Source organism: Gorilla gorilla, chromosome 1 (genome assembly GCF_029281585.2).
Source record: "Gorilla gorilla gorilla isolate KB3781 chromosome 1, NHGRI_mGorGor1-v2.1_pri, whole genome shotgun sequence".
Lineage (NCBI taxonomy): Eukaryota > Metazoa > Chordata > Mammalia > Primates > Hominidae > Gorilla > Gorilla gorilla.
In genome coordinates this window covers 143,105,181-143,249,359 of record NC_073224.2, presented here as the reverse complement: position 1 = coordinate 143,249,359, position 144,179 = coordinate 143,105,181, and the positions used below count along the sequence as shown (strand labels likewise).

The 144,179-nt window shown below is 36.2% G+C and overlaps 1 protein-coding gene across 6 annotated transcripts; it reads left to right on the top strand.

Annotated features, from left to right (window-relative positions):
- The first annotated feature begins 54,093 nt into the window (after positions 1-54,093).
- Positions 54,094-143,493, top strand: PTBP2 (polypyrimidine tract binding protein 2). 6 transcript variants are annotated; one of them, XM_019034018.4, is made up of 14 exons: positions 54,094-54,620; positions 56,311-56,341; positions 84,258-84,333; positions 100,673-100,845; positions 101,679-101,822; positions 108,566-108,730; positions 108,817-108,927; positions 116,050-116,245; positions 133,484-133,638; positions 135,119-135,152; positions 135,566-135,658; positions 141,415-141,631; positions 141,732-141,809; positions 141,980-143,493. In XM_019034018.4, the coding sequence occupies exons 1-14, from the start codon at positions 54,613-54,615 to the stop codon at positions 142,110-142,112; spliced, it is 1,614 nt and encodes a 537-aa protein (XP_018889563.2). In that variant the 5' UTR covers positions 54,094-54,612; the 3' UTR covers positions 142,113-143,493. The 6 variants fall into 6 exon arrangements, with proteins under 6 accessions (XP_018889563.2, XP_018889679.2, XP_004026226.2 ...); XM_019034134.4 differs by having other exon boundaries at positions 54,207-54,620; positions 133,499-133,638; XM_004026177.5 differs by having other exon boundaries at positions 54,222-54,620; positions 133,499-133,638; positions 141,983-143,493.
- Positions 143,494-144,179: the final 686 nt, after the last annotated feature.

The window sequence follows — 144,179 nt, the reverse complement described above, 5'->3', positions numbered from 1 at the left end:
ATCTCTTTTATTTATTTATTTTTATTTTTTATTTTTGTGTGTACATAGTAGATGTATATGATTATGGGGTATATGGGATATTTTGATACAGGCATACAATGTGTAATAATCACATCAGGATAAGTGGGGTATCCATCACCTCAAGCTTTTATCCTTTGTGTTTCATATAATCCATTTATGCTATTTTAGTATAAACAATCCAATTATCAACAATTTATAAACAATCTAATTATATTATGTGATTTTTAAAATGTACAATTAAATTATTATTGACCATACTAGATCTTATTCATTCTTTCTATTTTCTGGTAAGCATTAATTATCCCCACTTCTCCCTAACCCATTACCATTCACAGCCTCTGCTAACCATTCTTCTACTCTCTATCTCCATGAATTCAATTGTTTTAATTTTTAGCTCCCACAAATAAGTGAGAACATGTAAAATTTATCTGTCTGTGCTTGGCTTATTTCACTAAATAAAGGGACCTCCAGCTCCATCCATATTGTGCAAATGAGAGTTCTCATTATTTTTTATGGCAGAACAGTACTCCATTGTGTATATGTACCATGTTTTCTTTATATATTAGTCTGTTGATGGACACTTTGGTTGCTTCCAAATCATGGCTATTGTGAATAGTACTGCAATATACATGAGAATTCAGGTATTGCTTTCATATACTGATGTCCTTTCTTTGGGGTATATGCCTAGCAGTAAAATTGCTGTATCATATGATAGCTCTATTTTTAGTTTATTGAGGAACCTCCAAACTGTTCTCCACAGTGAGTGTACTAATTTACATTCCTATCAACGGTGTACAAGTGTTCTCTTTTCTCCACATCATCATCAGTGTTTGTTACTACCTGTCTTTTGAATAAAAGCCATTTTAATTCAGGTGAGATGATATTTCACTGTAGTTTTGACTTCCATTTCTCTAATAACCAATGATGTTGAGCACCTTTTCATGTACCTGTTTGACATTTATATGTCTTCTTTTGAGAAATGTCTGTTCTAACTTTTTGCCCATTTTTAATTGAATTATTAGATTTTTTTCCAATAAGAGTTGTTTGAGCTCCTTATATATTTCTGGTTATTAATCTCTTGCCAGATGGGTAATTTTCAAAAGTTTTCTCCTATTCTGTGGGTTGTCTCTTCACTTTGTTGATTGTTTTCTTTGCTGTGCAGAAACTTTTTAGCTTGATACAATCTTTGTCCATTTTGCTTTGATTGCCTGTGCTTGTGGGGTATTACTCAAGAAATCCTTGCCCAGTCCAGTGTTCTGGAGAGTTTCCCCAATGTTTTATTTTAGTAATTTCATAGTTTAATATTTTAGATTTAAACCTTTAATCCATTTTGATTTGAATTTTGTATTTGGTGAGAGATAGGGGTCTACTTTTATTCTTCTGCATATGGTCATTCAATTTTCCCAGCACTATTTATTGAAGAGACTGTCCTTTCCCCAATGTATGTTCTTGAAACCTTTGTCAAAGTGAGTTTATTGTAGATGTATGGATCTGTTTTTAGATTCTGTATTGGTCTGTGTGTTGGTCTGTTCCCTTGGTCCATGTGTCTGTTTTTACAGCAGTACCACACTGTTTTAGTTACTACACCTCTGTAGTATAATTTGAAGTCAGTAATACAATTGTTTTAGTTTTGTTCTATTTGTTCAATGCAGCTTGGCTATTTTGAGCCTTCTGTTGCTCCATCGAATTTTAGGATCTTTTTTTCTATTTATGTGAAGAATATCATGGTATTTTGATAGGGATTACTTTGAATCTGTAGACTGCTTTGGGTGGTACAGACAGTTTAACAATATTGATTTTTTCAATCCATGAACATGAAATATTTTTCCATTTTTTGTGTCCTTTCTATCTCTTTCATCAATGTTTTATAGTTTTCATTGTAGAGATCTTTCACTTTGTGGTGGTTAATACTGAGTGTCAACTTGATTGGATTGAAGAATGCAAAGTATTGCTCCTGGGTGTGTCTGTGAAAGTGTTACCAAAGGAGATTAACATTTGAGTCAGTGGACTGGGAAAGACGGACTGGGAAAGGCAGACCCATGCTCAATCTGGGTGGGCACAATCTAATCAGCTGCCAGCATGGCCAGAATAAAAACAGGCAGAAGAACATGGAGAGATTAGACTGGCCTAGCCTCCCAGCCTGCATCTTTCTCCTGTGCTGGATGCTTCCTGCCCTCGAACATCGAACTCCAAGTTCTTCAGCTTTGGGACTCAGACTGGCTTCCTCACTCTTCAGCTTGCAGATGGCCTATTGTGGGACCTTGTGATTGTGTAAGTTAGTACTCCGTAATAAACTCCCCTTTATATATACATCTATCCTATTAGTTCTGTCCCTCTAGAGAACCTTGACTAATACACACTTCTTTGGTTAAATTAATTTCTAGGTATTAATTTTAGTGGCTATTGTAAATGGGATTGCTTTTTTATTTCTTTTTCACATTGCTCACACTGTTGGCATATAGAAATGCTACTAATTTTTGCATGTTGATTTTGTATCCTGCAACTTTACTGAATTTGTTTACCAGTTCTAATAGTTTTCTGGTGCAGTTTTAGATTTTTCCAAAATAGGTTCCTATCATCTGTAAACAAGGGTAATTTGACTTCTTCCTTTCCAATTTGGATGCCAGTTTACTTCTTTATCTTGTATAATTGCTTTAGCTAGTGTTTCCAGTACTATGCTGAATAACAGTGGTGAACTTTTTCAGTACCAATTGAAATGACCATGTAGTTTTTATTCTTTATTCTGTTGATATGATGTATCACATTGATTGATTTGCATATGTTGAACCATCCTTACATCCCTGGGATAAATCCCACTTGGTCATGATGACTGATCTTTCTAATGTGTTGTTGAATTTCATTTGCTAGTATTTTGTTGAAGATTTTTGCATCAATATTCATCAGGGATATTGGCCTGTGGTTTTCTTTCTTTTTTTTTTTAATGTGTCTTTTTCTGGTTTTGGTATCAGGGTAATACTGACCTTGTAGCATGAATTTGGCAGTATTCTCTCCTCCTCTATTTTTCAGAATAATTTAAGTAGGATTGGTGTTAGTTCTTCTTTAAATGTTTGGTAAAATTCAGCAGTGAAGCCATTAAGTCCCAGGATTTCCTTTGCTAGGAGACTTTTTATTACAGCTTCAATCTTGGTACCAGTTTTTGGTCTGTTCAGATTTTAGTTTTCTTCATGGTTCAATCTTGGTAGGTTGAATATGCCTAAGAATTTATCCATTTCTTCTAGGTTTTCCAATTTATTGGCATATAATTGTTCATAGTAGCCTCTAACAAGCCTTTGAATTTCAGTTGTAATGTCCCCTTTTCTATCTCTAATTTTATTTATTTGGGTCTTCCCTCTTTTTCTTCTTAGTCTGACTAAAGTTTTGTCAATTTTGTTTACCTTTTAAGGAAACAAATTTTTTGTTTTGTTGATCTTTTGTATTGTTTGCTTCATTTCAATTTCATTTATCTCTGGTCTGATGTTTATTACTTCTACAAATTTTGTGTTTGGTTTGTTCTTTCTTTTCTAGTTATTTAAGATGTCTCATTAGGTTGTTTACTTGAAGTTTTTCTTCTTTTGATGTAAGCTTTTATAGCTATAAACTTCCTGCTTAGTACTGATTTTGCTGTATCTTATGGGCTTTGGTATGTTGTGTGCCCATTATCACTTGTTTGAAGAAAATTTTAAATTTCCCTCTTAATCTTTGTTGACCCACTGGTCATTCAGAAGCATACTGTTTAATTTCCAGGTGTTTGTATTGTTTTCAAAATTGCTCTTGTTATTGATTTCTAGTTTTATTCTATTGTGCTCAGAGAAGACAGTTGATATTACTTTAATTTTCTAAAATGTTTTAAGGCTTGTTTTGTGACCTAATATATGGTGTATCCTTGAGAATGATCCATGTGATGAGAAGAAGAAGGTGTACTCTGCAGCCATTAAATGAAATGTTCTCTAAACATCTATTAGGTCCGTTTGGTCCATAGTGCAGATTACATCCGATGTTTCTTTGTTGATTTTCTGTCTTGACAATCTATCCAATGCTGAAAGTGGGGTGTTGAAATCTCCAGCTATTATTGTATTGGAGTTTATCTCTCTCTTTAGCACTAATAATTTTTGCTTTATATATCTAGCTGCTCAGTTGTTGAGTGCAATTATACACACACACACACACACACACACACAATTGTTATATCCTCTTGCTGAATTGACTCCTTTATCATTATATGGTGACCTTCCTTGTCTCTTTTTATAGTTTTGTCTTGAACTCTATTTTGCCTGATATAAGTAGAATTACTCCTGCCATTTTTTGGTTTCCATTGGCATGGAATATCTTTTTTTGTCCCCTTATTTTTAGTCTATATGTGTCTTTATACGTACAGTGTGTTTCTTGTAGGCAACTGACCATTGGATCTTATTTATCCATTCAGCCACTCTGTCTTTTGATTAGATATTTTAGTCCATTTACATTTAGTGTTGTTGATAAGTAAGAGCTAAACCTTGCCATATTCTTATTAGTTTCGTTTCTTTTGTGGTCTTCTCTTCCTTCTTCTACATTCATCCATTTTCACATAGCTATAAAGAAATGCTTCAGACTGAGGCATTTATAAAGGAAAGAGGTTTAATTGACTTGTAGTTCTGCATGGCTGGGGAGGCCCCAGGAAACTTACAATCATGGCAGAAGGCAAAGGGGAAGCAAGGCACATCTTACATGGTGGCCAGAGAAAGAGAGCATGCAGGGGAAACTGCCACTTTTAGAATATCACATCTTTTGAGAACTTCCTCACTGTCATGAGAACAGCATGGAGAAAACTGTCCCCATTATCTAATTACCTCCCACTAGGTCCCTCCCTTGACACATGGGGATTACTTTTAGTGAAGGTGATTTTTCTCTGGTGGTATGTTTTAATTTATTGCTTTTAATTTTTTGTGTATCTGTTGTATGTTTAGATTTGAGGTTACCATGAAGCTTGCATAAATAATGGGTTATAAGATATTATAACCCATTATTTAAACTGATGACAACTTAACAGGCATTACATAAACAAACAAGCAAAAAGAAAACTAGTAAAAACTCTACTCTTTAAAGTTTAGCTCCTTGCCTTTTAACATTTTGTCATTTCTATTGATATCTTACTGTACTGTCTATGAGTTGAAAATTTGTTGTAATTATTATTTTGGTTGGTTCACTTTTTCATCTTTCTATTTAAGGTGTCAGTAGTTTACACACCACAATTATGGAGTTACAATAGTCATAGTTCTCCATGTACTTACTATTATCAATAAGTTTTGTACCTCCAGATGATTTCTTATTGTTCACTGTGATGGTTAATACTGAGTGTCAACTTGTTTGGATTGAGGGATACAAAGTATTAATCTTGAGTGTGTCTGTGTGGGTGTTGCCAAAAGAGATTAACATTTGAGTCAGTGGGCTGGGGAAGGCAGATCTACCCTTAATCTGGTAGGCATAATTCAATTAGCTTCCAGTGAATATGAAGCAGGCAGAAAAACGTGAAAATGAGAGATGGGCCTATCCTCTCAGTCTACATTTTTGTCCAGTGCTGGTTACTTCCTGCCCTTGAACATCAGACTCCAAGGTCTTCAGTTTTGGGACTCAGACTGGCTCTGCTTTCTTCTCAGCTTGCAGGCAGCCTATTGTGGGACCTTGTGATCATGTAAGTTAATACTTAATAAACTCCTTTTTATGTATATCCTATTAGTTCTGTCCCTCTAAGAGAACCTTGACTAATACATTTGCTAACATTTGTTTTTTTCAGATGGAAGAACTCCCTTTAGTATTTCTTGTAGGACAGGTCTGGCGTTGATGAAAACCCTCAGCTTTTGTTTCTCTTGAAAAGTCTTTATTTCTCCTTCATGTTTGAAGGATATTTTCACTGAATATATTATTCTAGGGTAAGTTTTTTCTTTCAGCCCTTTAAATGTGTCACACCAATCTTTCCTGGTCTGTAAGGTTTCCACTGAGAAGTCTACTGCCAGATTTACTGAAGCTTCATTGTATCTTATTTCTTTTTTTTCTCTTACTGCTTTTAGGATCCTTTCATGATCCTTGACCTTTGGCAGTTTAATTATTAAATGCCTTGAGGTAGTCTTCTTTGGGTTAAATCAGCTTGATGTTCCATAACATTCTCGTACTTGAATGCTCATAACTTTCTCTAGGCTTGGGAAGTTCTCTGTTATTATCCCTTTGAGTAAACTTTCTACTCTGCCTCCTCTTTAAGGTCAATAACTCTTAAATTTGCCTTTCTGAGGCTATTTTCTAGATCTTGTAGGCATGCTTCCTTCCTTCTTATATTTTTTCTTTTGTCTCCTCTGATTATGTATTTTAATAGCCTGCCTTCAAGCTTACCAATTCTTGCTTCTGCCTGCTCAGTGCTGCTATTAAGAGACTCTGATACATTCTTCAGTGTGTCTATTGAATTGTTCAACTCCCAAATTTCTGTTTGGTTCTTTTTAATTATTTCAGTGTCTTTGTTACATTTATCTAATAATATTCTAAATTCCTTCTCTGTGTTATCTTGAATTTCGTTTTTTTTTGAGATGGAATTTTGTTCTTGTTGCCCAGGCTGGAGTGCAATGGTGTGATCTCAGCTCACAGCAACCTCTGCCTCCCGGGTTCAAGACATTCTCCTGCCTCAATGTCCCGAGTAGCTGGGATTATAGGCATGCAGCACCACGCCCGGCTAATTTTGTATTTTTAGTAGAGACAGGGTTTCTCTATGTTGGTCAGGCTGGTCTCAAACTCCTGACCTCAGGTGATCCACCCACCTCAGCCTACCAAAGTGCTGGGATTACAGGCATGAGCCACCATGCCTGGCTTGAATTTCTTTAAGTTTTCTCAAAATAGCTATTTTGAATTCTCTGTCTGAAAGGTCAAATATCTCTGTCTCTCTGGGACTGGTCTTTCATGACTCAGAGACTTTATTTAGTTTGTTTGGAAAGGTCATGTTTTACTGGATCGTCTTTATGCTTGGGGATGTTTTTTGGTGTCTGGCTATTGAAGAGTTAGGTATGTACTGTAAGTTCACAGTCTGGGCTTGCTTGTACCCATTCTTCTTGGGATTGCTTTCCAGATATTCAGAGGGACTTGAGCGTTGTGATGTAAGTTTTTGGTCACTGCAGCCATATCTGCATTAAGGGGTATGCCAAGCACAGTAATGCTGTGGTTCTTACAGACTCATAGAGGTACCACTTTGGTGGTCTTGGATAAGATCTGGAAGAATTCTTTGGATTACCAGGCAGACTCTTGTTCCCTTCCCTTACTTTTCGCCAAACAAATGGAGTCTCTCTGTGCTCAGCTGCCTAGAGCAGGGGGAGGAGTGGCATAAGCATCTCTGGCCACTACCACTGGGACTGCACTAGGTCAGACCTGAAGCCAGCAAAGCACTGGGTCCTGCCCAAGGCCCAATGTAATCACTACCTAATCACTACATCGCTACTGCCTATATTCACTCAAGGCCCTAGGGTTCTATAATTAGCAGGTGGTGAAGCCACCCAGTCTTGCGTTTTTCCCTTCAGGGTGATGAGTTCCCCCAGGCCCCAGGCAGGTCCAGAGATTCTGTCCAGTAGCCAGGGCCTGGAGTTGGAAACCTTAGCAATCTATCTGGTGTTCTAGTCTACTGTGACTGAGCTGGCACCCAAACCACAAGACAAAGTCTTTTCCATTATTTTCTTCCCTTTCCCCAGGCAGAGAAGTCTTCTCCACATCCATGATCACCACAGGCCCATGGGGAGTACTGCCAGGATACTGCTGATGTTTACTTAACCCAAGGGCTCCTCAGCTTGTGGTGAATGCTGCCAGGCCTGGGACTCACCCTTCAGGGCAGTGAGCTCCCCTCTGGCACAGGGTAGGTCCAGAAATGCCTTCTAAGAGTCAAGTCCTGGAATCAGGGACCCCAAAAGCCTGCTTATTGCTCTTTCCCTTTGAGGCTGAGCTGGTACCTAAGCTACAAGACAAAGTCCCCTTTACTCTTCCCTCTGCTTTTTTCAAGCAGAAGGCATCCCTCCTGATAGCTACCACAGCTTTGAATGTGCTGGGTCACACCTGAAGCAAGCGTGTCTCAGAGTCTCACCCAAGGTCCATGATGTGTACTACCTCATCACCACTGCTGATTATTCATGGCCCAGGGGCTCTTTAGTCAGAAGGTGATGAGTCCTGCCAGGACTGGGTCCTTCCCTTCAAGGCCGTGAGTTCCCTTCTGGCCCAGGGTGTGTATAGAAGTTGTCATCTGGGAGCTAGCGCCTGGAATGGAGGCCTCACTACTCTGTCTTGTGCCCTAGCCTACTGTGGCTGATCTGGTATCCAAGTAGTAAGACACAGTCCTCTATACTCTTCCCTCTCCTCTCCTCAAGCAGAATGAAGGAGTCTATTTTGGAGCTGTGAGTTGCATTGCCCAGGACTGAGGGAGTGGTGATGCAAACACTCTCTTAGCCGCCTCAGCTGATATCTCTCTAGGTTGCATGTCCCCCAAGTCCACTAGCTCCAAGCCCAGCACAGCACTAGAACTTGCAGTCTTTGTGGTCTAGATTGCCTTATAAGTTTATTTAGGACCCCACAGCACTCCAGCCCATAGTGGCAAGGCTTGTTAAAACTCAAATTCTGACCACTGGGATGGATGAATCTCCTCTTGCTAGGAATCACCTAAATGCTCCTTCCATGAGCATCGTCTGAGTTCTGCCTGGTGTTGGCAGCACTGAGTTCCATTGCAAATTTCCACAATCACTGTGCTCTCCCTCCCCAAGTGCGCTCATTCTGTCTCCACACCACCTGGTCACTGCAGGGTGAGTGGGAGAGTGGTGGCATCAGCAATTCAAGGCTATCTTTTCTACCCTCTTCAGTGCCTCTTTCAGCAATATGAAATTAAATCCAGATACTGTAATTGGTCACCTGATTTTTGGTTCTGATTAATTCTCTCCTGTGTGTAGATAGTTGCTAAATTTGGTGTTCCTGTGGTGGGGACAATCAGTGGAGGTTTCTATTTGGCCATTTTCCTCTGCCTCCAATCTAATTGGTGCCTTTAGACTAGTAGTATTCAAAGGGATTATTGATATAGTTAGAATAATATCTACCACATTTATTTCTATTTTCTATTTTTTGCCCTTGCTCTTTGTTTCTATTTTGTCTCCTACTCTTTTTCTGCTTTATGTAGTGTTGAGTATCTTACGTTATTCCATTTTCTCTTCTTTCTTAGCATAACAGTTACTTTTCTCTTTTTACTTTTTAGTAGTTGCCCTAGAATTTGCAATATGCATTTACAATTAATCCAAGTCCACTCTCAAATAACATTATACCGTTATAACTTTATCAATAGTGTGAGTGCCTTATAATAACAAAATAAACCTAATTGTTCCCTTCCATCACTTGTATCATTATTGTTGTTCATTTCGCTCATATATAAGCATATGTAAGCATATATGTATACATAAGCAAACATAAATACCTTATTGCTATTATTGTTTTGAACAAACTATTAACTGTTATATCAATTAAGAATTTGTTTAGAGTTTTGATTTTACCTTCACATATCCCTTCATTGATGCTCTTTCTTTCTTTATGTAGATCTGAGTTTCTGACATATTATTTTCTTTCTCTCTAAAAAATGTATTTTAACATTTTTTGCAAGGCAAGCCCACTGGCAACAAATTTCCTCAATTTTAGTTTGGGAAAGTCTTTATTTCTCCTTCACTTTTAGGAATAATTTTGCAGTTTACAGAATTCTAAGTTGGTGGTATTTTCTCCCAAAACTTTAAACGTTTCAATCCACCCTCTTCTTGCTTGCATAGTTTCTGAGAAGGCTGATGTAGTTCTTATCTTTGTTCCTCTGTAGGTAAAGTGTTTCCCCCTCTGGCTTCTTTCAGAATTTGTTCTTTCTTTTTGATTTTCTGTAGTTTGAAAATGATATGCCTAGGTATACTTTTTTGGGCATTCATTATACATGGTGTTCTCTGAACTTCCCGGGACTGTGGTCTGTCATCTGACATTATTTAGTGAACTTCTCAGCCATTATTTTTTCAAGTATTTTTTGTTGTTGTTCATTTCTCTCTTTCTTCTCTTTCTGGCAGTCCCACTGCACATATATTACACCTTTTGTAGTTCTACCACAGTTCTTGGATATGCTGTTCTGTTTTTTTCAGTCTTTGTTCTCTTTGCTTTTCAGTTTGGGAAGTTTCTATTGATATTCCCTTAAGCTCAGAGATTCTTTCCTCAGCTGTGTCCAGTCTAGTAATAAGACCATTGTTCTTTATTTCTTTTACAGTAGTTTTTATGTCTAGCATTTCTTTTTGATTCTTTCTTAGGATTTCTATGTCTCTGCTTACATTGCCCATCTCTTCTTACATGCTGTCTGCTTTATCCATTAGAGCCCTTAGCATAGTAATAATAGCTGTTTTCAATCCCCAGTCTGCTAATTCCAACATCCTTGCCATGTCTCACTCTGATGTGTGCTCTATCTCTTCAAAGTGTGTTTCCTGCTTCTTCGTATGCCTTGTAATTTTTTACTGATAGCTGGGCATGGTGTACCAGGTAAAAGGAACTGCTGGAAATAGGTCTCTAGTAATGTGGTGCTAAGATATGGGGAGAGGAGAAGTGTTCTATAGTCCTATGAGCAAGTCTCAGTCTTTTTGTGAACTTATGCGTCTAGACTGTGAACTTCACAAGTGTTTCTCAGTTCTTTCCTGTCTCCTTCAGTGGGAGAGGATGGCTAGAGCTGTGTGGAGCTGAGTATTTCCCTTCCTTGGGTCAATTAGGCTCTGATAATACCTTAGCAGGTTAAGCTCTGGTTAACTAGTTTCTCCCGAGGGCAAGCTTTCTTAAGAACAAAGTGTTCTAGCACATTTAAAAATGTTTTTGTTTTCCCTCCTGCTATATACATGAGTGAATTTTTCTCCAATATTTACTCTGTTAAACTGGTTGAATCCCTGGAGGTAAATATCACAAAAGTGTTGAGCACCCTCCATGACTGGGTCGCTCTGGAGTTTTTAACTCTAAGACTTGTCCACACTGAGCCTCCAGCAATATGTTTATAGTTTACAGTTCTGGTTTGCCTACTCAGGCTCTTGTTCTTGCAGCATTTCCGCTCATGAGTGTCTACTCTCGTAGACATGACTCCTTGTATTGGCTTATCTGTCTCTCCAATCTTGAGGGAAGCAGTTTGCCTTTTTTCCTCACCTATCTTATGGATCCTAGAAGAGTTGACTATTTTTCAGTCTGCTCAGCTTTTTACTTGATGTTAGGATGAAGTGACAGCTTCTAAGCTCCTTACATGTGAAACCAGAAACTGAAATTCTTCATCATGTTATAGTTCTTTAAGATAAACCTTGATTTGAATCCCATAAATTAAATGTGGCTAACCATTAAGATTTTTTTACATTATTTAGGCATTGTTAAAAAGAACATCGATTTTGAGGCTCAGATACATTATGGCACTACCTTCTGATTTGGTTGATTGGCAACATATTCTACAACCTAAATTCACTTTGGAAGGATTCCAAGTTAATTATCAACTAAAACTCCATGCAGAGACCACAAAGGGCAAAATGAGAATCAGGCCATTTTTCACTTGATGTTTCTGTTTCTTGTTGTCATCTCCTTTCTTCATTTCCAATGCAGGAAATAGCACACTAATGCAAACCCAGTTGAATAGTTAATGTGAGCTTACCCTAGCTTCCTGGCTGTTCCAGCCGTAACAAAATTTCCAAACTGGTAAGTTGAAACCTATACATACTTTAAGGATTAACACTAATATGCATACCTGTACTGCATAGATTAAGAGTCCTACAAAGGCTTGCATGATCCTCTAAGGTCAAAGATGAGGGAATATACTAAAGAAAAAATTAATAAAATTTCAACTGAATTAAATAATTTAGCAAAGCCCTTTTTCCATAAATTTATGCAATACACATTTTTATGATATTTCAGGCATATAAACATCTCATTAAACCTACCTTAAATATATTCCTGACTTGTACTTTAATGACAAATTAATAACTTAGAGCAGTAGAGTCAGTGGGGAAAAAAATTGTCCAAGAAATATATCCAAGTGTGATTCACTTTCTAAATTTGTATTTGAAATTTTTTTTTTTTTTTTTTTTTTTTTTTTTTGAGACGGATTCTCGCTGTCTCCCAGGTTGGAGTGCAGTGGTGTGATCTCGGCTCACTGCAAGCTCCGCCCCCCTGATTCGCGCCATTCTCCTGCCTCAGCCTTCTGAGTAGCTGGGACTACAGGCACCCGCCACCACGCCCGGCTAATTTTTTTTTTGTATTTTTAGTAGAGATGGGGTAAATTTGTATATGAATTTTTAAAAGAAGGAATTAAATGCAGATATCTGTGATCTCTTTCACTAAATGATCTTTCAAGTGTTTTTTGAGTTAAACTTTTGTCTTTAATGGTCTTTCTACTAGTCAAATCTCTCATTCCTATAATGGCAATATTTAAATATTTAATTTAAAATAAGTACATAATTTGAATGCCACTAATTCAGGTTAGTCCATATCTTCCAAAACCAGGCCAAATTGGTGATATTTCCTGGTACAAATATAGGGAAAGTGAAATGCTTAACAAACTATGACTAGCACACAGTAGATACTCAATAAATCTTTGTTGAATTATTCAATGAATGAATTCTATAAAACCAGGAACTGAAAAACCAATGTGGATCTTTTTCTTTTCACAAAACGTCAACTCAAAAACATAGGAAAGGTCTCCTAGGGAAAGAGAAAGTGCGTTTAATTCCTTCTACATGAATATCCAAAAAATTTTAAAATAAATTTATGAAATGAATTTGTCCTGGATGTATTTCTTGAACCATTTTTTTAAAAGATGGTTCACTATCCAGGCAACCTACAGAATGGGAGAAAATTTTTGCAATCTACCCATCTGACAAAGGGCTAATACCCAGAATCTACAAAGAACTTAAACAAATTTACAAGAAAAAAACAAACGACCCCATCAAAAAGTAGGCAAAAGATATGAACAAACACTTTTCAAAAGAAGACATTTATGCAGCCAACAGACACATGAAAAAATGCTCCTCATCACTGGTCATCAGAGAAATGCAAATCAAAACCACAATGAGATAACATCTCACACCAGTTAGAATGGCGATCATTGAAAAGTCAGGAAACAACAGATGCTGGAGAGGATGTGGAGAGACAGGAACACTTTTACACTGTTGGTTGGACTATAAACTAGCTCAACCGTTGTGGAAGACAGTGCGGCGATTCATCAAGGATCTAGAACTAGAAATACCATTTGACCCAGCAATCCCATTACTGGGTATATACCCGAAGGATTATAAATCATGCTACTATAAAGACATATGCACACGTATGTTTATTGCGACACTATTCACAATAGCAAAGACTTGGAACCAACCCAAATGTCCATCAGTGATAGACTGGATTAAGAAAACGTGGCACATATACACCATGGAATACTATGTAGCCATAAAAAATGATGAGTTCATGTCCTTTGCAGGGACATGGATGAAGCTGGAAACCATCATTCCTAGCAAACAATCACAAGGACAGAAAACCAAACACCACCTGTTCTCACTCATAGGTGTGAATTGAACAATGAGAACATTTGGACACAGGAAGGGGAACATCACACACCAGGGCCTGTCATGGTATGGGGGGCTGGGGGAGGGATAGCATTAGGAGAAATACCTAATGTAAATGACAAGTTAATGGGTGCAGCACACCAACATGGCACATGTATACATATGTAACAAACCTGCATGTTGTGTACATGTACCCTAGAACTTAAAGTATAATAAAAAATAAATTAATGAATAAAAAAGATGATTCACTATCACTACTGTTTTAAATTATTAATTTGCCATTGAAGTATAATTCATGAAAACATTTAAAGTAGGTTTTGTGAGAGGTATTTATGCAGGCACACCATGAAATAGCATTTTCTATAACTTTTTGAGTATGTAAATAAATACAATTATTTTTGAAATATTCAATGAAAGAGTTTTGCTGATATGATTATACAAATGTGCTTCTCAGATCTCCTGCAGTGGAGAGCAAAATTCACCAAACCCTCCGCTGCTCATGCCCTTCAAGATCTACCCCAACCCCAGCCTGATCATGGCAAGACCACGTTCCCAGAAAATGGATATGGTGGGGGACAAGCTTAGTCCTGCAAGGCATGGCATTCCTTAAATGAGTTGCTTTGGCTCAAGAACTCTTTATTGGCCTGACCAAAACTCTTAAGTATGGCTTTAGTTTGCAACTTCTACTACTGACTCCTTCCTTACTCCTCTTCCTCACAGAGAGCCAATCTACATTGCACACCATCTGAATGTTCTTTCCACTTTCTCTGGCTCCTTCCCCTTTATATTTCACAGATATTTCACCCAATAAATCTCCTGCACTCCTAACCCCACCTTTGTATCTGTTTCTCAAGCCAATCTAAAGAACAAAGCTGAATAATTCAGTTTAGTAGAAAGTTTATTGATTGTTTTCTCTTTAAAATCTTCTCTGGGATTTGAGGATCATGCAGGCTTTTTATAGAACTCTTATCCTATCCAGTATAGATGTACATACTAATATTAACCATTAATATATGTATAGAATTCGACTTAACAGTATGGAGCTTTTATTGAGACTGGGAAGGACAGCAGGACAAGGCAAGCCCCAAATAGCTGTTCAATTAGGTTTGCCTGAGATGCTAGGCCCCTGGACTCGAACTGGAGAAAGGTGTTGAAAATCAGAAAGAGAGAAACATGGCCTCCTTCTCATTTAGCCCATTGTTGACCCTGCTTCTGAAATGTTTCTAAAGTAAACTCAGGTTGTTGAACATGAAAGCCAGTCAACCAAATCCAGGAGATATTGCCATTATGTCTTGGAACTCAAGAATTATTATAACATTTCTTTAGGATCGAATTGTGGTTAAAAAAATGAGTCTTAGTGGTGAGTCATGCCTTGATTTGTGAAATTAAAGTGAAGTTTAGCTTTGAAGATCTTATAAAACTTCCCTATTTTAGTAGAGGACAAAAAATGTTAAGATATGACTTTTTGGGGGCTGGGTGCAGTGACTCAGGCCTGTAATCCCAGCACTTTGGGAGGCCAAGGCGGGTGGATCATTTGAGGTCAGGAGTTCAAGACCAGCCTGGCCAACATGGTGAAACCCGTTCTCTACTACAAATACAAAACTTAGCCAGGCTGAAGTGGCACATGCCTGTAACCCCAGCTACTTGAGAGGCTGAGGCAGGAGAAAGGAGAATCATTTGAGCCTGGGAGGGTGAGGTTGCGCTGAGCTGAGATCTCGCCACTGCACTCAAGCCTGGGTAACAGAGTGAGACCCTGTTTCAAAAAAAAAAAAAAGATGTGATTTTTTTTTGGTCAAAAAAGTATTCTTATATTTAAAGAGCTCTCAAACATATGCTTGCATGTTAGTTAATTTTAAACACCGCAGTTTACTCCAATTTAACCTTCACCACCAGGCTGACAACTCTCTAGATGTGTCCTTGTTTATCCAATGTAATGATTCTTTTTCTACATGTATAATTTCATATCAAGCATGTTTCGTTGTTTTAATGTTGTTTTCTTATTACAAACAGGAAAATATTTGTGAAAGAATGTCTGGAAGAGAAGAGTAATAAGTTGTATGACCTGTAAAAACATTAAAATGTAACATAAAAACTACAGTAAATAACTACCATGAATTGGTTGACAAAACAGAGAAAACATTATTTGCAGGGATTATAATTGCGTACCTTTACACAAGCAAGGTTTTAGTATTAACTATCAAGGGACACAATTGAGGCATCTGTAAGACATATGAGAAAAGAGTAGAATGTTGTAGAATTTTGAAAGATGTGAATAAATGAAAAGGCCACCTAGTCTTGCTGAGGGTATACATGGTGTTTGGTAGCCTGTGAAGGGAGCCACCACAAAGACCCCCTCCAAAGTAACAGATTCCCAGGTTCCAGCCACATCGCGTGTTTCCTTCGCAAGTACAAGGCTGAATTCCCTTGTCCCAACAGGAGTGTCCTTTGAAAGAAATGTAATCACAAGTACATCACATTGTGCCTACATATTTCAATGCCTTTGCTTGGCCATAAAAAAGTAGGGGGTGCGGGGCATAGTGGAACTATAGCATGTGAAGGGGAGTTATAGCATAGACCAGCCACACTCCCTTCCAAAGACTACTGCCAGAGATAAACTCTGGGTTTAAATAAGACGATCCATAATTTACTAATATGTTTTCCTAATTGTAAATCAAGTATCTCCCCCCAAAGCCAGTTCTATTAGAATATGAACTCAGGAGCAGACATCTTTGCAGGTTTTGCTCACTGTTTTATCCCAAGCACCAAGTATAGTTCTTGGCACAGAGTAAACACTCAAAGAACTAACTGTGTATTGAATAAAAGATCATCCTTCTTCAGGAAATAGTGAGATCCTTGGGAGCAAGATCTGTGTTTAGTTGGTGTTTGTAAATCCAGCATCCAGCTTACTGAGACCTCCTTGGCATCAGTGAAGGCTTGTTGCATTAATAAACTGACTATTTAGAAATAGAACTAATAGAGAAAACAATTTCCTTCCAATCCAGAGATAGTACATGGGAAGCTATCTTTGGGTCACATGTATGTGGCTTTTGTTTAGCAGGTGTCCTGCAAACTCTTCTAGCCAGCTATGAGGTTCAAGGATAAGAATGAGAATGTAATTCACTTTTTTATGAAATCCACACAGAAGCTGATGCAATGCTTAGGAAACACATTACAGTGCCATTTCCTAGACCTCAAGCATTCAAATATCACTTTTAGCGTTGCTGCTTGCCCTGTGCCTTGCTGTACTGCTATGCAATATGATTTTCAACTATTATGAAATAATTTTAGACTTACAAAGAGATAGTACATGTGCAGATAGTACAGAAAGTTCCCATATGCTCTTTACCCAGTTTCCCCTAATGTTGACATCTTGCATAATCGTGGTACATTTGTCAAAAGTTATGAAATTAACATTAGTAAAACACTATTGACTAAGCTACACTGTATTTGTATTTAGCCAGTTTTTCCACAAATATCCTTTTTCTGTTCCAGGATCTAATTCAGGATACCATGATACCAGTTTAATTACAAAGACTCCCTAGTCTGCACTAACCTGTGAGAGTTTGTCATTCTTTCCTTGTTTTTTATGATCTTGACTGATTAACAGTTTTGAAAATTCTTGGTCAGGTATTTCACAAAGTGTTCCTCAATTTGGGTATGTCTATTATGTCATCATTAGACTAAAGTTATAGATTTTTGGGGAACAATGTCCCAGGGGAAAAGTGCACTTGTCCATTAATTTCTAATGTTCCAAATTATAATGTTATTTTACAAAGCAGTGTGAGCATTTCAAATCACATACAACACATATCAAAACTTAAGCCAGTTTTTGGTTGTGCAAAATCTAGAAATATTGGTAAATAGTTCTTTTGTTTGCCAGAACAATTTAATACATATTCTAGATATACAAAGGTAGGCTGGGAGTCTAATCTGGGGGTGGGAGGGTAAAGACCTAAATTAGATGGTTGAGTAAAAACATCTACTCCTGTTTTGCCCCTTTCATTACTGACCCCAGCAGCCACTAGAGAACAGGAAAAGAAAAATAGACTGGTGGGCATACACCCAAGTTTTTTTTATATTGATGTCATGGGGGATGATACACTGCACAGTACTTGGCACATACTAATTGTAATAAATATTTGTTAGATGAATAAATAAATGACTGAATGGCCAGTCCCCAAGGCACATCTACTGGTACCAATGACAGAATATTGGGCTCTGCGGACAATGGATTTGACCCAGTATGTCTGGCAATTTTTCTCTTTAGATGTCACAATAACCTGCCAAGATTAGCTTTATAGTAGATAGTTGAAGAGAAACTGCCAGTAGGATCACATCAGAGGCTATGATAAGTATAAAAGCTAGAAATTAAGTTGAACCACACAAAATAAGTTCATTTTTGCTTTCTTTTTTGAACCAAAAAGAAGATCCTAGAAAAAATTATTATTTCCATTATTTTAATTGGATATATGTATGTAGCAACCTTAAGTCATTACATTTTTTATAACATTAAAATGAAGTGTATCGTGGGCAAAGATGACAAGAATTTTCTTCCTGTTGCCGAACTTAAGTGTAGTATATATTATTGGCAGTATTTCATTTTCATTATTCTCAAGGGGTTTACTTGGCTAAATTCAAAAATGCACATATTACTGAGAAGGCAGTTTTCTATTTCTGAAATAATTCCCCCTTAAATAATGTTCCTGGCTTAAAGAAAATTTGGAAAAGGTTTTCTCTTTGAAAAAAAAAAAAAACTCAGATGATTGAAGAGATTTCACCTTCAAAGAGTTTTACTCCAGAGGGAGCCCCTTTTGAGAATTTTAAGCATTGCATGGGAAATGTATTCTTTGAAGATTTTCATGTTAAAAAACAGTTGCATGACTTGGGTATCCTCTTTGAAGTTTTTTTAAAAACAATATTTAAAGGATTTCCCCCTTCAAATACTTTCATGTTCCTGAGTTCTGTTTTTCTGCAAAATATGACTCTCTACTCGGGTGGTTTGCTTTTCTTTTCATTTCCCCTCATTATTATTATAGCTTTCACTATTTTGTTCTATTAAGAGAGACTGAAGACGCTACTATGCTAGGGCTCCTCGTATGTACTGTAAAACTAAGATTGGCTTTCCCACCTTCTCCCTGCATCAGATCAGACTCAACAGCACTGTAAAATTACTACCTCCTATAAGTAACCAATGTAGAGATGTGACCTAACATAGGAGATTTTCTAAGAGTTGTTGGTATTAGGTGAATTACTCAAGAGCATCATAACTTGATTGTAGGTAACAGAGAATACCTCAATGAGTAATTTAATTATCATATTCCTAAATCAAATCCAGCTAAAGAAGAGAGAAAGAAATATTTTAGGGTAGATTGGGAGAGGCATAACTTGACTAACAGCAGGTTTCTTTCATCTGCCTAACTTCTAGTGAGACTCTGTTTTATTTCCGAGGTGCCAAAGAAGACACAGCACAAATAAAATACCACACTTACTTTCAAATAGTTTAGGGGTTTACTTGGATAGTCTAACAAGGAGTAAGTGTATAGTCTTACAAGGAGTCTAAAATGCATACAGATATCTATAACAATGTCTTGTGTTAATAGGTGCTTCAGTAGAAAAAAATCTCTTAGAGCTTAGAGAAAGGAAAGGCTATTTCTGATTAGGGGCGTAAAAGTCTTTGTAAAGGAAGGGATATTTTATTAGGTTGGTGCAAAACTAATTGCATTTTTTGCCATCAATAGATAAGCATTAAAGCAATGCTTCCATTTGGAGCATAGTAATCCATAATTGGGTCAAGAAAACAATTTGATGGGATGAGACTAGCATTTTCTTTTAATAAAATAGAATGGTAGAGAATAGAATGCAATATAGTTTAAAAAAAAGAATGTTCATCACAGAAAGTGGGAAAATGTGCTTTAATGAAAATTGTGTTTTATTTTTTAATTTCTGTGTATGTGTATGCATGTTTGGTTACAATGTAATATATTTCTTACAATAAGTCTCAGTAAAACCACTATGTTAAAAGATGGAAAAAAGAGTCCAAGGAGAAAAATGAGCCAGGAAAATGAATGCATATTTTGTAAAGGCCTCTGCCTTTGGAAAGATGGAAACATGTTGAAGGACAAACTAGCTCACTAACTAGAAGAGTGTTCACGAGAGGAGTGAGATAAGGCTGAAAAAGTAAGATGAGGTGAGAAAAGTGGTGAAGTACAGAGGACTTGAAATCCAAGCCGAAGATTTCAGGTTTTGTTCTCATGTAGAGGAGAGCCATTGAAGATTTTTGGACAGGGGAGTAACAGTGTCAGAGTTACGTACTAGGAAGATTAATCCATCAGTGATAGATTGCAGGAAGTAGGAATTAGACCTGGGCAAGAGACTAGTGGTGTATTATAATACTGACTGAACAAGAGTGATGTTTGTTATTTCAAAAATAGAACATAACTATATGAAAAATACTTTATACATTTGTAAACACTAACATAGGATAAAGCATCATTGCTATTATCCCAAATAGAGATTTGTTTTCTTATAAAGAAATTAAAGTTTAAAAAACCTTCCCCTGTAATTGTGTTCTTTCAACTAAAAAGAACAAAAATTACATGATAGTGACACTATTGCAACACCACATACAAACAGTATAAAAATTGGGAATTAATTTGTAGGCCTTTTTCTGTTTTCTTAATATTAGCATTAGGCTTTCTTTTTCCTAGGCATGCAAAAATTATAACTCAGAGATTTCCTTTGAAGTTATAGCACTCTCATGTTTAGTAAATTACCAATATAGGTAGAATTTGTATTACTGATACGTCTGAGAATTACCATAACTCAAGAAAACCCTTCAAAAGGCCAGATTATGTCTATGCCTCATTGTATTTCAGGCCCTAGCCTAGTGCCTGATGCATAATATGTAAGGTAGCCATCTTTGACAAATAAAACTGCAGTATTCCTAGTAAAATTTGAATGTCAGACAAAAAATGCATTTTTTTGGTGCAAATATGTTTTATTTCAGATAAACAACAAATAATTTCTTAGTATGCATATGCCCCAAATATTGCATGGGACCTATTTACCCTAAAAAATTATTTATTATTTTTCTGAAATTCAGGTTTCACTGTGTCATATGTTTTATCTGACTACTCTAATACTAGGTGTCCAGTAATGTTAAATGAATGAGTGAATGCTTATATGTGTATGTGTTTTATTGTGAACAAATATATATAATATAAAATTTACCACTTTAGGCCAGGCGCAGTGGCTCATATCTGTAATCCCAGCACTTTGGGAGGCTGAGGCAGGCAGATCACTTGAGGCCAGGAGTTCGAGACCAGCCTGGCCAACATGGCAAAACCCTGTGTCTCTTAAAAATACAAAAATTAGCCGGGTGTGGCGGTGTGTGCCTATAATTCCACCTACTTGGGAGGCTGAGGCAGGAGAATCGCTTGAACCCTGGAGGCAGAGGTTGCAGTGAGCCAAGATCTCACCACTGCACTCCAGCCTGGCTGACAGAGGGAAACTCTGTCTCAAATAAAAAAAAAAAAAAGAAAGAAAAAAACCACTTTATTCACTTTCAAGTGTACAATTCAATGGCATTTAGTACATTCACACTGTTGTGCAACCATTAGTGTGATCCCTCTCTGGACTTTTTCACCATCCCAAACTGAAACTCTGTACCCATTAAAAAACAGCTCCCCATTCCCTTTGGTCACCACTGTTCTACTTTGATAACCACTATTCTACTTTCTGTCTGTATGACTTTGCCTATTCTAAGTACCTCATATAAGTAGAATCATAGAATGTTTGTCCTTTTATGTCTGAATTATTTCATTTGGCACAATGTTTTACCATTCATCCGTGTTTTATCATGTATCTGAATTTTACTCCTTTTTAAGGCTGAATATATGTGTTTTTGTTACAGCATCTTAGTAGAATGTGAGTATAAAGACGCCTCATAATCCTCACATAGTCTTTCAAGCTTTACCCCAATTCCAGCCCTTTGGGGGTCGGAGTTTTGATCCTTATTATTGCCCATTTACAGTCCAACAGCTTTCCACCCTCCTGTAAGGAGTATATAGGGGTCAGAGGGCAGCACTACCTGCAACAGAATCATTGAACAAACACATCCTCTTGTTCTGTCCCTGTGTGATGCTGCCTCCAGCTGTCACAGCTTCCTCATTTCCTAAACACAGGAGCTTATCAGCCCAGTCCTTGCAGAGCCAGCCACCGGAGTCCTCTGGCTTTGCCAAATTTCCTGAACTTCTAACACATTGTCTCAACATAGATCCTTCCAAAGCTTTCTTTGGAACTGCTGCCATGTACAGGGGTGATAGTCCGTTACAACATATCCAGTAAACAATTGCAGTAAATATATGCTAAGATGAATTGAATTCTTTTGTATTATTTTGAAAAATGTATAGTCATTGACACATCACTGGCCATTTTGAAATCATGTTGGGTAACTCTACATTTAATTCCATGATAAGACTTTTAAAAATCTTTTGAAATATGCTTATATAATAATATTTTTATATAGCTGAGATTTGTTTGATTTTCAGCTCTTAAAGCAATTTTATGCCATTCTCCATATATATGAGACAGTTGCTAGGGAACTATTCAAGGTAAATATCAAGTAATTTGAGTTTGGGCTTCAAAGGGCAAAGATCTAAATTTGAGAGATCAGAGAAAGATAATAGCAGTTTGTTTCTTTTTTTTTTTTCTTTTTCTTCCCCACTTGAAAATCCAGAGACACATACTAACGTCTCCTTTGTTCCTGTGCAAAATAAGTCAATTATGGCACCCTGTACCTTGCCTGTGATGACACTCGTCACATCTTATGGCGCTTGTTTAACAGTTTACTCCTCTGTGCTATGCTACATACAACATGAGAATTGTTTTATGTTCCCTCTTGTTCCTTCCTCAATTCCATGTTACAAATCCAGGCCCATAGTAGGCTCTCAATAAATATTTGCTGTTTAAGTGAATAAACTGGCTAGACGAAAGTAATAGTTTATTTGATTTTTCCCAATTTTGCCTCTATTTCTCTTTCTTCTAGAAGTGACAGCTAGGTGTGCAGGTGATCTAATAATGGTGGCCATTTTGTGTAATTCATCCTGACCTCACCCCAGCAATGATTAGTACAAGAGTGAAAATATGATACAAACTTGGGAAAATCAAAAGGAATTTTAGATTTTTTGCTTGTAGAAAAGGGGAAACTTTCTTTGTCTGGGGTTGCTAAACTAAGGAATTATAAACCCAGAGCTTAGAGCGGCCACTCTGTGAATAAGGCCAACAGAAGAGAACAGAACTGACAGACTGAGGCCTCCTGACAAATTCTGAATTTCTGAATCCAACTCTGCCTGACCTTTTCTATCTTTGCGCATTTCAGTTTCATGAGTTATTGTATTCCCTCTCACTGTTTAAAAGAGTCTGAGTTTTCTGTTACTTGCAAATAAGAGTCTTGCCTGAAGTAGCAAGTTTTAAAGTAGATGGCTGATATGAAAAACCCTAGTAATTATGAGCAAAATTTCTCATTTTCAAAGTAATTTTAACTAACCCTCAAATTTTCCTCTGTGTGTGTGTGTGTGTGTGTTAACTGTATAGCAAACATTGTTGGTCTTCTCTCCAGAAAATGTTGTATGGCTTTACACTGTGAATTAGCCATGCATTTTTAGTAGGAGTAACCTTTTCATCTATTTCTGTTCAGGTAAGCACATGGAATCCTTTGGCTACAGTGATTACTTTGAGGATAGGCACATGACCTTAGTTGGTCCAATCAGAGCAAAAATCAGCATTTTATTTTAATGATTGTGGGAAGAAAAACTCTCTCCTGAATGATGTGGTGTGCAGATATATGGCCTGGAATTGCTGCAGCCATTTTGCTACTGACAGGTGAAGCCAGCTGGACTTCCTGGGTCGAGTGGGGACTTGGAGAATTTTTCTGTCTAGCTAGAGGATTATAAATGCACCAATCAGCCCTCTGTGTCTAGGTAAAGGATTGTAAATACACCAATCAGCACTCTGTAAAAACACACCAATCAGCGCTCTGTGTCTAGCTAAAGGATTGTAAACGCATCAATCAGCACTCTGTAAAAATGCACCAATCAGCACTCTGTGTCTAGCTAAAGGATTGTAAATGCACCAGTCACTACTCTGTAAAAACGGACCAATCAGCGTTCTGTAAAATGGACCAATCAGCAGGATGTGGGCAGAGACAAATAAGGGAATAAAAGCTGGCCACCAGAGCCAGCAGCAGCCACGAGCTCAGGTCCCCTTCCATGCTGTGGAAGCTTTGTTCTTTCGCTCTTCACAGTAAATCTTGCTGCTGCTCACTCTTTGGGTCCGCACTACCTTTATGAGCTGTAATACTCACTGTGAAGGTGTGCAGCTTCACTCCTGAAGTCTGGGAGACCACAAACCCACTGCAAGGAAGAAACTCAAGACACACCTGAACATCTGAAGGAACAAACTCCAGACACACTATTTTTTTTTTTTTTTTTTTGAGACAGAGTCTGGCTCTGTCACCCATGCTGGGGTGCAGTGGTGCAATCTCCGCTCACTGCAAGCTCCGCCTCCCGGGTTCACGCCATTCTCCTGCCTCAGCCTCCTGAGTAGCTGGAGCTACAGGCGCCTGCCACCACGCCCAGCTAATTTCTTTTTTTTTTTTTTTTTTTGTATTTTTAGTAGAGACGGGGTTTCACTGTGTTAGCCAGGATGGTCTCGATCTCCTGACCTTGTGATCCACCCGCCTCAGCCTCCCAAAGTGCTGGGATTACAGGCGTGATGGACACACCATCTTTAAGAGCTGTATCACTCATCACAAAGGTCCGCAGCTTCATTCTTGAAGTCAGCGAGACCAAGAACCCACCAGAAGGAACCAATTCCGGACACACTACCAGGAGGAAAATCAGTCTGAGGACCGTCAACACACACAGAAAGATGATGCTTTGAAGCTCAGAGACAAGCAGAGTTTAATTCCTAATCAATTCTACTCTACTTTCATGCACCGGTATGTTGTTCTCTTTATTGTTGAAGCCAATTGAATTTAGTTTTCTGCTACTTGGGTTTGAAAGTGTTCTATTACAATGTCTTAATTAAATCTCCAGTCAACTAATAAGACAAGATAAATTCACTGCAAAATGCCTTATTTTGCTAAAATATCTCTTTTTCAAAACCAAAGAGGCTAGCACAAGGTATGGCACATAGTAGGAGTCCAGTAAATGTTGACTGAATTGGAACTAAATGTTTTAAATAATAGCTATTATTTTAACAAGCTATGCCAGGCTATGCTAAGGACATATACTTTCCTCATTAAATCTTCAAAGTTGTAGTTTATTATTAATCTTCATTTTATAGAGGAGAAGACTAAGGATTCAATAAATAATTAGTCAAAGGTTCTGATTTAAGAGCACTTACATTTAATTTTTAAACTATTACATGCCATTTATAAAAGGGTTTTATGTTCTGAAGCTTGGCTAAGTAATAACTAACTCACATTTGAACTATGAGAGCTTCGAAGGCCAAAAAGGGCAAATAAATTGACCAAGATTATGCATCATGTTTGACAAAGGGTCCAGATAATTTTACCAAGTAGGAGCTACTTTCATTTTCCCAAAGTCTTGAGATCACTGAGGAGAAGGAAGTAAAGGGAAAGAATTTACTGTCAAGGAAGTCCCTTAATAAGGTGGTTGGGAAATTTTACTAATTAAGTCCCTGTTGCTTTATTCTTGCTCCTCCCCACTGAAGATCCTGGAAAATCATAGAGAAGTAGTTGTGGGGTGATTAGGTGAAAGGAAAAGAGAGCTGGAACGGAAAATGGAATGGGAGGTGTATGAGCCAGTGTTAATAAAACAATAAATAATTAAGAAGACTTGATCTAACATGCAAGTGGAGAACCCTTTCAGGAGGCTCTTGCGATTATGGTGTGTTTTCTGCCAACTTGAATATGATGGATATAGGTTTTGGCTTTTATTCTAATTATATCTAACATTAGTTACTGACTTTCTTTTATGGTTTTACCCACTCTCCTGACACTCATCCCATTGGTTAGGAAAGTAATAGTCAAAGTGCTAAACATCACTAGAGTATAGAAATAAATGTACTAACTGTGGTAGACAGAACAACAATACCCCCTGCCTGTCCAAAGATGTCCCTGTCCTAATCTCCAGAAATTGTGAATATGTTACCTTACATAGCAAAAGGGACTTTGCACATTTTATTATGTTGAGAATCTTGAGATGAGAAGATTATCCTGGATTATGAAGATGAGCTTAATGCAATCACAAGAGTCTGTATAAGAGGAAGGCAGGGGTGTCAGCGAGATAAAGCAGGTGTGAAAGAAAGCAGAACTCGGAGTGAGGTGCTTTAAAGACGTTGGAAGGAGCCACAAGCCAAAGAATGCAAGTAGAAATGCATTTCTAGCCTTTAGTAGCTAGAAGAAGTAAGGAAATGGATTCTATGAAGGCTGCAGAGGAAACACAGCCCTTCCAACAGCTTGATTTTAGCCCTTCAAGACTAATTTCGGCCTTCTGACTTCCAGAACTATAAGATAATAAATTTAGGTTGTTTTTAAGCTACTAAATTTGTAATAAGCCCTTCAGTTTGTGGTAATTTGTTACAGTAGCAAGAGAAAACTAATACGCCAACTAATTTTAATGGATGCTGATCATAAACACTGGCACAGCAGTAATCGTATATACTGGCTGAATAAAGTACTGTCTGCAGGAAAACCAGTACCTATTCCAGGGATGTGATTCAAGCCTGAGCCAATGAATATAACAAATTCCAATAGCTACAATGATTAGTTCAAGGATGGTTACATGATCCAAGCCATGCAATCAGAGTAAATCTCAAAACTTTTATAGAAGCTACTGAAAAAGAGACTACTTTTTGCCATTGGATGTGAAGTTGGAAGAATATAGGCCAGAATAATCTTCACACACTTAATGAAGGTCCTGTCTCAGAATAAGATTAACACAGAAGAATCAGAACTAAGAGTTAAAGAAGGAAAAGCAGATTTTTTTTTTTTTTTTTTTTTGAGATGGAGTCACCCAGGCTGGAGTGCAGTGGCATGATCTCAGCTCACTGCATGCTCCGCCTCTCCTGGGTTCCAGTAATTCTCCTGCCTCAGCCTCCCGAGTAGCTGGGACTACAGGCGCCTGCCACCATGCCCGGCTAATTTTTTGTATTTTTAGTAGAGATGGGGTTTCACCGTATTAGCCAGGATGGTCTTGATCTCCTGACCTCGTGATCCGCCCTATCTCGGCCTCCCAAAGTGCTGGGATTACAGGCATGAGCCACTGCGCCCGGTCGGAAAAGCAGATCTTAATGTAACTGTTTAAAGTTGCTTTGCTCAAATTTTTCAATTGTGTTATATCAGTTATCTGTTGCTGTGTAAAAATAACATCAAAACTCGGTGGCTTAATTAGCATTTATTATTGCTCTTGAGTCTATGGGTCTGGGTGGTTCTGCTGATCTGGTCAGGCTGACTCCTTTCGATTAGGCTTGTATGTGGTCACCTGGGGACTGACTAGTGTAGAATGGCTTCATTTACATACCTGGTGGTTAGTTGCCTGTAGGGTGGAGCAAAGACAACTGGTCTTTTGTCATCTAGCAGACCAATGTATGTTTATTCACATGACAATTACAGTATGTATTGGATAGCAGAAATGTACAAGGACTCTTTACTCTTGTACAATGACAATTACTTCTGCCAAATTCTATTGGTCAAAGTAGTCACAAGGAAAACCCAGATTCAAATGCTACTGAAATAGACTGTCTTGATGGAAGGAGCTGCTAAGTCACCTTGGAAAGCATGTGAATACAGAGAGGGATGAAGAATTGGGGATAGTTTTAAAATCAATCTATCACATGGGCCTAAAGTGAGTTCTACTCTTAGATGTCTCAATTATAAGAACCAATAAAGTCACTTTTTTATTGAGCTTAGTTTCTTATCTCTCATATCTACCAGAATTCTAACTAATGCAATGATTGACCTATGCAGCCAGATTTAGGGCTACTAAAGGATGAGTTTCATATGCACATATATGCCCCTCAAAGTTACTCTTGGTTGGTGCTTGGAAATTTTACTATTTTAAACTACCGTAGTTGAGAAAATATCATATCAGGACTGCCCAATAGTAGCAACTAGCCACATGTGACTATTGAATACTGAAATGTGGCTAATTTGTACAACAAATTGACTGGTAATAGTATTTAATTTTTATTAATTCAAATGTAAATAGTCACATGTAGTATGTGAGCATGCTATAGGTTGAATATTTGTGTCCCCCACAAAATTCACATGTTAAATGCTAACTCCCAACGTGATAGTATTTGGAGGTCAGGCCTTTGGAAGGTAATAGGGTTATGAGCTCCTTCACCTCTTCTGAAACATAAGGACACAATGAGAAGACAGCCATCTATGAATCAGCAAAAAGGTCCTCCAGACACCAAATCTTTTGGCACCTTGATCTTGAATTTCTCAGCCTCCAGAACTGTGAGAAATACATTTCTTTTATTTATAAGCCACCCAGTCTGCAGTATTTTGTTATAGAGCTCAAACAGACTAAGACAGAGCACTAGAGAAAACTGACAATATTGGAAAGTAGAAAATAAAACTCACCTATAACTAGGATAACTATATTACTTATTGTCCAAACTGATATACTTTTAAGAGTGAAAAGGGCACATTACTTTCAAGAGCGAAAAGGGCACTAATGACAATTACAATGGGACAATAGGTGGAAACAACTGATCCAAACAAATCAGGGTATATGGTCACTGTATAATCCACAATGTGGCTTAATGTAAGCTAAGAGCATAAAATGAGACCAACATCATGTGGTCTGGGGACATATGCTCTCTGATGTCTGTCATACTATAGGGATAGATTTTGTAGTATGTAAAGAAGCAGATGGATGGTGTTGCTTTCAGTCAATTCTTCAAAAATAACTTTTCTCTGGCCAGAGCTTTGAAAGTCGTTGAATAACAAATTGAAGATTGGCACATCAGGATGTATCTCTATTGAATATTGCAGATTAAAAACAGGCCCATGTGTTTTAACAGTCAGTCAAAGAGACGGTTGAATTTGCATCTTTGGAAGCTTACTTGGAAAGTCTAGCAGGGGAACGCAGCTGCTGGTATACCCTTGACCAAAGAATGGTCCTCCCTCTATGAGGGAGGTCATCCTCTTTGACTGAGCACAGGAAAGATGCACATGAAGGGGATACCCGCCTAGCCAGCCAGATCAGCCCAACCAACCCAGATAATCAATGGGGTAACAGATGTCACAGCCAGAGTGCCATCACATCCTGCATCTTTTATTAATAGAATTAGCAATGTCTTGCGAAAATATTTACTATCACTTTAATTCTAGGAAAACAGGAAAAAGTAATCTCTCATTTATGTGAATGATAATTTGCTTACAAAATGAGAAGGTAGTTTAACTGTGACTTAATAATAACAGTGTTTTATTTGTTTCATTACAACATTATAAAAACAATTTTATTTGGAAAATAAAATAGATTTTAAAAGATTAAATGTAATCACTTTAATGTAACCTTTCAACCAATATTAACTACTTCCTTTTCTTTCCCTTCTGAACCTGGGTCTTTATATTTAAATAAATATATTTATATTTAAAGTTAAATATAAACTATTTATATACTGCTGGACATTATATAGTTGATTCCACTTTTTATCCAAACTGATAATATCTGCCTTTCATTTGGACTGTTCACACTATTTATATATAATGTAAGTATTGCTACAATTGCATTTAAATCCCTCACCTGGCCGGGTGCAGTGGCTCAAGCCTGTAATCCAAGCACTTTGGGAGGCCGAGGCCGGCGGGTCAGGAGGTCAGGAGATCAAGACCATCCTGGCTAACACCGTGAAACCCCGTCTCCACTAAAAATAGAAACAAATTATCTGGGCGTGGTGGCGGATGCCTGTAGTCCCAGCTACTTGGGAGGCTGAGGCAGGAGAATGGCGTGAACCTGGGAGGCGGAACTTGCAGTGAGCCAAGCTCGCACCACTGCACTCCAGCCTGGGCGACAGAGCGAGATTCTGTCTGAAATAAAAAAATAAATAAATAAATAAATAAATAAATCCCTCACCTTAGTTTTTTTTTTTTTTTTTCCTATTTATCTTATCTGCTTCTTCACCTTTTTTTTCCCTAAATTTTCTTGCCTTCTGTTGGATTGAGTATTTTTCTGAGAATATTGTAACTTATTCTTTGGCTTTTGGCTATAATTCTTTATAGGTTTTTTTAATATGCACCTTTGACTGATCATAATCTCACTGTAAATAATATTGCATCTCTTCATATATAATTTAAGAACCTTAGGCTGGGGGCAGTGGCTCATTCCTGTAATCCCAGCACTTTGAGAGGCCGAGGTGGGCAGATCACCTGAGGTCAGGAGTTCAAAACCAGCCTGGCCAGTAAGGTGAAACCTCCATCTCTACTAAAAATACAAAAATTAGCCAGGTGTGGTGGTGTGTGCCTGTAATCCCTGCTACTTGGGGGGCTAAGACAGGAGAATCCCTTGAACCTGGGAGGCGGAGATTGTGCCACTGCACTCCAGCCTGGGTGACACAGAAAGACTCCATCTCAAAAAAAAAAAGGAACCTTACAACATTATCTTTTCATGGTCCCCTTCCACTCCATGTGTTGCTGTCATACATTTACTTTTAACATTGACTAAATTTTTTCACTACAACATTTTAAAAAAAATTTTACTTGGAAAATAAAAGAGATGAAAATATTATATATCATTTATATGTAGTATTTTAACCAATACTAGCTACTTTCTTCTGTTTCAACTCATAATAAATAGTTGTTTATTTTTGCTTTAAACAATCAATTATCTTTTGAAGAAATTTAAAAGTGAAAAAGATGTTTTTAAATATACCTTTAGGGCCAGGTGTAGTGGCTCACACCTGTAATCTCAGCACGTTGGGAGGACAAGTTGGGAGGACAAGGTGGGAGAATTGCTTGATGCCAGGAATTCAAGACCAGCCTGGGCAACAAAGCAAGACCCCATCTCTCCAAAAAAAGAAAGAAAGAAAAAATGAAAATCAAAAAGTTAGCTGAATACAGTGGCACATGCCTGTAGTCCTAGCTACTCAATGGGCTGAGACGGAAGTTATTCCTTGAACCCAAGAACTTGAGGCTGCAGTGAGAGATGGCTGCATCACTGCACTCCAGCCTGGGTGACAGAACAAGACCCAGTCTCTAAATGATAAAAATGAAAGTGAAAAAAATACATATATACCTGTGTATTTACTTGTTCCAGCGATCTTCATTCCTTTAAGAAGATTCAGTTTCTCATCTAGTATAATTTTTCTTTTACCTGAAGAGCATTTTTATTACAGTGCATATCTGCTGATAAATTTTTCCAGCTTGTATCTGGAAAAAAATACTTTTTTTTCTTCATTTTGGAGATATTTTCTCTGAATATAGAATTCTCATTTGACAGAATTTTATTTTATTTTACTGATTTTTTTGGAGACAAGGTGTCTTTCTTGGTCACTCAGGCTGGAGTACAGGGGCACAATCTCGCTCACCGCAACCTCTGCTTCCCTGGCTCAAGTGATCCTCCCACTTTTTTAAGAGGTGGGATTTGGCCGTGTTGCTGAGGCTGGTCTGGAACACCTGGGCTCAAGTGATTCACCCACCTCAGCCTCCCAAAGTGCTGGGTTTACAGAAGTGAGCCATACCCCCTGGCCCGACAGAATTTTTTTTCAGCATTTTAAAGATGTCATTGCATGTCTTCTGGATTATTTTTTTTTTTTTCTCCTGGTGAGAAGCCTGCGATCATTCTTATCTTTATTTCCTTTGGCTGCTTTTAAGATTTTCTCTTTATCACTGGTTTTCAACAATTTGATTATAATGTGGCTTCATGTGGTTTTCTTTGTGTTTATCAGGCTTAATGTTATTTGAGTTCTGGGATCTGGGTGTACTGTTTTCATCAAATTTGGAAAACTTATAGTCATTATTTTTTAAAATATGATTAGCCCTTTCTTCCAACTCCAGGATTTTAATTATACTGTTTAGACTGTTTAATATTATCCCATGGGTCATTGAGGCTCTATTCATTATTTTCAATTTCTTTTCTCATGTCAGTTTGCATAGTTTTACTGATTGCTCTCTCTAAGTTCATCGATCTTTACTTTTGCAGTTTCTAAACTCCACTAGGCTCATCCCAGCAAAATTTTCATATCAGATATTATCTTTCTCAGCTCTAGAAGTTTCATGTTATTTATTTTAATATCTTAGTCATATATATTATGTAATAATGTTATATACAGTAATCTTTTATATCTTTTATGTCTGTCCTCCTTATGTTTATATTTTTGTTTAAAGCTTTGAGCATATTTATTATTTATTTATTTATTTATTTTATTTATTTTTGAGATGGAGTCTCGCTCTGTTGCCTAGGCTGAAGTGCAGTGGCACAATCTCAGTTCACTACAAGCTCCGTCTCCCAGGTTCATGCCATTCTCCTGCCTCAGCCTCCCGAGTAGCTGGGACTACAGATGCACACTACCAAGTCTGGCTAATTTTTGTTGTATTTTTTAGTAGAGACAGGATTTTGCCATGTTAGCTAGGATGGTCTCGATCTCCTGACCTTGTGATCCACCCACCTCAGCCTCCCAAAGTGCTGGGATTACAGGTGTGAGCCACCGCACCCAGCCTATAATATCTATTTTATTTATTTTTATTTTTATTTTTGAGAGAGTCTTGCTTTGTTGTCCAGGCTGGAGTGCAGTGTCGTGATCTTTACTCACTGCAACCTCTACCTCCTGGGTTCAAGAGATTCTCCTGCCTCAGACTCCTAAGTAGTTGGACTACAGGTGTGCACCACCACTTCCAGCTAATTTTTGTATTTTTAGTGGAGACAGGGTTTCACCATGTTGGCCAGTCTGGTCTTGAACTCCTGACCTCAAGTGATCCACCCACCTTGGCCTCACAAAGTGCTGGGATTACAGGTGTTAGCCACCATGCTTGGCCTTATAATATCTGTTTTGAAGTATCTGCTAAAACCCATCATCTGTATAATTTCTGGACATATTCCTACTGATTGATATATCTCTTGCACATGAGTCTCATTTTCTGCTTATTTGCATGTCTTGTAATTTTGGGTTAAGTTCTGGACATTGCAAATGTTGTATGTATGCATGTTTTTGTTTTTTAGAGTATTGAATTTTGTTTTGTAGACATCTAAGTTACTTTTGGATCAGTTTGATTCTTTCAAGATCTGTTTTGTAGCCCGGTCAGGATGGTAAGATTAGTCCTACCATGAAGCTATGACCTTTCTGGGGTCCCTGCTGAATTTCTAGGGAGTTCAACAAGGACTTTCTACTATGGCTTGCTGGAATTCAAATACCTCCCAACCCTGTGCGAGCAGTGGGATTTTCTCAGTTTACAGTTCCTCAATCATTCTTTATCAGCCTTATGGAGTTTCACCCTATGCATATGCAGCTCATTATTCACCATCAGACTTAAAGGTAACCCTTTTAGCAGATTTCTGGAGCTCTTTCTGTGCTCTCTTTTCCTTTTAATTTTCAGTACTTCAAATTTCAGGTGACTTAGCCTCGCCTAAATTTGATATTTGATATCAAGTCTGCTCTTCTTAACTGTCTCCTCACCTCACCAGAAAATGCCTTCAACACACAAAGCTAGAGAGAACATAGAGCTCATCTCATTTTTTTCCCTTCTCTTAGCCCTGCACTGCTTGTTGCCCAATGTATGAAAACAGTTTGATATGGTTTGGCTCTGTGTCTTCACCCAAATCTCATCTTGAATTGTAATCCCCATAATCCCCACATGTCAAGGGAGGGACATGGTGGGAGGTGACTGAATCATGGGGGTGGTTTCCCCCATGATGTTCTCGTGGTAGGGAGTGAGTTCTAATGAGATCTGATGGTTTTATAAAGGGTTCTTCCCCTTTCACTCTCTCGTCTCTCTCCTGCCACCATGTGAAGAATGTCCTTGCTTCCCCTTTGCCTTCCACCATGATTGTAAGTTTCCTGAGGCCTCCCCAGCCATGTGGAACTGTAATCCAATTAAACCTCTTTCCTTTATAAATTACCCAGTCTCAGGTATTTCTTTATAGCAGGGTGAAAACAGAATAATACACAATTTTTTTTTATATTTTCTCAAGTTTTCTGGGTTTTTTATTATGTTAACGTTTAGAGGAGGATCCAATCCCAGCTACTTTCTAATGACTAAGGACAGATTAATTGCACATTAGAGCAACAACGTTGTTCATTAGAGTGTGTTCTAGATTCTTGTCTGGGGTCAACTTGTCTTGACTATTTACTGGTAAAGTTTCTGTTTCTCCCTGCATGCAGTGCAGCTGTGTTAGCTAGGAACCCAGATTCTACCACATGGAAGTGGGTTCAGTTTGATCTACTCCTGAGAGTTGGAGATAGAGCATAGTGATTTTTGAAGACAGCAGACTACTCCCTGTGCCCATTATGTTTTCTGTAGCTAAAGGGCCTTGTCCCCAGATGCCTAGACTGTGGTGAACCTTATACTACTAGAGACTCACTCAGGATTTTGGTCATTATTTCTTAACCCAGGTGGTATCAGTTTAATATTCTTTAAAGTATTTGTGAACATTTATGTATGGTATGCTTGAAATATTTCACAATAAAAATTAAGAGTTTTGCTTACAGTAAAGTTGAAACTTTAGAATTATGAAGTTCACATTTTGTGTTTTAGCATTTGTGAGGTGAACATTTTCCTGTGGACATATTGTGATCAGAAAACAGCAAGCAACCAAGCAAACAAACCAAGAAATAAAAACCTACTTGGCAATGTTCTATCAATCCTAAAAACAATATGTCTGAGGAAAATTATTAATTGTTATGGGGAACCTGATTAACTATATTTCAGTATTGTAGTACTATTAAAAAGTTGGTCAATCCAGGTGAATAAAATGTAGTTTTTACCCTCAAGGACCTACAAGGTGTATATGGTAGTAGAGTCAGGGGAATGGGGACAGATCATAGGCTTAAGGAGATAATTAAGAAATAACAAATAAGAATGGGTGATGGAGAGTCACAGGATATTATTAGACCACAAAGGGAAAGATTTTTAGGTAGAAATGGCTCATTAACTGACTCTAATAAAGTAAACAAATTATTTAGGCAAAGGGCATGGGTGATGTGATGTGATGTAATGCAGTGTGGGAAAGTTGGGAAGGTCATAAACAGACATAAACAAGGGCGGTAAGACAAGAAATGGCATGGTGGGTGCAGAAACTATTGATGTTCTGTTTGTCTGGGGCATAAAGTAAGAGACTGGGATTGCCTGGAAATGAGGCTCAACACTATAAGTAGTTTTCATATCATGTTAACAAGCTTGAACTTTACCTACCTTGAAGGGGAATCATTAAAGGACTTTAAGAAAATTGTACTCATAAACACATCCGTGTTTCACATACGGTGGAGTGTGGAGTTAATATGGACAAGAAGAGAGGTTAGAAGAGTCAAAAGATTATTATAGTAATTGAGTTCAGAGATGATGCCTGCCTCTAAACAAAGGTTAACGATAGAAGAGAGGGAGTAATTGACGAATCAATGACACAGATGATATACCATCAAGGAACTAGAAGAGGTAGCCAGACTAGAGGAAAGGGGTTTGAATGGTTTATGTATATTATTTCATAGGAAAAGGTCTGCAAGTTAAGAGAGATTATACTTTATGGCTCTGGTTTTCTCAATGAAAGTCTGAAAGTAAGTGGAGTATTTCATAAGATGTGTGCAGATTTAGAGTACTAGTTGAGGGAGAGGAGGCTAAGTACAAATCAAAGAATTGATGGGCGCTGAGGATCCAGCTGAGGTTGGAAAATATGACTTTATTGTGGCAGCATCTAAAAGACTAGGAGATTTCTCACTAGCAGCACTCAACTGTTAGGGTGTAGGGAAGAGGAGATTAAAGCCCTGATTGGGGGTTTTGTTGGACTAAGTTGAGAGGATAAAGTTTCAGAGTTTCTCTGAGTAGTAGTCAAAAGCTTTCTTTAGGTGAGCAAAACCTACTTTTTAAAATGTCTGTCCAGCACTCCTATGACAAGGAGGAAAATTGCATTTATCGGAGTTTCTCTTGGGAAGAACGATGTACACTATTATTTGAAAGAACTATTTCTAGAATAGTTCCCCAAAGGTATGTTGAAGCAATAAATAATATGAAATGATATGCATAGAGGGGGGATTTTGTTTTGATCAACAGAGAGAGGACGCAGTACAAAAACAAGAAAAATGGAAGAAAGAGAAGAAGATTGCAGAAGTCTGACTCCTGTACAATATAACTCCTCATCACCACCCCTAAGTATTTGGGCACATACTCATAAATACCTAATAGAAACTAATTTATCATGTAAACTAGACAAGAAACTAATGCAATGGATATTTCATTGCAAGGGATACAGTTGCAAAATACAGATACAGGAACTGGAGGCACAGTGGATCATGAGAATTTAACCTCTCAGGGGTGAACATTGATGATTCACATTGTTTACCTTCATTGGCAGGAAGGCCCGCACTACAGTATCTCAAGAACAAGATTCAAACTCTTCTCTCCATGTCCTCTGACTGCCTATATGCCTTATACATAGGAAGTCTTCAATAGATAAACTCTATTCTGAGGCATCCCCTCAAGGATGTATAAGAGGAAATGAAGAAAAAAGTGACTGGATTTCTGACCTTTCACTGCCTCTGAATAAACAACTCAAAGCACAGCTCAGTACTGTCATTTTCATATAACAAGGGCATGATGTTTTCAAACATCAAAGAACTATGATAGCACATGAAAATTTTCTGAGCAAGACTGGGTAACCAAAAACATATGTGCATTCAGGACTTATTGTACCTTCCTGTGGCTGGGCTAAAAAGTAAAACCACTCTAAAAGCAACCATGTACCAAAAGCCATAGGTATCTGTTCCTAAAGGTAAATGCTGGCTCCCAGGTCTCTTCTGGCTGATCCAAAAAAGACATTGTCTGGAAACAGCTTGTCAGATTGGTCACTATAATGGCTAATGCTGGATTAATCAATAATCAGGTTAAATTTGTGCTTAGTATGTCAGCAAAGCAGGGCTGCCACATTTTTTCCCCCAATGAAATGCTTCCAAGTAATCACTATAGGAAAACGTATTGGGCAAGGTTTGGAATTCTTTTGATTTGGGATTATATTGGGAGCTGGAGAGATAGAAACCATACTTTTATCAGTAATTATATCTTCAAAAATTACTCTGTGACTTCTGAAGATGGGTATTATTGGCAGACATATTGGTGTTGGTTCTTAAACAAAGAGATACCAAATAAATTGAGACAGTCACTGAAGGGGAAAAAGGAAAATGTCTAAGTTCATTTGATGAAGATGCAGGACAGAAAATATTTTACAATATTGTCTTACACATTCAGCTATCAAGTCTTAAATAACTCAAACTCTTTAAGCTAACAATATGTTGACTAATAGAAGTCCTTAGGGAACTGATTTAATGAATAGATAATAATTATTCATAAAATAATCATAATTAGCATATCAATTGTATGTAAATCTACTACTTCTGAAGTATTATACTTGAAGGTGTTGAAGGTGCTTAGAAACACTTTATAGTCTACATTATTTTAAACCTTCTGCTTATAATTAAATTGTACTGCCTGTAAGCAAAGAATTATTTTTGGCAAAGAAAATTTTATTTAAGTCCAGTTCAACCTCAGATATCCTAAACAATCATGAAATCTGAATACTGCAGTTTTAAAAAAGATTTTATTGTAGCTTTTATATTTTCCTCCTCCTCTTCCTCCTTTTCCTCCTCTTCCTCCTTTTCCTCCTCTTCCTTCTTCCTTTAGTAATATAGGGAAGGAAATCCAGAAGATGTGCCTATATTTGACACGAGTAAAAAAGAGTCCAAAGATAATTTATAAAATTATAAATTATTAACAGTTTATCTTAAAATATACCATAATTGCTCATTTTGCATTCCAAAGCACATGTAACATCAGAGTGGTCAGGCTGGTATCTTCTATTTAGCTATAGCCATGTAACCAATGGGATAGTGTGTTGCTTACTACTGCCAAAACCCAACAAAACTTTTCTATTTTTATGGAAGATATGAGAAAAGGATAGCTTTTGATGAGATGTAAATAAGCTGTGTCTCTGGTTACTATCAAAATGTATTAATCCATTATATTAACCAAGGTAAAGTTATTATAATATTTTTAACATTAATATCAGTGGGAAAATATCCTATTGGCCTACTATTCAAGCTTTGAATCAAAGATAGTTTCCAGGCCATACTAAGCATCCTTAAAAAGTAACTAACAGATATCTTGGAACTTAAATATCCTCTATCCTGTCAATATTAAAGAGAAACCCTAAAACATTATACTGGTTTTTCCCTCCTCTTCTGAGATATCAAGAACCTCAAGTGGCCAATTGTTTTATGAAATAATCCTATAACTTAAAAAAAGTTAAGATCTCATGTGCCTATTTTGAATCTCTACCTAAATATCTCATATACTGATGTATGTATACGTGATTGTCCTTCTGCTGCTTAAAATCTTCCAGCACCTACCTATTGCATTGCCTTTAGGATGCAATTTACATTTATTAGCATGGCATATACAGACATTTGAGGGACAGATTTCCTATTCATTGTCCAGTCCTTGCCAAAATTCTTAATGCCGTTATTATCTATCTATAGGCTCCAAGTGTTGCATCCTCTCTCATGACTCCGTGTCTTTGCACACGCTGCTTTCTCTATTGGTAATGCCCTTCCCTGCTGTACCTACTGGCAACCTGACACGTGAATCCACAATCACTGATAAAAGCTGATCACGTGTTCCCAACATTTTTCCAACTCACATTCTGAAAAAATTGCGCAGGGATTCTCTCCTTTGTGCTTCTCTTGGTTATACTGGTGCTATGCTGAATTATAATCATTGATTTTATTTTCTGTTTGCCAGAAGTTGCTTTACTTCAGGTTGAGGACTGTTGTTATTGTTTCATCTCTATGACTGTAGGATATCACACAGGGATTGAGACACGGTGGATATTTATTTATTTATTTATTTTGAGACGGAGTTTCGCTCTTGTTGCCCAGGCGGGAGTGTCGGCTCACGGCAACCTCTGCCTCCCAGGTTCAAGCAATTCTCCTGCCTCAGGCTTCTGAGTAGCTGGGATTACAGGCATGCTCCACCACACCCTGCTAATTTTGTATTTTTAGTAGAGACGTGGTTTCTCCTTATTCGTCAGGATGGTCTCAAACTCCTGACCTCAGGTGATCCACCCGCCTCGGCCTCCCAAAGTGCTGGGATTACAGGAGTGAGCCACTGTGACTGGCCCAGACATGGTAGATTTTTAATAAGTATATGTTAAATAACTTAATTTTTAAAAATTTTGAAGAACCACAGTTAATATATTTCCATATCTTTACCAGCCTGGATTATTATACCTGTAATCTCATACTGGCTTTGTTTTTTTTTTAATCTTCCTTAAGTCTCTGCTTAAATGCCACCTTATCAGAATGGCCTTCTCTAAACTCCCCATTAAAAAAAAAAAATCACTTGATCCTCACTCTATTACCATCTTTCTAGCCAGCCTTGCTATCTTTCTTTATAACAGTTATCATATCCTGATATATATATATATATATTTTTTTTCTCCTTGTTTTTTTCTCTGGAAGTAAGTTCCTTCAGAGCAGTCAGAGTATTTGGTTTCTTATCTGCTGTATCCCTAGTTCTTAAAATAGTGTTTGAAACATAGAAAGTATAAAATTAATTCATTTAACAAATATTTATCGAGAGTCCAGTATTGTTCTAAGTGCTTCTGATACATTGGTGAACAAAGCACTTTGCCTATGTAGTTTACATTGAGTTGCTGGAGTGGAGGAGTGAGGAGGGCAAAAGAAAGATAATAAAAAATAAATATAATAAACAAGGTAATCATGTACTATATTGGAAGACATATGGAAAAAATAAAGTGCAATGAAGAGGATCAGGTGTACTAAGGAGTCAGATTACACTGTTAAATAGGGTGGTCAAATAAATATTTAGGAATAAATAATATTTATTGAATAAATAAGTGTGTATTATATGAATGAATAAATATTTGTTTAATGAATGAATATGTCTCCTATTTGGTCAGCTATTTCATATATATATATATATTCCCTTATCTAGAACAATGCCTGGCACAAAATAAATAACCAATAAATAATTATGGAATGAATGAATTAATACACTTCGTTAAATTTTCAGTAGTAATCATCTCTGTATCCTCAGTGCAGCGGTTGAAATAAGTAATTAGATATTACAATAAGTAATTAGACATACAACAACTATATGTATGTAAAATAGCTGACCAAACAGAATATATACTCATACATACATACATAAACTTGAATTAGTTAAATAACTTTGGCTCACTAACAACAACAACATGAATGAAAATTTCGTGAATAGAAACTTACTTTTGTTTGAACTAGATATTTCAGCTAATGTAAAAATAATTTGGAAATCTATATTCTTAAATAAGGTAACCTGATCATAGGACATCTGTGTTGGAAATAAATTTGTACAATTCCTAGTGATGTCATTCCTTTCACTGAAAAAAAGCTGTGCTGTTTCACTCAGATAGGGCTTTAGAGGAAGAGCCAAATCTCCTAAACTACCAATCTAGTGTTCTTTCCATTGTATCAGAGCAATTCAAATCCAAATTTTCATTTCTGAGTTGACCTACTAGCCTTGTATAAATTCAACATATGTTATGTCTCTAGGTAAAGTCAATTTGTTTTCTGTATTTCAGTCTCCTAAGCTATAAAAAAGGATAAGGAAGAAAAAATTTGCCATCTGCTTTGTGAGCATATCGCTAGAAATAATAATGTTGCTATGTGAACTTCTAACTCCCAACTTTAGCTCATTTATCTTGAATATCTAATTACTTGTTTCATATATTCAAAGATTTTTATTGGGCTGGTTCAGGCACTGTGCTAAGCACTGAGAGTACAGAGATGATTACCACTGGATAATTTTTTTTTTTTTTTTCTGGAGACGGAGTCTTGCTCTGTCACCCAGTCTGGAGTGCAGTGGCGCGATCTTGGCTCACTGTAAAACTCTGCCTCCCAGATTCAAGCAATTCTCCTGCCTCAGCATCCTGAATAGCTGGGATTACAGGCGCATGCCACCATGCCCAGCTAATTTTTGTATTTTTAGTAGAGACAGGGTTTCACCATGTTGATCAGGCTGGTCTTGAACTCCTGACCTCGTGATCCACCCACCTTGGCCTCCCAAAGTGCTGGGATTACAGGCATGAGCCACCGTACCTGGCCACCACTGGATAATTTAACAAAGCCCACGTATTAATTCATTCCATAATTATTTATTGGCTATTTACTTTGTGCCAGAAATTGTTCTAGATATGGGAAGAGCAGCAAAAAACAGAATATGCAGTCACTGCTCTTACGTAGTATGCGTTTTAAGAGATGGGAGGTGAGACAAATAATAATCAACTAAACATAGATAGACAATGTAATGTTAGGCTGATTATCCCTAAGAAGAAAACTAAAATACAGAAGGGGATAGAGAGTGATGGGATAGTTATGATTTTAAATATAACCATCAGGAAAGGCCTCTCTGAGGGGGTCACTTCTGAGCAATACTTAAATGAAATAAGAGAGAAAACTGCAAAGATGTGGGAGATGGGCATTCAAGGCAAAAAGTAGAGCCGGAGGCTGATCTGCTTGACAGCATGTTCTAGATATAACAAGGTGGCCTGTATGAGCAGTGTGCTGGAGCCAGCTAGCACTGGCCCGTGAGGACTAATTATGTGCATCTCTTCCCAACTCTGTGTTTATCATATTTGTAGCTTGAAATTGGCCATAGTGGGAGTACTTACATTAAGCAAATCAGCAGACACAACCAAGCAGTGCTTCTCTGCCAAAGAGCCGTTTCTTAAACTTTTGCCGGCACACCAGTGTTTTTGTTCCAGTGCACTGAAGAAGGGGAAATTAGTAAAGGCAAAATCATCTCGTTAGGATTTAGATCTGACTTCTATGAGCCCAATTCACGTGGTGGAGTCCTGGTCAAATGATTGTGCTTGTTTCCTTATAAATCCTTATAAACTCCCATACCCCAAAACTTGAAGTAAACTTGATAGTTACTGCTTTTCTTATTTGCAAACAATGTCAAAGAAAAAAGCCTTTCTTCCCTATCCTTGAACTTATGTGCCATTTCTACTTTTCAAAAATGTTTAGCCTCCTCCTTTGATCTGTAACTTTGGTTTTATCGTGTTCACAATACCACCATCTAAACCTGAAAGAACATAAAACAGCCTAGAGAAAGGCTAGGAATCAAAAATACTAATACCTCTCAAAGTGAGTAGGACATAATAATGATTTCATAATACCCAAATAGAAAGATATAGTACTTTCGTGCAGCCCTAAAATACTCAGCGTCGTAGAACTGCTATCGTAATTTTTTTAGAACTTCTTGTCAGCTATGAGTGTGATGGTAGTGATGGTAAAGCAAGTAATGCATTGCAAAAAATGTCATATGACATTGTTTTCTTTTTTTTTTTTTGAGATGGAGTTTCGCTCTTGTTGCCCACGCTGGAGTGCAATGGTGCCATCTCAGCTCACCGCAACCTCCGCCCCGCCCCAGGTTCAAGCAATTCTCCTGCCTCAGCCTCCCAAGCAGCTGGGACTCACAGGTACACACCACCACGCCTGGCTAATTTTGTATTTTTAGTAGAGACGGGGTTTCTCCATGTTGGTCAGTCTGGTCTCAAACTCCCGACCTCAGGTGATCTGCCCACCTTGGCCTCCCAAAGTGCTAGGATTACAGGTGTGAGCCACTGCACCTGGCTTCATTGTTTTCAATTAATTCACAGTGTATGCAATTACAATTAATGTGTAGAGAGAATCTTATTTTTACTTTTTTATATAAGTGATAGATTTCATTGATTAACTCAGATACTTAAATACAGATAAAAAGAGGTTAAAAGCAAAATAAAAGTTTTATTGGTTATGAATCTTGTTGCAAGTCATAGAAATAACTTGACTGGCTTAAAGAAAAGAGAGAGACACACACAGACAGAGACAGAGACAGAGAGAGAGAGACTCAAGGGAAAGATTAGCTTTGGATCTTAGGAAATACTGGAACTAGGAACTGGAAAGCCATTGTAGATATAGTCTCTGTCACTTAGTTTTGTTCTCTCTACATCAGCTTCATTCTTTTATCCCTTCTTTAGATCAGTTATCTCTCCTCTTAGCCCACATTGTAGAAACTGGCTATCCACTATTTCTGAGTTGACATGTTACCTTTCTAATCACAAAAGAGGGCCAATGGAGCCTTTTCTCTTATTTCTTAACTTCCGTGTGGAAGAATCTGACTGGCACACTTTGATAAGCGGCCCATTCCTGATCTAATCAGCTATGGCCTAAAAGACTGGGCTCACACAGAACAAATATGGCTGCTGAAAGCCCATCTGTTTGAAGAGGGTCAAGGAATTAGGAAAGAGATTCATACAGAAAAAGGATTTTTTTATGGGCTAAGCCGATACCTTGTAAGTGGCCACATCAAAATCTTTTTTTTTTTTTTTTGAGATGGATTCTCACTCCTCTGTCACCCAGGCTGGAGTGCAGTGGCACTATCTTGGCTCACTGCAACCTCTGCCTCCCGGGTTCAAGTGATTCTCCTGCCTCAGCCTCCCGAGTAGCTGGGACTACAGGCGCCCGCCACCAGGCCCGGCTAATTTTTGTATCTTTAGTAGAGACGGGATTTTGCCATGTTGGCCAGGCTGGTCTCTAACTCGTGAGCTTATGATCCGCCCGCCTCGGCCTCCCAAAGTGCTGGGATTACAGGTGTGAGCCACCGCACCCAGCCCAAAATCTTTCACAGTAAATTCTAGAGTAGAAACAGACTTAAAAAAATCACCAAATCCAATCCACTGCCCAGTACAGTGATCTCTCCTGCCATCTCTCTAACAGATGCATTCAGCCTCTGCTTAAACACACATAATAGTAGAGAGCTGACTAAAGCATGAGGCAGCTCATTCCAGTATGAAGCAGTTTTATTGTTAGAAGGTTCATTCTTAAGCTGAGCTGAAATTTGCCTCTCTATAACTTTAATCCATTCTGCTTTGTAGAACAATAAAAACATGCCTAGTTCCTCTTTTTTGTATGTCAGCCCTTTATTTATTACAAGATAACATGTTCTTCACTAGTCTTCCCCATGGTAAGCATCTCCAACTCCTTCAAACATTCTTTCTTGGACATGGATCCCCTATCCTTCACTATTTTAGCAGTAGTTGGCTTTCATTTGTCTAAAAAAAAAATTTGTTCTCTAAATGTATAAAGCAGTAAAGGAATACCTTGGCTCATATCAGAGTCAGTCTTCAGAAAGTGGATGATTCAGCAGCTCAGTTACTCATTCATCCTTCAACAAATGTTTAGAGAGTGTCTACTATGTGCCAGGCATTTGTACTAGGCACTTGAGAGACATCAAGGACAAAACAAACTGTCGTTCTAGAACTTGTATTCCAGAGGAGGGAGACAGATAGTAAACAATAAATGTAAAACTAAATAAATTATATAGCATATTACCATATAATATATGCTTTGAAAAAAGAATAGAGCAAGAAAAGGAGGTTTAAGATTGTCAGGGAGGAATAGCAAGTGGCTGTATTAAATAGTGTGACCAGGATATTTCTCATTGAGAAGGGAAGACTTGAATAAAGACCTATAAATGTGGGAGTTGTCTAGGCGAATAGGGAAGCAGGGCAGTTTGAGGGAAGAGCAGAGAAAGAGCTTAAACAAAGGCTCTAAGGTAAGACAGTGTCAGGCATGCTTTAGGAATAGCAAAATAGGCCAGTGTATTGGTGAGCAATGAGTGAAGAGATGTTAGAGATGAGGTCATAGAGATGATGGGGCTTATAAGCCTTTGTAAGGACCTTGGCTTTTGCTTAGAATGCAAGCAGGTTCCATATCTAGATTCTGAGCAGAGCAGTAACAGGATTTTATAATTTTAAATGAATCTCCCTGGTTTTCTCCTATTAAGAATAGATTGTTGGGGCTGGGCGTGGTGGCTCACACCTGTAATCCCAGCACTTTGGGAGGTCGAGGCGGGCAGATTACCTGAGGTCAGGAGTTCGAGACCAGCCTGACCAGTATGGTGAAATCCTGTCTCTACTAAAAATACAAAAATTAGCCAGGTGTGGTTGTGTGTGCCTGTAGTCCCAGCTACTCGGGAGGCTGAGACAGGAGAATTGCTTGAACCCGGGTGGCAGAGGTTGCAGTGAGCTGAGATGGAGCCATTGTACTCCAGCCTGGGTGACAGAGTGAGACTCCATCTCAGGAAAAAAAAAAAAAAAAGAATAGATTGTTGGGACACAAGAGTTTCTTTCCTCTTTCTGTAGGCTTTATGTTTAGGTAAGCACCTTTTGCGTTTTAGTGTGGCTGCCAACATTGATCAGAGCTATATGCTTCCATTGGATACATTTGTGTTATCATCACACATACATTTCATGCTTGTTGACTCACCTTTGAACCAACTCCTGGATTCAAGGAAATGCTATGCTTTGATTGGTTTTAGGTCTGAATTACCTGAAACTATCACCACGAAAGGAGAATGATTACTTTGATTGGTTTACCTCTGGAGCTGGGAAAGAGGGTCAAACCTACCCAACTTGCATGGCTACTCCACAACAAGAGCACAGAATGAACACTAAGCTACCGATCAGAATGCCCTCCCTAATCATCCTAGTATAAGGAGAATTGTTTTCTTCATATTTATTCTTACTCAACATAATTTGTGGGCAAAATTGAGTAGAACACGATGAGACTATGACAACCTTAACTGAATGCTTACTTCATTAACAAAACCTAAGATTGTAATTGCTTTGGGTCAATGCCTCATGATTTCTTTACAGGGACTGTTATCAAGCCACACATCTCCTTATATGGAAAGTATTTATGCAGCTTGCTTTTTTTTTTTAATACTGTAAATACGTACAATTTTTATTTGTCAATTAGAAATAAAAACAAAAGACGAAAGCAATAGGGCCACTGTGTACGTCAATGGACTTTCTAGTTGGCAAGTTCCCATTTAAGTTACGTGAACAGGAGAATTTCTAGAAACCAGAATTAGGAATGGGTGTATAAATCCACAGTAGTATACCGTCTCTCTCTATAAGTTCATTCGATTTTTTAAAGAAAAATTAATCCTTTTTGTTGTTCAGAGCTGTAACATCCTTCTCTAACCACCTTTATAAAACAGTACCCTCACCCAGCGACTAAATTTTTAACCTGTTATATTTCCTTCAAAACTCTTACCATCCTCAAAACCATTTAATTTGTCTACTTGCTCATAGTTTATCTCTTCCACTACAATGTAAGGTTCGTGAGAGAAGGGCTTTTTTACCTCTGGTTTACTGTTGTATCCTTAGTGCCTGGAACAGTATCTGACGTACAGTAAGTGCTCAGTAAGTACTGACTGAATTAATGAATTAATTATATAATGGATAAATGAATAGAAAGGCTATGGCTAGACCACTACAATCTCAAGAAATAATTCATATACATTATAAAAATGGGAAATAACAAAAGTTGTTTGATGTTATAGAAAATTGAGCATACTTACTAATTTGCAATTTTTTGTGTGTGTTGTTTTTGTTTTTAACTTTTAAGTTCAGGGGTACAAGTGCAGATTTGTTACATAGGTAAACTTGTATCATGGGGGTTTGTTGTATAGATTATGTCATTACCCAGGTATTAAGCTTGGTACCCATTAGTTATTTTTCCTGACCCTCTCCCTCCTCCCACCCTCCACTCTCCTAAAGGCCCTAGTGTGTGTTGTTCCTCTCTATGTGTTCATATTTTCATTATTTAGCTCCCACTTATAAGTGAGAACATGCAGTATTTGGTTTTCTGTTCCTATGTTAGTTTGCTAAGGATAATTTCCTCCCCCTGCAAAGGATGTGATCTCATTCTTTTTAATGGCTGCATAGTGTTCTACAGTATATATGTACCACATTGTCTTTATCCAGTCTATAGTTGATGGGCATTTAGGTTGACTCTATGTCTTTGCTTTTATGAAGAGAGTAGCTCGATTTTTTAACCTATGAGAGACTTTCCATTTATATTCATTTTATATTCCTTTCAATATCGTTTGGAATGCTGATTCTATCTTCCCAATATAAGTTATTTGTCATTTGCAAATTTGGTAAACATACATCACTGTAAATATTAAATAAGAACAAAATCATATTCCCTTCCCCTTCCTTAAAATGATACTTTATTTCTATAATTGAAAATGGGTATGGGGGTGAGGGGATCATAGTCTGAAGTGACAATCCTTCAACAGAGACATCTGTTACAAAACAATTAAGAGACAACCAAATTGGAACTATTTTCAGCTTCATTTCTTAGTTCTTCATTGCTACTGTAAAGAATTAAAACTACTTTGAAAACTTTAGAAATATTAAAAGATTTTGAAAAGGCTGATGGCTTTCATTTGTTGTAGTTCCTTTCTTTGTGACATTTTCAAAGAATTTAGTTTTGAAGTGTTATTCATTCCGGGTATGAGCTTAAAACATGTATGTTGACTTAAACTACAGTTTTTTGTTTGTTTGTTTGTTTGTTTGTTTTTTCAGTCTTGTTGCCCGGGCAGCTGGAGTGCAATGGCACAATCTTGGTTCACTGCAACCTTCACCTCCTGGGTTCAAGTGATTCTCCTGCCTCAGCCTCCCTAGTAGCTGGGATTACAGGTGCCCACCACCACACCCAGCTAATTTTTTGTATTTTTAGTAGAGACAGGGTTTCACTATGTTGGTCAGGCTGGTCTAGAACTCCTGACCTCAAGTGATCCACCTGCCTCAGCCATCCAAAGTGCTGGGATTACAGGCGTGAGCCACCGTGCCTGGCTCAACTACAGTATTTTTATTTGCAAATCACTTTCTTTGTTTTCATCTATGTGGCTGTTTGCATAAGGCCACATACGTTATGATGTGGATTGTATAAGATTTTTGTATTTCATAGTTGATAATATTACAAAGCAAAATGATGTTGTTTCCTGGGTATTTAGCATTTTTTCCCATCTTTTACTTTTCTGTGTATTTTTCTTTACTTTTCTCATTTTCTCCCCTAGTTTAGGTCTTTATGTATGATCATTCTAAAAACTGCTGATCCACTCAAACTATTGTGTTCTCTTCCAAGAATAATCTTTATTATGTGCGCAATATAGGAAGGACAGCCAGCTATGCTGAGCTTTTTTCAGTAAACATGGAGATAAGCAGTCACTATTGCTGAATACAAAAGAGGAAATGTTTGTGCTAAAACGGTCCTTTGCTCACTGCCATCTAATTCCTTCTCTTTTTTAATGTAAAATTTATTTTTATCAAAGTAACACATGCCCATAGCTTAAAAAGTAAATAGTTTTGGAAGATTTACATGACATTTTTAAACCAAAAGTATCTGAGACAGGTTTCAATCAATTTAGAAGTTTATTTTGCCAAGGATAAGGACATGTCTATGACAGCCTCAGGAGGTTCTGAGAACATGTGCCCAATGTGGTCAGGCTACAGCTTGGTTTCATATGTTTTAGGCAGACATAAGATATCAATTAATACATGTTCTATCTGAAAAGGCAGGATAATTCAAAGCAGGGGCTTCCAGGTCATAGGTGGATTCAAAGATTTGGTGATTGGCAATTAGTTGAAAGAGTTTATCTAAAGACCTGGAATCAATAGAAGGGAGGGTCTGGTTTAAGATAAGGGCTTGTGGAAACCAAAGTTTTTATTATGCAGATGAAGCTTCCAGGTAGCAGGTTTCAGAGAGAATAGATTGTGTTAAGATCTCTGTTTTAATGTTAATGCTGGTCAGCTCCTCGATTCTGAAGACAGGAAGGTATAGTGAGGCCACCCATTCCCATCAGGGCCTGAACACGTGTTTTGGGTTAACTTTGGAATGCCATTGGCCAAGAGGAGGAGTCCATTCAGTTGGAGGGGAGGGGCTTCAAATTTTATTTTTGGCTTACAACAAAAACAAAATTCAAAAGTATACTCTTCTTTTTATTTCTCATCCTGTGGTGCGATGCCCCAGAAGCATAAGAGATAGAAGAGTATACTTTTCAATTCTCCCTAATCATCCTGATATTTACCTCCATACTTCTGAAAAATATGTTCGTGTGCCATTTTCTCACCTATTAATTCTAGACATATTCTGCTGACTTCCTACTTTTGAAGATGAGAGTTTATAACCCTACCACATACACATATGTGCACATCCGTATTTCTCTTCCTTCTCTGACAAAATTGTTTCACAATCTTAATTTTATTAGTATTCAGTGCTTATATTATTATGAAGATGTAATTACTTTTACAAACCAAGCCACAGAGTGTGCTATAATTATATTTCTTTACAACTTTTTCCTTATCCTGTAGTTAATTTAAAACATATTTCATGTGTTTTTGATTAATGCTTTCCCTAAGCTTACCAATAGCACCACAAACCTGTACTAAACATATACAGACATATTATATTTTATCTATAAAAGTTCCATATTTTTCTCAGATACGTCTTTCCTTGAGCCTTCTGGTCTCATATCCCATTGTAACCATAGGACTGCTGCATAGCTATTGAAGCTTCTTTCACCAACATACAATTTTCTTCTCTTCTATAGTGGATCTCTGGTTTCCTGGGTTCAACATCTTCTTTCCTGGTGTATTAGACTCATTGGGAAATACATCTTCCAGAAAATTCCAAATAAAAAAAAATCCATAGAAAACAAATTTTTGACATTTGGTGTATCTAGATTTATGTTTATTCCATTTTCATATGTTACTGATAGTTTGGAAAGGAATACTTTTTCTCAGTACTGCACTCAGAAGCTTTGTGCTAGTCTGCCTACAAGGGGTGTTGACAAGTGAAAAAAGTATCTTAGTACAGCTTCACCTTGAATTGCTTTAAAATGAGGCTGAGAATATTTGTTTTTACTTTCCTGTAATATGTCAAAATCTATTCATATGCTTTACCAATTTTTCTGTTTGATTGTTGGCTTTTGATTTTGTATTTGTAGGAACTCCTTATGTATTAAAGAAATCAGTATGCTTCCCTTTTTAAATGGTAGGAATTGCTAATATTTTACACCAAGACTCATGCTCATGTAGGCAACTTGACAGCCTCTTTTAAAATAAAAAATATACTGTATCTAGTAATTTTTATTTATAGTATTTATCCGGAAGACGTATTCACACTTGCAGGGAACATCTCAGAAACAAGGATATTCATTGCAGAATTGTGTGTAAATAGCAAGAATGGAGGCAATCTAAATGTTCCTCAATATGATCTAGATAAATAAATCATGATTTACTTATTCAGTGGAATATTATGCAGGTGTATATAAAGAATGAGGCAGCTCTAAACATACTGATAAGGAAAGATCTCTAAGATGTAAATTTTTAAAGTTGAAAAAATGTTACAGAATAGTGTGCATAATAGTTACCACTTTTGAATCAAAAGAAAAACTATATATATATATAATCAATATATGTCTTTGAACATCTCTGAAAAAATATGTAATTAACTGGTAAGATGGTTTGCCTCTGGAACATGGAACTCAGTAGCTGGAGAGCAGGAGTAAAATGTATATGCTTTTTATCTTTATGACACCCCCTCCAAGTAGACATAGTATAAAGTTTACAAGTACAGTACTGAGAAAAAGCATTCCTTTCCAAACTATCAATAACATGTGAAAATAGAATAAACATATCTCTGAATACACAATATATTAAAAAAATGTGTTTCCTATGGATTTTTTTCTCTGGAACCTTCTGGAAGGTGTATTTCCCAATGAGGGAATATATCAGGAAAAAAGATATGGGATCTAGGAAACCAGAGATCCAATATAGGAGAGAATTACATATTGGTGAAAGAAGCCCCAAGCCAATAGCTATACAGCAGCTTTATTGATATATAATTTACATCCTCTGAAATTTATCAGTATTAAGTGTTTAATTCAATGAATTTTAATATATTTACAGAGTTGTACCATCATCACCACAATCTAGTTTTAAAACATTTCCATCATCCTGAAGCGAAATTTGTGCCCATTTACAGTTATTCCCCATTCCCACTCCCAGCTCTAGGTGACCACTTCACTTTCTATCTCTACATATTCGTTTTTTCTGGAAATGTTGTATGTGATTTCATGTCTTTTGAATTTGTTCTCCTCTATTTTGTGTTTTGATCACTTATTCAAAAGTAAAATACTATCTAATTGATCTTATTATGATTCCTTCTTCTCAAATGAAGAAACTACAGGCTGAAAAATGTAAATGATGTCTTTGGTAGTATAAGCAGTCAAGAGGTGGGGCTAAGAATAAAATCAGAACATTATGAACCAAATCCTACTTCCTATTTTTATTGCATAAATATTAGGCCTAATTTTGGCTTAGCATACACTGAAATTTAATCATTGTTCACATAAGTGTAAATCTCTGTAAAAGGTCAAAACATTTACCATTCAGATGGGAAAGAACAAATCATTATACTGCAAAAAGATATGGGTATGAAAATAATACTGTACAGGCACTTCACTTTTTATTGCCTTATTTTGTTAGGAATCCATAAACACTAACAGAATCTTGTCATATATTACAAAGGTTGGCCATCTGCTAATGTTGAGATTAATAGTCTATCCCATGGTTAACTCATAAAATCATACAAATTTAGATTTGGATAGAGGTTTAGAAATTTATCTACGACATTTTCCCAGATTTATTCCTGTAGATACCAGCCAATCTAATTACTTTAGTGACACGTTTAACCTTTGTGAAAAATCTCTATATAGATTTATTTTTATGAATATTGTTGGCTGTTAAAATCTAAGCTACAAATTTGCGGCCTGTTCCTTCTCAAACGAATAATAGTAATAACAAAAATAATAAGCATGATGATAACACTCTGTGCTAAGTATTTACTGTAAGTAAGTAGTTACTGAGCTAGGGAGGTGCCTTAGATACGTTAAGGTATTTAATTCACAGTCATCTAGGATGAAGGCCCTATTTTTTTCTTTTTTTCTTTTTCTTTTGAGATGGAGCCTCTCTCTGTCGCCAGGCTGGAGTGCAGTGGCGCGATCTTGGCTAACTGCAACCTCCGACTCCCTGGTTCAAGCGATTCTCCTGCCTCAGCCTCCTGAGTAGCTGGGACTACAGGCACGTTTCACCACGCCCGGCTAATTTTTGTATATTCAGTAGAGGTGGGGTTTCAACATGTTGGCCAGGATGGTCTCAATCTCCTGACCTCGTGATCTGCCCGCCTCGGTCTCCCAAAGTGCTGGGATTACAGACCTAAATCACCGTGCCAGGTCCAAAGGCCCTATTTTTAATCCATATTCAGCAAAGGAAAGTTTCCTGGAGAGGTTAATGAACATGCCTAATGTCACACAGGTATTAAACGAAAGAGCTCAAATCTGAATCCAGGCTTTAATCAATATGCTTTTGTGTACACTGTTGCATTAGCCTCATTCCTGACTCATGCTATGCTTTGTCCTCTTGTTTTATTCTCATTTCACTTCATGTCTTAATCTAGTACTTTATGTGCCTTGACTTGTAAATTACCTTGCATTTTTCCAAGAAACTGTTAGCTTAAATAAGCAAGCAGATTAACTATTGTATGTTTGTGGTCTTGTACGGTATTAGGAAAAAAAAATAAAGAAAAATGTGTTTTTGTGAACACTAATTTCTTCTGCTGCCTAAGGACAAGCTTCCCTCCTCATAGAATGGTTTGTCTTTGCCAAGATAAAGTGAGAACCAATCAATCAATATCGATCGAGCGAATGTGGGGAATACCGAGAATTAATACCATAGTTCCGGCCCTTTGGTAGCTTGCACATTTAATTGTTGAGTGAAAACACATGTATGAAACCACAAATATGTGAAAAGTGATCATTAGTGGCACTAATAACAGATCCTTTATTTTAAGGTTTAAGGTGAAGGGGTTATTGTAGGAAATTTGATATGTGGTTTTTTTTTTGTTTTTTTTTTTTTTTGAGGCAGAGTTTCGCTCTTGTTGCCCAGGCTGGAGTGCAATGGCGTGATCTTGGCTCACCGCAACCTCGGCCTCCCAGGTTCAAGCGATTCTCCTGCCTCAGCCTCCCGAGTAGCTGGGATTACAGACATGCACCACCATCCCGGCTAATTTTGTATTTTTAGTAGAGACGGGGTTTCTCCATGTTTGGTCAGGCTGGTCTCGAACTCCCGAGCTCAGGTGATCTGCTTGCCTCGGCCTCCCAAAATGCTGGGATTACAGGCGGGAGCCACCGTGCCCGGCCTTTTTTTTTTTTTTTTTAAGGATTGACAATCCCATAGGCAAATCAAGAATTTGTAAAAATTTGGGTGGTTTGAAGAGTTCTGTAGCAAAGTGTTTGGACAAGATGCTCTTTAAGGGTCTATCCAATTTAAAAGTAATATTATTTATGGCCGGGCACGGTGGCTTACGCCTGTAATCCCAGCACTTTGGGAGGCCGAGGAGGGCGGATCACCTGAGGTCAGGAGTTCGAGACCAACCTGACCAACATGGAGAAACCCTGTCTCTACTAAAAATACAAAGTTAGCTGGGCGTGGTGTCACGTGCCTGTAATCCCAGCTACTCGGGAGGCTGAGGCAGGAGAATCGCTTGAACCAGGGAGGCCGAGGTTGCAGTGAGCCGAGATTGCGCCATTGCACTTCAGCCCGGGCAACAAGAGCGAGACTCGGTCTCAAAAAAAAAAATATTCTAAAAATTATACACAATATCATTTAGTATATGAAATTCCAATTAGCAAAGGATAAGAGCTCTGCCTGAAGGAGATACGGAAAAACCCAGAGTGAGTATTGAGAGTAACTGGAGGGACACAGGGAGTATTTGTCATTTTTCAGAATTAGAAGTGCATTTGTGCTTGTGTGCGTTGGGGGTGGAGGTGAAGGGTGCAGGAGAAGGATGGGTACTGGCAAAGTCGCTACTCACTGAGCAAATTTTCAAGCGGGTGCCTTTCCCAATTTTGTTGAGCCTCTGATAAAAACACGTTGAAGTAAAATATCCACTATAGTGTCAAGTAAAAATTGAGACCGTAAGATATAGCAAAGGGAGTCAATTTGCATAGCCCATTTTAATGCTTCTACTTTCTCTAACCAATCTGAAGACTTAGTTGTTCCCACTCCCATCTCCACTTTCCCTTTCATGCCTCCAAATGTTAAACTCCAACTATTGTAGCATTTTAACACATGGCTCCATTTGTGTCTATTTCCACCTAGCGTATTGTGAATATTTTCTACAGGCGCACACTAATCACCAACTGAAGTGAGAATCACATTTTCCTCCACTTGGCTTGGTACTACAGGTCTTGAAGCAAAAGCCTATATTTCAGTCTGAGGAGTTCTACTTGCTTGAGAAAGTACTGTTGTTACCAAGTGGTCTCGTTCAGTGGGGTAAAGATTTTTGTTTTAGAGGCTGGAGCCGGTCTGCAAATAAAAGATGGCTTAGGAGAAAAGCTATCCAGTGTTTTTTCCTTGGCCCGCATAGGTTGACGGTAGCCAAGCTGGTACTTGGCTTGGAGTGAAAAGTGGAGGCTGCCTGGGGGCGTCCTGCAGTCAGGGCAGAGAGAGTGTGGAGAGCTGTTGGGAGGTGTCCCACCCACGCCCCCCCCAAGGAGGGGAAACCAGGACGCCGCGGTCTGCAGCAGAAGGCCAGGTTCCAGAGGACGGCAGGCGGAGGGCGGAGGGAGAAAGGCGCGCGGAAGCGCGGAGGAGGCGTCGGCTGCGGCGCCCACTCCCCCTAGTCCCAGCGCCCCGCCGCTCGCCTCCCGCTGCCGGGCGCCGGCGCGCTCGGCTCTTTCCGCCGCCGCTGCTGCCGCGCGGTGGCCCGTGCGCCTCGGCACCTTCGGCAATTTCCGTTGGGCCCCAGCCGCCATTTTCTCGCCGCTTGTGTGGCTCGCTGGCTGCGTGGCTCGGTTCTTGTGAGCGAAGCTTTGTCCGGTTCGGCAATGGACGGGTATGTAATCGGGCCGGCGAGAAGGTGTGTGTGAGAGAGGAGTTGGACCGTCCTTCGGCCCGGTCCCGGGCCGGGGAGAAACCCTCCCGCGGCCCCTCCCAGGGCTGGGCTGCCGTTACCCAACCCCCGCCCCATCGCACACACCCCTCCCTTTGCTTCCCCCGGCGGGCTTTGGTCGAGAAAATGAGAAGAAAGCGGGCTTGGAGGCTGGGGAGGCATTGGGGCGATGGCGGGGGTGAGGATCCCGGAGTGGGAGCGGGTACCGGCTTGCCGGCGGGGGATGGGGTGGGAACCCCATAACGTCTCGCCGGTCTGTCCCTGCCCCCTCTAGGAGCCATTTCGATCCGTACCCTGGGACCCGACCCTTGGGTTAGCGGTGCCTGTGAGAGCGAGTGGGATGGGCAGAGACAGGCCTTTGGAGTGGGGGAGCCTCTAGGGGAAGAGGAGAGAGGCACCCCTTGTGGACCCCAGCCATGAGCAACCTCTCCGGCCTCGCCCGGCCCGCCGTGGTCGGGAGAGATGCCGGTGGCGGGAGCTCCGGGGAAAGCCTAGTGGGAGCCGCTGGGGAAGGGGGGAGGGCGTGCGGCGGCGGGAGGAAGGGGGAGGGCAGATGTCATACTCCTTTGTTTTCATTTGAGTCTGGTAGTGGGGGCGGGAGGGAGGAAAAAATGCCTTTTTGTGGGGACTGAAAACATTCAAGGCTTGGCAAAAGGGCCCAGAAATTAAATCATCTAAAAAACGAAGTGTTTGAAGCCGACATCAGTCACATGGGCAAAGGCCAACAGCAATGGCAGAAACAAGAGCAGATAGTCAACAAAGGGCTATGTCTTTAGCTACTTTGGTCAGTTTCTGGAAAAACGACTATAAAAACCCAGAACCATGCTGCATCTTTGCGAACCTGAGTGAAGACGGAATGCTGAGTGAGGTGAGAGGCAAGACTGTGAAATGGTAGGGACCGATGTCTCTCTCATACGCTTCACACCTGAAAAGACTCAGTAATTTAACTCATTGTTAGAAAGGGGGCACGCTTAAGGTCAAAAATACAGCAGTATGCAGCTCTTTTGGGAGTGTAAACAGTATCATTTAACAAGTACATTTATTAAAATCAGTGAGTATTTGAAGAATCAAAAATTTGGTTAAGCGCCTAGAGTTTGGTGTGTTTTAAAAGGTACTAAAAACAAGATTTTATAAAAGTTAACACAGTCTTACAGAATTCAAATCATCCTAGATGTTACCTAAAGATTATTTTCCAGGTGAAACAGATCCAGAGAAGTTCAGTATTCCCCCCAGGTCAACACGGAAATTGATGTCAAAACTTGCACTAGAATTCATGTTTCCTGATTCCTGGTTCCTGTGGAGACTACTAAAGAGTTTAAGCGTTAAATTATTAATCTCAGTATACTGGCATTGTAGAAATGGCATAGTGTTTTGGGTTTTGTTCTTTTTGGCTATTGAATGTGTTGTTAAAAAATACCACAAGTTGTCTCACATTTGAAAGTTACTTTTAGAAAACCAGGTTGGTAACAGTACAGGCAAGTCACTGATCATCTGTGGTATTTTTTTTTCCCCATCTGTGTGTGAGTGGCTGGAAGATTTATGAATGGTGGACTATCCTAAAAAGTTTTAGAGCCAAAGAGTGAGTGATTAGAAGAATAACAGGAAGTTGAAACTACTTGTTTTTTCTTTGCAGAATCGTCACTGAGGTTGCAGTTGGCGTGAAGGTAGGAAAATACTATGTTTGAAACTGGGATTGTTGGATCTATTATCATAATTACTGGAAAATTTTAGCTTTTGCTTTTGAAAACTATAACGTAGCTAACAAAACCCAAGTGTAAAATGTTTCCTTTCATTTGTGAAGTTGGACCATATAAACAGTTTGTAATCACCATAAGTTTTTCTAGAACTGGCAGTCTGTAAGAATAACCTTTTAAAGTAAGTATGAATGATCAAGAAATTGAAAATGCTTTTACACATGGCTTCTTGTAATATAAAACGATACCCCAGTTTTCTGAGGGGAAATAATGATTTTAAATGGATGGTAAGTGGTTTGACCTATATCTTATAATTTGTTAATCTAAGTTTTTTGTTTTTTGTTTTTTTTTACTTTTTGTCATGAAAATGAATATATTTTGGTTAATAATAAAGCACATTAGAAATGAATTATACTGAGCCTTAAAAGGAAGTTGTTGAGGCAGTTAGCTTCAAATTTGAATTAGAAGTTAAGAGCTGGTTTGTCAATTAAAGAAAGTCTTTATGGTAGAGATCCTTTGGAATCCTTTTTGGCTAAGAAAACTACTCATCGTTTAAACTTTAGTTCTAATGCTTAACATTTTCTCGAGTACTTGCAACTTTTAATGTCATGATGTATTGTAATTTTTTTTTTTTTTTTTTTGAGATGGAGCCTCACTGTGTTGCCCAGGCTGGATGCAGTGGCACGATCTTGGCCCACTGCAACCTCTGCCTCCTGGGTTCAAGCAGTTCTCCTGCCTCAGCCTCCTGAGTAGCTGGGATTACAGGTGCGCACCACCACGCCCAGCTAATTTGTATTTTTAGTAGAAATGGCATTTCACCCTGTTGGTCAGGCTGGTCTCAAACTCCTGACCTCATGATCTGCCTGCCTCTTATGATCTGCCTGCCTTGACTTCCCAAAGTGCTGGGATTACAAGTGTGAGCCACCGTGCCCGGCCTGTATTGTCATTTTTCATTTGCAAGTCTCTCTGTCCTCAGAGGCTATCTGCTTAGTCCAGTGATGCTGACTGTTCAAACATTTTTTTGAATTCTTAAAATTGTATCCATAATGGGGGGGAGGGGGAAGGGATAGCATTGGGAGATATAGGGGGGAGGGGGGAGGGATAGCTTTAGGAGATATACCTAATGCTAAATGACAAGTTAATGGATGCAGCACACCAACATGGCACATGTATACATATGTAACAAACCTGCACGTTGTACACATGTACCCTAAAACTTAAAGTATAATAATAATAATAATAATAATAATTGTATCCATAATGATGTGATGTTCTTTCGAATACTTTTGGGGATGGTACTGTGTTTTCTTGCTTATTTTCTGGCCTCTTACCTATAGTGAAATAGATATTTGCCCATTCTTTAGGCTTGTTTCTTGAGTTCATTTTGTACAGACTAAAGGAGGAATAATACGCTCTTTTTGGTGATAGTATTTTCCAAGTTGAGTTAGTCATGGGATTTAAAATCAGGAATAGCTAAAGAGTGCAAAATGGTAGATGTTGTAGGTTCCATCCAAACAGATTTCTGTAAATTTTGTAAAAGAATAAATGATACAAGTGTGAGTTGTCGACTGTTAGTGGAAAAGGAGAGGAGTTTGTAGACAAGGCTCAGAATGAGTAGACAGGAAAAAACTGAGGAGACTTGGAATAGGATGTCCAGGTGTAATGTATTGGTTACACCAGTTTTTTTTTTTTTTTTTTTTGAGACGGAGTCTCACTCTGTCGCCCAGGTGGAGTGCAGTGGCACAATCCCGGCTCACTACAAGCTCCGCCTTCCGGGTTCACTCCATTCTTCTGCCTCAGCCTCCCGAGTAGCTGGGACTACAGGTGCCCACCACCACGCCCGGCTAATTTTTTGTATTTTTAGTAGAGACCGGGTTTCACCGTGTTAGCCAGGATGGTCTTGATCTCCTGACCTTGTGGTTACACCAGTTTTCTGTTAGTTGTTTGAGGAGAACACTTTAGAAGATAATAAAAAAAAATTGCAAACCATTTTTAAAAATCCATTGTTTAATATAAAAGTCTGAATAATTAAAGTTAATTTAATTTTCTGGAATAATGGTTAAGAATTTTTGCTTTGGTGTCAGGCCTGTGTACAAGTAATTAAGTGTTCTTTAAAACTTAAAACATTTGTGAATTTGCTTTAAAGTCACTGATGCACGTGCATATTTAAAAAAATTCAGGCCGGGCCCAGTGGGTCACGCCTGTAATCCCAGCACTTTGGGAGGCCGAGGCGGGCGGATCACGAGTTCAGGAGACTGAGACCATCCTGGCTAACACGGTGAAACGCTGTCTGTACTAAAAATACAAAAAATTAGCCGGGTGTGGTGATGGGCGCCTGTAGTCCCAGCTACTTGGGAGGCTGAGGCAGGAGAATGGCATGAACCTGCGAGGCAGAGGTTGCAGTAAGCGGAGATTGCGCCACTGCACTCCAGCCTGGGCGACAGAGACAGACTCTATCTCAAAAAAAAAAAAAAAAAAATTCAAACTGCTTCACAGCTTTTTTTTGCTATTTCTTAGGTGTAGGTAATTGTGTTAAAATTTTGTGCCTTTTTTCTTGAAATTATTAATTTATATATTAGCACATATATAAACATCTTTATTTACGTGATCGAATTCAAACTATTGTTTTGGCCCACATCTTGCCTTTTTTTTTTTTTTTGAGTCGGAGTCTCCTGTCATCAGGCTGGAGTGCAGTGGCACGATCTCGGCTTACTGCAACCTCTGCTTCCTGGGTTCAGGCAATTCTCCTGCCTCAGCCTCCCTAGTAGCTGGGACTACAGGCGCACGCCGCCATGCCAGACTAATTTTTTTTTTTTTTTTTTTTGAGACGGAGTCTCGCCCGGTCTCCCAGGCTGGAGTGCAGTGGCGCGATCTCTGCTCACTGCAACCTCTGCCTCCTGGGTTCACGCCATTCTCCTATCTCAGCCTCCCGAGTAGCTGGGACTACAGGCGCCCGCCACCACGCCTGGCTTATTTTTTGTATTTTCAGTAGAGACAGAGTTTCACCATGTTAGCCAGGATAGTCTCGATCTCCTGACCTCGTGATCTGCCTGCCTCGGCCTCCCAAAGTGCTGGGATTACAAGCGTGAGCCACCGCGCCTAGCCAAAACGCCAGACTAATTTTTGTATTTTTAGTAGAGACAGGGTTTCACCATTTTGGCCAGGATGGTCTTGATCTCTTGGCTCCATCATCCGCCCGCCTTGACTTCCCAAAGTGTTGGGATTACAGGCTTGAGCCACCGCGCCCGGCCCACATCTTGCCTTTAAAAAAAATAGCTTTATTGAGATATAATTTAACATAAAGTAAACTACCCATATTAAATATACAATGTTTTATCTCATATATACCCTTGTGAAACCACCACAATGAAGATAATGAACATCTATCACTCCCCACAGTATCATCTTGCGCCTTTATAGTCCCTCCTTTCTGCTTTTCTTTCCCCAAGGAACCACTGATCTGCTTTCTGTCACTATAGATTAGTTCACACTTTTTAGAATTTTAGGTAAATGTAATCATATGGTATGTACATTTTTGGTCTGGGTTAGTCCACTCAGAATAATTATTTTGAAATTCAGCCATGTTGTGTTTCAATAGTCCATTCTCTTTTATTGCTTAGTAATATTATACTTTATGGCTATACAGCAATTTGTTAATCCATTCAAGTCTTGAGGGACATTTGTATTGTTTTCCGTTTTGAGCTAATAAAAATATAGTTGTGAACATTACTGTACAAGTCTCTGTATGGACATATGCTTTCATTTCTCTTGGTGGGGCAGGCTATGATTGGAAAGTCTGGATCATGTGATAGGCATATGTTTAACTTTTTAAGGAACTGCAAACTTTTTAAAAGTAGTTGTACCGTCTTACATTGCCATCAGCACGGTATGAAATTTCCAGTCCTTCCACATCCTCTTTAATGCCTGTTACCTTGTCTTTTTGATTATAGATATTGTGGTGTATATGAAGTGATATTTCACTGTGGATTTAATTTGCATTCCTCTAGTATCTATGATGTTGGACATCTTTTCGTGTGCTTTTTGTCAGCTGTTATCTTTGGTGAAGTGTCTGTTTATATCTTTAGCCCAATTTTTTATTTGGTTATTTATTTTAAATTGAGTTTTGAGAGGTCTTCATTGTGGTTATAAGTCCTTTATCAGCTATATGGCCTGCAAATATTTTCTGCCACTCATCTTCTTCTTCTCGCATTGTCTTTTGAAGAGCAACAGTTATTAATTCTGATGGACTCCAGTTTACCAATGTTTTCTTTTATGGATTGTAGTTTTGGGGTCTTGTCTGAGCCATTTTTGCCTGACTGTAAGCCATGAAGATTTTTTTCCTTTTGTTTGTTAATAATAATAATAATTTTTTTTTAGAGACAGGACCTGACTGTCACCCCAGCTGGAGTGCAGTGGTGCAATCGTAGCTCATGATAACCTTGAACTCCTGGACACAAGGGCTCCTGCTTCAGCCTCCCAAGTAGCTAGGACTATAGGCACACAGCACCATGCCCAGCTAATTTTTAAATTTTTTATAGACCTAGGGTCTCTCTGTTTTGCCCAGGCTGGTGTTGAACTCCTGGCCTCAAGCGATCTTTCTGCCTCAGCCTTCCAAAGTGTTGGGATTAAAGGCATGAGCCACTACACTTGGCCACCTTTGTTTTCTAATAGAAGTTTTATGCTTTGGTTTAACATTTGGGTCTCTTTCATTTTGACTTAATATTTTGAATATGGTACAAAGTGTGGGTCAGAAGTATTTGGTTTTGCCTGGGGATATCCAGTGTTTACAGCATCATTTGTGGAAAAGACTATCCTTTCTCCATTCACTTGGCTTTGCAGCTTCATGAAAAATCAGTAATCTCTGTATGTGTGATTTTATGTCTGTACTCTACTTTTTTGTATTGACCCATTTTCCTTTATCTAGATGCTGGAAACATACTGTCTTAATCATTGTAGCTTTATATTGAGTCTTGAAACCACTTACTTAGTCTTGGCCCTCCAACTCTGTTCTTTTTCAAAGTTGTTTTTAACTCTTCTGAGTCCTTTGTATTTTCATATGAGTCAGTTTTTACAAAAACTGCTTGGATTTTACTGGATTTGACTTGAATCTGTAGAGCAATTTGGGGAAAATTGGCATCATGACTACAATTGATGTCTCTATTAGGTCTTTAATTTCTTTAAGCATTGTTTTTTTTTTTTTTCAGTGCACACGTTTTGTGCACTGTTTGATTAGATTTACCCATAAGTATTTTATATATTTTGAAGTACTGTAAATGATATTTTAAAAACTTAATTTCCAATTGTTTGCTAGTGTATAGAAATGGTTATGGCATATTGCTCTTATGTTCTGAACCTTTGCTAAACTCATTTAGTAGATCTAATAGTTTTTTTATGTATTTCATCAGATTTGCTTGAGAGGGAGTCTCAGTCACCCAGGCTGGAGTGCAGTGACGTGATCTTGGCTCACTGTAACCTGCACCTCCTGGGTCAAGCAATTCTCCTGCCTCAGCCTCATAAGTAGCTGGGACTGCAGGTGCACACCACCACGCCCAGCTAATTTTTGCATTTTCAGTTGAGGCAGGGTTTCACCATGTTGGCCAGGCTGGTCTGGAACTCCTGACCTCAAGTGATACACTTACCTAGGCCTCCCGAAGTGTTAAGATTACAGGCGTGAGCCACCACCCCCAGCCTATGCCATTAAATTTTCTACATAGACAATTTATACCCAATTGTTTTTAAATAGTTTTCTTCCTTTTCTATCTGGATGCCATTTTTTGTCTCCTTTTTCTTGTCTATGGTATCCAGTACCATGTTTAATAGAAGTGCTGAGAGAATATCTTCACCTTGCTCCTGATATTAGGGTGAGAACTCTAAAATTTCTTCCTTAACTGATACAGTTCACTAGTGAAGCCATGTGGGGCCAGATGTTTGTTTTCTTTGTCGGGAGGTTTTAAACTACATATTCAACTTATTTAATAGATATAGGGCTATTCAGTTTGTTTAGTTCTTCTTGAGTGAACTTTGGTAATTTGTATCTTCTGTAGAACTAGTCCATTTCCTTTAAGTTGCTGAATGTATTTGCGTAGAAGTTGTTCATGATACTACTATTTTTTTTTTTTTTTTTTTTTTTTTGAGACGGAGCCTCACTCTGTCGCCTGGGGCTGGAGTGCAGTGGCACCATCTCGGCTCAATGCAACCTCCATGTCCCGGGTTCACGCGGTTCTCTTGCCTCAGCATCCCAAGTAGCTGGGATCACAGGCACACACCACCACACCTGGCTAATTTTTTGTATTTTTAGTAGAGACGGGGTTTTACTATGTTGGCCAGGTTGGTCTCGAACTCCTGACTTGTGATCCGCCCGCACCCAGCCATGATACTACATTTTTACACTTTCGATATCTGTTGAATCCTTAGTGATGTCAGCTCTCTCATTCCCAATAGGGATAATTTGTGTCATCTTTTTTCCTTGTCTGTCTGGATTGAAGTTTATTGATTTTATTAATCTCCAGAATACCAGCTTTTGGTTTGAGTTTTCTCTGCTGTTTTTCTGTTTTCTATTTTATTGATTTCTGCTATTTTTATTTTGTTTTGCTTTGTGGTTAGTTTGATCTTCATTTTCTACTTAGTTAACATTGAAGTTAATGTCATTAACTTGGGACTTTTACTTATATAGGGATTTATTGCTGTATGTTTCCCTTTTAAGTACCGTTTTCACGGCATTCCTCAAATTTTGACACGTATATTTTTATTCACTTCAAAATACTTTTTTAAAAAATTTCTTTGACCCATGGGTTATTGGAAAGTATGTTATTTATGTTAATTAATTTCCAAATATTTGGAGTTTTCTGTATATCTTTCTGTTATGTATTCATAATTTTAGTTTTATTCTGGCCAGAGAACATATTTTCTAAGACTTGGATCTTTGTAAACATGGAGACTTGTTTTGTGGTCCAAATATATATGTTGTTAAGTATTCACTGAATACTCTGATGATTCTCTGCAGATCTGGGGAAATCTCTGTGCAGCTCTTTTCTCTGGTACTTTGACCTGTATGTAAACTCTAGTTACTTTGGTTTTCTCAGGCTCTTGGCGGCTCTTTCACAATTAAAGTAGTCTTAGAGGCTCAGCCTGCTTTCCTCATAGCTGTGCTATGGCCTGGACACTCAAGGGAGTATAAGCTGAGGCAAACATGGACTCATTTGTTTTCTAACTTTCAGGGATTACTGTCCATCATTGCCTGATGTCCAGTGTCTTGAGAAGCAATTGTTCTGTATATTTGCTTGATTGTTTGGTGTTGTTTCGGCAAGGCAAATCTGGGTCATGTTATTCTGTCTTGACTGGCAGTAGAAGTCCACTGTTTTTTTTAATTACATAATATGGTCTCAGCAGTTGTAGATCTACCTCATTGTTTGTTAATGACAATGGAGGATACTCTTGTGTGGCTGCAGCACAGTGTAGTTACTGGACATACCACAATTTAGTTTCCTACATTGATGGACATTTAGGTTTGATTCCAGTTTGTCATTATAATGTGTGGACATACTTAGAATAGAAGTAAAAATGCTGTGTCAAATGAAATTTATACTTAAAGAGTTACTGAAAACCACAATGCCAGAACACTCATTTGTTTTTCACAAGTGTGTATGGGAGTGCCTATTTTTCCATACCCTTGGCAATTCTAGGTTTTATCAAAATTTAAGAATACTAGCTTATTTTACACTAAAAATTATTTTGTAATTTATATTTTGAAATGGGTGAGGTTTTTCAAATTTGGCTATTTATATTTCATTTTCTGTGAACTGCCTGTTTGTGTACTGGACCTATTTTAATGGTCATCTTTATCTTATCACAGTTCTTTGTGTAAAAAATTGATTTCATATGCATTATAGATATTTTTTCTTTGAGTTTTTTTTTTTGCTTTTTTGATATTCTTTGTATAGTTTTAGGCATATATATATATATATTTGAATTAAGTGATTTCACTGTTTAAAATCCATTTGATGTGTAAACATTTTTAGCCTCAGCTTCTTCACCTTTAAAATTAGGATTTTAATAGTTCCACAAACTAGGTCTAATGTTAATGTATTTACATTTAGAATATCCAAGTTTTTATGGCTTTAGGATACAAATGAAATCTCATTTTCCATTATTTTATAAATTTTCTGTATTCAGCTTTTCTTGATTTTAGACTTTTTTTTGTTAGCTCAGTGAGACTATTAAGAAAAAATATTTGTGAGTTTGTAATAGGAGATTTGTTGCATTTCTTTAAAATGGCTTTTTATATTCTTCGTAATTTGTAATATCAGGAGTGTCACTTCTGTACTCTTAACCATTTTGCCAATGTGAAATCCTTGCAAAGTAATCGGCCTATTACTTGGGAAGACAGAATTGTATGAAATGACTGTAGAATAATTCAGGATGGTCCCCAATACGGTAAAATGTTAACTTTTTAGATGTAGATTTTAAGTATGGTGAAATTTGTAGCAGTGTTCTTTAGTAAGTTAACTATTAATATATCAAGACCTATAACTGGACAACTAATAAATAACCTATTTCTTAAAATGTTAGCTTTTTCTAAGTATTCTGAAAGTACTGGTTGTAAATTGCTGAACTCACAATTTAAATTATGATATGACTATTGAATTCATCATCATTGGCTTGCACAGAAAATTACAATCAAATAATGCTAAATGTAACTTTTTTGGTAATAGTTGTGTGTAACTGGTTGTTCATTATAGATGTGTTATTCAAAACTTTGGGTTTTTAGGTTTTGACTTTTCTTAAAATACTTTTCTTAAATGCTACTTAATGCTTTCTCTAGGGTATTTTTATTAGAATTTCAATTAACAGATATTTTGATGTCTGTGAAATGACAGTACTATGTTAGAAATTGATGTATTGGCTCCTTGAGGGCAGTGACCCTATTTGTTATGTTTGTTCCTCAATCATTAATAGTACACATATTAAATAGTGCATATACACTTAATATTTAATAACTCTTAGATGTGTCATAGGCTTTAATATGCTCATACTCTAATGAGCCATTTATCAATAAAAAGATAAATACCAAGACTATGTCTTTTAGGACTTTAGTTAGAGAAATAAGGACTCAAGGTTTTAATTAAGTGCTATATGGCTACAGTAGGAAAGATTGGTTTGGGTTGGTAGGCTCAGAATAGTGGTCTGTGACCTAGCTAGATTGGGAGATAGGAGAAAGAGTGGAGACCAATAGGCATTGAGAGAATGACATAACCAAAGTTGTGTCTATAGGTTGGCATAAATTTACAGCCATTGATCAGTGAGTTGAATCGTTTGGCCTTTATGGCTAACAGCTTGTATATGGATATGAGAGAAAAGATAGAATGGCAGATAGGTTATATAGAAGACCTCAATTACAGGTAGTGAAATTTGTACTTCATCTGGTAGGCATTATTCTATATACTTGTAATTTTCCACATAAAAGTAGCTCATTATTCTGCTTTCTTTCTTTCTTTCTTTTTTTTTTTTTTTGCTATAGCAAATTTATTGTAACAACGCAAAGTATTATCTTATAGTTTTGTAGGTGAGAAATCTGACACAGGTGGGCTAAAATCAAGGTGTTAGCAGGGCTGTGTTCCTTTTTGCAGGATCTGGGGGGAATTTGTTTCCTTGACATAACTCGGCTGTTAGCTTCATCTTCAAAGAAGCAATGGCAAAGAAGACTGTGTCTCACATCACATCACTCCGACACATTCTTGTGCCTCCGTTTCCCACCTACAGGGACCTTGTGATTACAATGGGCCCAACTACATAATAGAGGATAAATGTTTAAATTACAAATTAATGAAGTGGCAACTGAAACAAGTTTTAACCTATTCTCAAGAAGGGGCTTTGCTGGAGTGGTGGCTCACACCTGTAATCCCAGAACTTAGGGAGGCTGAGGCAGGCAGATCACTTGAGCCCAGGAGTTTGAGACCAGCCTGGTCCTCATAGCAAGACCCCATCTCTACAAAAACTTTTAAAAATCAGATAGATCTGGTGGCATGGGCCTGTAGTCCCAGCTACTTGGGAGGCTGAGACAAGAGGATCACCTGAGCCCAGGCGGCAGTGAGCTGTGATTGTATCACTACACTCCAGCCTGGGCGAGAGGAGATCCAGTCTCAAAAAAAAAGGAAAAGGGCTTTCCTGAGGGTCAAATGAAGTACAATTGACCCTTGAACAACATGATTTTGAATTACACAGGTCCACTTATGCATAGATCCACTTACACAGAATTTTCTTCTCGCTCTTCCACCCAAGACAGACCAACTCGTCCTCTTCCTCCTCAGCCTACTCAGCGTGAAGACAGTCAGGATGAAGACCTTTATTATGACTGATCTCCAAAAAGATTGGCTTCAGTATTTCATGGAGTGCTATGAATTAGAATCCTGAGTCTCTATATTGTTAATTATTTTAGTCTCTTGGTCTACGTGTGTTCCTAAACTGTAGTAGCTTTCTTAATTTAGTTCTAGGCATACTACATTAGGGGATAAGGTGGTTAAGTGATACTTTCACTTTAAAAGTAATAAGGTGTCACAGAAAGTTATCACGAGATTTTTTTGAGCAGTACTTCTTTTTTAAAACTATTATAATGAATTTTAGAAACAATAGTATCGTGAACCATTGTGTATCTATCATTCAGTCCCCAAAACCATCAGCAACCCATAGCTAAAACGATGATATCCACACTGCTTTTCCACTTCTGTTATTTTGAGATAAATTTCAGATATTCATATTGTTTTATCTGTAAAGGCTTCAGTGTGTATCTTTAAAGAATAGGGACTCTCCTCTCTCTCTTTTCTTTTTAAAATATAATCAAAAGACTATTAGGACACACACACACATTAAGTTACCTCATATTATAAAATGTCAAATTTGTATTAAAATTTCTAATTGTCTCATAAAAGTCATAGTATTTTTATAGGGTTTTTTTTTTAGTGGGGGAAGGAGTCACGATAAAATAAGATCAGCAAATTTAACAGGTCGTTATTACCTCTTAAATATCTTTTAATGTACAAGTTCTCCGTTCCTGTTTTTTGTTTTTTTTTAAGTTGCATTTCATTTGTTGAAGAAAACTGGTTATTGGTCTTACACAGTTGCCTATAGACTACATTTACTGATTGCGTTATGATTTTGTAATTTAGTATGTTCTCCATATTTCCAGTAAATTGGTAGTTAGATCTAGAGACTTGCTCAGGGTCTCTATTTTTTTGGTAATATTTTTAAGTGGTGGGTTTTTATTTCTGTTAGACATGGTTTCTGACTTTTCATGTATGTCATGTTTTTCCCAGGAACATTTCTTATACTTTACCTTGTTTGTGCTAGGCATGGTCTGTGCTCAATAATTGTCTCCTTTTTTTTTTTCTTTTTTCTTTTTTTTCCTGTTTTTTGAGAGACAGAGTCTTGCCCTGTTGCCCAGGCTGGAGTGCAGTGGCCCAATCTCAGCTCAGTGCAACCTCTGCCTCCCGGGTTCAAGCGATTCTCCTGCCTCAGCTTCCCAAGTAGCTGGAACTACAGGCGCCTGCCACTACACCTGGCTAATTTTTGTGTTTTTAGTAGGGATGGGGTTTCACCACGTTGGCCAGGCTGACTTCGAACTCCTGACCTCAAGTGATCTGCCCACCTTGGCTTCCCAAAGTGCTGGGATTATAGGCATGAGCCACTGTGCCTGGCCAATAAGTGTCTCTTAATGAGTATTCTTAAAGGATATCTAAAAAGAAATGTAACTTAAAATTCACATAATAGTAATACTATACAGTGTTAACATTTAATGTAAGCTGGAACTATTGATGGTGGACAAGAATGTTTTCTTGTCAAGAACATACGATTTAGAATGAAAAGATGAGGGTTTGACTTTTATAGCATTGAACAGGTTAACCTCTGAGCTTCAGTTTTATACATTTTTAAATGGTTTCAGTTGTACCTACTTCCAAAATTATTTTGAATGTTAGATGAGATGAGGAAAAGACATGCTGAAAGGATGAGAATGGTTGTTGTTGTAGTTCTTTAATCTGTAAATCTACATTTGGAAGGAACACTTTTATGGAAATCAAATACAGTAAATTAATTTCTAAGAGATCCTGGAGTTCAGGTTAAAAATAGCCTCAGACAGCACTAAATATCTTTATTAGTGAACAAAAAAATAAAAATAACTTAGAATTTAGCACAGAGAAGCAAAGAGATGAAAATAGGAGAAGGGTTAAAAATGTGTTGGAAAGGAAGAGAAGTTCTAACAAACATCTAATTAGAGTTCCAGAAAGAAATTAAAGATTGCAGAAAGGCAAAATTTGAAATGCTAAAGGCTGATAATTTTCCAGAATTGGTGAGCTATATGAGTTCTTAGATTTAGGAGGCACAAGAAAACCTGGACACATAACAGTGAAAGAGCAGAGCACCAAAGACATAGAGATCTTTAAAGCAGCCAGAGAAAATCAGATTCCCTAAAGAATAAGAACTAGAAAGTCCCAATATGCTTCATCAGCATGGGCATCCAGAAGATAGTGGAATAATATTTTCAACGTGTTGAGTGAAAATAGCTGCCCACCTGTTATTTTATAGTCAGCCAAATTATCATATAAGGAGAAGAACAAAATAAAGACACTTTTTGAAACACGTCATTCTGCCTCCAAAAAAGCAGTTTAGGAAATGTATCAACAGACCCACTGAAGGAATTTCTGGAGTTTGTACTTCAGGAAGAAAGCCAATGATACCAGAAAGGAAGTCTGATATAGAAGTGAAGCTAATCAAGAAATTGGTAGGTCTGTGAGTAAATCTAATTACTGACCGTATAAGAATGTAATAGCTGTGATTGATAAGGGGTTTAAAAATAGAATTAAAAATATTAAATCATAACAATATGTGAGAGAGTGGTATAGACACTGGAGTTTGAGTTCTGATGATCTAGTATTGATTGGAGCTGTGTTGTCAGTTACAGTAGCTACTAGTCATTTGTTACTGAGCACTTGACATGTATGTAGTTTAAGTTGATCTTCTACTTAATTGAAAAATACACATTTCTGAGCCTTAGTCTGAAAGAAGAATGTAAAATATCCCAAGTTTTCATATTGGTTACATGTAGAGCTGATAATATTTTGGTATTTTGGGTTAAATGAAATACATTATGTGTGTTGCCTTTTCCTCTTTTTTCCTTTCCTTTTTTTAAGATAGGGTCTTGCTCTGTCCACCAGGCTGGAGTGCCGTGGCATGATCATGGCAGCCTCAACCTCCTGGGCTCCAGTGACCCTCCCACCTCAGCCTCCCAAGTAGCTGGGACTACAGTTATGTGCCACCACACCTGACTAATTTTTGAGGTTTTTTTGTAGAGACAGCGTCTCGCTATATTGCCTAGGCTGGTCTCAAACTCCTGGGCTCAAGTGATCCTCCCGCTTTAACCTTGCAAAGTGCTGGGATTACAGGACTGAGTCTGGCCACCTTTTTCTTTCTTTCTTTCTTTCTTTTCTTTTTTTTTTTTTTTAGACGGAGTCTCCCTTTGTTGCCCAGGCTGGAGTACAGTGGCTCCATCTCTGCTTCCTGCAAGCTCTGCCTCCTGGGTTCACACCATTCTCCTGCCTCAGCCTCCCGAGTAGCTGGGACTACAGGCGCCCGCCACCACACACGGCTAATTTTTTGTATTTTTAGTAGAGACGGGTTTTACCATGGTCTCAATCTCCTGACCTGATCTGCCCACCCCGGCCTCCCAAAGTGCTGGGATTACAGGTGTGAGCCACTGCGCCCGGCCCACTTTTTCTTTTTACTTTTAAAAATGTGGCTAACAGAAATTTATGAGATTATATTTATGGTTCATACTACATTTCTTTTGGACAGTGCCAGAGTGAATCAGATAAGCTTGCATTTTAAAATCCTAAGGGTAAATGCAATAGAGATAGAACGCAAATAATTGGGGAGAGGGGTTGACTGAAATTAAAGATGTATAATCCAAAAGAAGGCAAAAAGAAGGAAAGACACAAAGTGAGCTTATATGTTAATAGCGTGGAAAGGTTCTATGAAGGGTTGTTTAGAGCCTTTAAAGGTAGAATTTTCTTGTCTGGTTGCAGGAAAGAGTGGCATTGTTTTTGTTCACTTTTAAAGCTACAAAAACAAGTAATGATGAGGAAAATTGGGACATGTTGAGGAAGTAAGTAATTTTTTGGAATGTAGGTTGAGTTAGAGTAGCAGAAGACAAAATTTAAAAAGTAGTTTTTGACAGTAATATGTAGAGCTTTGAGTGCAAAGGATTTGCAGTGAGGACCTTTGAAAATTGAACCTGCCTTCTCCTATCAGTATTTATGTTTAAATAAACTTGATTCTTTGTGAGTATTGTTATATATGTTTACATAACTACTGTTGTAGTAACGTTTCTTTTTTTTACTAGCTTGCTTTCATGCCACGCTGTTGATTAAATATTTATGGGCCATTTTAAGGCTTCTAATCTTCATTTGTGATGAACTTTTGAGGAAGAGTTAGGTTTTGTAAGTGTTGAACTCCAATAAACACAGTTCCACTTTCCTTAACTTCTCAGAAAGATACTTTGCTATTTGATACGGATAGTTGTCTAGGCAAGCTATTAGCAAGGTTTCAGGTAAGACATATGTGTTTGCTATTTGTTTTAAGCAAACTCTTCCCTCATTTATTCAAATTGTAGCAAACATCTACTACACCAATTTCCACTTCTTTGTCTTAATAGTTCAACTATTATAAAAAGGAGTAGTATATATATATAAACTCTTGCTTGGCTTTGGTTTGATTGAATTAATAAGGTGAGTTCTTTTTGTTTGTTTTGAGATGGAGTCTCGCTCTGTTGCCCAGGCTGGAGTGCAGTGGTGGGATGTCGGCTCACTGCAGGCCATTCTCCTGCCTCAGCCTCCCGAGTAGGTGGGACTGCAGGCGCCTGCCACCACACCTGGCTAATTTTTTGTATTTTTAGTAGAGATGGGGTTTCACCGTGTTAGCCAGGATGGTCTCGATCTCCTGACCTCATGATCTGCCCGCCTCGGAAATACTTTGCATTGTTGGATTGATTGGGTTTGAGCCCCTGTTGTACTTAAGTGATTATGAACAAGTCTTTTATAATCTGAATTTCCCTTTCCTAGTTTGTAATATTGAGGATAATAATTCCTAACTTGCATGATTGTTGTGAAGATTAAATAAGACAATGATATTGGTAGGAGCTCTTTATAATCTTTCTCTCTTATGTACAATTCAAATATATGTCGGTTTAAATACCAAAATACCACTTTAAAAAATCTGGGCTGAAATGGACACTTCTAATGTAGGATTAGTGCTTTAGAAAATAATGCTTTGTTTCGTATTCTTTTCCTAGTATTTTATGTCTAGTAACTTATAAGGAAAAAATGATCAGATAAGTATATTTTTTAGATGCTGATTACAGCATTATTTAAATAGTAGAAATAACAACTGTTCAGTGATAAGAAAATGAATAAATTCTGTTCATAAACATTACAAATGTTTTTAAAATATTTTTCATATGTGTGAAAAGTAGGATTAAAAATAACTTTGACAAATGCATACAATTTATGTGTGTCCCCAAAAGCTGGAGGGCAGTGTACCAAAATAGAGTAGTTTTCTCCAGGTTGATGGGATTAGTTTTTTGTAATTCTTTATATATTTTCTCTATATTCCACATTTTAAGTATTTTATGATAAAGTCATTAATATTGATAAAGTTATTAATATTGCTTAATTGATTAAACCCTGACATTTTCTTGTTTCTTTAAAAAAGTTGCATAACTTGATATAAATCTTTTTAATTGTACAAAAAACACATAAAATTTACTATCTTAACCATTTTTAAGTGTACATTTAAATTGTTTAATTATTCTTATACGTACTTAATAATATTACATTGCAAAACCCATCTCCAGAACTTTTTGGAGAACTGAAACTCTATACTGATTTTAAAACTCCCCCTTTTGTCCTTCCGCTGGTAACCAGCATTCTATTTTCTGTGTCTATGAATTTGACTACTTTAAATACCTCACATAAGTGGAATTATACAATATAGGTTAAGCATCCCTAATCTGAAAATCCAAAGTCTGAATGCTACAAAATCTGAAACTGGTGTTTTTGTTTTATTTTTATTTTTATTTTTTTTGAGACGGAGTCTTACTGTGTCGCCCAGGCTGGAGTGCAGTGGCGCGATCTCTGCTCACTGCAAGCTCCACCACCCGGGTTCACGCCGTCTTCCTAAGTAGCTGGGACTACAGGCACCCGCCACCACGCCCGGCTAATTTTTTGTATATATATATATTTTTTTTAGTAGAGACGGGGTTTCACTGTAGCCAGGATGGACTCTATCTCCCGACCTCGTGATCCGCCTGCCTCGGCCTCCCAAAGTGCTGGGATTACAGGCCTGAGCCACCGCGCCCGGCCAGTCTGAAACTTTTTGAGCACTTACTTGATGCTCAAAGGAAGTGCTTAGTGGAGCATTTTGGATTTTAGATTTTCAGGTTAGGAATGCTCAGGTTGTGTTTGTCCTTTTGTGACTGGCTTATATTCACTTAATATAATGTCCTCAGGGTCCATCCATTTTGTAGCATGTGACAAGATTTCCTCCCTTTTTAAGGCTACATAGCATTCCATTGTGGTACACAAAAGTTCATTTGAAGCCCCCTGTGTCATAACTCAGACTTCCATAACAAAATACCATAGACTGAGTGACTTAAAAAACAGAAATTTATTTTCTCACAGTTCTGGAAACTGGGAAGTCCAAGATCAAGGTACCAGCAAGGCAACTTTCCTTCTGAGGCCACTTCTCTTGAAGTGAGGCCACCATTTTACTTTGTGTGCCTCACATGACCTTTTCTTTGTGAGCACACTTTGGGGGAGTGGGTGGCAGAAGCTCTCTGGTGTTTCTTCTCATAAAGGCATTAATCCCATCATGAAGGCCCTACTCTCATGATCTCATGAAATCCTCCAGTTAACTCCTAAAGGCCCTGTTTCAAAATTGCATCACATTTGGGGTTAGGACTTCAGCATGTGATTTTTGGGGAAACATAAGCATTCAGTTGATAATACCCTGCATATAGTTGACCCATACTTCTCCACTCCAGGTAATTACTATACCAAATTTGATGTTTACCATTCCCATAAATTTCTCATTTACTACATGTTTATGTATTTTTATCTTAAGCAATATATGGTTTTGTTTTGCATGTTTAAACTATAGATGTACTATCATGCTGTATGTATTCTGTAATTTGCTTTTCTTGTTCAGTGTTATTTTTGTTTTTTAAGTTTGTTTATATATAGTTTTCATTGCCATATAGTATATGATATATGAATATATCATCTTGACAAATGAGTTAATATTTGACGAGATTGATTTGTCAAATATTTTAAATTTTTTTCCATTACAAACTGCTACTGTAAGCATTAATATGCATATTCTAACATGTTAATATTAGAGTTTCTCATAGATTGTGTCTTTTCAAATCGATTGAATATTAACATATTGCTTTCATAGGTAATTATACTAATTATACTGTTAGCGCTGCATGTAGATTTTTGTTTCTATACATTCTTTGAAAATTGGCATTGTTGGACTTTTTAATTTTGCCGATCAAATGTACATGGGAAGGATATCTTGTGGTTTTAATTTGCATTCCCTATTAATGCAAAAAAAACATTGATTCCTGAGAGTTTTTATATACTGTGCAGACTAATTGTTTTGTTAGTTTTTTTGGTTTGTTTGTTTTGTTTTGTTTTGTTTCGTTTTTGTTTTTGTTTTGAGAGACAGAGTCTCACTATGTCATCCAGGCTGGAGTGCAGTGGCTCGGTCACAGTCACTGCAGTCTTGACATCCCAGGCTCTAGCAATTCTCTCACCTTTGTTTCCTGAGTAGCTGGGACTACAGGAATACACCACTATGCCCAGCTAATTTTTCAATTTTTTTGTAGAGATGGAGTCTCACTATATTACCCAGGTTTGTTGCGAACTCCCAGGCTCAAGCAGTTCTGCATTGGCCTCCTAAAGTGCTGAGATTACAGGCGTGAGTCACTGTGCCTGGCCTGTTTTGTTAGTTACATGTCCTACAGATAACTCTCTCCTCTCTCTGACCTCTTTTTTTTACACTGATGAATAGTTGTAAATTTTAATGGGACATTTATGTTTTTCTTTTAAAAAAACATTTAACCTAAGGCCTTACATATAGGCTTGTGTATTTTATTTTGAAAGTTTTAAAATTTTGATTTTCACATTTATGGCCTTAATCTACCTGGAATTTATTCTTTGTGTAGCATATGTTACAGGTTTAATTATTTTTTCTATATGGATAGCAAGTTTAGTACGTACTTGATTGAATAGCTCAGCTTTTCTCCAGTGATCTGCTTTCTCAGCTCTTCAGGTTTCCGTATATTCACAGAACCATTTCTGTGCTATGTGTTGTAGCAGTACAACAGTGTCTTAATTACTTATGGCATCAGCATTAAGTTTTGGGATCTTGTACAGTGAGTGTCAAAACTTTGTTTTTCAAAATTGTCTTGGTGTTTTCTTCACTGCATTTATTTTAAGATCATTTGGCTAAGTTCTGTGAAGGCTCTTTGGGTCTTATTTATACTTGCCTTAAATTTAGTAGTTAATTGGGAGAACATTATAGCTGCATTATCAAAATAAAATGGCAATTTTTTTTTAGCTGAAAGGCAGAGAACTATAACATTTCTTTGAAGAATTTTCCACTTTCTTCTTCATGGTATTTTCCCTAAGAGACATGCTTAATGCAGAAAATATGTTAAAAGGATTTTAAACAGCTTATATGTAAGGGATGAGGGAACAGGGATACTTGGACTAATATTTCAATATTTCTAAAATTATTGGTTTATTGAGTACGTTCCTAGAAAACTGTTTTATTGAAAGCTTCAAATTTCTCAGAATTGTGTAGCATTTTTGAATTCTCTCTTTTATTACTAATATCAAGCACCTATGTTTTCTCCTATTTTTTGATTTGTCTTGTCACAGAATTTATTTTACTGGTCTTTTCAAAGAACCAGCGTTTTTACTTGTTTTCTTTTTTGTTGGGGGCAGTGGAGGGATTCACTTTAAGTTGATCCTGAACTCCTTTATTTTCTTGTTTTAAAATGCATTCAAGGTTAAAGGTAATCAGCTGATAGCTTTGGCATTTTTTTTTTTTACTTTTATAGTTCTCTTTTTATTGTAAACTTCGTTATAAAGGTTTTAAGCTACACAAAAGTAGAGGGAATGGTATATAATACACTTTTTTTCTGTTGGATAATATTAGTGCAAATCTCAGATCATTTCGTATAATCTGCAGATATATCAGAATGTGTCTCTCTCTATTAAATGTGACATTGGTACCATTATAAAGTTTCAAATAATTTCTTAATGTCGTCTAATCTCCAGTATTCAGAATACTTTTTTTTCATTATTTTATTTTTCTTGCCTTTTCTCTTTTGTTGTTAGATAAACTGAGTCATCTGTACAATTTCCACTTTCTGGCTGGGCGTGGTGGCTCACGCCTGTAATCCCAGCACTTTGGGACGCTGAGGCGGGCAGATCACGAGGTCAGGAGATCAAAACCATCTTGGCTAACACAGTGAAAACCTGTCTCTACTAAAAATACGAAAAAATTAGCCGGGGGTGGTGGCGGGCACCTGTAGTCCCAGCTACTCGGGAGGCTGAGGCAGGAGAATGGTGTGAACCCGGGAGGCGGAGCTTGCAGTGGCGCCACTGGACTCCAGCCTGGGTGACAGAGCAAGACTCCGTCTTAAAAAAAAAAAAAAAAAAATTCCACTTTCTGGATTCTGCTGATTGTACCACTATGTTGTCATTTCATATGTTCTTCATGTAAACAAGTTTACCTGAAATACAGGGGGTTGATCAGACTCTGGTGTAATTTTTACCAAGAATATTTTGCAGATGTACTCTATGTAATTGCTGTTGTAGGTCAGCTTGCTCCATCTATTACAGAGCGCATCATCCTTTCACCTAATAGTTTTTAGTAGCTAATGATTGCATAATTTTATTAGGTATTGCAAAAGTGGCGCTATTCTTTTTTTCTGCATATATTAGAATTCTTAAGAATTATATCCATCAACTGTTTGGTCATACGTAAGTACCCTTTTTATAAGAAAAGCAGGAGAGAATTTGACTTCTTAAGTTTTCTGATGAGTTGTTACCCTAAAACCTCCAGTATAATCAATATGAGTTCTTTTTTGTTGCTGTTAGTATTGTCGCAACAGCAAAGAGTTTAATAACATTTATTTTCTAGTGTATTGCAGTAATCATTCTTCTTTTTTTTAATTTCTAAGCTGTTTCATTAAATGAAAAGAGAACAATGCTAAGCAGCTTGTATGGTGTGTGTGTGTGTGTGGTTTTTTTTTTTTTTTTTGTATGAATGTTAAAAACATGGTGGCTCAAGCCTGTAATCCCAGCATTTTGGGAGGCCAAGGTGGTTGGATCACAAGGTCAGGAGCTTGAGACCAGCCTGGCTCTGCTAAAAATGAAATGTGGTGAAACCCCGTCTCTACGAAAAATACAAAAATTAGCCCTTTGTTGTTGCACGCGCCTATAGTCCCAGCTACTTGGGAGGCTGAGGCAGAAAAATTGCTTGAACCTGGGGAGGCTGAGGCAGCAAAATTACTTGAACCCGGGAGACAGAGGTTGCAGCGAGCCGAGATTGCGCCACTGCACTCCAGCCTGGGCAGCAGACTGAGATTCCATCTCAAAAACAAAACCATGTATGTATGTAAGTTTGAGGAAAAGAGTTGTATGAAAATTCAGGATAATTAATAAAAGTAAATGAGAACTTCTTTATATTTTCTGGTTTTTTTTTTAATTTTCTCAGTTAATGTTTGAATTTCTTTAATGTAGAAAATGTCAATGGGGTTATCTGGGGAGAAAGATTATAGTCCATGATTCCTCCTGTTGTATATATACCTGTATTAAAATATGCAATAAATGCTATTTTAAAAAATGTCTTATTACATAGAAAAGAAGACCACAATACTAGCTTTCCACGTCTTATGTCTTGATCAGTGAAGATTAGCTAGCAAAACAACCATAACTTAGGGATAGCTTTATTTGTGGGAAGTGTCATTTAGTATGTCATGTATTAAAAATCATTTGTAGTCTTTCAGAGAGCATCTTATCTTTCTTGTAGGTGATAGTATTGGCTATCTACGTAGTGTCTTAAGTTCTTTAAATTATCCTTATTCTTACTTTTTGTGTATATTGTTTATAAAATAATGTGATCATCTTAATCTACCATTTTGATTATGGTTTGATCATTCTTTTACTATTTCCACTTGTTAGTAAAGCCTTTATACTTATTAAATTATGATAAAAATGATTATTATAACATGCCCGGTTTTACTTAAATGTCTTATTTAAACGTTCTGATTATTATTCTTATTCAGGTTTCTTATTGTCATGGTTTATATCTGTTTTCAGGTGTAATTGTCCTCTCACAAATGTATCCCATTTTGGGTGACAAAATACCTGATCACCTTATCCTTATAGTTTTCTCTCTAGAATCTTTTTTGTTATATCAATCAAAGTTTATTTGTGAGAATATTATGAAATATAAAAAAATGAACATCATGAACCTGCCACTCAAATAAAAAAAACTTGAATGTTACCAATACTATTGTATATTCCATATGCAGCAATATTGCTTTTTTTTTTTTTTTTTAGAGTCTTGCTCTGATACCCACGCTGGAGTGCAGTGGCGTCATCTCGGCTCACTGCAAGCTCCGCCTCCCTGGTTCACCCCATTCTCCTGCCTCAGCCTCCCGAGTAGCTGGGACTACAGGCGCCCGCCACCACACCCGGCTAATTTTTTGAATTTTTAGTAGAGACGGGGTTTCACCCTGTTAGCCAGGGTGGTTTTGATCTCATGACCTCGTGATCCGTCCGCCTTGGCCTCCCAAAGTGCTGGGATTATAGGTGTGAGCTACTGCGCCCAGCCCAATACTGCTTTTTAATCCCCCTTCTTACCCTGTCATCGGTAGGTGGCTGCCACAACTTTTGCCTTATTTTTTCAATATGGATTTTTCATGTAAATGAAAAAAATATATTTAGTTTTTTTTTAGTTTATGGAAATGGTATGCCCATATAATGTTTTCCATGTCTTGTGTTTTTAATTCAATAATGATTCTAATAAATAGCCGTATTTTTTGGATAGTTTTGTAATACTCATTGCTGTGATATACTCTTGTGAAAATACCCATTTTATCTTTTATTGGACATTTGGGTTGATGGACATTTGAATATTTAAAGATTTTGACTTAGGCCGGGCGTGGTGGCTCAAGCTTGTAATCCCAGCACTTTGGGAGGCCAGGGCGGGCAGATCACAAGGTCAGGAGTTCGAGACCAGCCTGGCCAACATAGTGAAACCCCCATCTCTACTAAAAATACCATAATTAGCGGGGTATGGTGGTGGGTGCCCGTAGTCCCAGCTACTCAGGAGGCTGAGACAGGAGAATCGCTTGAACCCAGGAGGCGGAGGTTGCAGTGAGCTGAGACTGCGCCATTACACTCCAGCCTGTGTGACAGACTGAGACTCCATCTCAAAAACAAAAACAAAAAAACAACAAAAAAAAAGATTTTGACTTTAAGAACAATACTGCTGTGAACTTCTTTGTACTTGTTTCCTGGTGCATTTATGCAAGCGTTTTTGAGAGGGTATATTTAAAGGTATTGGTATATATTACTAGTGTGTAAAATAAACTTTACGAGACAGTACTAGATTATTTTCCAGTGTATTGTTCCTATTTATGTTCTCACCAGTAGTGCGTAGGAGTTCTTGCTGTTTCAGATCCCCACCAGCACTTGGCTAGGTATTTAATTTCTTAATTTTTAACAATTTGGTGTGTAGTATATTCTCTGGTCTTCCTTTGTCTTTCCCTGATTATTAATGAGGTCTTACATCTTTTTTCCCCCCGCATTTATGGCCATGGATGTTTCTCTTTTGTGAAATTCTGTTAAATGCCTATTTGTGTTTTTTGCTTGATAAAATGTGAGCTTATTATTTAACTGATTTTGTAGTTTTAAAAAATTGCTGGGGGCGGTGGCTTGCGTCTGTAATCTCAGCTTTTTGGGAGGCTGAAGGAGGAGGATTGCTTGTGGGGCCCAGGAGTTTGAGGCTGTAGTGAGCTATGATCGTTCCATTGCACTCTAGCTTGGTGACAGAGCAAGACTTTGTCTGAAAAAAAAAAAAAAAAAAAAAAAGTGTGTGTTTTACAGTTACTGATTGTCTTTTGGTTATTTGTGTTGCTGGTGTCTTTTCCCAGTTTGTAGCTTGCCTTGTCACTTCTTTATGCTGTCTTGTCTGTCTGTCTGTCTCCCTCCCTCCCTCCCTCTGTCCCTCCCTCCCTCCGTCCATCCGTCCCTCCCTCCCTCCCTCCCTTCCTTCCTTCCTTCCTACTTTACTTTAGATTCAGGGTTACATGTGCAGGTTTGTTACATGGGTATATGGCATGAAGCTGAGGTTTGCAATACAAGTGATCCTGTCAGCCAGAGAGTGAGCTCAGTACCCAACAGTTAGATTTACAATCCTTTCTCCCTCCCCCCACCACTAGTTCCCAGTGCTTATTGTTGCGGATTAATACAGATTCTTGATGTATAGAGTTTTAATGTGGCCACAAATTCCCTTTGCATCTTAGATAAAAATAATTTATATGATCCCATTCTTTACACATTCCAAATTTTCCTTTGCTCTTCTGGACATCTTCCATATTTATTGCTGGAAGTCTTGAAGGCAATCCCTAATAACGGTTTTTAGCTTTTCAACTGTTGCTGTGATACGGTTTCTTATAGAGATTTTTGTAGTAGAATTTATCAGTATTTTCTTTCATGTTCAGTTTTCTTGTGTCTTAATTTAAAAATCCTTACATACTCAGAGTTCATAAAGATACTATATTTTCTTCAGAAATTTTAAAAAATTTTGCTTTTTATATTTATCAGAAAATTATTTTTGTGTATTGTATTTAGTAGGGATCTGGTTTCATTTTTTTGCCCTTATTAAGATAGTCAATTAAATTGAAATCTCTGTAATGACTTTTTCATATTACAGGTGTATATATCGTAAGGCAAAGGCTGAAAAAACTATCATAACAAAATGCAGAATATGGTGGCATAAATAAGAGTTTTTTTTGTTTCTTTTTCTGTCATAGCAAAAGTCCTGTTGGTATAAGAAAGTGGTATCAGTCTGCTCCATAAGGTTATTTACTGGGCCAAGTTTCTTTCATATTGTTGCTTCACTGATCCCTAGGCTTTTGTTCTTGGCTATGTGGTCTGTTGATGTGTGATTGTGCTCTTCTCCTTGTTTAAAAAAAAAGTTTTCCCTGTAGTTGTCTATTTCGTTGTCTTTTTTTTTAAAAGTCAGCTTTTGATTTTACTGATCCTCTTCATTGTACCATTGTTTTCTCTATTTTTATTGGTTGCGTGAGTCAGGACTTTTGCAAGTCTTTAATAGGTAGGTGGTATTCAGTCCACTTCTTCATCATCTTGGTGGCACCTCTGTTTAAGGAGACCAGGAATACTCACCTGGGTACGTACCTTTCTTCCTCTCTGATAATCTATTTTTCCTCAGGAACTTAATATTTGTGTCCTTGCCCTGTGTCTTTCTGTCATGGTTCCCTAGGCTGCCATCTCCACAGGAGAAAATGTTTGGTTAGTTCTCAGTCCCAAACCATAGCAGAGCCCAGAGACTCTTGTCACCCTCAGCCTTCAGTCCTTGGTTGCCTTCTTGGCAGACCTGGCAGCTCTTCCACCTGAAAGTGATACATGGTATTAATAGTTGGACTAGACTATTATGATAAACAGAGTATCTAATAACCATGAGAATAAAAAACAAGAAATTTGTAACATTTAAATGAGTGCTAAATGGCCTTTAATCTGTACTTGCTTTTGCACATTTTTTTTTTTAAGTGGTTTCTTTCTCTGACGTGTAGAGTGTATCTTCGTATTTCTGAATTTTCTTGTTTCTGTGGGATGTTAGTTTCTCTTGAAATGGTCATTGATATTACTCAGGAAGAAAAGTTTCTGTGGTCAGATTTAATAAGAGATATCTGTGCTAGTCTTAACATTTAATTTCTTTTAGTTGAATCTAAAATTGATATTCTTAGATGAATTAAAAATTTTTTAAAGAGCATGTATTCTTTAGTATTTTGATTCCAAGTACCACTAATGTGATTTGTTTCAACAGTCATTAATGTGGGGCAGTCATCAATCACTACCATTGATCATTTATTTCATATACATTGTAAGTTAAATGACCAGGCTGAAATAATTCAGATGAAATTATTCTGTCAGTTAATGTGGTAATGTTAACATTTATCAGTAGTGCTGAATCACTTCTTTTGGGCATAATAGTGGTAAGCTTTTTGCTCAATGCAAAGGCAGGCATAATTGCTTTTTTTAAATAAAAATGTAATTTGTAAAAATATTCCAGTAATTTTTGTAAAATCTCAAAATTGCAAATAATTTGACGTTATTCTCAGTAATGAAGGCTGTTAAATCTCCTCTCCTAACGGCAGGTATGAAATCATTTGAGGAAGAAAAAAGTTCATAAATACAAACTTAAAAAAAAAAATGGAAAGACTTTTCCATGCAAAAAGATGCATTGCAGGAAGGAGGAAGAATGTCCTTCATAGCACACCACAAGTCAGTATTAGAGGCTTGCTTTTCTACTTGAGTAGACCCAAGATTCCCCACCTATCGTCTTCCAAAGTTACTTGTGATCCACTGCAATCACAAGTTTTACAGTGTTATACTCTAGGTGTATGGAAGGATTTGAATTCACAAATAGTCAAACATCAGAAGAATAAGCTGATAATAATACATTTGAAAAGAGGTCAAGTATATTTTTGAAAACTAGGAGAGTTAAAGTGTTTTTGTGAACTAAGGAACAAATAAGGCATTGACAATATTTTACTTGATTAGGAATTTTGTTCAGGTGAGTAAAACTTTAAGCATCGCTTAAGTTTTGTTTTTGTTACTTTTAGAATATCTGATCTGGACTTCTGTGGATTTATGGAAGGGCTGGCTTTATTTCTCTATCCTGTGGGAGGGGCAAACTTTGATTTTGTATGCGGAGTAGCTTGACCTTCAGTTTTTTTGGTCTGAGGACAAAGGCCAAAAAATATGTAACAGTTAATAACGTAATTCACTTACTTAGTCAATAAATATGTGGGGACATTGTACTTGGTTGACACTTGGGAATATTATAGTGAGCACTACTGATGTGAGCCAGGCACTTTGCCTGGTAATCACTGTTCGTGTATAATTTAATCCTAAGGGCTGTGATGTAGATGTTATCCCTGTTTTACAAATAAAGAACTTCAGGCTTAGAATGATTAAGTACTGTTACCTAACTGATAAGTGGAAGCTGAGCTCCAGAGCACCCTTTCTTAATACAGTATTTTCTACTTGTCATGAAAACATGAAGAAAGCTAGGAAACATTTTCTTTGTTGTTAATGAGCCAATAATGTGTATCAGTGGTTCTTAAACTTTAGCATGCATCAGAAACACTTGGGGATTTTTTTTTAAAACCTGGGTTTTTAGATCCCACCCTCAGAGTTTCTTATTCAGTAGGTCTGGAATTGGACCTGAGAACATATACTGTCAGTCAGTTTCCAGGTCTAATCTTAGGATTAGGGACCACACTTTGAGAATCATTAGAGTATTCAATTAGATCTTAGGGACTACACTGTGAGAATCAGTAATGTATACAATTCTGCTCATCATGTTCTTATAAACTATGCCATGCCAGATCTTCCATATCTTGATTAGAAATTGGTTAAGAAATTAGGCTTGGTGTAAATACAGTATCAATGTGGCTTGAAACTGGTTGTATTTTTCTGTTTTTTTTTTCTCTGTGCATTTGATGCTAATAAGTAGAAAGCTCTTAAAATATTTAAGGGAGACAACTTATGGATATCTGTTTACTGTTCTCCTATTTGTTGTAATACAGTTTATTCATTATGAGTTTAAATACAAATTAGCGTAAAGCTTATGGTTAATTTGGATTTTTTGGACTTTCTGAAATGCTTTGATAATTCATTGCCTCCTTTGCACATTTTTTTCATTTTGATGGTTGCATTTAACTTCTTTGTACTGATTTTTTAAATCAGCCAGTATTAATTTAACCTATTTTAAATACTAATATCCGTGTATGTAAATATCCATAACTAAGGCAAAACAGTTGATTTTAGCTAGTTTAAATATTAGTCCATTCATATTTTTGTAAATACATAACATTTTCAAAATAGCTAAAATGTCACTGGCTGGTTTGAACAACTGTGCAGTTCCCAAAGAGATGAATGTATAACCTTTTCTGTAAAGAATTTTAAGACATGACCTTATTTTTTTGCAGAAAGAAATCTCTTCATTCCAAAGATTTTGCCTTTGCTTTCAGTGTTCTAGCCACTGAAGTATATACCTGTTTAATTTTAATAATGATGATGATATTGATATCTAACTCACCAGAATGAAGTTCTAATTTTCTAAAGACCTGAATTATCTGGATGAATAAAGGACCATTGGGATGGAGGATTTATAGAACGTTTCTGAGAAAGTCTAGCTGTTGTGGCTTTGGTTTGTTTGTAAACAATTGAGATAGCTTTCCAAAGCTTTTGCTTATAGAATCTAATCACTTTTTCTATTTATTGTCTTTTGGGCTTAGAGTAAAGAAGGGAAGGGAACACTGTTGCCTTTTTGAGAATGGGAGAGGGATAGATGGGAGAGTAGAGGGATGAAGTTAATTTTTTATTATTGGGATTAACATTTTTAACTATTCCCAATAGTGTAACATTTGGCATTTAAGTGAAAGGCTTTTAGATTAATATTTTTAAATTTAAAGATGTCTTATGCTAATTTGTTTTTGTTTTTATAGAGAGGATCTGACGAACTACTCTCAGGCAGTGTTCTCAGTAGTCCGAACTCTAATATGAGCAGCATGGTAGTTACAGGTAAGTGTTACTCTCTTAGCAGTCTGTCATTTGCCATTTTAGGGGGCAGAATGTTAAAACTCAAATTTAACCCTGTTATACCAGGAAAGCCTTTCTTTTTAAATGCTGTGTTGAAACATTTTAGAGTAAATTTTACTAAAGTATATATGAGCTGAGTGAAAAAAAAAAAAAAAAAAAACCTGAAGCTGGTAACTTTGGTGAACAAGTTACTCTTAAATTTGATTGCTTTTCATTTTTGAACCACAAATGTAATACTGTCTCACATTATAGTCCCTTCATGTGCCCCTCTGGTATTTATATTTTGTTTTTATTTTTTGTGTTTGTGTGTCATATAATATTTTCACTTTAAGTATTTATGCCACAAACCGTAAAACCCAAATTTCAAGTAAAAACCAAAGAATTCAGCTACATAGTTGTTTAAAACCATTGCAACCATAGTTGCTATGGTTTTAACTAATTTTTTGCTGAAACAGTATTTTAATTCTGAGTTGATCCTTTTATGTTGTCTACCTGCATATTTAAGATGATTTGTTTTAATCTTCAAAGTTAGAGTTAAAAAAAATTGTATATGTCTGAAATAATGTTGTTTGTAGCATCTGTCAGTAAAACAATATAGACCAAATTTTAGACCTTAGTTTTATGGCTGATGGGCCAAATTTTTTTTTTGTATTTTGTTTAGTTTTGCTTGAATTGATGTGTTCTCATCTGAATGGGCCAAATTTTGAATTTGATTATTATTATTATCAAATGAATTTACCTCACAACTCCACATTTTACATTATTTACCTGAAACCAAAGTTCCTTTTTCTGTATTTTAACTTTGAATTATTTGCTTGAAGAACAAATTATATCTGGCAATAAAAGGATCATGAAAGACTAGAAGACATTTTGATTTCCCTTAGGTAGCTGTGCTTAATGTATACATAAATCTTGACACACACACAAACACAAACACACATCTCTGACAATTCAGTTAACTAAAAATTATAAGGACTTAACAGATAATAGTCATGATGTGAAGATAAATTTGTCAACAGGTCATTATCATTGATTTTGCTATGTAATGATTACAAAGCAAAATCACTGGGCCTTGATTTTGATAGTCAAAGTACGATGTACACATAATTGAACAAATAGGTAGAAGTGTGTAACTCTGGTTTGTCGGTTTGTCTTTTTGTTTTTACAATGCATACTGTGATCGATAATGGGAAATTAATTTGGAATTAATTTCCAAATGTTTAAGGCTAGTGACAGAGTAACTAGTAGCAGCCTTGGCACCTTTTTCAGTCTCCCCCCAAAACCAAAAAGTATGTAACTGAATAAAATACGTGGAACAACTGTTGTTTGGAAGTGATGAGCAGACGGTATAAGATCATCCTTGAGAGAAGGGGTACACGTGAGGTAAGTATCATGAACGCTCTGGCTTTCTGTCTTGGACTGTTTTACTGCTCTAAACCACAGAGAAGTGGAGAGCCCAGAGTATACAGGTCTCACTGAGCTGAAGAGACCAAGAGTGGGTGTCAGGGCTGCCCAATCATTTGGAATTTATGGAGAAGTCCTGGAGAAAAGAGAGCTGTCTAGGGGTTTAGGAATAGAGCAGGGGGCAGAATTTAGTATGGTCATTTCACTTCATTCAGAGTTTTGGATAATGACTGGGTTACATGTGTGCAGGTTGAGGCTTTGCCAGGTCTATCAGAAGTTGTCTGCTCCGGGGCTAAATGGTGATTCCATAGGTTGCACAGTACTCTGAAACATTGGAGTTCTGAGAAGTCAGAATGCAGACATATTGCAGGGTACTTCAAACACTCCATTTAGACTACAGAAAGCCTGGACCTGAATAGAAAGGATCACACCCTATAGGAAGTGCCATCTATAAGACTGAGATAAAAACCAGAAACCTAGCCCGATAGGAAATGAAGGACTCACCAGTTAATCTAACCAGTAACTGATGAAGGATTAACCAGTAATTTAGTTGCCTTCCAAAACAAAACAACACCCCCAAGAAAGACATGATATAGTTTTCCTGCAACTATCTTCCATAATATCTAGCATACCATCAAAAATTACAGGTGATGTGCAGAAGCAGGAAAGTAACCCATGAAATACAAAGAACACATTTAATAGGAACAGATTCCAAAATGACCTAGAGTTAGAATTAGCAGACAAGGACGATAAGTATTTTAAGCTGTAAAGGAAAAGATTGAAATAATGAGTGATGGAGGAGTGTGTTGAAGAGATAAAAAACTATAAAGAAAGCATGTAGAAATATTCTAATTGAAAAATACAGTTTTTGAAATAGTTGAGACTAATTCACTGGTTGGAACTAATAGCAGATTGGAGACAATAGAAGAAATGTTAGTGAATTCATTGAATACTGTTGAATACAGTGATTAAATCTGTCAGAGAGGAGAAAGTATACCTAATGGACAATGAAGCAGTCTGACATGTAAGTTGAATTTCAGAGTGAGAATGTGGGGGAATAAAACATGTATCTGTTTGAGATAGTAATGACTGAGAACTTCTAAAATTTGAATAAAATATATCAACTTACATTCCTAAGAAGCTCAGGTAAACTCATGTAGGCTAAATAAAAAGAACCACACTTAGACACATAGTAGTCAAAATATTGAAAACTAGAAACGAAGAGCAAATCTAAACAGCTGCGAAAAAAACGTCTAACAGGAGACCAACACCTTGTATTAAAGGGGAAAAAAAAAGCGAATTTGTTTAGACTGAATGGCATAACTTGGCTCTACAGGGGATAAGAGGAGTACTGGGAATGGTTAATATGTGTATAAATTTTAAAAGGGCTCTCTCTTTTCCTATCAGTTTCTTTGAAAGCCTTTATGTAAACAACAACTTTGTATTATGGGGTTTATTATGTAAATAGATGTTTATATGACAACAGTTAGTACAAAGTGAAGATAAATGGAATTCTTTAGTGGTAAGGTTCTTATATTTTACCTGAAGTGATACAGTGTTAACTCTAACATAAAAAGATTCTGTTAAGGTTGCATATCAAAATTCTAAGTGTAATCTCATTTAAAAAGATATAAAGAAGTATAACGAAAAGCCAATAGAGGAAAAATTGGAGCATTGACCACCAGTTTTCAAGAATTACTGCAAAGCTACGGTAATTATAAAAATAGCATCATAATGACATAAAGATAAATAGGTCAGTGAGACAGAGCAGAGAGTTCAGAAGTTAACTCACACAATTATGGATAACTGATTTTTGACAAAGGTGCAAAGTCAATTCAGTGGAGAAAAAGTAGACTTCCAACAAAGGGTACTATAGCAGTTGGAGCTATCCGTATGCAAAAAAATGATCTTGGATCTGTATCTCACACTGCATATGAAAATTAACTCCAAATGGATCATGGCCTAAATGTAAAACCAAAAATTATAAAATCTCTAGAAAAAAATACAGAAAATCTTTGTCACTTTGGATTAAGCAGAAATGTATTTGATGTGACCCTAAAAGCACAATCTATTAAAAAATGGAATTTGACATCAGAATTAAAATCTTCTGCCATTCAAAAGAAACTCTTAGGGAATGAAAAGACAAGCCATAAACTGGAAGAACATCATAACAAAGCATATAGCTGATAAAGGACTTCTATCCAGAATATTAAAAGATTCAGTATATGTAAAATCAGCAGTCAAGCAACAAACTACTCAATGAATTGGCCAAAATATTTGAACAGGTAGTACAGCACAAAAGATATACAGATGGTAAGTAAGCACGTGAAAAAGCTGGTCAGCATCATTAGTTATTAGGGAAATGAAAATTAAAACTACAATGAGATAATATTACAAACCTATTAATAGTGACTAAAATTAAAAAGAGTGCCATCGTGGAAAGCATGAGTTGGGAAGAATGTGGAAGAATCATAATATTCACAATACTGCTGATGGGAATGTAAAATCGTAGTACTTTGGAAAACAATCCGGTAGTTTCTCCATGATCCAGGTTATTTGTCTCCTAAGCATTTACCCAAGAGAAAATAAGGCATCTATTCATTAAAAAACTCTCATGTTAATGTTCATAGCCATTTTATTTGTAATCACCAAAATGTGAAACAAAACATTCATCAACAGATGAACTAATAAGTAGATTCCTGTTTTGGCATCATGTGCTTTTCCATACAGTGGAATACAACAGCCATGTAGAATGAGCTATTGATAGACACAACAGCAAGAATGAATCTCCAAACAATTATGTTATGTAAAAGATGGGAGAAAAAAAGACTACATCCTGTATGATTCCATTTATATAAAACTCTGGGAAATGCAAACTAATCTAAAGCAAATTCATGGTTCTTAGGAGTTTAAGAGTGGGAAAGGACAGGCAGGAGGAGGGGTGGCAAAGGGACGCAGGAAAACTCGGGGGTGATGGACATATAAATTATTGTGATGGTGGTTTTATGGATGTATGTATATGTCAAAACTTGTCAAATTTTATAATTTAAATACATGTACACATCCTAGAATGGCCGAACTTCAGAACATTGATAACACCAAATGCTGGCAAGGATGTGGAGCAACAGGAACTCTCACTTACTGCTCAGTGGAATGCAGAGTGGTACAGCCACTTTGGAAGACAATTTGGCAATTTCTTAGAAAACTATACGGCCGGGCACAGTGGCTCACGCCTGTAATCCCAGCACTTTGGGAAGCCAAGGCAGGCAGATCACCTGAGGTCGGAAGTTCAAAACCAGCCTGGCCAACATGGAGAAACCCAATCTCTACTAAAAAATACAAAATTAGCCAGGCGTGGTGGTGCATGCCTGTAATCCCAGCCACTCAGGAGGCTGAAGCAGGAGAATTATTTGAACCCAGGAGGTGGAGGTTGCAGTGAGCCAGGATCACGCCATTTCACTCCAACCTGGGCAACAAGAGCGAGACTCCATCTCAAATATACTTTCATTGTATGATCCAGCAGTTGTGCTCCCTGGTATTTGCCTAAAGGAGTTGAAAACTTAGTCTGCGCAGAAAGTAGCACATGGATGTTTATAGCACCTTTCTTTATAGTTGCCAGAACTTCATAGCAACCAAGAAGTCCTTTAGGAGGCGAATGGCCAAATAAACTGTGGTGTATATTCAGACAGTATAATGTTAATCAGCACTAAATGGAAATGAGCTATCAAGCCATGGAGAACCTTCAGTGTACATTACTAAATAAAAGAAGCCACTCTGAAAATTCTGCATACCATATGATTCCAACTATATGACATTCTGGAAAAAGCAAAATTATGGAGACAGTAAAAATCAGTGGTTGCTAGGGTTTAGGGGTTGAGGGAGGGATGAATTGGTGGAGTACAGAGGATTTTACGGCAATGAAAATATTCTGCATGATACTATAATGATAGATACATGTCATACATTTTCCCAAACCCATAGAATGTAAGACACTTGGAGTGAACCTGGAGGTAACTACAGACTTTGAGTGATTATAATGTGTCAGTGTAGGTTCATCAGTTGTAACAATGTGCCATCTGGTGGGAGATGTTGATAAAGGGGAGGCTGTTTGGGGCAGGAGGCAGGGAAATCTCTCTGCTTTCCTCTCCATTTTGCTGTGTACCTAAACTTACTCTGAAAAATGTCTTTGAAAATTTACTCATGTGCTTGCATTGCATTTCTTTTGGGTATTACTGGTCTAAGTAGTCCAGTTAAAAGACAAAGATTGTCAGACTTGATTAAAAAGCAAGGCCTAACTACACTGTCAATACGAGGGTCAGGTAGAAATATCAAGATGCAGGTTGAAAGTAAAAAGATGGAAAATGATATTCCGTGCAAACAGTAAGCACAAGAAAGTTGATATGATTATATTACTAGACAGAGAAAAATTTAAGACAAGTATTACCAGATATAAAAAAGCATATTTCACAATGTTGAAGGGTCAGTTTATCAGAAAACATTTCTTAATTTGTATGCCAATAATAACAAATTAAAGTATATTAAGAAAAACATCACAGAACTAAGTAGAGAAACAGAAATCCACAATCATAGCCTGGTTTTTTAAAACATAATTTATGGTAATTGATAGGACAGTACAGTCCTAGCCCCCAAATAAAAAGAAACATAATTTGAAAAGTGCTATCATGTTGGCTTAACTCACATTTATAAAACTATACCCAGTAACTGTAAAATAACTTCAAGTGTGCATAGAATATTCACAATGATAGGCCTTATATTGGATTATAAAATAGCTCAATAAATTTCAAATGATTGACAGCTAATGTAGTATCTGACTGACTATAGTGGAATTAAATTAGAAATCAAAAATAGACATCTAGGAAAGTACCAAATATTAGAAATTACACAATCGTGAACAATACATGGATTATAGACGTGTTACCACAAGGACATATTTTTGACTGAATGAAAATATATCAAAATTTGTTGGATACTACCCAAGGGTGTGTATGGTGAAAAGTATGTCTTCAAATACCTATATTACAAAAAAAGGTTTAAAACTCCCCATTTAAGACTGACCAAGGAAAAAGACATAAATTACCAATACTGGAAATCAAAGTCGAGATAATCACTTTCGGAGAAAGTGGAAATATGCAGAGTATAATAGTATAACATAAATAATATAAAGTGGAGATAGCACTTTCAATAAAAGCAAAGATATATAGAATATAATAGGAAAATAAGTCGATATTACTAATGTTGTTAAGGCTAACAAATTCAGCAACTTAGATGAAATAAGTTTCTTGACAAATGCAAAACTGACTTAAGTATATAGCTTAACAGCTATATACTACTGTATTATACAAATTGGAATTTATAATTAAAAAAATCTTTCCACAAAGATTACTCTAGGCATAGATGGTTTCACTATTGAATTTTATGAAATTTTAAAGGAATACTAGCTGTCTTTGAAAATGGAGGAGGGAATACTACCCTGTTCACTTTATGAAACCACTATAACTGACAGCAAAACCTGACAAGGGTAATATATCAAGATTTCAGACTAGTATTTCTTATTAACCTAAATGCATATATTCTTAAGAAAATGTTGGTAAATCACCTCCAGTAGAATATGAGAGACAATTCTGAGACTTACCGCAGGATTGTAAGGTTTGTTTAACATTTGAAAATGAACTCAGTGTAATTTGTCACAATGATAGAATGAAGAAAGAAGAATTTCTCTCAGAAAACTAGGAAGAGAAGGAGCTTTTACAATGTAAATAAGGGGTATCTACTAAGAACCTACAACAAATTTCATACTTAATGGAGAAATATTGAATGTTTTCTTCTTAAAAACAGAAATGAAGCCAGGATGTCTGTTTTCTCAATTTTTCCCCTTAGCTTTCTGCTTACATTAAGGCAGGTGAAATAAAAGACATAAAGATTGTAAAGGAAGAAAGAAAACTGTCTTATTCACCATTCAACATGCTTTTTAAAGTAGAAGACCTAAAGGAATCTACAACAGATTTGGTAGAACTAATAAGTGAATTTAGAATAATTATAGGATACAAGTTCTATGTACAGAAATAGTCTCCTTATACTTGCAGCAAATTCTTAGAAAATGAAATTTTAAAAAATCTGTTTATAAAAGTATCAGACAAAATATCAGGAAAAAAAATTTGGCAAAAGATATGTAAGACATCTACACCAATATGAAACACTGCTAAGAGAAGTTTTAAAAAGACTTACATGAAGACGTAGACCATGTTCATGAATTAGAAGGCTCAATATGTTAACATGCCAGTTCTCCCTAAACTGGGATGGCATTGAATCTATAAAGACTTATAAATTGAGAGTAGATTCTAAAATTTACGTGGAAATAAAAAGGAGCTAGGACAATTAAAACCATTTTGAAAAAGTAAATTTTGCCACAGTTCTCAAGACTCACTACAAACCTGTAGTTAATCCAAAATAGTCTACTACTAGCATAGTTAGTGACACAGAATAGTGTTCAGGGAATCACTCATGCATTAAAGTTGCCTTGATCATTCAGTGAAGAAAGAGAAGGCCTTTCAACAGATGTGCTAGAACAGCTGAATATACATACAAAAAAGCAAAAGAAACTTAAACCCTACATCATTCTGTATAAAACAATGAGATTAATTATATAAAAACTAATATATAGAGTTTTTAGGAAAAAGCATAGGATATACTTGCAACTTTGGGATAAATGAAGATTTCTTAAAATAGAAAAAAAAGGAATATATAAACTTGACTACTTCAAAATGGGAAATTTCTGCTTAATCAAAAGACATTGTTAAGACACTGAAAAGACAAGGCACAGACTTGGAGAATATAATATTTGCGTGTCAATACATACATATGACTGTATTAGTCCATTTTCATGCTGCTGATAAAGACGTACCTGAGACTGGGCAGGCAATTTATGAAAGAAACCAGTTTAATGAATTTACAATTCTGTGTGACTGGGGAAGCCTCATAATCATGGTGGAAGGCAAGGAGGAGCAAGTCACATCTTACATAGATGGCAGCAGGCAAAGAAAAGAGAGCTTGTGCAGGGAAACTCTCCCCTTTTTAAAACTGTGAGACTTACTTCACTGTCACGAGAACAGCATTGTAAAGACCTGCCCCCATGATTCAGTTAACTCCCACCAGGTCCCTCCCACAACACATGGGAATTCAAGAGGAGATGTGGGTGGGGCACAGCCAAACCATATCAATGACAAAGGACTTGTATCCCAAAGGACTTGTAAAAAAAAAACTCCTCCAACTCCTCCAATCAATACATATGAGCAGCCCAATTTTTTTTTAAGTGGCAAAAGAAGTGACATTATAAGGATGGGTAACAAGCACATGAAAAGATAATGTTAGTCATCAGTTGATCACAAGTCAAAACCATTATGAGACAGAATTTACACCAACTAGAATGGCTAAAATTAAATAGATTGGCAACACCGAATGTTGATGAAGATGTGGAACTGTCTTTAATTACTGCTGAGTATATAACATAGTTGGGAAAATAGTTTGCTTTTTTTTTTTTTTTTTTTTTTTTTTTTTGAGACAGAGTCTTGCTCTGTCACCAGGCTGGAATGCAGTGGCATGATCTCAGCTTACTGCAACCTCTGCCTCCTGGGTTCAAGCGATTCTCCTGCCTCAGCCTCCTGAGTAGCTGGAACTACAGGTGCACGCCACCACACCCAGCTAATTTTTTGTATTTTTAGTAGAGACTGGGTTTCACCATGTTGGCCAGGATGGTCTTGCTCTCTTGACGTTGTGATCCACCCACGTCGGCCTCCCAGAGTGCTGGGATTACAAGCCTGAGCCACTGCATCTGGCCTAGTTTGCTATTTTCTTACGGAGTTAAACATTAACCTACTTTATGGTCCATAACTTCTACTTTTAGTTTTTTACCGAGTAAGAACATGTTTGCTGTAAAACTTGTATGTGTATCAAAAACTTTACTGATAATGGTCCCAAACTTGAAATAACCCAAATGTTTATCAACAGGAAAATGGATAAATTGTGGTATAATCATATAGTATATTACTACTTACTAATAACAAAAGAATGGTTAGTAGTACATGCGAAAACATGGGTGAGTAGTAAGCATTGTATGAAGCAAAAGAAACCAGACAGACCTGAAAGAGTACGTAGTGTGATTCCATTTCTTGAAAGTTTAAGAGCAGATCATTAATTTTTTGTTTAGAAACCAGAATGTTGGAGATTAACAGAAAGGGAATACGGTGGCATTTTCTGGTGTGATGGAAACGTCCTATGTTAATAAACTAAGTTGCAAAACAAATCCAAAATTTGTTTGAAGCAGTAGATTATCTCTGAGAACTCTGAATTTCCAGTAGTGGTGTCTTGCTGTAATGAGAAATATGAGATTGGGAATGACTAGGTGAGTCCATGTAGCAGGGGCCTAGATGTGGGATTTGATGTGTGTGTGTGTGTGTGTGTGTGTGTGTGTATAGCTTGGACTTTAACAGATTTACATTTTAGAAAGAATTTTTGTTCCATTTGTATTTCACAGGTAGGATCAGTATTGTATAGAGGGGAGAATAGTTTTAAAACATTACGGTAGTTCATTCCAAAGATACCAAGGTCCTGAATTTTAGGGTTTTTCGAAGGAGAATATGCAGGAAATGATAAAACGAGTTATCTGGAGGAAAACAAGTTTGGAATAATATTAAAGAGTTTTGTCTTAGAATCACTGGGTTGGTAGAAGATTGATGCCATTAACAAAGGGGAAAAAGTAGGAAAAGGAGACTCGTTTTTGGTGGAAAAAAAGAATAATCTGCTACTGTTCTGTTTTTTTAACTATGCTTTAGGGATAATATATAATGTACTTCATGACCAAGGAATCAATCTAATCTTTTTGTAATGATGGCATAAAATTCCTTTAAGCCTTGTTTTAATACAAGAAGTCAGTTTATTTAACCTCCATGTAGAGAGGAAATACTGAGTTTTAAGATTTTTCTATTTTTTTTCTGACAAAGATGAAAGTCTGCATATATTCTAAGAGACACCCATTTGAATACTGTTGCTTATAAGAGCAAATAGCATAAAAGACCTTTAAAAATTGGTGATTATATTTGCCTGGAAAAATACTCCATGTAATTCAGATGACTCAAAAGGACATTGGTAGACAATGTTACAAGGACACTTTTATGGTTATCAGATATAGTACAGGATTTCATTTTTATGTTCCAGCTTCCAGCTTTATCTAAAATATTTCTTGTAATAGATTTTACTGTAGAATTGTTTCCTAAGGCATCTGTCTCAACAGCCTTTCCCTTATCTGTGCAGACTTTTCTTTCTCTGTACTTGTTGAATAGGTGCTTTTTGTCAAAGAAAAAATTAATTTTACAAGTGAAAAAATTTCATGTTATTAGAAACTTAATCTCAGGTAAATAAATGTTTAATAAATTGATACAGTAAGGACATTTTCTAATGAATTGGTTCCTTCAAGAGATATAGAAGTGAAATATTTCAAAAATACAACTGTTCCTAAGTAGCATTAGAATTTGATTTTGTTAAATTTGTAACTATTTAGCAGTGACTATGAGGCTTGGCAATTCTAAGGTACAGTCTCTTTAATTTTCTAGTGATTTCTTTGTAGCTACGGAACTGGAATATCCCTTTAGGTATACATATTTCTGCCAATGCTGATTGTTACTCTGTAATAGCAGGATTTTTTGAAAATTATTGCTAAACATGACATTTTGCTCTACCTGAAAGCAGTTAAACCATTCCATAGAGTCTGGAACATTTTACTTAGAACTCTTTTAAGATTTTCATTTTAACTTTTACAGACATATTTTTGAGGTGATGTCATTCTTTTTGCTATAATGTTTTGAAAGTATTCCAGTAGATTACTTCATAGTTTTACTATTTATGAAGGTTTTAACAACTCATCTTCTTGCATATAAAGGTAGTGAGAGCCTTATTTCATAGTGTTATTTATGAGGGTTTTAACAACTTACCTTCTTGTATATAAAGGTAGTGAGAGCCTTCTCTAGGTGCCTTCTGTGTTTTTCCAGCTCATGCCTAATATGCTTTTGACAACTATGCCACACAACTACTTGGAAGTACAAGAGTTAATAGTTGCCTTTTACGGAAACCTAGTGAGGCTTTTTGTGTGGTGGCTGTTGCAGAAACAGCCAACAGAATAGCAGAAGTACCACCTATCTGCATCTACCTGCTTTTTTTCTCGTTAACTCTTTTTTGGAATTTGTTTCTCATACAGGAAAGAGTAGCAGCATTCATTTTTTTTCTTAGCTTAGAGTCTTTTTATTTTGTTTTTTGTTTTTCTAAAGCTAGAAAACACTGCTTTGCCTTGAAGTCTAAAACTGCTTAGAATTAAAACTGCTTTGCCTCTCAGTTTCATATTTGATAAAGAGAGTTAGGAAAACTTTTATAAATGTGTGTCTCTGAAAGACTTGGAGAATGAAGATGTACTTAAGTTTTGTCACTGGTTTTCATTGGACAGAAGTATAAGGTTTTGCCGTGTTGTATTTTATATTTGTACACAGTTGAAAGTATAACGGTGAATGAGTAGGACTAAAATAATTTACAAATTATCTGAGAAAGTAGGCCAGGTGCTGTGGCTCATGCCTGTATTTCAGCACTTTGGGAGGCTGAGGCAGGTGGATCACTTGAGGCCAGGAGTTCGAGACCAGCCTGGCCAACATGGTGAAACCCCATCTCTACTGAAAATACAAAAATTAGCTGGGTGTGGTGGTGCACACCTGAATTCCCAGCTACATGGGAGGCTGTGGCACGAGAATCACTTAAACCTGGGAAGTGGAGGTTGTAGTCAACCAAGATCACGCCACTGCACTCCAGCCTGGCAATACAGCAAGACTCTGTCATAGATAGATAGATAGATAGATAGATAGATAGATAGATAGATAGATAGATAGATAGATAGATACTGTGAAACCCAGTGCTAGAGTGTTTATATTTAATAAGTAAAGATAGGTAGAGTATCGGAACAAAAACAGCATGGGAAACTAACAATTTTGGGGAATGAATGAGTAATCAGGATTCAAAGCAAGTATCAAATGAGTCAGGGGAAATTAGAAAAGTAGAAATTGAAGTTTTTAGGGGTGCTATTAGAACAGAGAAATTCAGTGAGGAAGAGAGGGTTCACAGTTCCTTGTTGACTGATGGATGTGGTGATTTAACAAATTACCCATGATCTTGCCGACACCCATTTATGTAAAAATTGCAGGTAAAAGCTAGTGGAGAACAAAGGTCAGTCAGCAGGAGAAAAGTGATGTACTGATCAGAGGTGAAGATGCTGGCTTTAGAATTGAGGTAAAAAACTGGTTTTGAGTTTGGAAGAGAAGTATTCAAGTAGAAACTATTTTAAAATTTTATTTGCTTTGAATCCGTGATTACATGAACATCTTCCCTAAGCAAGAGGCTTTGAAAGAGTTGAATAATATATGGAAAATGGTGTGCTTAAAGATTTTTACATTCATATGCAATGAATAAAATTTATATGCATAAATAAAAGCATTACCTCATGCCTTCTTAACTGAACATAAACATTTGAATTATTACTGGTTTTACACGCCCAAACAAAAGTTCTGGGTTTACTGGAGGAATGGAAGGGAAAGATCTCTTTCATTCCCCCAGTAAACCTTTCCCATTCGGGATCATGGGAAGATGCTGAAGAATTGTAGAACTGTAACACAGGCAGACCTAATGTTTCATAAGCTAATGTTTCCATTTTTGGACCCTTTTTCGGTGTTGCTGGAGTGTTTTTGTATTTGAAAATAGGCTTTGTTATATTATTAAAGGAGCCCCCATTCCCAGTTTCACATTCTCATAGTATCATTTATTTAAAATGAAGACTTATAATATTTGGCACCAAGATATGAATACTTAGTAGTCACCCCATGGAAGCTATTAACTGAGGGAGTGTCAGGTAGTGTAAATGTTGATAGTTTACTACAGTAACTGGCTTGGTCTTTGGGAGAAGAGGACAGATCTTTTTTAGGCAACCTGTATGTAATGTAAAGTTTGTTTTTGAGATCCTACTATAGTGTAGTTGTTGAAGAGCACAGACTATGGAATCATGCTCCCTGAGTTTAATCCTTTCTCTACTACTTCCTGTCTATACCACTTAGTAACTATCTAATCTTGGGCATTTAACTAATTGTTACCTGTAAATGGGGTTGATAGGTCATGATGATAGCAATCTGAGAGTTGTAAATTGCCTGGCATGTAGTTAATTAGCAGTGAATGTTAAATATTGATGCAAAATAAAATTACATTTTTTCTATATTTTTTCCAAGAAGTCAAGATCTTTGTCTTATCCTTTGATTCTCAGAAGTTTCCTACCTTCTTTCTGTGTTATTCAGCTATTTTACTTCTGCTTAATATCCACTATCCAGAAAACATCCAACACAAATCCAAAGTAAATTATTTAATTTCCTTAATAATAGGTTTAGGCAGGCGTTTGCCTTTTGGGAATTATTTTTAGAAAATCATTTGAAAGGGGAAGCCTTTTTTCTCCTTATGGGTACAGCGATAGGTAGTATCTTTTTTGGTCTTTTTTTTTTTTTTTTCCTTGTCCTTCTCCCAGAAGGAAAAGGACAGACCAAATTAGGAGAAACTAAAATTTGCTTTTTTGAGTATCCTGATACCGTAACTATAACACATGGGGCTTTAGGTTGGATTGTGAAGTATTCGTTCTCGTTATTCAAACAAACTAATGAACAAGAACAAATTATCAAGTTTCTGTACTCAGACTGCTTTGTCAAAAAAAGGTCTTAGTCCTGTATCAGAATAATATGTGTTCCTTGTTGACTGATGCCGATTGTTGTGTGTGCCCATTACGTGTTTTAAAGTATATGTGTATTTTTTGGATTCTGTGCTTTAGCTTACATTTTCAATTAACGGGCCTAGAGATGATTTTGTTAGATAAGATACTACAAAATGCAAAGTTCAGTCTCTTCCTTTTGACAAATTCAGGTGCCCTGTGCGCACACAAATCTTTGTCAGTAGTGAAAGGACATGTGATAGCTTCCTGTAGTTTTTTCATATTTGTGGAGTGGTGAAGAGCTACCCAGCCAAGATTTTCAGGGTAATATATTCAGAAGCCAGAGCTTACTCTTCTGTACAAAGACAACCTAAGGGGATTTTTAAATGCATTGGCTTGCTGTTCAAGTATATAAACCTAAGTGAAACTCCTAGAGTAAAATATGACTTAAGTATAGCTTGAGTCCATATATTATCTCTTAAGAGATACCTTCTCTGATCATCCAATAAAGTCATTACTACTATCAATCTTCCAGTCCTAGACAAAGTCACTTTTAAGCACATCACTGTTTTACCTCACAGCACATACCGTAGAAAGTATCTGGTTCAGGTACTAGTTAGTCCAGCTCCCTACTATAAGGTATCAGGAATCATATAATCATCTTGTTCACTCTCTGTACCCTCAGAACATAAAACATTGCTAGACACATCCCTGAATACCCAGTAAATGTTTAAGGAATTAATGAGTGAATTAATTTTGAAGATACTTGGGAGACCAAGATAATCTGACAGTCTTATAGATGTTGTTGAACATACACAAACACATTATATAGTTTATAGGTTGTGTTTAATGTTTTAGGAAATACCATAAATTACCTAAAGTTTTATACAAAATGGAGTATACATGTATATTTCTGAATGTGTCAAGATCCTTCATTTTAGCTAAGTCTCAGAAATATCCTTGAGATCCTAAAAGACTAAGAACCATTGATCTGGCATAGTAGATATACTGCAAGTCCTTCAAACAACTGTATTTAAATATTACCTATTTTATAGGCATTTTGAATAATATTTTTATTTTTTGGTGAAGTTTTGGAATGAAGACAGTTAACTAATTTGTTGATTGAGTTATGTTACTTTACTTTAAATCTCATGGTAACAGAATAAGGTAATTAAGTTCATGAGTGATTTAGAGTATATTGATGTTAATAGTCACAAAATATTAGGTAGTTTAGACGGTAATAGTAATATATCAGGAGAGGCTCATTGTAGATAAGCCATAATATGGATTGACTGCATTATCATTTTTATAAACTTTACATTCTTTGATCCCACCTTCAAGTACATTTTTCAAATCAAACAATTTATAATTTCTCAGGTAAAATTATAATATTCCTAATTTTGGTCAAACCAGTTTTTTCACTTTTTAAAAATGTTCATATTAGTTCATTATAAGATGATTAAATTACAAGATACAGTCATAAATCTTGGGGATAGTGATGAGGATACTCTTGGAGAAATGCATTGTTAGGTAATTTTGTCACTGCATAAATGTCATAGAGTACATTTGCACAAACCTGCTACACGTGTAGGCTATATGGTATATGTAGCCTTTTGCTCCTAGGCAACAAACTTGACAGCATGTTACTGTTCTGAATACTGGAGGCAGTTGTAACACAGTAGTAAGTATTGATGTATCTAAACAGAAAAGGTACAATAAAAATATGGTATTATAATCTTATGGGACCACCATTGTATATGCGGCCTGTCAATGACCAAAATGTAGTTATGTGGCACGTGACTGTGATTGTATTCTTTAGTCATTGGACAGTTTCTTTATGAGATTACATTTTAATGTTGTTGCTTATTAATAATTACTCTTTATAATACTGTTAAGAAACATTAACAGCAATCTTAAATAATTGATAATTTCATTTAATAATAATAGGTGGATATGATTTTATTCCTTTGAAAACCTGGCATTTGAATTATCAAGAATTATTTAAGTATTCTCAGCTATGTTTTTAAGTTCTTTTTGGAAATTTGTAGTTTTTTTACACAAATAGGAAAATTCATACATTCTTTTATTGTTGATATATAAGGACTGTTTGTTAATGTCTTTCAGCCAATGGTAATGATAGTAAAAAATTTAAAGGAGAAGATAAAATGGATGGTGCTCCTTCTCGTGTACTTCATATTCGAAAATTACCTGGGGAAGTAACAGAAACTGAAGTTATTGCTTTAGGCTTACCTTTTGGTAAGGTGACCAACATCCTTATGCTGAAAGGAAAAAATCAGGTACACTTCTTTCAGGGTATATGAAATGTTAAACCCCAAACTGTCCAGCAGGTGTGAATTAAATTGTAAAAGGGAGAAAATAGTAGGTTATTTTTCTTAAAGAACAGAAGTCTTACTCTCACTTTTTCGAGTAGATGTCTGTGGGAAACTAATGCTAGGTAGCCAAAGTGAATGAATCACTATAGTTTTTAAACTTTGTCTTTTGAATTGACTTTAGGGCTTTAATTGAATAATTGTTATGAAATTGTGGAAAATACAAATGAAGTGTTTCTTTTACTGTGGCTCTGTTCTTTGATATCAGAAATCAGTAGGGGTACTAGTCGCATCTTTCCTTAAGCTTTATGAGAATATGAAATTTTATTTAAAAATGTTAAATGATACCATTTAGAAGAATTTATGAAATTTAACACTTCCTTTTATATACTTGAGGTTAATCTGACATTTAATTTGTAATTTTGTTCTTTGTCTCTATATAATTATACTGCTTTTAAAATGACTTGGAAATCTTACATTCTCTACAGTAGAAGTGGTAAAATTCTGATGCTAGAAAATGTTTACATTTTCTCTAGCATTTGTTGCAAGAATAGATTTGTGGGTGTGAAAAATCATAGGTGGAAGGCAGAAGCAGCATGTACTCGGTTTTCTTCTGAGGTTAGCTTTAACTGTATACCTAAACTTCAACAAGAGATTTCTAATTCTACTTATTAGAACACTTAAAAGTAACCTGAAGGATTATATTCTAGATAATTGATTAAAATCATCTGAATAGATTGCTTAGATATTAATTTTATTTGAATGTATAGTATTAAAAATTGTGCTACTTAAATTTTCAGGCATTTTTGGAACTAGCAACCGAGGAAGCAGCTATTACTATGGTTAATTACTATTCTGCTGTGACACCTCATCTTCGTAACCAACCAATATATATCCAGTACTCGAATCACAAAGAACTAAAGACAGATAATACATTAAACCAAGTAAGTATGTGTAGGTACATAAATAAAATGGCCTAGAACATATTATGAATCTCATAAACATTAATAGGAAGGAAATGTTTACCTGTTCAGATGTTCCTTATAGGCATTTTCTTGTTATTTTTAAGGTATTTTCATGCAGAATGTTTCTAAGTATTAAATACTATGTCATTTTGAATTCCTTTAACCCCCTGGTCAAATGTTCTTTTTCTTGTTGCAAGTTAAAATTTTTGTGTAGAAACCTATCAGGTAGGATTTATTATTAGCATAAACTATTTATACAACTCTCCTGCTTAGAATTTAAGGTAAGAAGCTCAGTGCCTTTGGTTATTTGATTTTTTTTATAGGTCTTAATTTCTTACGGAAAATTTTTTTTTGAAGATGTGTTAATGGTTTTCCTGGAAAAGAAATCTTAAGGATGAAGAATATGTGAATGTATTGATGTTTTAAAAATGTAATATAGAAGATATTGTTTAAAATTAATGTATTTAAAAATAGCATTAGAATGTTTTCTGACCTACATTATAAGACTGCTGTAATGATCTAAAACTTTAGCTGTTTTAATATAGTTTTAAAACTAATGATATCTTTCTCTGTCAGTAAAATACAAACTTTTTCTTAATAAAAATGTAATGGAAAACTGTTCCTCATAGATTTTTGTCACTTTACAAAGTGACAAAATCATTTTGTTAGTTTATGGAAAATAAGCTTGTAAAACTTTTTACCTAAAAGATAGGACTGAAATTTCAGCTGTTTTTTTAATTTAATGATGAGTTTTTAATTTCTTTTGAAAAAGAATGTATGCTTCTAATAATTTATCTAGAGGAAGAATACCAAAAGAAAATATCTGCTCTTCTTTCTTTTTACTTAGATTTTTTTGCATTTTTAACTTATTTTTAACAAATAATTGTTTATACTTATGGTGTACAATGTGATGTTTTAATACATATATATTATGGAATGATCAAATCTGGCTGGTTAACGTATTCATCTCTTCCAATACTTAGAATTTCTTTATGGTAAGAACATTTAAAATTCCTTTAGCTATTTTGAAGTATACAGTGGAATGTGGAAAAACTGTTTTTCCTCTGCTCACACCACAACAATCAACACAGAAGGCTTCTGTGGCCTCACATGTGGGGGAATTTTTTTCTACGCCAAGCAAGCAGTCAGGTCTGCAGTGTTCTCCAACTTAGCTCAGTTTGAACACTGTCTGCCGGGAGATAGCATCAGATCCCACAGGTTGAGGGCTCAGTCCCACAAGATCTCCTGAGACACCAGCAAGTCAGGCCTCTGGAACTTCTGATTGACCAGCTTCAAGTTGGGGTTCCCACAACCCCCTTTTTGGATTTCATTAATTTGCTAGAGCAGCACACAGAACTCAAGGAAACATTTACTGAGATTTACTAGTTTATTATATAGGATATTAAAAAGGATAATAAGCCTCTAATCATGCCTTGATCTTTCAGGTGACCAGTCCGCATCTTAAAGTGGGGCTGCCAGCCATCAGTCAACTCATTAGCATACAAAATATATCATTTTGGAGATTTATTAGGAATTTAGAGTTGTATGCCAGGAAATGGGGTTGAGGACCAAATGTCTATTTTACAATGTCACAATACAATATTATGCATTACAGTAGTTGCCATGCTGTGCGGTAGATCACCAGAACCTATTCTTCCTGGCTGAAACTTTGTACTTTGACCATCATCACCCCTTTCCCTGTTCACTCCTCCCTCCCCCAGCCTCTGGTGACTATTTTTCTGCTCTCTACTAATGTGAGTTCAGCTTTTTTAGATTACATATGTAAGTGAGATAATGTGGTATTTGTCTTTCTTTGTTTGACTTATTCACTTAGCACACACAGTGTCCTCTTAAAATGACATTTAATATCCCATTTCTAGTTCGTTATTATTTAAGTAATTTCCAAGTACATTCTCATTTTAAAAGATTAAACGAAAGGAACATGTAAAGAATAAAGCTGGGGGCTGGGCTTGGTGGCTTATACTGGTAATCCCAGCACTTTGGGAGGCTGAGACGGGCGGATTACCTGAGGTCAGGAGTTCAAGACCTGCCTGACCAACATGGTGAAACCCTGAGTCTACTAAAAATGCAAAAAAAAAAAAAAAAAAAAATTAGCCAGGCATGGTGCCAGGTGCCTGTAATCCCAGGTACTCGGAGGCTGAGGCAAGAGAGAATTGCTTGAACCCGGGGGGTGGAGCTTGCGGTGATCCCAGATGCGTCACTGCACTCCAGCCTGGGTGACAGAGCGAGACTCTGGCTCAAAAAAAAAAAAAAAAAAAGAATAAAGCTGAGGCCTACCCATGGATGGATGTGGAGGAGGGGCACTTAGGATGACTAGTGGAAGCCCCATTGAGGGGATATTTGAATAATGAACTTCAAAGTGGTTAGGGAATAAGCCACTTATTCCAGACAGAAGGAATAATCAATGCAAAGTTCCTTCTGTTGAAAAAAATGCTTTTATAATTTTATTTTTCATTTTCTAAAGCCCTTCAGTCTCCTTTGGTCACCTTTTTTTTGTAGTTGGTTATGCCTTAAGACAACAGTACTTTGAGGATACTAGTTACAGTATTTAAAAAATACATCACTATATGCTGAGTTATTTTTTCAGTGTTAGCATTTATGTTTATCTTGTTCTCATTCTCTTCATCCCCCCTTTGTTGTCTTTTCGTGTTTCAGAATGGACAATTGGATTTTGTTAAAGTTGTATGCTTTCCTCTAGGATAAAGTAATGAAGAGTGTCTACTAAGCTGTTACCCCCATTCCCCCCAGATACCAAAGAGGCTGTTTATTCTGGGTCAACAAAACTCCCTTTAGAATTTCTGGTACCATGCTGGGCGTGGTGGCTCACACTTGTAATCCCAGCACTTTGGGAGGCTGAGGTGGGCGGATCATGAGGTCAGGAGATCGAGACCATGGTGAAACCCCGTCTCTACTAAAAATACGAAAATTAGCTGGGCGTGGTGGTGGGCGCCTGTAGTCCCAGCTACTCGGAAGGCTGAGGCAGGAGAATGGTGCAGACCCGGGAGGCAGAGCTTGCAGTGAGCCGAGATCGCGCTGCTGCATTCCAGCCTGGGCGACAGAGCGAGACTCTGTCTCAAAAAAAAAAAAAAAAAAAAAGAATTTCTGGTACCAGTGGGGCACTTTGGCTCATGCCTGTAATCCCAGCACTTTGAGAAGCTTAGGTAAATTCAGGGCAGCAGTGAACTGGTCACACCAGTGCACTCCAGCCTCAGCAACAAAGTGAGACACAGTCTCTTAAAAAAAAAAAGGAAGAAATTCTGGTTCCTTTAAGGGAGATTTGTTGTTGTTTTCTTCTTTTAATGGTGAGGGTACAAGTTGGTCGCAGGAGGGAGAAGAGAAATTTAGCTCTTTTGTTAATGAGCTAGACTTTCTGTTCGTCCGTTTTTCACCCACTCCCTCCTCCTGTGAACCTGCCAATTTCTGATTTGGTTCCTGTGGCTGCTACCAGTATAACACCTGTTTGCTGTGTGTTCACTGTGTCTCCAGTCCATTTGGTTCCATTCATTTTCTGTGTTCCAGGAATTTGATAAAATTATTCTCAGCTAATGATAACCTTCCCTCCCTTCAGTGTTTGTTTATTTTATATTCATTCACTTCTAGGCATTTTAATAGAGTTTCATAATAGAAGACATGCAAATGAGTATGCATTAACCATGAATTCTTCCACATCCCTTCATGAAATCACCAGGTCCTATTAGTTCACACTTTTTAATTATCTGCCTGGTTTTCTCCATCTTTCCTGCTACTTGTATTGCTCAAACACACTCACCTGTTGGCTATATTACTACGACAGTTCTCTTTATAAACTACTTTCTTTTTCTTTTCCCTTCTGGAATTTTTTTCTCGCTAGTACAGCCAGTACGTATCTTTCTCAAATGCACATATCTAAGTTACTCCCATGCAGTAGGTCCTGTTCATGCTCAGGCTAAAGGCCCTTTCTGAGCTTACTACTTTTTGTCTTGTCTTATGATTACTCCCACCCTATTTGCTTATGCTTCTGTCCCAAAAGTAATGGTGCATCCTGTAACCTGGCATGTTTTCTCTTGATGTCAGTCGTTTGCTGCCATTATGTCACTGCTCTCATGCATGGAATATTGTGGGTTGGCCTGCCTTTTGCACCACCCTTCCTCCACCTCACACTTCACATGGCCAGTGTTAAATATCTTGAGGTCTCCCTTTAGCTATTTCTTCTCCTAAAAGTTATCCCCTGATAAGCAAAGAGTAGATTAGGTTTGGATTGAGAGTGTTAACTCCGAATGAGATATTGCTATGCACATAACCAGAGTGGCTAAAATTAAAAGGATAGGTAATAAAATACTGGTGACAACCATTTTTGAAAACTCGAAATATCTACTAAAGTTGAGCATATACCTATTCTTTGATGTAGTAAACTCGCTCCTAGTTAACATACCTGAGAACATGTACATAGGTATGTTAAAAGATATGTACAAGAAAGTTCATGGAACACTGTATGTAATAGCCCAAAAAACTATAAATCATCCAAATGTACAACAGCAGCAGAATATGTTGTGGTGTATTCATTTAGTGGAATATTGTATAGTAATAAAAATGAACAAGCTACTGCTGCCTGCAAAACATGGGTAGTGTACATCATAATTATTGGAAGAAGCCAAACCAAAGTAGAATACATCTGATATGATTCCATTTATGTAACTTGGAGGAAGCGTGAGTATGGCTTCTAGAATGTTGATAATATGCTGTTTTTTATCTGGGTAATTATTTCACAGAGATGTCCAATTTGTGGTATTTTATGGAGCTTTATACTTAGGTTTTGTGTCCTTTTGTGTGTGTGTGTAATATTTTGATAAGTTTTATTAAAATCTAGGTTTGCAAGCCAACGCTGCTCCATGAATTATAAGAAAAAATATATGAAGTCATTAAAAACATGAAATCATAAAGAAATGTATGAAGTAATTTGTTACTGATGTGAGAGAACATGATTGTTAAGCCATAAAAGGAAGATAGAGAACAATGAGTAGTATTAAATAAAAGTATGAATACTATTGAATAAAAATATGAATAGTATTGGAAAAAAATACGGAATAAGTATAATATTTATATATATATGCTTGTAGATGTAGCTAGTATCTCTGGAAGGATACGGAAGATAATACTGCGAGGGGTTGGTAGGGGAAAATAGACTGGGTGACAGAGTTGCAGGGGAATTTTTAATCTTTAATACCACTTTTATACCATGATCATGGATTCCTATTTTAGAAAACATTTTATGATTTGAAGCAGCAGATGTTAGTGTTTTTCTAAGTTGTCGTAGTCTATGCTTGTTACTATAGATAAATACAGTAAGAACATGTTCACTAATGAAGAAGATAATATTGCAATGCGCTACTTAAAATATTTAAATATATTTAAACATTTGAATAGATACAGCTCTATAAATCTAATTTTACCAATTTACAATTATTTTTTCAATAATAGTATCAAGATGTCTACTAAAATTATCACATTTCAAAATGTTGAGTTTTAATTAGTAAGTCATTTTGGCTAATACATAAATTTATAGATAAAATTAAGTAGCATTTAAATGATTGTTTAGATATGTATCTGGACTCTCAAGCTATGTGATCTGTGGTTATATAATATTTTAGTAAAATGACTTTTCTTGTTTATTCTCCTGAGTGTCCTAATTCTTTTGTATTCTCTTTCATTAACCTGTTAATATAGATTTTTCAAACTATAAACCTATGTATAGGTATTTGTGGTATTTGTCATTGTTATATTTTAGAACTATTTGCCTTTGTATGTTTTTTGACCACAGATAAGGTGGAAAGAAATTATTTCCTTATCATAGACTGTCATAATAATAACAGGAAAGGGATAATAGTAATAAAGGCAGTCTTTTGGAGCATTTAACATAATATTTGATTGACAGATTTCCTACAAATACTGTGTTTATTCAATTTTATGGGTATATTTTTTCGCATTTTAGAATCTCAGAAATTTGATGTGTCCTACAATAGTCTATCTTCCATAGTTCAGTTGGCAACATCTTATTAGTCATACATAAAACAATAGTGCATTTTATAATTGATGGTGTATTTGATACCATAAAATGTATGGGAAATATTCTTCATATTATATCTTGAAGTTTACCTGAGAATTTTGTGGTTTTGGACTAGACTACACATCAAGTTTCTTTTCCAAAAATTTTGGTGTCAGAAGTTAAGTGTAGTATGAAAAATGTATTTTCTGAATGTTCCTATTTTAAGATTGTATTAGAAATAATAAGCTTTATGGGAGTTCTTTTGGATAATTCAGTAACCCCCTTGTTGAGATTTACAATGTACCTGTTTTATGGAGTGATTAATGTTAAAGTTTTATTGTTCTCTAAATTTCTGTTTAAAACATTTTCTGATGGTACATGTGTCTATAAAACTACATCTTGTTCTTTTGAGAATAAATTACATATCATACCTTTGCTTGTTCAACATTGATCCCAAAGCCTGGATAATTTTTTTGACTGAAATACTAGTAGAATATTTGATTTATTAAACAGGTAGTACCTGGCTCATGGCAGGTGCTTAAAAATATTTGTTGAGTGGCCATTTAATTTTGTTTAATCTGTGTAAGTTCTAGGAACAAAGTGAACTAGTAGTGTAACAGGTAGCAAAGTATGTGACAATAATGGGTATGTTTCTAAACTACATAATCTTAATTTCCAGCGTGCTCAAGCAGTTCTTCAAGCTGTGACAGCTGTCCAGACAGCAAATACTCCTCTTAGTGGCACCACAGTTAGCGAGAGTGCAGTGACTCCAGCCCAGAGTCCAGTACTTAGAATAATTATTGACAACATGTACTACCCTGTAACACTTGATGTTCTTCACCAAGTAAGTTTAATCTGCATAATTACCTATAAATTAGAGAAATAATAATATAGTAAATAAGTAATGTTTTGATTTTAATGTTTTAACAGATATTTTCTAAGTTTGGTGCTGTATTGAAGATAATCACATTTACAAAAAATAACCAGTTTCAAGCTTTGCTCCAGTATGGTGATCCAGTAAATGCTCAACAAGCAAAACTAGTAAGTCTTTCTTTTGAGATGGTGATTTTTTTTATTGAAGTGTATATATAGAAAAATATATATATATGTATGTATACTTAATGATATCTTGTAGCATTACAGATAGTAGAAATTGATGGCATTAATATTAAGAAACCTTAATATTTATCATAAAAGAGAAATATTTATTTTTAGGAAAATCATAGTTGTAGTTAACCATAATGTGGGTTTCTATTATTTTACTTTTTTTTTTTTTTTAATTTAAGGACAAAAGTTTGTACTCTTAAGAAAAAAGCAGGACTGTATTGTGAATGTGCACCAGCAGAAGATTTGAAGTGGCTTTTGTTGGGAATTTCAAAGTAATTAATTTTCAAAAGAGTTTGGCTGAAATATACAGATGTGGCTCAAATGCTATGATAGGCTCTCAGTTTATTTAAAACTATATATTCTCTTTAATGTCTTTTTTTTTAAAGGTTTTATGAATAGGTTTCTAGTCACTTTTTATTCATATCATTTATCTTTTTTGTCATTGTTACATATGGAGGATGTAAGGTCATTGAGAGATGTAAAATTTCCCGTCAAGGCTGCCACTGAAAACTGCATACCACATCTTTGCTTCCAAGTACCTTAATCTTCTGTTTGTATATCTGAAATCTACTTTTGCTCTGTCTCTTTAACTTTTTGTGCCATAGTATCTTATTATTATTACTATTCCATTATTAAGCCATTAAAAATTCATTATTAAGCCATTATTATGAAACCATTTAATAAGCTTACATTTGTCTTAACTGGTTTTCTTCCTTTCATTCATTCTTTTACTTTCAGATTAATTATTGTCTCTAATACTTAAATGCTTCCTCCAGATCAAGATTACTTCTGTGGAACCCAGACCATTTTTTACAATTGTTTCATTGCATTTCCATCCACACAACCTCATTTTGGGAGCAAAATTAGTTGTAGGTAGCAGAAAGGCTATACAAGTAATAATAGCATAATTGTAATAATTTACCAAGTGCCGTAGTCTCATTTTTTCTGACCACTACTCTATATTGTCAACAAAACAGGGTTTTCCCCTGCGTTACAAGAGGATGCTAAGATTTAAAGAGGTGAATTACTTACAGTGAACACCACCTATAAGGTAGACATTTTTTCAGTCTTAGCTTTTCTCTCCAGTATGCTGCTTCTCACTGGTTCTCGGGTATAATCTAATCTTACTGAGCTTTCCGCTTCAGGCATAGGTTAACAATTAGAATTCTTTTTTTTTTTTTTCCAAAAAGTGATTATCCTCCTTTCACATGCCCTGGCTACCAAAATCAATGTGGTATGAGGTTTTATGAATAGGAGACAATCTAGAAGTCATGGTTTCTGTGACATTTTTCACAACTTCAAACATTTAAATATAGTCTACATTTTTCTTGGTGTGGAATATTTTCCTTGCTCTTCTGACCCCAAAGAAAAGTATTTGTTAGAGGACCAATTAAATGAAATTTGAGTGGGAATTATACTGTGTTTGAGCTATAATTCGTATGGGGAAAATTGTTTATATGTGTATCTTGTCTGAAGTAATACATAGTTACGTTAAATCTCGTAAAAGTACCTCAGTTGTGTCAACTGTTTGAAATTTTTGTTTAATCTTCTGTGAACAGATACTAAGCATCCAACTATGATATTGATGTTTGTGCACAGGTATGCACTCAGGTCTTCTTGACAAATATCTAAAGTTATAATTCTAAGAGAGTAGATAATTGTTTTACTAAGTACTTATTCTGGTATCAGAACTCACACTTCACTTATTACAGAAGCAAAAAGAAATTTGTTTCCTAAACTTGCTTTGCCCCATTACCTTGTAATCTAGACCCTTTGGTAAAATTTGCATTTTTGATAACTACAGTAATGTTCATTTTACATGCCTGCATCTGGGCTCTACTTAGAGAATATCACATAATATTACATAATCTGACAATTGGTACCGGTTTAAATCCATCAACATCAACTACAAATAAGCCCTCTACTCTACTTTAAAAATCTCTTCCCATTTCTTCAGTCAACAGTTTTTCTGTTTTTCACAATGCCTACGTCAGATAGAAATTTTCCCTTCTACCATATGTCTCCTCACTCTCACTTGCTTGAAGAGGAAAATCACATGGAAGCTTCATCAGCTTTTCTTGCAAAATCTGCTAATACTCACACTTGTCTTTCTCTTTTAATAAAAGGCATAGATGTTTAGTTATCTAAGACCAATAAACACCAAAGCCTATCGTCTTCTGCCTCTCAAGAGACTGCACTATCTGTCGTCCCCTTTCTCATTTATTTCTCTCTATATTGGCCACTTTTCACCAGTTTCAAGCATTCTCAGCTTCTTTCATTTTAAATGAATTTACCTTCAACTTTCAATCCATCCATCTATAACTCTACATACTTTCTATCACCCTGCCTCCCTTCTCCCTTTTCACTCATAACCAGACTTCTTAAACAGGCTATCTTTGTTGTTTATTATCTCCTCATTTCTCTACTTACTATTATTTGGTTTTAGCACTGTTGACCCAAATTGCTCTTCCTCAGCGTCACCAGTGATTAGTAGAGTAGCTAAATGCTAGTGATATGATTTAGTCCTTGTCTTACTTAATACCTAGATAATATTTGGCACTGTGCACCATTGTCTTAAAATTCTCTTTCTTCCTGGTCTCTGATACTTCTCACCTGGATTTATCCTACCTCTCTATTTCTTCCTTGTCTTGTAACTCCCCTTCTACCTGGGAGGCCTCACCTGCTGTCACAGCTCCATTAAACCTCTGTGATTCAGACAGAGTTCACGTCACATTTTCTAGCTCAGACCTCTCCTAAGAGACCCACACTAAGAACCTGGTGGACTAATGAATATCTTCAAACTTAGTGTGTTCAATCTAGCTCCTGTTTTTGGTGTCCGCTGTGTTAGTAAAGTGCAAGATACCAACTTCAGTCTCATTAACAAGCCAGTAAACATGGTATTTTTCCCCTTCCTTCCAACCTGTCATCAGATATTATTGATTATACCTCCTAAATTTTTGTTGAATCTGGCCTTTTTTCTCCAACTCTTGCTACCACTGCAGTCTAAGCGAGTGTTATTCAAGATGCTGGTCTCTCAAGGTAGTAGTGTGTGTCCAACTGAAATCAGCATACTTCTAGCAACAGTATGCTTAATGTCAATATTGGCATAAATTTTGACACAGACTTCTTATATTCATGCAGAGTAGCCTGGGCTTCTGGACCGTCAATCATAATTTAAGTAGCATTGATGTAGTAATAATTCTCTTTCATATCTCCACTTCCTTGGCCTTCTGACTGAACTCACCATTTTGACATCTTCCCCTACCTCCATTATTTTTCCACAGAGTACTAAGAATCATCTCAACGTCAAGTCATATTTCTTCTAATCACAATACCCTTTAGTGACTTTTTTGTCCTTGCAATAAAGTCCACAGTCCTTATCATGGCTTATAAGACTCTAAGTCAGTCCTCAGCTTGCCTCTCCATTCTCCTCTCATGCCTTTTTTAGCTATATTGGACTTCTTTAAATAGCTTGCATATACTGTATTTTCTCTGATGTCTCGATCTTACAGATTGCTGTTCCATTTGCTAATACTATTTTTTCTATTCATCTCTTTATGCCCAACTTCTGCTTCTCTTTGTCTTTCAAGTATCAGTTTAGAAGCCTCTTCCTGAGATAAGTCTTCTGTAACATTTCAACTAGATTAGATCCCTTCCTTTCTTAGTTCTCAGTATCACACATAAAATTTATAATTTGTTAAATGTGTATATTTTCTGTCGCACTGTAAGTTCTGAGTACCATGTCTGCTTTGCTTTCTGCTGTATTTATTAAACATTGACATTCAGGGTGAAAATCAGAAGTCATAGTAACAATCTTAATTATCAATAAAAAGTATTTTATGCGATCTTCATATTGATTAAAGAAAACACCTTAATACCTTTCAGAAAATCTTGTTTATTTATTGGAAAGTAGTGTATTAGGCAAAGATGCGTCTTCTCTTGGCTTTCTAATTCAGCTTTTATAATGTTGAGGAATATAATTACTTGATGCATAAAAATATCAATCTTTTTAATAGTATAATAAGACATATAATGTAATCTCCTTTTCACCTGGGATTTAAAAATTGTTTTTACATAGTCCTTACGTTATAACACACATAAGTAGGAAATGGTTCTTTTTGGTTTTTGTTATTAGAAACATCTTTTCAGAAACATGTCTTTATTAGGAATATCTTTAGTTGACACTGGACAGTATATTGTGTCTTCTGGAAGTTCTGTTTATATGATCATTTTATTTTAACATATTAAGTGAGTTGTTTCTTATTCTTTATTTCTTCCAGGAGATTCCATTTCATCACTAACTGATAATAAAAATAAATATGAGATAAAACATTTGCAGCAGTAAGATTATGTCATTCATTTCCTTCTCACAGAGTACACATTGCTTTATGCAGATTCTTTGAGAGACCTAATGGAATTATCCTTTCCTAATTTCTTGGGCAAAGATTCTCCTTGACATCTGCTTAATTTACAGTCTGTATATTTTACATTCATATTAATGGAGAATTTATGATTAAATCAGTGGTTTTAGGATGCTTTAGGAAAATCCTGCATAATCTACCAGGGTGGGGTTATTTGATATTGGTAAATAATTAGTCTGAAGTATTACATTAGTATTATAAGCTTAATTTTGTGTTGTTGATTTTGATAATTTTTCATGACTTGCCAAATATTAAAAAGTAGATATTTAAAGAATTTGGAAGTTAAGGTTTCTCTCAGTGTGTGTTAAATCTGATCCCCAACAATCTCTTCAAAAAAGTAAGTTATAAATAGTAAACAATGAGAAAAATGGAAATAGTTTTATTTTGGCTTTTCATGTTTTCAGTCCATATGCAGTGTTTCATTGTGCTGCTTTAATTATGCTTTCTGTACCTAATATCTTTCCTGTGTTTTGATTTCCATGTTTTAGCCATAAACTTTAAATTTACATGAAAACTTTTTTTTCTGATTGTTTTTGCTTACTGTCTAAACCTTCACTGTGAGTAGGCACATTTGGAAGGTCTTTCTGCAAATTATCTTGAGCTTTTAATGTCAGAAATCTTTGCTCCAACAAGATCACCACATTCCTGATTGCTGAACCACAGGACTGGTTTGTGTGCTACTGGTATTTCTTGGGATTTTGCAAATATATGAGCTTGAAGTGAGCTTGCATATATTTTTTAAATTTGATTTTACTCCCTTTCTTATTTGTGGTCACCTCCTTTAACCAACTATTTAAAATACCTGGATTTTTGCTCTCATACACCCTCAGCTCCTATTTCTTTCCTCTTTTGCTAACAGATGATTAATTTACATCTTGTTTGCTTATTTCTCTAGCTCTTGTACCTTAGGTATACTTGTGCATCTTCCACCTACATAAAGTTTTTGTTTTTGTTTTTAATGTTCAGAGGGAAAATTTCAAAGGGTCCTGGAGGGCTTTCTAATAATTGGCATATTCATTGTTAGATAATTTGGCAGTCGGACCTCAGTATTGCTGGGAAAGAATTCAACTCCTAAAAAACTTAGTGTATGTTTAGTAATTTTGTATCAGCACTTTCAGCATTAACCTAGATACTGTGACTCAAACCCAGCTCTTTTCTCATAAGGTATCATTTTCTCTTTGATAACATTGAAGTAGTCACCTAAGAGTGAATTTTGCTACTTATCTTTTGATATTTATCTATTGTGTAGAAACATCAATTCTATTACTTATCTCACATTTTCCCTATAGGAATGCTACGTTAGTAAATGAATACCTATCTTCAGTGCTTTGTTCACCTTTACACCAGGGTATTCAATTAATAGTTATGTTATTCTGGCTGATAAAGTTGATTGATACATGGCTTCCACTTTTATGTGATGATAGGTACCTTGCCTAACCCAAATGTAATTCAAATCCTGATGTGTATGAACTCTCTTTGAGTTTTTACCAGTGCTGTATTGAAGTGGATGAATCTGTGTTGAATTATTTTCTGTGTTAGTTTTTAGCTAGGTAGATTAGTCCATAAAAAAATTCGTGTATTAAGAGAAAAGGTTTTATATTCCCAGAGGTGAGAATATTTGAATTAAAAGCTTTATATACTTAAGCAACTGTAGAGGTTTACTTTTTCCATAACACGACATGTTTATTCTTCTAATGAAAAGTTAACAGTATGTTCACCTGTTCTCTAGTTTGTTTCCAGCTTATATCCAGCTGAACTAGGAATGGTGATTATATAGGAGCAGAAAAAGTACAAGATAATCATAGCGGTAACATAGTCCTTTATAATTCATGATGTATTTTCACATATGTTGTCTTTAATTTACGCCTCTTAATAACCCTGTGAAGAAGCATGACAGCCATTGTCATCATTCCTGTTTTCCCGATTAAGAAATTGAGATTCAGAGAGGTCAGATAACTTGCTTAAGATGACCTAAAAGAGTCTAGGCTTTTAATTAATCCTAGATCTGGCACTCGTCAGTTTCAGAACTTTTCGGGAATGACATTGGATTTGCTAATTTCATCAAGATAATCTGATTGGGGGTGAACATTTCAGGTTAAGGAAAATACTAGTTTTTTTCTTTTTTGCCTCATTTTATGGGAATTGCTATTATGTGTTAGGATAATTTGGTTTGAAGCAACTTTGTACAATGTGGCATCAAATAGCAGTTACCTTATAAAACTGTACTGAATCATATAAGTACTGCCATCCAGCAATAAATATATGTATAATAAAATTAACCTTACTGAGCAGAGTAGTGTGGTACTACTTTGGTAGGACTTCCTGTTTGTGACCCTTATTAGTTTTTTTAAAACTAACCTATTTGCAATTTTTAAAAATTAAAAGTATTAGCATGGATGCTTAGCTGGTTGTATTTTAGGTTGAAGTAGCATTTTCTATTTAAGGAAGATAATATTTGGGGGAAAGTAATACATGGACAGCTGGAACAGCAAAATTTGATATATGAAATTTGAATCCTTTTCCTGGTAGCTTTTAAGTTTGAGTTTTTGTTGTTGAGTTTTATTACTAAAATTATACTTTCACTAATTTTTATTTTTTGTTTAAGATTGCTGATATGCTTTATTCACTTTTACAGGCCCTAGATGGTCAGAATATTTATAATGCCTGCTGTACCCTAAGGATTGATTTTTCCAAACTTGTGAATTTGAATGTAAAATACAACAATGATAAAAGTAGGGATTATACTCGACCTGATCTTCCATCTGGGGATGGACAACCTGCATTGGACCCAGCTATTGCTGCAGCATTTGCCAAGGAGACATCCCTCTTAGGTATGATTTTTATTGTCTTAACCACTTTTCTCCCATTTTGCCAAATGGAAAAGTACCAGTAAGTATAATGAGTCCTCCCATTTTGAACCTTACCAAATTGTGTTAGGTTTCGTGAGTTTTCTTTTTCTCAAGTGAGAAGGCATATGAATACTGTTAAGAAAAACCCAAAGTGTTCTTCATAAGTCTAATTAAAATTATATGTTAGTTTTGTTCCTTTTAATACCTTCAGCTTCTCTTCCATGCCACTCTCCCAGAACAAAAGAAGAAAAGCTCTAATGAAGAAATACTGTTGAATTCTTAATGCCATATTTACACTTTAAACTTGATGTCACTATGCCTGAGTCTAGGCCTAAAGTTCTTGTGCGTGTTTTTCAGTGCTGATCTGATTGTTTTAATTTAGCATTGCATGGAAACAGTGAAATGTTAAGAGACAAAACATACATAATGGATGGAGGCATATGGGATTTTTTTTGAAGCATATCGTAGTGGCCTTTTAAAAAAACTATTTAAACTAGAATAAATTTTCTGTAAAATTAATTTTGCTATTTCTTTGCATTTTGTCTTAATCATTTATATTTTACTTTGTACCACAATGGACTTGAGCCACCTAATAAAAATACAGTGCAAACATATGCAACTTATAGTTGATAGAGTGGAATCAAGATGAAGAAAAAAATAAAGGAAAATCTTACTTTGTAAGTAAAATGTGCAAAGTGATTTATAAGTTAAGATGGAATTTTAGAGTTTCCTTTTATTTGATGTATTTCTTGATTTCTAGTATTGGTAAGATTATCTTTAAGTCATGATTTTTATATATATGGAACTCAAAATTGATAGTTGACAAACTAGCTTTTACAATTTAGTTTATGTCTGTCATTTCAAAAAGAAAAAACAGTATAATTAAGTAGTTATTGGAAATATTTACTTCCCAATATATAACAGTCATGCCATCAGTTTGTGAATATGAAATCTGTAAGTGGTATATATGTAGAGAGAGATACTCTAAGGCAGTTGGTATTTGATTCTGGTAACTAATCAGAATTAACTACCTGTTAATTCTGGCAACTGCAAACAAATCTGACTCTTTATTCGAATTTTCTGGTATATCTAGCAGAAGTCATAGTGTTTATTATGACTGTAGTAGATGCTTTAGGTCACTTACACTCTTTCCTGACAGAATCTCTACCTCTGTGTGTGTCTAGCTTAATTCGTAATTCAAGTTAATAAGATTGAATATTTCACAGTGTGCAGTTTTTAAAGGCAAAGTCAAGAATGAAAGAGTGAAACATGGTTTTTGCTTATAATTATTACTATAGATTATTAAACTCTTTACTGATAGACATTGTTTTAGAAAGAATCAAAATTTATTGAGTAGCTTCTAGGTCATATTCATTCAGCTAGGCACTTGGCAGATACATTACTTTATTAAAATAAATGGTCTCATCAAGATTTTACATATAGTTTCTAAGAAGTTGAAAAATTCACATGCAACTCATCAAAGAAACAATTTAAAGATAAAATACCAAGAAACTCCAGCTAAAGATAAAATAGCAAGAAACTCCAGCTAGTATTAACAATGGACTACAATAATCACTTCTTTGAACCCTACTGAGCTGTGTGTATTTGCCCATCTGGATATACTTAGATGTGCTTGGATCCTGGGTGGGAGGCTTGATTAGAAGTCACCTGGATTCTTCTAGGGAATTTATCATCATTTTTCTTGTGATCTTATGACCTTGCTGAAACTTTTAAAACAATAATAAAGTCATTTTTTTTCTCTTTGAGATGGAGTCTCACTCTGTTGCCCGTGTCGGAGTGTGGTGGCGCAGTCTCGGCTCACTGCAACTTCCGCCTCCCGGGTTCGAGCGATTCTCCTGCCTCAGCCTCCTGAGCATCTGGGACTACAGGCGTGTACCACCACCCCTGGCTAACTTTTGTCTTTTTTCATAGAGATGACATTTCACCATGTTGGCCAGGCTGGTCTGGAACTCCTGATCTCAGGTGATCTGCCCGCCTCAGCCTCCCAAAGTGCTGAGATTACAGTTGTGAGCCACCATGCCTGGCCGCTTTTGGTTGTTTTTTGAGCGTTGTACATTTTTACATTAAAGGCGTGTAAATTAAGTTGCTCCCTTCGCCAACAAATTGTCTAGTGTCTTTTTCCACTTCTGTGTTGAATTTTTTAGTATAACGCATTTTTGTTTCTTCATCTCTGCCTCATAAGAAAAAGGAAAAAGTGTTTAGCCTTTCCTAAGTGACTTCTTTTTTTTATCTGTTTTAATGTTTTTGCATCTTGTTATAACTGGGCTTTTTAACTATACTCAAAAATAGGTTAAAAGTAGGTGAGTTAAAGGTTTTAAAAATCAGATAATGGACCCTGGTTTTGATAATTCACAAGAGATAACCATTTATTTTCATATTTTTTATGTAAATACATGTTTCTGTACAAAATTAAAATTGCTCTGTATTTGCAGATTTGCATTATCTTTTATTGTAATTGACATTTTACTTAGAATTTGTTTTAAAAGATAGCTTTAATACCTGCGTAGCATGTTCATGGGTATGCCGTACCTTTGAAAGTGGACAAGTAGGCTATTCCATACTTTTTATTAAAACACCCTTGTACTTTTTTGCCTGTCAAATTATTTTCTTAGACTAGATTCCTAGAATTAGAATTATTGGGTCAAAGAAAATGTTAAAGCCTTTTTACTTTATTTGCAAATTTCTTCATCTAAAGGTGATATTAACTTGAACTAACAGTAATTATATATGAGGCTGGGTGTCCTACTTTTTCCCCTGCCAGCATACTACTTTTTAATTTCACAAGATTAATTTGATAGGCAAATGTCTATTATTTTAATTTCTGTTAAGATTTAGTTTACAATCTTTAAATGTTTATTTGATAGTCACAATTCGCTAAATTGCTTGCCTGCATTCTTTCTGTTAGGATGTACGGTAATTCTTATAAAATGCATAGGAAGGATATTAATATGCATATTTTGGATGAGCCAAGCCTTCAGCTTTATTCATGTATGTTAGGTCAGTTTTTGGAAAAGTATTTTTCAATAATCTATCTTTTTAAATAATTGATCTCAATCCCAAAGTATTCATTTGTAGGACATGAAGACACAATTTTCTTCTTCATACGTTTGGTGAATATTTTGATCTCAGTTTCCACTTTTCTTTTTGCTTTTTAAACATTGTTTACGGTGATATCCAATATTGCATGAGTGAGGTCATGCCTTTTAGAATAATAACTGAATCTTTCCCTCTAATTATTTAATCAGATGACTTCAGCAAACTAATATTGGTGGGATTAACTTCCTGCTCAGTCTTCCAGTAACAGTACTTGTTCAAAATGAAATAATTGATAGAGTATTTATTTCAAAAATTTTGTAAGAACACAAATATAAGGTGATACTCTTTTGCTAAAATTTGTGGGGGGCTTCACTTTACCTTGTGTGATTTTTATATTAGATCTAGCTACTTGACTGAATTTAATTACTTTAGAATCAGTACTATAAATTTTAATTGATTTATTTTACACAGTAATTTTTTAAGACTAACATTTATGTCTGGCTTTTCTGTTTCCTTTAATGCTAGGTATCACAGTGTCTCAGAAAATGTAATTTGTTCAAAGAAAGGAGACTGAGTGCTTTGTAATGAGTTTAAAATCTGACATCTAAAATACATAATCACAAATGTGGCCGACTATTAGTCATTCATATATTCTGTTTCAAAGAACACGGTGATCAAAAATCCTTCAGATTATAAATTGAGACATCATTATAATGGATCATTTTATCATGTTAAGAGGTGTAGTTAATTTATTAAGGGGTAGATCACTTTTAGAAAAATTGCTGGAAGTAATTTTTCATGATCATGTTATCTACATTCTAAAAATTAGAGTGTGTACAAAGAGTATTTATTTTAGAGCTTTCCTTGTATTTCAAATTGAATAACAGGCATTCTCATCATAAAGTTTTTAAAAGAAAGGCAAAGCAGACTTTCTGTAGGAATTGACGTTAAAATAGTTATAACTGTGAACAGATAGAATATTTATTCATGAAGGTAAACATGTGGGTCTTATAGAACATTGTTTCTCAAAATTTTGCTGCACGTTGAAGTCACCAGATTCTACCCCAGGCTGAGAATAGTTAAAGAGTGGGTCACAGGCATTCCTATGTTTTTAGGATCTCAAGATGGTTTTACTATGTAGCAAGAGTTGAGAATTACTGCTACAGAAAAGCTTGTAACTTAATGTCATTTAAATCTATTTTGGTGCAGTTCTGCTAGCACAATTTTAATTAGCTGTTAAACTGAATTTATAATTTTCTGTATGTTTGTGATACTTAAAATTAACTGGAAAACTTACTTTGATTTTCTTTCTTTGTTACATTTGTATGGGTTATTCATTTGGTAATATTTATTAATTTATTATTAGAGATTTCAGCTATATGCTAATATAATGAATCCCATACACCTGTCATCTTGGTTCAATAGCACTGACACTTAGTTTTATCTATTCAGTTTTTCTTTTGTGTTCTAAAGCAAATCCTTGACATTGTGACATGTCTTCTCAAATATTACCATAGTATCTCTAAAATAATTACATTTTCTTACCAAACCATAATATGATTATTACACTTACCAAAATTGACAATGATTTCTTAATGTCCTCAAATACCCAGCTTACATTAAAATTTCCCCAATTATTTTGAAAATGCTTTTAAAGTTTGATTTGTTCAGAACAAGGTCCTATGGAGGGCCGCACATAGTATTTGGTTGTTATATCTCATTAGTCTGTTTCAGTCTGTAATAGTCCTCTCCCTCTCTCTACTCCCAATCTCACGTTCATTTACTTATGAAGTGATGTTTCCTTTTAGAAAGTTTCACAGATTAGACTAGTCTGGCTGTTTCTTTAGAGTGTCATGTTAACTTGTTCCTCTATCTGCTGCGTTTCTTATATAAACTTAAAGTTAGTTCCAAAGGCTTGATAAGATTTAGAGCCTTTTTTTTTTTTTTTTTGGAAGTGTTTCTTGTGCTTCCTATTGTGTCTCAGTAGGAGACATCTAATATCTGGTTGCCCCACTTTTAGTGATTTTAATGATGCTTTAAGACTGATTGTGGATTTGGGTGTTGACATTCTGATCCTTTCATTACTTTTTTTTCTACTAATGATTTTAGTATCCAGTAATGGTTGCTGCCTTAATTAATTTCACTAGTGGGTTGCAAATATTGCTTTTTCTCCCCTAATTCACATATTCCTTCTCTACATTAATTAGCTGAAAATCTTTATAAAGTAGAATTTTCCTTCATCAACTAGAATTATCAACCTTGTAATTCAATTTGTGCAGGACAATTAGTTAAATTCTTGCATTTGTTTGCTAACTTTAAGTTGGTGCCCAGCTTTTGTTTTCAGGTAAGTACTTAAACCAGCTTATGAACAGGTACATTATAGATTCTTCCCACTGTCTGCTTTAAACTTTTGAAACTGTCAGTTGTTTGCAGGTTCTGGTAGCCCAGAGTGGTTTGAAATGGTGACCTTAGCCCAGATGTATGTAATTATTTAATTTGGCCTTGACCAATGGCCCAAAAAAGGAAGGGGGTGGGGTGGATAAAGGACTAAACAAAATTAATTAAAATTTAGAAATTTTTCTCTCAGAAGGAATTCATGCCCATAAAACAAAGACCAGGATACATTCATATTTTCTCAGTAAATACCAATAGATTATAAATCATTTTTCTCGTATACATAATTGTGAAAAAAAAACCATCCAGGTATGCGTGTTATTTATTCATTGAGAGGATATACATCTCTCAGGTGTTTTTTGTCGTATGTGTACTTTTGTGTAGTCTGCCTGTTTACTCTTTTTGAATAGGATGATACGTACAATTAAAAAAAATCTTTTGTGAAATGTGGTTTTCTTAAATACATTATTGCATTTCATACACAGTGATGAAGGGAAAAACTACAAAGCTAGACAGATTGCAAATTAGTATTGCAGTAGTGAGGTAATAGAGCAATACCCAAATGTTTTCTTAAAATATATGTAGGTGATGCCTGTGTTCTTTACATTTGTGTGTGTGTGTTTTTAAACAAGATTCATTGTAGTCTTTTAGATATAATTTAATAAATTTAGGCTGTTCAGGGTTTCAGTATCCTACAAAGAAGAATGCTGCTTCTAAGTTTTTGGGTTTCTTGAACCAGAGCTTAGAAAGAACAAAAATATGGCATGGTATTTTCATGGTTTAGTAAGGCTACTTTTAGTTAATTATTGTGATGTAGGCCATTAAGTAGACTTTTCTAAAACGAAACCCCAGAGAAGAGGGGTTTTGAAGATACGTATATACTGGTTTCTAAGAACTAATCTTTTTGGATCATTGGTATTGGTAGAAGGGATTCGCTGTGTTTTCTGCCACCATTGGATCCACTATAAAGTTTGGCTCCACTATCAAAATGCTTAGATAGATCCCTTTGCAATAGTTACCACCCTAGGAATAGCTCAAAAATTATTAACTTAATACTAGTTACTTAGATTCCACCTCTGTTGCTTGGAGTTGTGTTTTTTTTGTTTTTTGTTGTTGTTGTTGTTGTTGTTGTTTTGTTTTTTTTTTTGAGAGTCTGTCTCTGTCACCCAGGCTGGAGTGCAGTGGGGTGCAATCTCGGCTCACTGCAGGCTCCGCCTCCTGGGTTCACGCCATTCTCCTGCCTCAGCCTCCCAAGTAGCTGGGACTACAGGTGCCCGCCACCAGGCCCAGCTAATTTCTTCGTATTTTTTTAGTAGAGACGGGGTTTTACTGTGTTAGCCAGGATGGTCTTGATCTCCTGACCTCCTGATCCTCCTGCCTCGGCCTCCCAAAGTGCTGGGATTACGGGCATGAGCCACCGCGCCTAGCCTGCTTAGAGTTTTTTATGTAATTATTTTGTGACACAAACATTTAAAATACTGTAGCTTAGAATGAAATTGTCTCAATCCTAGGAGCCAAAAGTTTGATGAATATGAATACTAATATTAACCATTTTTGTGTTCTGTGTCAGGCACTGTTCTTAGCCCTTTACAAGTAAGTTAATACATCATATCTAAATGTAGTTACCATTATCGATCCCATTTTATAGATTTGGAAAGTAGGGTACAAAGAACAGTTTGCTCAGATTCCTTTAACTTTTGAGTGGCCGAGCCCTAGCACTCAAAGCCAGGTAGTCTGGTTCCAAAGTCTGTACTCCTAACTAATATATAGTGGAATAAAATTAGATTAGCTTGACATTTTAGCCTGTCGTCTTCTCCCCTGTAGAATAGTTATCAAGAATAGTAATATACATATAGTCAAAATTTAAGTCCCATCATTTTAGCTTACTTTTTTTTTTTTTACATACTAAGATATTTTTTGTTACCAAGTCCATTAAGTATTTAGCCTGATTATCTTATTGATTAAAATACCAAAAATGAGTATTGTTCATGCATTGATTTAAAATTGGGTACAAAACAGGGGTAGATATGTAACATGCAAATAATAAATTGAACTTATATTTTTATCTTTTTGACAAACAACACGTTAAAATTTATGTCAATCTTATTTTTTCAAAATCCTTTTCTATATTTTATTAAGACTAATTATAGCAAATAATAGCCATAAAATTAAACCAAAAAACTCATCTACTGCAGACATATTTGAAAGCTATCCCCCAAGAAAGACCAGTGTTACCCAGGGAATATGAATTTTATATGGGAATTCTTAAACTCCTTTATGACTGGAAGATGAGCATCAGAGTGTCTGCGACCATTTGATGATATTTTGTACCAAGTTTTAGATGTTTGGCTTTTTTCAGGTTATCAAAGTGGGGGATGAGTTAAGAACCAGTGCTGTGAAGGATTCATCAACTATTTTTAGGCAGTTGGGTAAAAATGACCAATTTAGTTTTAAGAAACCGACTGTGGCTCCAGAGTATGTTGGAGAAGTGAAAATGGAGACTAGGAATAACAGGTGGGAGACTATTAGTCTAATTAAGATGTAATTATAAATCTAAGCTAGGAACGTAAAATGAGAATGCAAAGTAAGAAACAAATATGGGGAAAATTATATGTAAAAGTAATAGGACTTGGCATCTTATTGATGTGATTGATTATGAGAAAAATGAAGCATGTGGAGGAGTCCACCGGACAGTAGGAAATTCAGCCTAAGACTTGGGTAAGAGTTCTGTGGAGTTGTGAATTCAGAGGCCAGACATGTGATATTTAAAATTTTGGTTTAAGATTTCCCAGGTATAAGAAAGCAAGAGGATTAAAGCATTGTAATTAAACTTTAAGCAGTGCCTATTTATGTTATAGATAAGATAAACAAGAAATCTAGGGATCAGATAAATAGGATTAAAATTAGTAGTGATCATTCAGTACAGTAGTTACGTACTGTTATTCACAAGAGTATATCAATCAAATTACAAGGAATTAAGGATATAAACGTGATAAGAAAGTATACACTGTACTCTTTGAGGAAGTGTGCCATAGAAAGGAAGAAGAAATAGGATGGTAGATCAGAAGTAAAGCAGGACCCAGTGGGGGGAATGTTTGCAGTGAGGCAGTATGTATAATGATTTAAAACATGGGTTTGGAGTCCTCTCAGGTTCCATGTTTGTAATGGACATAATGATAATAATCCCTTTCTTTTAAGGCTGTTGTGAGGATTAAATGTGTTAATGTGCAAATAACTTTACACAGTGCCTGGTATGTAATAAATGCTTGCTACCTATTAACTAGTACTTGTTTCTAAGGCTAGTTTAAGTCCCAGAATTGATTGCAAGGATTAGATCAGGAGTATGGTGGACATGTTGGGATTTAAATATTTAAATATAGAGATGCTTTTTAGGACCATTGTTAGAACCAGAAGAGATTTTTTATCAAGTTCACACAGAAATGTAGGTGCATTGGCTGGGCATGGTGGCTCACACCTGCAATCCCAGCACTTGGGAAGGCTGAGGCAGAAGAACTGCTTGAGGCCAAGATTTTGAGACCAGCCTGGGCAACATATTAAGACCCCGTCTCCACCAAAAAAAAAAAAAAAGAAGAAGTAGGTGCAGAGCTGGAAGCAGAACCGAAATCATCAGTGTTACAGTCATTATTCTTTCCTGTCACCATTATATGTCTTTATGAAGCAAGGGAGAAAGAACAACAGATGAAAGAAGTGAGGATTTTGAGGTTGGTTGAAAGATTTGATTGAATTCTGATGTGAAAATTATAAGGCACTTGTTTAACAAGTTGAAAGTAGGAAAGTAGACTTAAGACTCTACTAGATTTGGGGAAACTCTCAAAAATGGACTGGTAATTCAGCTAAAAGTGGATAACAAAATATTTCTAGAATTAGCATTTGTGGGGTGTGTGTGTTTTCACTCTAATATTTGTCAAGCCCAGATGAAAGCATGGACAGAATGTAAGACTGGATTTATTTAAGTCTGGAATTGTGTAACATTAAAGGAATAGTAGCAAATGAGCAGAGTGTTGGCTCAAGCCTAAGCTTGAGCCTAAGCTTGACCCTATGGTAAAGTCAAGTCAAGGGAGAATAGAAAGGGGGTCACCATAAAGGTCAAAAGTGGGTTTAGTGGTTGTGTGGGAATAGGCGGATCAAGAAAAGAATGAAGTTAGGAAAGGAGATATAAGTGTTGAATGACCATTACAAAAGGAGACAGAGGAAAGAAAAATGAAGATGTATCAAAAGAAGTTGCTAATATGGATGGCAAAGTAGATGTTTTTAAGAAATCATGAGACCAGAGTCTTGGAAAAGTCATAGGATGATGCAGGGAATGGAGAAGAAGGAAATAAAGCCAGGTGCTGAAGTCTTTATGTAATGGGAGGAGATGTTCCAGTAACCCAATGGCTATTTTGATGGGAAAGAGTGTGGTATGATTGGGTGGCATTGACATCGGAAGCCATCCTCATTGATGGTGGTGGAACCGCAGTTTGAAAGTAACATTGTGCGGTGAGGTAGAGTGGCGCATGATGCATCCTTATTCTTTCCTTTGGAGAAAAGTTGAGGGAGACCAAAAATGACTTTTTTGAGGGGATTGTAGAAGTTTCATTAGAAGAAAAGTAAGTTTTTAATTAAAAAGTTAATCTGAGGAACAGGTAGAATAAAAATGTAGTTGTTAGTGGTAGAAGAGAATGGATTCCATAGGGCAAAATAAGAACTCAAGGGAAGGTTGGTGGAAGAGGAAGAGGATTGAATTGTTTCAAGAAAGAATAGCAGTTGTCATCCTTATGAAAAGTAAAATTTTTATTTTCAAATCAGGAAATAAAACGTAAAATGTGCCTTCCAGACCCCTTGGTGGTATACATGGGAGATTGGTTCTAGGACACACACAGTCCCATCCCCCACCCTCTGCCCCCATACAGCCCCTGGATACTCAAATCCACTGATGCTCAAGTTCCTTGTATAAAATGGTATAGTGTTTGCATATGACCTATACACAACCTCTCATGTGTACTTTAAATCATCTCTAGATTACTTATATTACCCAGTACAATATAAATGTTATGTAAATGGTTGTTATACTGTATTGTTTAGGGAATAATGACAAGAACAACTTTCTATACATTTGCAGTACACCATTGTTTTCCCCCCAAATATTTTTGATCCAAGGTTGGTTGAATTGGAACCCAGAGATACAGAGGGCTGACTATACTTTAAGAATTAGAATTAGCTGGGTGTGGTGGTCGGTGCCTGTAGTCCCAGCTACTCGGGAGGCTGACGCAGGAGAAAGGCATGAACCCGGGAGGTGGAGCTTGCAGTGAGCCGAGATCGTGCCACTGCACTCCAGCCTGGGCGACAAAGTGAGACTCTGTCTCCAAAAAAAAAAAAAAAAAAAAGAATTAGAAGGGGCTGTCAGGCGTGGTGGCTCATGCCTATAATCCCAGTCATGCCTATAATCCCAGCATTTTGGGAGGCTAAGGTGGGCATATCACTTGAGGTCTTGAGTTCAAAACCAGCCTGGCCAACATGGTGAAACACTGTCTGTACTAAAAATACAAATACTAGCCAGGTGTGGTGGTGGGCGCCTGTAATCTTAGCTACTCAGGAGGCTGAGTCAGGAGAATTGCTTGAACCCAGGAGGTGGAGGTTGCAGTGAGCTGAGATCATGCCATTGCACTCCAGCCTGTGTGACAGAGTGAAACTCCATCTCAAAAATACAAAAAGAATTAGAAGGGGCTTTAGAGTCCCACCACTAATGCTCTTCTGTTCAGTAGTACACAAGACTAATAACTACCAGATGTTATGAACAGGGAAAAGAAGTAAGACCAAAAGAAATCATAAATTACTTTGGATGGAACTTTTAGAATGGCAGATGGAGGGATAAATTTGACATTGTTCAAAATCATAGAGTAAACCTAAGGAGACAAGATGATTAAATGTAATAGGAGATACTGGAACAACAAAAAAGGGACATTAGATGCAATTTGAGGAAATCTGATAAAGAATGGACTTTTGTTAATTTATCAATATTGGTTGATTAATTGCAAGAACTAATAAATTGTAATACCATACTAATGTATGATGCTAATAATGGGGGAACTGCGGTTTCCAGGTTATATAAGAACTCTGTAATGTCTTAAATTTGTTTGTAAATCTAAACCTTTTAAAATAGCTAAAAATTATAGATAGAATTTCTAAATGATTTAATTAACAAAACCAGTTTAATTCTTAAGTTGAAATGAGCAAGGTTAGGGATACCTGTGTGTTTCAGTGTAATATCTGAAAGGAAAAGAATAGATACATAATTTATATCACTTCTCTCTGGACTTAGGGTCTCTTGTCATATACATGACTGGGCATCCATCAGCTTCAGTGGAGGAAAGGTTAGGAATAATAGTGTCAGAACTAACGTGAGAATTTTAGGAGATTACTGAGTCACTCAAAATGTCTGGGTGACCCAGCTGATGAGGGCCATTTCACATGAAAAAGATTCCTGCAACACCTTCTTTTCTTTAGCACATGATCATGTATGAAGCTCTTTTACATTGTTTTATCTTTATAGCAATCCTCAGAATAGATCAAGCTTTTTTTTTTTTTTTTTGGAATGGAGTCTCGCTCTGTCGCCCAGGCTGGAGTGCGATGGATGGCGTGATCTCGGCTCACTGCAAACTTGGCCTCCCGGGTTCATGCCATTCTTCTGCCTCAGCCTCCGGAGTAGCTGGGACTACAGGCGCCCGCCACCACGCCAGCTAATTTTTTTGTATGTTTAGTAGAGACGGGGTTTCATCGTGTTAGCCAGGATGGTCTCGATCTCCTGACCTTGTGATAGATCAAGTATTTTTATCCCTCCTCATCAACATGTGTAAACAGTTTTTTCCCCACATATCTGCTGCCTTAGCTAAAGATGCAAATCATTAAAGTTAAAATTATAATTTATGTAGCTAAAAGTAATCTGTTAGAGCCAGTGTATACAATATGTGTAATATGCTTTCTATAACTTTCTCAAAGGGCCCGTGGTAAGTTTATTGTTCTCTCATTTAGCTGGGAGTTAAGAACAGAACTATTTTCTAGAATGTATTAATTATATAAATAGTGCATCATGAAATATTTTGTAGGTTTTTATATTTTTATTGCAGCAGACAGCATTTAGATTAAACCTAAAAATACCTGATTGACAAAGTAGTTTTTCAGACAAAAGTATATTGAGGGAAATTGGAGAATCTTCAGAGGCTTTAAAAGTCCAGGAAAATCTTAGACTACTCCAGTGATTTAGAACTGTGTAAAGATAGCCTAAGTAGTTTTTCTAAGTTATCAGCCGCGGGGAGGAAATAATAAAGAGAAATACATACGAGTGGCATTAAGGACAGGTGGTGGCTTCTTTTACCTATTAAAGCATTCTTACACCATACTGTGAACTGTGTAAAAGGAAGGATCATTGGACATAATAGATTATCTGACAAGGTGGCCCTGAATGGTGGAAGTAAATCAACAAGTGAGGAGACTGAATTAGCATTCAGACAGTGGGAACCTAACACCTTGCATTCCCTTTTTTGGTAAGATTTTTATTAGCTCCTTAGAAAGAGGTAAATTCATCTATTTCGAACCCAAATTTTTCTGTCTAGAAGATTGGTAGTCTTATTTTTACTAAAGTACAAGATTATTTAGTAAAAGGTAGCGTTCTCTGGCTTTTTTTTTTTTTTTTCTTTTATGTTTCAGATCTGTCACACTAAAAAGGGCTTTAGGCCAGGTGTTGTGGCTCACACCTGTAATCCCAGCACTTTGAGAGGTCAAGGTGGGAGGATTGCTTGAGGCCAGGAGTTTGAGACCAGCCTGAGCAACATAGTGAGATCTCAGTCTCTACTAAAAATAAAAAAAATTAGCCATGCCTGGTGGCATGTGCCTGTAGTCCCAGCTACTTAGTAGGCTGAGGTGGGAGGATTGCCTGAGCCCAGAAGATAGAAACAGCAGTGAGCCATGATCATGCTACTGCACTCTAGCCTGGGTGACAGAGCAAACCTTGTCTCAAAAAATAAAGGGTGGGGAAGCTTTAGCCTAGACTTTTAATTCTCAATTACCATTATAAATTTATTTTAATTATTAACTAATTACTTTAATTCTCAATTACTATTTTTCCATGAGAAGGCTTGATGTTCTAAACAGTATTATACCACCAAGTTATCCCTACTGGAAAACCCAGATTTCAAGAAAAAAAAAATGTATTTTGAAAACAATTATGTCTTAAATATTTAAAATTCTTTTTAACATGTTTTTTAACCATCTTTAAATTTTTTTGGTAAGTAATTTTCATTAGATTGTTTAAATGTATAGTGGCATGGTAGGGTTGTATCTCAAGATATGAAGCAGTTTTTCATAAAAATAAAGTATTAACCTTAGGCTGGTATGTTTAGATCAATACTGTATTTAAATAGATTGATAATTTTTTATATTTTTTATGAATTTATAATTTTTCCTGAGATTTCAAGAGGGAAGAATGAGTAGGAGATGACTGAGAGCTGCAAAGTTTGGGAGTGTCAATTAACTCAGCATTCTTTTAAAAAATATGTGTCATATATTACAGCATTTTCTATTATTTGAAGTGAGTAAATGTATCTTTTTAAATTCCTTAGTAATTTTTGAGCACTCCTTATGTATAAAGCATGTGAATATTTGGTAGCATTTTACAAATGTCCAGAGATTTGTGAGAGTTCCTGAGATCTTCATAGGGGGCCCACAAAGTTTAGTATTACTTTTCACGGTAATACTAAAGTGTATTTTGCCTCTTTTTACTTTTTCTCTTAATAGCATACAGTGGTATGACTCTGAAGGCTAATAGTATGTGTGTTTATGTGCTTTAAAAAGTTCGTGGTTTTGGCCAGGCGCAGTGGCTCAGACCTGTAATCCCAGCACTTTGGGAGGCTGAGGCAGGTGGATCACCTGAGGTCAGGAGTTCAAGACCAAAACCAGCCTGGCCAACATGGTGAAGCCCCATCTCTACTAAAAATACAAAAATTAGCCAGGCATGGTAGCGGGTGCCTGTAGTCTCAGCTACTCGAGATGCTGAGGCAGGAGAATCACTTGAAGCTGGGAGGTGGAGGTTGCAGTGAGCCAAAATCTCGCCATTACACTCCAGCCTGGGGGACAAGAGCAAGACTCCATCTCAAAAAAAAAAAAAAAAAAAAAAAAAGTTATTGGTTTTAATTTCGGAAATGACAACCATTAATAGAACCCACATTAACAAAAACTCCTTGTGATTCTCCATAGTTTTAAGACTATAAAGGGGACCTGAGACCAAAAAGTTTGAGAACTTTTTCACTGTGGGATACAAAGTTTAAGACAATTATAGTTAAATAAGCAGGAGATACAGAGTATTTTAATTAACAGTAGATGGTTATAAGAGTCAAGAGATGTACAGAGAAAATGCTAGTGATTAGAGTTTTTAGATTATTTTAATTTTGGTAACTAATTATAATTCCTCAGTTAAGATTTTTTGGCTTAGTGGGCCCTTAGAATTACTTCTTCCTGTTAGAATTAAAAGTGAAACCAGAAATTAAAGTGATTTAATTTTTTTATTGTGGCAAAGATCTAGTCCAAATATCTTTGATGGACTTTTTGAAAACAGACTTTTTATTGTTAAAAAGGGAATTTGAGGCTTGGTACTGAACTTCTTCTGCATGCCATATTGAAGTTGGTGGTTTTTTGTTTGTTTGCCATCAGTGGGATCTCATACAGACTATGGAATTTAATAGAATTTTTAAGATAGTGTTTTTCCTAAAAGGTAGCTAGCTAAAGGCAGGAAAATAGGAGAATGATGTAACAATATAATGACTACATCTGGAGTTTCTGTTACTAATAAATAATTGTATTGTCAACTTTAGTCGAATATTCTGTGCATTCAGTCAGAGCTATCTGAAAATACTGACAAATAGTATTACAATGTGGGGAGGTCACTTCTCAAGACTGCAAGAAAAAAAATTGTTGTGTGTAGGAATGCTTGCCTAGGAATTAGGAATGTATACTTGACAACAAGTGAACGTATCCATTGAATGTTAAATGAGAACAACTTATGGGGAGGATAGTGAGAGGTATAGTATTTAACATGGAAAAGTTAGTAATATAGTAGAATATTTGGTTGAAAAGATCCACACTGGTATATTCAAAGACACACTGAAGACTATTGTGCATTAGTAAGTATTAAACATGAGAATTCTTAATTTTAAAATTGGACCCTAATTTCTGAGACTTACTTTAAGAATAAAAGGGGATGAAACGAGATTGGCCATGAGTTGATCATTGTTAAAGTTGGGTGATGGCTACATAGAGGTGCATTATTTTAGTCACTTTTACTTTTGTGTATGTTGGAAATCTTCCAAAACAAAATGTATAGCCATAAAAAAAAGGGAGCAAAGTAAGAAAAAAAGGAGAGCCTAAAAAAAAAGGTACAGGCAAAAAGCTGTGAAAAGAAACTCATCAAGAGCAAGAGTATTAAATGAGAAACATATGCCACTGACAGAGTTCTCAGAAGAGATAAAGGCTGAATTAAAAAGAGATGGAGGGGAAAGTTTTATAAGTCAAAAACTTAGGTTAAGGATTGTGAATATTAAAGAGCACTTCAGATTGCCGATGAAAGGTCATAGTAGTTTCTATAAAGTAAAAAGATCAAAAACTTGACTTAAAAGAGTAAGATCTCTAAAACCAAAGGTAACAGCAGATTCTTATGAAATGCACCAGAAAGCTGGAAAGAAAGAAGAAATAAAATGTGAACTTATGGAACAAGAGTGGTAAGGGCCTGTTCTACCCAGGTATGTTATGAAATCAAATTCATTTAGTTTGAGTGTTTGTTCCTTTATGTTGGGAAGATAAAAAAGAACATATAATTCGTTTCTTGAGTGAACCAGTATTTATGAGAAATAAGCTGGGTGTGTAAGAATTTAAGGGATGAAAGTATTCCAAGTTGATTGGTAATTGAAAAGTAGATGAACGGTGCTAACACAAAAGGGAATTCTGTCTAGAATAAATGAAAATATGGTGACTTAAAGATAGTAGGACAGCAATAAGACTGGAAATTAGAACAATAAAATAAGAAGGAAATGATAACATAGATTGGGAAAGGATAGGAAAATACTGAAACAAAATCTGTGTTGTATAGTGATGGTTTCTTGTTCTTTCAACCGGGAGAGTGTTGTGTTGAAGGAACTTGTATTCATTTTAATTACTTGAGTGTATAATTAAGAAGGCAAGCACATTTTGCTAAGATTTTCTTTATTTGCATGAATTAAATAATGATGTTCAGAGTGATTTGTCTCTAGGAGCTGAAAGACTACTACCTTTGTTTCATAAGCTGTAATTATTTGATTTCAAGTGTGAGTTTATGAAGAAGATAGCACTTGTGGAAAAAAGTGAATTACCATTATGTCGAAAGTGATACTTTTTTACATTTGGCCTTTTACTGTAAATCGTGGAAGTGAATTTTCCAAGCCTGTGACTTGGAATTATATTCTTCATGCTTTGTTTGCTTTTCCAGAGGAAATAGAGTATTATATATTTGATATTTTAACATAATACAGGTATGTACTTTAGTTCAAATAATTAATGGTTTTGTTGAAATCAATTATTTTTCTCTACTACACATCAGCAAACAATTTTTCTAAACACTATAAAAATTAACTTTCAGGAACCATTTGGAATGGTCAGCCGTAAGCCATGCAGCCATCATGCTTAAATTGGTTTTTGTAAACGACTTGTGTGTGTTTCGTAAAATATGCTTTATTTTAAAATTAGGGCTTCCTGTTGCAGCTGTTCCAGGAGCTCTGAGTCCTTTGGCCATTCCAAATGCTGCTGCAGCAGCTGCTGCAGCTGCTGCTGGCCGAGTGGGTATGCCTGGAGTCTCAGCTGGTGGCAATACAGTCCTGTTGGTTAGCAATTTAAATGAAGAGGTTAGTAAAATAATCTCTAATGTTTATTCTTTAACTCCATTTCATTTGTGAAAGTTTTTCATGTTTATTTCATTTTGCACTTGCCTTTCTTTTTATGTACATTCATTAGTCAAAGTATTTTCTGTATGTTTCTACTTCTGAATAAAATCTACGTATTGTTTAGGTAATACTTTATTTCCTTAAACAGTCATGTCTCTTTATATCTATATCTATATATGTATATTTTTTAACCTAACCTATTTTTCCTAAGAAAAATATGGTGAAGTACTGTAGTTTGGCTTATCTTTTTGTTGTTCTTAAAGGCAAATGTGATCTAATTTGCAAATTTAACTGTAAAACAATTTTGCTCTTTGCCTTTTCTAATTATTTGCTTGTTCATTTCATGCTTATATGTCATTGCATTTTTTTTAAATCTTATTTTATGTGAACTACTCTAATACATTTTTCTTTGAAGGTTCTTCCAAAGATCTTGACGAGGCACTCTTCCAGTCTTTCTTAGTAATTTTTTTCTTTGCAGTTATTAGTCATTGTCTTCTAAAAATATTTTTTAACTTTATTCCCCCACCCCTTCCTTCCTTACCACCCCCCCCACCCAGTTAAATAAAATTTATTGCCAAGTTATTTTCTTTAGTTGTACATTTTATGTCTGGTATATTTTATTTTGAATGCTATGAAAGCTGGTATGAAATGTGGGAAGCTCAGTGTATCAGTTTATGATGTCTAATTTGAATATTTGTTTCATTTTTAATTGGCCTCTGTTAATATGAACATTAGCTTATTTTATCCATTTAATACTATTATCATTCACAGTTCTGCATGCTAAAATGTTTGAATCAGAGTGCCTTTGTTTTTATTTTAAGACTTTTGCCTGCATTTCATAACCAGCCATGCTTATGCAGTTAAAGTTCAAAGTTTAAAATTCCTATGCATGCTTTCCTTCCCTATGTTGAGATGAAATGCTGTAATTTACTCTTTGATATAGATGTACTTTACCCATATTTGTCTTGGATGACTACATTTTACTCAGTTTTTCTTGTACAGTACATAAACCAACCATTTTCTGACCAAATTCCTGCATTTCCTATGTACTGACCTATATTTTATTTTGTTTTTGTTCCCCAATTCCTTATTTTTTTCTTCTGCATTGCTGTTTCCCTTCCCCATTTCATCCTTTTCCCTGTGTGTTCACCTTCCCTTTCCTTGTCTTTTCCCAAATGTCCATTCCCTTCCCTGTCTTATCCTTTATTTTCCTTGTCCTTGTCTTCATTCCCTGTCTCCATTCCCTATGTTCATGCTTCTGTGCTTGAACAAATGTTCCTCGGACCAACTTGCCCCAATTAACCGCCTTGAACCATGATCCATGACCACCTCACCATTCTGCGGGAACCACCCTTCGTTATGGATGATCTGTTCATCTCCGCTCTTCCTCGACTCTTCTCTCTTCTTGTCTTACGCTGCTTGCTCTTCTCTCCTTCTAAAGATGGTTACGCCCCAAAGTCTGTTTACCCTCTTCGGTATGTTATTGTTAGCACTATACTTTTATTATTGATTTGATTTTTGTTTCACCTTAATTCTTATTTGTAGCTAGCACTTTGGCTTAAAGTTGAATAGTAAATCTTTTGCTATTTTTCTTTGCTATTTAAAACTCTCCATAGACACAAAATTTGTTTTAATGCATGCTAATTTATTTTGCATGGTCTTTAATTTAATATCATTCACATAGCTTTGAGGGTTTATCAAAAATTATTCTTTTCAAAATTCACTGTTCAAAATCTTGATCTTCTTTATTCATTTGTGAGAATGATGAGATTGAGTGATCATGTTGATGTCTGAATGTTTCATTGATATGTCAGAAAGATAATCTTTAGGTGACTTCCACATAAAATTAATTCCATTTTTGGATTACCTCTCTGTGGCTCCAAAAAAGGTGTTTATGGAGATGTGCAGCGTGTGAAGATTTTGTACAATAAGAAAGACAGCGCTCTAATACAGATGGCTGATGGAAACCAATCACAACTTGGTAAGATTAAACTATGTTTTATCTATACATCTTCACTTCTGCTTTCAAATGCATAATGTGAATCTGCGAATAAAAATAAACTCCTTTACATCAGTAAGAAATTATTTTAATGGCCAGGGCTCAAAATGTCATTTTAATGTGAATAGTTGTATGTGACGAACATATTTGTATTTTTCTGCTATCCTCCTACTGTTTTTCAAATGCACTCATAATAGGAAGAGATTTTAGCTTCAAAATTGTAATAATAGTTTCACATGAGAATTATATCATTTATATTGAAGATTCATAGTGATTTTTATTCTAGCTACTCCTTGTTAATAGAGGCTAACTGTTCATACAATCCATAGAATGCTTCTTAATGCCATGTTATTTTAATTCTTCTAAAGTCTTGCGATACCAGGTTCTTAGAAAATGAAAAGTTTGTGCTAAAAGCACTGTTGTTAATCCCTTTGGGAATCTTAAAAGGTACTTTAGTCAGGTTACACTTTATATCATTACTTAAATAAGTAATTGATTATTTTAATTAAACTTATGTCATTTGACTTCATACATACTCGAATACATAAATCTAGAACACACCTGCACATTCACACCAGTGATTGACTGTAAATGCCAGGATGTTCTTACATTTCTGTTCATTGAGATTCAGGGATAATGGTGCCTCAGACTGATTGTATTCACATTGTTAATTTGTAAATTTGCCATTTTTGATGTAAGGACGAGCGTATTTTTGCTCAGAGATGAACAACTTGCTATACTAGACCAATTTTGGCCTTTGACATCACATAGAAAATTTTGAATATCAAACACATAATAGGTTTGAATTTTAGTGTTTCTTGGCAATAGTCTTAGCAACTCAGATGAGGTATCTGGCTGTCCATTTTTAAAATGGTGGTATGTGTTTTAAAGAGATATGAAAGTGCTGATTATGTCAAGATACTTAGTACATATTTTCCTCTTTCTCTGTGTGCACTTCTGTACTCTGGTTGGAATAGTCATTGCTGTTGTTTTCATATATGTTGTAAGTAGCACTTAACAGTACTTCATAATAGGAGTATTCTCAAATATGTCATTTTTTTCCCTAATTGTTTGAGGTATGGGTGGCATTGTGTCATTTAAATAAGGGATGCATAGTCTTTATGGTTGGTAATTACCTGCGGTAGAATTACCTCAGATCTTCCAGATAGTTTTTGTTTTATGTAAAGACTGTTTTATGTAATATTTTAATTTTTTGCCATACTCGTAGTCTGCTTGGGCTGCTGTAACCAAAATACCATAGACTGAGTAGATGAAACAACAAAAATGTATTTCTTCAAAGTTTTGAGAAATAAAACTTTGGGGTCTTGAAGTCCCAGATGAAACTGCTAGCAGATTGTTTCTGGTGAGGTCTCTCTTGGCTTGCAGCCGGCCATCTTCCCCATGTGTCCTCATGTGGCCTTTCCACTGTGCAAGCACGTTAAGAGTCTCTTCCCCTTGTAAGGATCCTAGTCCTGTTGAATCAGGGCTTTACCCTTAATGACCACATTTAACCTTAATTACCTCCTTAAAGGTCCTGTTTTTAAGTACAGTTACATTGGGGGTTAGGACTTCAACATATAAATTTGGGGAGGACACAATTCAGTTAATAGTACTTAAATTTGTAAATCATTTATCCCCAATTTTATAAGATATTGTCACTAAAGTTTTGACTTGCTAGTAGGGCTTATAATTTTTGGACTATCTGTAGTGGTAAATAATTCATCATTTCTCATTGCTGCTAGGTAGATTTTGCTTTCTTGAATTGTGTGACCATAAAAGTATGTACTGACACCATCATTTCCTTTAAAACACACACACACACACACACACACATACACTCACACATACACTCCCACACAAAACTCTATGGTGTACTATTTAGTATGGTGTACTAAAAGATTGTCAAACTTGGTATTTAAAAAGTTAGCTATATACTTTTTACAAGAGACATGTAAAGCAGAAGAATATGAAAGATTGAAAGGAAAAGGATGTAAAGAGATACTAATATACTGGACAGATAGTAAGCAAAACAAAACTTAAATACCTTTATTAACTTAAGACAGAGAATTGATAAAGGATTTAGTTCACTAGAAAGATATAACAGTTTATGTATATGTGTGCCTAGTGAAATAGCCTCAAAATATATAAATAATAAGTAGATAGAACTACAGGTAGACTTGAGCAAATCTATTATAGTGGTGGATTTCAATTCACCTTTCTGAATTACATGTCAAACTGACCAAAAAAAGACAAAATCAACAAAGATACAAATGATACAATGCGATTACCTTAACAGAATTATGTGTCTAAGTTATGCATCCAACACAGTTTTTAAACGCATATGGAACATTTTTGAAAAATCAGTCACATACTAAACCATAAAGCAAGCTTCAGCTAATTTCAAAGAGTATCATACAGACCTCATTCTCTATTGCACAAGTAAGTTAGAATTAATAACAAAAAGATGCATATAAAATCTGTATCCGGAGATTTAAAAATAAGTCTCAGTATTGCATGAGTCAAAAGTTTGTTTGTTTGTTTGTTTTTGAGACAGTGTCTTGCTCTGTCCCCCAGGGTGGAGTGCAGTGGTGCTATTGTGGCTCACTGCAGCCTCGACCTCCCAGGCTTAAGCAGTCCTTGCACTTAAGCCTCCGAAGTAGCTAGGACTAAAAGCATGCACCACCTGCCCGGCTAATTTATTATTATTATTTTTTTTTGTAGAGATGAGTTCTCACTGTGTTGCCCAGACAGAAGTTATTTTAATGGGAATATAAAATACTTAAAATTAAGCGATAAAGTACTATATACAAATTAGATATATGTGGTACAGTGAAAGAGAAGTCTTGACGGGAAGTTTTAACTTTAAGAATAACAGTGTTACCCCCAGGGAAGGAGATATTAAAGACAAGACTGGAAATCAATGGTATTTTAAAAGACAGTTGAGAGAAAAAAACATGCCACAAGTTGGATTCTTTGAAAAGACTAAAAAAATAGACAAACACCTAAAGATTGATTAAAAAACGAGAGTGGTAACACAAAAAAAATTTTTTGAATTATAAAGGGGAGAAGCATTGATAAAGCTCCAGTTTCCACATCATATAAACACCACTATGTCTGTAAATTTCTTGAGGTCTTTTAAAATTTTTATTATTCGTTAATAATCTCTTTCATAGATGGATTAAGGGAAAGGTAAAAAATTATATTAAATCAAAAATGCCATTTCAATTGTGAAACATTGACTTTTTCCTTCTTTATTATTGCCTTGTCCATTTATGCCATATTTCTTGGAATAGGAGACTTCAAGTGTAAGATTCACATTGTTTAAAATTTTATTCATTTAAAATTAGTAATTCAGGTAATTTCCTTCTGCTCTGTTTACTCATTGTGTACTTTCAGTTTTTGACAAAGCTTTTGTTTTCTTTTTTACTTAAAAATTCTGGTATTCTAATTATCCTCCCCCTTCCCCTTTAGATCACTTCAGATCCTATTGTCAGCAATCAGCTGGCTAGAACTCTCTTGTTACCTGGCTACTTCCTGAGGTAGCTGTTTGGTTATTTTGCTTTATTTTAATCCCATTCCTCTATCACTCATCTGTTCTGTATGCAATTACTATGCCTGGGACTTATTTTCTTATTCTTTCCCTCCATTATCTCAAAGCTCTGCTGTTTGTGCTGTCTTTTTATTTAGACAGCTTTTTTTCTGACAACCTTAAGTCTACTTATTTATATCACTTTATTTCTCAAACTCACACTTAATAACACATTTTGTCTGAGGTAGTTTATCTAAACAAAAGTTTGTTCACTTAAAATAGTTATAGAACTTTAAAATTTTATAATTCAGTGGGTTTTATTGTAAAAGGATTTTATGTACTGTCACTGTAGATAATTGGTTTTACAGGTGTAAGCGTAAATTTGCAAGTATATGAAATTAAGTATGTGAAATGCAGTGTGAGAAACAAATGAGAAAATTCAGACTTGTGAGAAGATTGTTTTGTTTTTTTTCTGTGCTTAGCCTTGGCGAAAAATCTGAGAAAACTTAAAATATATAACACTGGAGTGACAATCAGGAAGAGTGGACTCTTTTTTTTAAATTTTTTAAAACAAATTAGGGAAGTAAATTCAATGGCTAGTGGTTATCATAATAATAAAAATTTAAGGAAGTTATAGGTAAAATAAGAATTTTACTTTTGTTTCTTTTCTGAATGGTACCTCATATTTTGACAGCATTATCCTTTTCAGATCTGTTTTATATTTAATTGGTTTATTATACATGTAAGTATGATTAGATTCGTGGATTTAACCAGTTCTTTGTATCTTCTGTGTCAAAATGTATACTGTAGTATACTGTTTATATTAGAAACTCTTTGAAAGTGGATGTTCTATTCTTAATTTCCTGATCTTCCACATTGTCTTTATCTGTAACTCTACTGTTTTTTGTTTGTTTTTGTTTTTGTTTTGAGACAGAGTCTCGCTCTGTCACCCAGGCTGGAGTGCACTGTGGCACCATCTCAGCTCACTGTAACCTCCGCCTCCTGGGTACAAGCAATTCTGCCTCAGCCTCCTGAGTAACTGGGACCACAGGCACGAGTCACCACGCCCAGCTAATTTTTGTATTTTTAGTAGAGATGGGGTGTCACCATATTGGCCAGTCTGGTCTCGAACTCCTAGACCTTGTGATCCGCCCACCTCAGCCTCCCAAAGTGTTGGGATTACAGGCGTGAGCCAACGCGCCCGGCATCTACTGTTAATAGTTTAATGTTTTTATCTAGTTGATTATAGTCATTTAGACCTTCAGTTTAGCCAAAGTGCATGACATATTAGAAATGGTCTTTTTTAGTTATTTTGACTGGTGAATAAAACATGTAACTTTCTAGCATCAGACCAGTTCATTTAGTTTAAAAATGATCTAGCAGCTATGTCAAGAAATAGTCATGTAATGTTCTGTTTTCACACACTGCACTATGTTCTGGGGTAGAGACAAAGGTTTGGATTTTGGAATATTTGCATTATACCAGTTGAGCTTCCCAAATCTGAAATGTTCCAATGAGCGTTTCCCTTGAGCATCATGTTGGCCCTCAGTTTTGGATTTTGGAACATTTCAGATTTCAGATTTCTGCATTAAGGATACTCAACCTGTACAGACTGGGAAAGGTATAAGCCATGTTAAAGAATGAGTTTCAACTTTGTCCTTAAGGGTTTTAAGCAGGTATTGACGTGATCAGATTTGTAATTTATGAAGGTCATCAAGCTGCTGTATAGAAAATGGATTGGAAAAAATATCCAACAGGAAGACAAATAAGAGACTGAGTTATCCAGATAAAAAATAATGGCAGCGAGAAGTAGAGAAACAGATCATGAATTTGAGGGATAATTAGGAGGAAGGCTATCACAATATTTAGCAATTAGGATGTGTAACAGAAGGGAGAAAAAGAGCTAGGGATGCTTATTAAGTTTCTTTCTTGTGTAGCTCACTATACGATTTGTTAGCAGGATTGTTGAGGAAGATAGATATTCATAATCTGGATTTTCATTCTATGAAAGTAGCTGGCTTTTTTGCCAGAATGCCTTGTCTAGTTCAAATGAAAATGTACTTAAGTCTTATCACCAGTGGCTATGGTAAATTGGTGATTTATTTTAAAATCATAAGAAAATTCAGATTTTTAAACTGTTACGTTAAAAGAATTATGTTTGTTTTGAGCTTTGATATTGTTTGTTAATAGACATGCTTTCTTTTTATAGCCATAAATCATCTTAATGGACAGAAAATGTATGGAAAAATTATTCGTGTTACTCTGTCTAAACATCAGACTGTACAGCTACCTCGAGAGGGACTTGATGATCAAGGGCTAACAAAAGATTTTGGTAATTCCCCATTGCATCGTTTTAAGAAACCCGGATCCAAAAATTTTCAAAACATTTTTCCTCCTTCTGCCACCCTTCACCTATCTAATATCCCGTAAGTATATAAGCTAGAGTGTATTGAGATACATTCTATTTTGATAAAATATGAAGTTTATTACTAATCTTCACTTTTTCTTCCCATTCAATTTTCCTAGTCCATCAGTAGCAGAAGAGGATCTACGAACACTGTTCGCTAACACTGGGGGCACTGTGAAAGCATTTAAGTTTTTTCAGTAAGCAAGCTTCCTTATCTTTAAATTAGTGACCTGATAAAATTTTTCTTTAAGTAGTTTTTGTTCTTTTCGTTTATAGAAATTTTTGATTCCGGAATGGCCAAAATTCAAGTATTTAATAAGCCCTTTCTAATTTGTATGAAGTATCTAATTTTATAATTTTGTTTCAGAAGAGATCACAAAATGGCTCTTCTTCAGATGGCAACAGTGGAAGAAGCTATTCAGGCCTTGATTGATCTTCATAATTATAACCTTGGAGAAAACCATCATCTGAGAGTGTCTTTCTCCAAGTCAACAATTTAAAAATGGGAAGATGAAGATTGGGGGTGAATCACATTGTTCAATGTCATCACCTATTTGACTGTTCAGAAAAGTGGGGACCAGAGTTTGATTTTTTTTGTTTTTGTTTTTTTGGGGTTTCTTTTTTTTTCCATGCTGTTATCATTCCTTGGTTATAAAATGAAATGGCATATGTAAAGGCAGAGTTGTTAACTGCTATATTTCATCTGTTCTATAGGGAAGCCATTTTGTCTGTTTAAAATTTCAGTTTAATTTTGCTTTTTTTTTTTTTTTCCTTTCAACTTAGTTGACATACGTGCCTTAAAAAGGAAAACTAGTGTTGCTATTGTGCATTTACTAGAAAAAAGGAATTGGTTGTTTAGGGCACACTGTTATATGGGAATTAAAATATGTTTAGGCAGGGGTGTGTAAAAAGGTTAAGTTTTTGTTTCTCCTGCTTGGAACTTATTTTGAATTACTGGCTTGTCACCTTTTTTTCTATTTAATCAAATAAGATACATGATATTGAAAGAATAAAGCAGCATTTTTAGTTTTTACTACCTTAGGCTTTATTGCTTTGAAAACAACATTGGCCTTTTGTATCTCACAATTCTGGTCTAGATTCAGTTATGAATGTAGGCATTAGTTAAAATTAACAAGATGCAGAGTATTAATTTCTTAAGACAACAAAGAGATTTCTGTAAGTTTGAGCCCTATGTGGAAAGCATTGTGGAATCTTAACCTTTTTGTACACACTCTTGTGGGACGTATCATATAAATGTCAGCACTAAGTAATGTCTTGTTTGTGGCTGAATATTTTTCGTAGATGTTTTTGAAGTTGACATGACTTACGTGCATTTAAATATATATTGCCATCCTTAGTTTGTAATTAAGATTTGGAATATGGTTGTGGATTTCTGAGCATGTGCAGACTGGTCTAGCTAGTTCAGGAACTGGTGCATGTATTTTTCAAAGATAAAGAAAGTGTACTGCGAAAATATGCAGGAAGATTAATTTTGTGGCAGTTTTCTAAAGCTGACAACCAGGTGGGACCAAAGTTTATGTGCCTTTAGTCTTAATTTACCTTGCATTGTAATATTCAGTTTTAATAAATCTTCAAAATATTTTGTATTTAGGAATAGATCTGACTTTAATAAAAACATGGCTCAGAATCTACAGGTCAAATTAATTTGAACAGTTCTTGTCAATCCGAATTGTTGATTCTGTTTAAATGACCAATACTTTTTGAAATTGATGTACTTAGTTTCAAGATTCATAGATTCTGTTATCTATGTAGACAGAATGGTCATGTATATTTTCTATTAGTTGAGTTTTTACATCTTTAGAAATGTAAAATTCAGTATAGTTTGAAAGCGGCACAATTAAAAATTAATTTTCTAACAAAGTTGGGAGGTTTGATGGTTGTTTAATTTCATTTTGTGTGTACTCTGCTTACCTCTGTAGCATGCTCAATAAACACTTCTGTAGCTCTATATTCACCTTTTCTGTCTTTCTCTGCTGCCTTTTCTCTCTCCTCTTCTTTGTTTTCACTCCACTGTGCTTCTGAATTCATGTTTATTCTCTGCCAGGGTGGGAAAGGAGTAATAATATTACAATTCTATGGCTTTATACCATAAATAAATCTAGATGCTGTGAAAATATACCAGCTGGTTTTTTTTAATTTAAAAGATGGTAACTGCTTTTCAGGAGGACACATATTAAACATTTCCCACCCTGTTATAATCTACTGCTTTAAAGACATAACTTTTATTGTAGCTTGTTAATTCTATCTCTTTTGTTCTTGTTGTTTTTTTTTTCCAGTAGATTTATGCACTAATAGATCTTTTGGATTTGCCATGCTCTCTTGCTGCAGTTTCATCTTTCATCTTTTGTGTCTGCTAAAGATTTCTTACTAATCTTAAGACTACCTTGTGAGTTAACAAAAAGAACTTGATATTACTGGGAAGAAAGAGCAGCATATCTGCATATCAGCATATCTGCTTTTGCCTTGGGTGGGAAGAATGATATACATTCAAGTATTTAAAAACTTAGAGCAATTTGCATTTAACAACTGAGGATGTTACTACTGTA

Bases quoted from the DNA above. Each gene is read 5' to 3' on its own strand.
- PTBP2 (XM_055373721.2), top strand. From the start codon at position 82,452: ATGCGGAGTAGCTTGACCTTCAGTTTTTTTGGTCTGAGGACAAAGGCC. The intron at 135,659-141,414 runs GTAAGATTAAAC...TTCTTTTTATAG, and splicing joins TGGAAACCAATCACAACTTG to CCATAAATCATCTTAATGGA. The intron at 141,810-141,979 runs GTAAGCAAGCTT...ATTTTGTTTCAG, and splicing joins AAAGCATTTAAGTTTTTTCA to AAGAGATCACAAAATGGCTC.